Genomic DNA, 115443 nt, shown 5'->3' with positions numbered 1-115443 from the left:
AATAGAGCCTCTGTATCCAAAGAGAGTGGCTCTTGACAAAATGATTTCTCAATGGAAGAGGGGCCTCATTAGCATAACAATTGTGGGAACTGCATGGATCTACTTTTCATGAGCACTGTAAAAAAAAAGAGAAAAAAAATAGTACCATTATACATACTGATGAGAGAAAGAGTGGTTTTGAATTATTGTTAAAATTGTTGAGTTGTGTAAATGTGGCCAATGTTGCGTCACCATCCATAGCCAGAATGTATAATATTTTATGCATAAACACTGAGAAGCCTAAAAACACTATGTTCTAAATAGATTTTAAAAAACAAATAGTAGTAAAAAATGCAGTAAATCCTGTAAGAATTTTTAGGTAACTCATAAAAACACATAAATGTGTAGGCCTACTAATAAAACTAAACTTTAGCAATTACAGAACTTTGTTTTGGCAGAATTCTGTGAATTTTTGTGTGAGGTTAGTATAGCTGAATAAATTATGAAACCTGCATGTTAATTGTATTTTTTATATTTACTTAACACTCTGACACAGCCATAATTCAATCAGGGATCAGTAGGGGTCCTTGTAGTATTCAAGGGGTTGCCAACAAAATAAGGAATACCTTAATTCAGCAATTGTTGCCCAGATTATCTAATTAATGTGTAAGAATGACTGTTCAGTTGCCCCATCGATTATTAAATAAAGAATAACAAAAGTCACCACGTCATATGCATGTCAAAATCCTGTTAAATCGAGGTTTGAGGTGCGGGGATTTTAACATTTAAAAATGGTGATATAGGCCTATATCTTATCAAATGTTTGTCCTTTTGGGCAAATTTATTTAAGTTCATGTTTTGATGTAATTGAGTAAAAACTTTGGCATAAATAAGTTTGGAGGCCCCTGGACCCTCCCGGGCCCCTGGGCTACACTGACTGTACCTTTAAAGACTCTTGTCCCAATTAAAGCCAAGCCCCGCCTCTGGAGCAGACATCCCATGAGTCATAAAGTTTGATGTCCTGCCCAAAGTTTAGACCCGACTACAGCAAAAGTTTTTTTTTCTAGAAAGTGAGCTGCGGAGATTTGTTCTACCAACTATGAATCTTTCTTGTAAGAATATTCACTAACAGTTTCAACTTGGCCGAATCACAGAAAAAGTGGGACTCTTTCAGCCAAGCGTTTGTTGTGTTGTTTTGTCTTTAGTGGCTACGTCTGCTTTTTTTTTTTTTTTTGGAAAACTTGGGGCCGGACGACAACACAGATTCCAGTGTGGAGTAGATATGCGCTTTGTTACATCCACAAGTATGCCAGCAAGAAACACCAGGAAAACGCTGTCCTTCACTGCAGATTTCGACAGCTAACACACTTTGGAAGAAAATAAAGTACTCGACTAAACTTTAGAATGACTCGGGATAACTTTTAATGAGTGTCGTCGATATTTCCTGATTTCCTGCTGTGTGAAAAAAGTTTGGGATTGGCTCAAACTTATTTTTGTGAGTTTCCGATCGCGACATTTTCGGACACATAAAGTTTGAAGACTGATTTGGGACAATGGATCCGAGCCAGCATAACCCTCCTGCCGGACACCAAATCGTCCATGTACGGGGCGACTCTGAGACCGACCTGGAGGCGCTTTTTAACGCCGTGATGAACCCGAAAAACACTATCGTACCCCCTTCCGTACCCATGAGGATGAGGAAGCTGCCAGACTCCTTCTTCAAACCTCCTGAACCAAAGTCCCATTCCAGACAAGTAAGCCCGCCCTGTCTCTCCTCTGCCCCTTCCCAGAAATCACGATTAAAGCAGGGCCCATCCTGTGGGGGCTCAGGCCTACAGTACGTGACTTACACTCAGTTCATAGTTACTTGATCCTACTTTGTAGTACATTTTAGCCTTTAGGATGCCACCACTGTGCCTTGCGGGGCAATTTGTAGTCACATCATAAAATGTAGGATACAATATCCCCATTTTATTAAGGGTTATTTGCACTAAAAGTGTTAATTTACTCTCCACTCTTAACACATTTTATTACATTACATTTGTATTTGTACATTTCAAATTTACCAACAAGTTACAAATAGATTGGTAAAATCACTGCCAAAAAATGTGCGTAAAAGTTGCAGAGTAACCAAAATATCCTAATAATGCCAGTTGTTTAGCCTTAGCGGTAGGCCTTGTTACTGGAAAAAAAATTGGATCCGCAGAAGATAGGAGAATATTATTAACGTTACACTTAAAGTGAGTTGTCAGATTGGCTGAACCTACACAGGATAAGTTAACTTGCACATATGTGTAAATGTTGTGGTTAGATTCATGACTGTTTATTTATAGATGGGTAGCAATCATGTGGAAATGATCAAATGGAGTCTCTAAAACAGAGTTTTTGTAATCAAGATGATTTGCAATCAAGAAATCATACGATTGTTAAATTCGTCCTATTTATCCCCCCCTACCGCCCCCCACAACTGTTGCTTGTGGTCTCTGTGGAGTTTTGTCATCTGTGCGCATGCGTTGTTGTGCGCTCTCCTCTGTCGCACACAGGCCGTGGATGCCCCATCCCGACTCAAACAACACTCAAACTTGCTTACACATGCACATGAAATGATTTTTCCAACATGCATGTTGTATGATTATAACATATGAGAAGTGACTGAAATGTTAAATCAGGGTAATGTATGTAGACTTTAAGTCCACAACAATCACTAATCCTTTATGGTGTGCATCCAGTAGTTCTTTGAAGCCTTTCTATTATCTGTGAACTGGCCTCAAATACACTATGGAATTTTCTATTCAAAATGAAAATATTTATTTTCTATATTCATTTATAGATACTAGTTTTGTTGTTGTCATTTGTATAATGTTCTCTCAAATTAAACACTCATTTATTATAGGTCCCTTAGGGAAATTATTATATACATTATTTCAAAAGACTATGGGACTGCATTCATGCCCCTTCTCTTCCAACCCCAATACAGGCAAGCACTGATGCTGGGAGTGGCGGAGCGCTCACACCCCACCATGTCCGTGCACACTCTTCCCCGGCCTCCCTGCAGTTGGGAGCTGTTTCTGGTGGCTCCCTGTCTGGCATGGTCCCACCAGGTGCCTCACCTCAACATCTCCGTCAATCTTCTTATGAAATTCCTGATGATGTGCCCCTTCCCCCGGGGTGGGAGATGGCCAAGACTGCATCTGGCCAGAGATACTTCCTCAAGTAAGTATGCTGGCACCAAGTGTCAACACTGTTACCTCAGTCCTCTAGACATCTCTATCCTATTGTCTACACTTTGCATCCTGATGAAAGCTGTAATGGAATTTTTTGTTAAAAGCGAAACAGCTTTAAAATTGATTTATCTGACGATATTAGCAGTAACAAATTAGGCATCTGTGATATCTAATGTTAACCACCCAACTATCTTATTCCCGTTATGGAAAACTTGTGTCCCTTGATTTTACCAAACAAGACCATGTTAGTCATTAGAAAGTTCTTGACTTTCATGTTCATGTGAGTGTGGGAAACCTGCTTTAAAACCTGGTTTCTTTTTATCATATTTCAGAATGTAACAAGTCAAGAAGAGTCACTGCAAAATGTCCAGTCAGCGAAATGGTTGTATTCAAAGGGGTCAATACTTAAGACAAAAGCAAAATTGGTCATTAACATACAGTATATACATTAAAAATAACACAGGCTAAAAACGTATTTTACAATTGTTAGAGAATCGTAGAAAAGGTTTCAGTCGTAGTCATCTGGACACTGTTTTCAGAATCAAGACGTTTGGCTCCCATCCGGAAGCCATTCTCAATTGTGATTGACTTCCGGATGGGAGCCAAACGTCTTGATTCTGAAAACAGTGTCCAGATGACTACGACTGAAACCTTTTCTACGATAGAACACTTCTGGACGAATGAGGGACTACACCGTCTAATTGTTAGAGAAGAAGTGAAAATGTTAGCCTCCAGTGATGGCCAAGACAAGTCCAAGTTGCCAGAGAGGTGGGCTTGAGATCGGACTCTCATACTACAGCTCTGTTCAGTGTACATTATGCTGACAATAATTTGCAAATCTACTACAGTGCACAATGTTGGCCAGTGTGCTCAAAAAGAGACAATTGCAATAGTTAAATTGTAGGTTATTAAATTTGGTGGCCTCTGCAAACAAGAGTAGTCTTTTGAGGGGCTGCTGCTGTATGTAGTTTTCTTTTTCTTGGTCTCAGGTTTCAGTAGAAACAATGGAGCATTGTAGCTGCCCCAGACAGCAAAGGACAGACAGCTCTGCAAAATTCATCTGCTAACCAGCGGATCTCTTTCTCATTAATGATCCAAAGTAAACTTTTTAAATAGTAGGTAGCAGGTATACCAGAGCCCTTTAGGCCTGTTATAGACTTTATTAGTAACTTTTTGGGTTGCAAGGTTTTTCTTTGTATTCTTTATTACTTTCTCATGTATTTGTACATGAGATGTATTTTAATGCCTTCATTCTCTGTAGTTCTGTGAAAATACGGATTGAATTATTCATAAAAGGGACGTCCTTTACAGCAATTTATGTTATGGTAATCTGCTCATTGTGAAATGTTCCAAAGTGTATGAAATGCTCAGCAGCTCATGTTTAGAGATGATTTGACATTGAAAATTGTCATTCTAACTCCTATTCAAGGCAAAATGTTGTCAGTTCTAGGAAATATTACTCTCTGACAAGGGGTCTGAACAAACACGATAGCCTCAAATGTACTTGGATCAAAAAAAGAGTTCAGTACCAGATGTTTTAAGTTCTCACATCTGGAGAACATCTGGCCCATTTTGAGGAGGCTCTTCTGAAATTGTACAGAAGGGCTGGGGGGTAGGAAAGGGAAAACGCAATTCTCATAGATTCTTCCAGGATCATTGCAGTTGTTTAGAAACTGACTGAGCTAATGCTCTTCCAGGCAATGACGCAATTTTGTAAACTAAATTAAAGTTTAGTTTGTGTAACTTATAGTTCAAATGTTTGGTGCATTATTAAGTTTTGTTGCTGTTTGTTAGGTATGTACAATATGTCAACAGACCACCTTTCTCTATACAAAAAGAACAATTTACTCTAAGTCCTGAATATGAAATTCTAGCCTGTTTTAAAAAAATGAATGGTAAAATATTCATAGAAAATAAAGATTTTAGATTATAGCAAGTCTCTGCTCATATGTAGTCTGTTCCAAAACCGTAGCATCTCGCTTTCTGCTAAGAAGCAAAACTGTAAAATTATGGACTTGGAAAAACAGTTGAGTAGCTCTGTAAAGAACTCTGTTTCAACAGGCATGTTATACAACAGTACAGTATGTAGTACACAGTGTTTGTGTTCAAGTAAGGAAAACGCAAGGAGACATCTTCCATACACCGCACATCAAAGTGCAGATATTTGATCTGGAATACAGGCGGCCTCAGCAGAGCTGCTGGAAAAGACACTCCCCTATTTATAAACAGGGGTTGTCTGACCGAGATGTGTTGCAGAAGGAGTGAAGCAGAGCGAGAGAGAGATTGTGTGTGGGTGGGTGGATGGACGGGTGGGGGTGGGGAGTCGGTCACCAGCTAGCAGAGCCGAGCAGAGAGCAGGGGCTCACATTTCACTCAGGTGACCGCTGTTGTCCTTAGAGATATATCAACTCAGGGTAAAAGTTTTTAAAAAATAATTAGTTTCTCCTTCCCCCTCTGTTTTTTGCTAGTAAACTATAGGATCGTACAGTTGGGGATGATTGGCTTCTGTTAGTCACAGCAGCCCTGCGGACGTCGATGTCCCACTCCCTTTAAAAGCCAGGCTCCGTTTTGGTATGAATGGAGCTGTGGCGCTGTGATGGTGCCTCTTTTGTGTCAATGGAGTTAAATGGCAGCCATGTGGAGATGACTAGAAGAGGGGCCAAGAGAAACTCCGGCCCTCCCTTTGTCCCAGCAGTGAAACAGTGATCTTTATTCAGACCACAGGCCTGTTGAGACTCATGTGAGCCTTCCCAAAATAGACAAATGGTTGACATGAAGTTTAAAGATGGCGGTGAGAGAGGGCAGCGCCTTTCTTAAGAGTTTTACCATGTTCTTCACATCTGAAATGTTGAGCCCTGTCAGGCCAGGAGTTTGGTGTAAATTCTAATCAGTGATAGTAAGTGATTGACCTAGTGCAAGTGCTGACAGCTTCACTTTGGCCTGATGTGTTTTTCTTTTGAATAGTATTTAGTGCTGAAATTATAAGTTGGTCATGTGATTATTCAGTCCCCAGAAAATGAATTGCCAACAAATTTGATAATCATATAATTTTAGTCATTTGTCAAGAAAAGATGCTGAACTGTATTTGTTTCCAGCTTCTCAATTGTTAGGATTCTCTGCTGTTCTCAGTTTTCTATTGTTGTAAATTTGGATTTCAAACTGTTCAAATTTAAAGATGTGAGGCTCAGGGAAATTGTGATAAAATATATATATTTTTTAAATCAACAGTTTTATAATGATAATAATTGGTAGTTGTAGCCCTAATGGGGAAAACTCTCTATTTTGTTTTGGCTATTACTTAAAAACAAAAACCTTAAGCTGGGAGAAGACTGGGAGACTGTCAACAAAGTCTGTTGACCTTTCCTCCTCTTTCTTCCAGCAGTTTGCTGTGGCCTTTGATTTATGACAGCAGGGGCAGGGAGGTTGGGTCACCTTGCTTGGTGCTGGGACAGGGGCAGGGCCAGTCTCCAGGGCTGGGTCATAAACTAATGAAGGTTTCTAATTTAGACACACCGGTAAACTAGGAGGGGTAATCACTGTTTCCGGGCGCTTATTAAATGCAGCTTTGAATGAGCTTTTAGTCCGTGGGAAGTCAGCCCTAAGCAGAGGAAAGCTTTGGGGGAGTAGCTATTGTCTCGCCTCAGGGGCAGGTAGAGCTATGTGTTGATGGACACTTTTGTCTTTTCTTAATTGGATTTTAAACCGTTTTGATGAGCCTGGTTTCCCACAACCAGAATAGCTGACTTGTGTCTTTCCATATTTAACTTAACAGTGATTATAAATGATCAAATTATTCACTGTGACCAGATTTGTTAATTTTTACCTGTCATACTGTTTTATAGGCTATTACTATCTTTGTTTTTTGTGTTGTTGTTTTTTACACTGTAAAGCTGCACACTCTAGTTAACCAGGAACATTAAATAGACTGATAACTAGTCTAGCTTCAGTCTACACTATCTGAGGTTTCCTGAACATCTGTTGCACTAAATACAAGTCAAGGAGACCCCCTATTAGAGCAGGAAAGATCAAAGTGTTTACTTGGACCTTATGCTCTCATTGTATGCAGTCGATATCTGTGTAGTGCTGATATGAACTATGAGATCATGCTGGGATTTCTAGCAGACAGTTGTACTTCATAGTAATATTTAGCTTGTGTTAAACAAAAATGGATGGTTCTTGTTTTAAAAACCCAACATTTTCCTATTGAGTAAAGAAAAACTACCATTGCAGTCTTTTATTTCAGTCCCTGTAAACATTACAAGACTGCTACTGCTCATCAATTTCCTCGTGGTTATCAATATCGTTGTGAAATGAATAAGTAAAATAACTAAACTAACTAAAGTTAAATATACGGCCAAAGTTTATTTGAATGCTACAATACCCTCAGTCCGTTGTGAGACACACACAAATGCTGTGGTTGTTAAACTAAAACATTTAATACTGTCCATGCCCTCATATGTTTGTCTCATGAGTGTTAGTGGTGTGAAAAAATAAGTTGTCAGTTACCTCGCCTGGTTTTTAAATTTGCAAAACATTTGTTGTAAATATCTTGTGTCACAGCAATGTTGACTGTCTATCCATTGTCTAAAATGGATTTCAGTTTTATAGTTTGGCTAACATTGATCTCATGCTCAGCATCTTATGTAAACAACATATTTTCAGCATCAACTGTTATCTAAATAATTAATTAATAAATAAATACGCAAATTGGATTTCAAGCTAAGCTTGGCCACTCAGGCAGTCACAAATGGTGCTGGGAAGACGGAGCTGTAAGCCTGCGTGAAGCCCTCATTTGGAGCAACTTTGTGTTTGACAAACTTTTGGTTTATTGACCACACACAGACAAGGCCCTTCCTGTTCAACTGGGGCCTGTCAGCTTAGTACACAAATGGGACTGTGAGAAAGTCAGGCTAGTGTTTACCAAAGTCTTGATGTAACACCTCTGTTCCAGACATCAATGCCTCCACTGTCACTGAGGGCATCTCCACAGAGATGTAGTATCTGAAAAGTGGACCTTCTCAGGTGGACTCAACTATATAGTTCTTGAATAACAAAATAAAGAAACATTTGTATATATGTTGTCAGTTGCAGCATGCATACATTTTAATTATTTAAATGTATGTATTGACCCATTAATGAAAACTGTGATAATACAAGGGAGTGTACTAATTTATTACATTCAGTGTTTATGTAGTGCGTTCAGCATAGTTAGCCACAGTTTTTGACAAAAGAATATAAAAGCTTTGAGCACTGATTGATTGATCTCATATGGTACTCCCTAAAATGAAACTTAATTAATTAGTTTTTTGAATTGTCTTTATAAATAAACAGCAGTAAAACTGAACCTTCCGAGCTACACTCTGCCTGGTACTTTGTGAATTAGTTGCTTCTTTAGGAAGTATGATGATACAAACCCTCCTTCAAAGGGAAACTTAAAGCCACAATAGGGTCAAAGAGGTTGCCCCAATAATCTCTCTTGATGATGTCCTGCTGATAGAGAAGCAGCCAGGCATCCCCAGTCAACCAGAGTGGAGGTGGTCATCCTCATCTTAGAGGCCTGATTACATTTGGCCTCCCTCAGTGCGCTCTTTAGTCATAGGCCTCAACCACCTTCCAAGCATATACTCCCTGGGTGGAGCCACTGTGGCCTGGGGATCCCATTTTTAACATTTGACAACTCAGCTGTGGGGCGTGTTTCATCATTGCTGCACTCCCCAGAGCTTCACTCCCCTGTTTTACACCAGTGAAATGCAGCTTTTGACATCTGGCTTTGAAGAGAGACAGTTTCAGTGGAATAAACAGTCAATCTGGCTTAAAATCTAGCTTTGATCTGGTGTTTTGGCAGGTAGCAGAACTTATTCAGAGATATTTAAACCACAGAGCTGACTTATTTTTGGATAGAACATTCTCCTCAAAGCCAGATGTAAACGGCACAGTTTTCATGGGTGTAAACAGGCAATCTGTGTGTTAGGAAGTTTGTCATACTACTGTAATCAGACGAGGTCTGTGAAACAACAAGTGCAGCATTTAGACTTCTTCATTTGGATCTCCTTTTAAGGATGTTGACCTTCTGCTAAATTTCTCTTTTGAAGCTGAATCCAGTAAAAACTTTTTATTCAGTTGCAGTCTTTTAGATATACATTTAACTACTGAGAGAGCAGTTCTTTCTTAAATGGTCTTAGTGTAGGAAACAAAACGCAAGTCGATGGGGTCCAGCTTCCATGTGATGGGCACTGAACAGAAAAGTTGAATGGCAAATCATTTAAGCAAAGTCAAGTTTAGCCTTTATGCGAAAGTTCCCCCTCCCTCCTCCTTAGCAAGACACATTATAAATAACGCTGGCACAATAAACGCCACCTTGATAATTGGGCCATCAGTCAAGGAGATGTCAAGTGCCTGGGTGGATCAAGAGTCCTACTCTGTGCTCCGCTAAGCCACAGTCGACCATGATGACAGCTTGAGCAAAAATTAGCAAGTAAAGCACCACACTACAGGCAACACACTTGATAATGGGTCATGTTTGAACCACATGGCTCTTCATTGCTGCAGTACCTGGCCATTTACAGACAGTTTCCCCAAAGAAGCTAATAATGGGTCATATTTTTTATTGATTCACAACAGAATACCTAACATCAGATTGAGGCCATTTCCACAATAATGTAGATATATTGATTTTTTTTTTTTAACTGTTTCGGCCCGTCGTTCACAATAGGATTGCATGTTGGAACACCAAAAACATATTCTTCATTTGAAAACACTCTCGAAAGCTGTTGAATTTGGGGGGAAAAGGGAGCACTCCATTCATGCCTGCTTTGTGAACAACAAATAGTGCTTTGAAAATTGTGGAAAGCACTTGACAGAAATGGCATAAAGCTGCTGTCTCATCTCTCAAGGCTTGAAAGGTGACTGTAAAAGTTTGTAGTTTGCTCCTTCGTGAAGATAAGCAGCTCTGGCTAGTTTGAATTCAAATCAGTTACAATAAATTCTAATTGTGCTAAGCTTTAATGGCAGGAGTAACGTAACCACTCCTGGAGTATAATCCACTTCTCCACTCTCCATCAGTGCGCTCAGTCTGTAATCAACATGAAGTAAAGCAGACGAAAGCGACAGTTCTTCATGAAGACCCAAAGGATCAATTTACTTTAAGCATCATCTTAATGTTTTGGTTTGTCAGTTCGGCAACAACCCTTCAGAAAACTATCAAAGAACTGTAGTGATTTGGAAAACCTTGAATGTGTAAACATTGTTTTCAAATGTAACTGCATTAGTGTGGACGAGGCCTGACCCACAACCAGTTTGCTCTGTGTCCACTGCCCTGCCCCCGGGGATGGAGTTTGGGGGAGGGTGCGGTGTCCGTCCTGTAGAGCTTGCCGTGGTGTCAGAGACATGTAAAGACAACACTGAGCAAATGTGACTGTGGAGGTTGCAGATCATCAGCAATTCCTAACAGCAACTGGTGGCCTCCAGCTGGCCTAACAGTTGCCATGACATTGTTTTGTTTTATGTTTCACCTACAGGAAGCGGTGTATAGCCCTGGCCATATAGGGTTCAGGGTAAGTTGAGTGTATGGATTATCTTTTAGTTTTAAAACCTGGTGATGAATTACTGGCTCTTGGTAACTCATTTACCAGTTCTCTGAGTTCCCACATACAGGCTCTTTGAATACAGTGCAGTGCTGACTTGGAAGCTCAGCAAGGGTTTGATAGAAAATTCAATATTTGTACTTTGATCTGTGCTAACAGAAGCAGAAGTTGGGGGGGGGGGCTATTTATAATCAGAGATCTTGGAGGCTTTGAGGTTGTATATTTCCATCCGAGTTTTCCAGTTGTAGAATTTCTGTTCGGCATTGGTGTGTACCAGGATGTGCAGGCCTCTCATTTACGATAAGCCCTCCCTTCCCTTATCCTAGTGCTCTTCTCCCAGTCTCCTCCCCTGTTCTCCCCTCCCCTCTATAATAAATGTCATAGTTTCCAGAGTGGGAAGGAGGCAGCAAAGGGGGCAGGGCGGGCGCTCAGAGTGTAACAGGACCACAGCAACTCATGCAGCCAATGGAATTCAGAGAGATTGCTTCCGTAGATGTTTTTTTTCCTCTTTCACTCTTTTTTTCTTTTCTTTCTTTTCTGTAGTTGTCTCACCCCGCTCCCTGTGACCCCTCTTTCTCAAGGGGCCCCTCCAATCTGAGCAGTTCCAGCTATTTTGCTTGGTTTGCGGTGTTTGTGTGTGAGAGGGCTGGGGGAGGGTTTGGTAGGGGATTTGGCAGCTCCTTTGATCAGTAAAGCATAAACAAGAGGGGGCTTCAAAATGGGTTGCATTGTGTGGGGGGGAGGAGTGCTGAGTCAGGCCCTCTCGCTCTCTATCCTGGGATAGAGAGCAGACAGGCAGGCTGGGATTACTGCAGAGGCCAAGAGAAACTGAATCTCTCACTTCACCCAGCTGTTCCAAAATCTGGGCTAATGGCGCTTTGGGATCAAATTAACAGCGAGTCGTACAGAATCATAGTGGGTAGAAAAACACATCCAGAACATGATTATTCCAGGGTACAATAGATAGATAGCTGAGGGTAATATTTAATTGCATTATGAACAAACTCTGTATTTTTGTAATATGTATTGAAATAAGTCAGCCACTGCTACAATATAAAAGTAAGAGTTGTGGTGTTGCATAAACAAGCTACTGGAGTTTGGTGCCTGTTTGTTTGAGGTGAGGGGGTCTCTTAAAAAGGATGTTTCAAAAAAAAAAAGAACAAGTGAATAGTGGGGTTTTAGGTCGTAGCTCAGTCTGTGCCTTTGTCAAGCAGGTGAAAGCTTTGTAAATGTGGCGCCAGATTGTTAAAGCCCCTGACACTCGACAGTGTCCGAGCCACTTCCAGGAAAAAGGACCCCCTGCGTTGAGCCCTGGGACTGACCCTCCCTCAATAGAGAGGGTCCTGCTCGGGAGAGGAGGCCTTCCTGTATTAGCTTTCCATCTTAATCAAGCAACAAGTTCCAACAAAGCACTAATTATCAATGCCTTCACAGAATGCAACACAATGCCCCCTCCCCCGGTCCCCACTCCTGTCCTGGCAAAGACGAGCCATAAAATAGATGGAGCAACATTGTTTGACGTTACAATAGTTGTTTAGAAACCAATCATAGCCTCTTACACATTTTCAAGAAGAAGTGTTCGGCTTACCTACAGTCACAGATGTTTGACTTGATTTATTTTTAAGTCTTAGTCTACTGTTTGATTTTGTCTTCATTATTTGTAACGTTATTTTAATTCAAAACAAGGTGCAGTTTCTCTATTCTGATTCATGACATACAATTTTAAGTGAATTATAGTGAAACACCCAGTCCTATCCCAACTAAGAATGAAAGCCTTGTGTGAATCTATATTGAATTGTGTATTCAGTCTGGGTTTCAAATAGACACAGCTGAGTTTGGCTTCCTGTAACAGTCATCGTTTACAGAAATCAGGGGTTAGATTCAGTGTTTTCATCAAAGAGCTTGTTGAAACTGCTCTGAGTCATCAGTTCCTGTATGTGACCTGTTGTTTTGCACTGATATGACCCCTGGTTTGAACTTACTACTGATTAATAGTAGAAACACATTAATGGTAATTTTTCAGACTTATTTTTTTGGCTATCTTGTCTCTTACAGCCACATTGATCAGACCACCACTTGGCAAGATCCCCGCAAGGCCCTGCTCCAGATGAACCAGGCTGCCCCCAGTTCTGCCAGTCCTGTGCCAGTCCAGCAACAGAACCTTATGAACCCAGCCAGTGGTGTGTATATGTTGACTTAGTTAAATTAAGTTTGACTATAGAAGCAGCACATGGCATGTATTACAGATAATGTTCATCATGTTGTGGGGTTTTCAGCATCAAATTCAGAATTACATTTCCTTGATGTTATTTCTGGACATTTTCTTACTTTCATATAACTTACAGTAGAAGTCAGGAGCAGTCTAGTCTAGTTCTTACATGTCACTAAGACGCTGTGTACCTCAGTTCTGTCCATGCAGGTGGAATTTGCCCCAGGTGAGGTAAGACTGAGGTAGAACGTGACAGGTCCTGTCTGACATGTTTGGGAGCTCCGTGACTCACAGATTACAGAGTTTACAGATGAAGTATCTCTGTATTCACAAATCGTCACTGTTCCATCTGGCAACCTATAAGTACATCTTAAAAGAAAAAAAAAATCCTTAAATGTCGACAAACATGCTTGTTTGTTTTCAGTGTCAGATGACAAAGATTATTTACATACTCAATAATGAAAAATAATGTGCTGCTATTTATGTTGAGTGTCTATAACTACAATATGCTGTAATTATATGCTCAATTATGTATTCTACTTAAATAATGTTGCTATATGTTGTGCAGTTATGTCAAAGAAAAATCTGCGCAGTGAGTGAACCACCAGCATCTCTCCAACATTACTTTTGCCTGTCATCCCTCAGGTCCTCTCCCTGATGGTTGGGAACAAGCTATTACATCAGAGGGAGAAATTTACTACATCAACCACAAGAACAAGACCACATCCTGGCTCGACCCACGACTTGACCCACGCTTTGGTGAGTTTGCTATAGACATGGATTTTTTTCTTAGTTCTTCATTAAAGTAAAATACCATGTATGTTCTGTTTATTTAAATTAAGGCACCCAAAAGTCATTGGAGCTACTTAAAGTTATAATATTATTTATATTTTATATTAAAATGTAAACCAAGAACTGCCTCTTCAGTGAAGACTATCTTAAACATTTGTTTTTTTGTGACAGCAATTTACTTTCTCCAGCTAAAATCTCTGGGTAATCCATAAAAGACGTATCACCACTATTGTAATAGTGAGTTCAATTCTGTATGATTAATAGTTCATTTCACTGTGCTCAATTGTTTTGGAGTTACTAGTCATATCATTGGTTGTTGAAAACAGATTTCACCAAACCCCCACCCTCAAAGTCTGCACCTAACCTTTTGTCAGCCATTTTAGTGTTGGAGCAACAGCTGAGTTGGCCATTAATCCCCCAGGCCAAGCTAAAGTTTGACAGTTAACTTTCAGTGTGTGGTGGCTAGGGTTGGTGAATTAGTGACAAGACCAGGTACATGTGTTGAGATTTCTCTGTGGCCATGGGAATGAGCTAATCCTCCTGTGCCAGGAAGACTTCCAGAGATGAAGGTTCCTGCTTATGTCACTCTGACTCATTTACGCTTCAGGTGCCATCCCTTCATTACAGCAGCATTCCCCAGGAAAGCTCACCCTGGTTCACAAAAGCAGCATGTGTGAATCAGCATGCAGGCTGTTATCCTGTTAAATTTTAACGTCACTTTTTATCGAGCCTGGGCACTTAAAGGGCATTTTTTTCTGCAAGCAATTGTGTGTCCCACTCTGAAGGCAGGCAGGAAAGTTTAAAACAGAGTTGTAAGGGGAGTGGGGCAGCTGGGAAGAGATGGCGGCTCTGATCAGCGAACCTCTTTGAAGATTTATAAGTCTTGAGCACACAAGGCTGCTGGGCACCTGAAATCAAGTGAGAGGGAGAAAGAGATCATGTTAACTCATTATGTGCCATCAAACATCATTTTGTTCCACATCAGATAAAATCTTTTCAGTACTTAATAATTTTAAAGGCTCATATTTATACCTCCTAATGTTGCTCATTCTACTTTTTATTTGTATCTTTTGATCATTTAGATTTTAGAAAGATTGCGAAGTGCTAGGCACTTCAAACTACTTGCTATTTCATAAGTGAGGCTCAGTGCTTGAAGGAAAACCTCATTTTATTCTTTGTAGTTATTATTAGTTAGTTAGTATTTGTGCATAGAAATGGGCTCCTCTGCTTCAGAAACCTCCATACTGCTGCTATGTAGGTCTCCAATCATAAGCCAGCTGCTTTGATAATGGAGGCTAATTTGAGCTTTGAGAAGAAAAGCAGCAGAGCGCCTTTAACTGAGAGTTGTTGCCGGCTGGCTTTCCCCTGCGTGAGGCCCAGTGCAGGCACAGCCCCATTCTGCTCTAGCTCCAGACAGACTTGAATCTTTGCCAGGCCTCTTTATTCTGTGGTCCAACTCTTAATCTGTTCCAGACCTTTTCAGTCAAAGAACTCCAATGTGAGAGGGGAGGTGGGGTGGCAGGGAGAGGCAAGGCGAAAGGGGAAGAAAGAAAAACGAAGGAACAGAGGGAAAATGCCGACGGGATAAGCATGCATCCTCTTTAAGATCCAAGGAGGTGGTGAACAGCGAACAAGCCATAAGTGCACAAGGGGGCTGGCCTCTGTGGATATGTTATTTTCTGTACGTACTACTCTGGATGAACAGCAAGGAAAACATACTAGGAGGATACTCGAGTGCTCAAAAAGACAGATTTCCTCTGGGAGTTTTAGGGTTTACTTTGAAACCTTAATGTAAAGCAGTTTAAAAAAACACATTGCTACATTATCTGTTGTGCGATGTTTTTCTGCCTCTACTGTTTGAGTACTTCACCAGAAAAGTTGGCACCTTTTTTATTAATGATGTCACTGCCATGAAATACACAGTGTGATGAGGCAACAGTAAGTGAGTTTAAGTTTAAGGGTCAGTTCATATTTTCTCACTTACCCATAAATGTATCTATTGATGTGGACAGTGTTTTATCTGCTGATTTTTTTTTTATTAAATTTTTTTTTTTTTTTTGAGATTTCAACATCTGATATTTCTGCACCCACTCCATTACAATGGAGGTGAACTGAACTTTGTGGTGCAAAAAGCATTGGAAAATGACATAGCAACTTGTTATTTCAAAACAATGTCATGTTTACTTTGGATAACCCACTGACATTGCTTTGAACAGTTTTTATTGGAGCTACTTCCTACTGAAGAAGTCAAGCAATTTGAGTGAACTGACCCTTTAACAGGGACACATTCCTGGTGATTTTCAAAAAAAGTTGGAAGAATAAAAAAAACTCATTGCATTGCTATATTTGCATTTCAGTTTCATCGATAAGTTTTAATTTTATTAATAAAATGACACAACTTCCAATTTTGACCTGCTGTTTACTAAAAATAAGGCTACCCTACACTGTTAATATTTCCTGACGGACTCAGTTTTTTTCCAATCTCCTTGCCATGCAGAGCCAGGTCAACACAAGCTGCCTTTACTTAGACCTTACGGTTGTACAAGATGATAAAACAGTGTTTGTATCACATCCAGACTGTTTCTCCACTTCGCTTATCTTGGTGTTAGAAACACAACACCTTCCCAAGGGGCTTTTTTTTTTAAATTAGTTAAATCGACAGCAGACAAATATTTACAAAGCCTTCAAAGGTGCTGTGCCCTGGTCACAGAGAACTTCACACAGCTGGCACACCCTCAACCCTGCCTGCCCCAGGTGATCCTGTGGTGTAATATGCCTGCCAGTGTGATCGCCTGATAAGGGCTTGTGTTGCTGGCTCGTTGTGTTGCAGGGGTGCGTGAAGAAGACAAAAGGCAGACGGCATTAACTTGTCTCTTATCTGCCTGGCCCACCAGCTATCACCGCCCGTATGTGTTCTTGACTTCAACCAATCCTCCAAAACCACACACACACACTTTCTTCTCAGCCCGGACTGGCCTCCTTTTTATATGCTATCACGCTGGCCCTGAGCTGAACCTGTCCTTCGCTCCTATCTCACCCACAGATGTAATTCCCTGCTTCGATGTGCTCATTGTTTGTGCATAGTTCCTCCAGTAACATCGGTTACTGTTAGCTGTGAGGGAGTCCTTGGCTTGGTGGTACAGTAGAAACTCACCTATACGACTGCATTTGTCAACATATGGTCTTGTTTATCAGTGGATCTCTTTCCATATGCCCCCTCACTTTTTAATGCATACTCTTCTTTAGAACTCACACCTTAAAGGAAAATGTCTCTTAGTTTCAACTTGGGTTTTATTTACGTAGTTTTGGCCATTGTTTCGGCCATGATAACATTGTACTCACTGAGTGATTGCTTACATCTGGGAACATGGTGGTATCAATACAATAAATTCAGTTGGGGCAAGAAAGACAAACAGGCAGTTATGGAAAGTTTGGTAGGTCAAAGTTGAACCAGGTAGTCTCTTTGTAAATTTTGATGGAAGTTTACAATGGACAGTTGAGGTAATAATTTTACAGCAAGTCTTCACTTTCTCTTCCAAGTCGTTTCTTGCCCAGTCAGACTTCCTATTAGCGCTGTTGACACAATGTTAGAATGTTATCATCGATAGAAATGATGGTCAAAACTACAAAAATAAAGACCCAGGTTGTTTCCTTTAATGTGTGGCCTTGTGAATCATTCTCCATATCCCTCCCCTCACTTTTTCATACATGCTCTTCTTCAAAGCTCAGGCCTTAACAGACCTACAGCTGCTGACCTGACCCATGTGCAGCACCTCTGCCTTGAGAACAGCTGATGGTGCCCTGATAGTGGAGTGATCCAACCACAAAAGGCCTCAGTATCTGCTAAAGATAAGAAGCAGAGAGAAGTAACACACTCTCCCATGGCTTCAGTTGATGTGTGTGGGAGAGAGGAGGCAGCGGCTCCATGACTCTGTGTGTGTTTGTGTATGTGCTGGGGTGGGGTGGGGTTGTTGGGGGAGGCAGCGTAGACATAGATGGAGGGAGGGGGAGATGGAAGGCAGGGCAGGGCGGGGCCTCCAGCGCTTCCCAGGGTGAGCCCTGAGCCATGGTTCATTCAGCTCCTGAGATAGTGTAAACAGACAGTGTTTGAATGGTGATGAGAAGGGTGCCGGGGCGGGCAGGACAGCACAGAGAGAGGCAGCCCCGCATGAAAATTGTGCCCTTGTTAAGGCTTGGTTTTGGTTGGTGTTTCAAGCGCATAAGCAAACAGCGCTCCTCATTGGTTCCATTACTGTTACACCCCTTGTGGTCAAGCGCATTTGCTTCTCTTTCTCCACTACAGTGATAAAACGTGTGACCTACTTTGCATACATAGATTGCTGCATTGCTGTGCTGCTTTATACTCATGTTTATTAGACCCACTCTGGCTAGAGTAAAGAATAACAGAGATTTCACTGGGGAACAGCTGTGTTTTCAATACACACATTTGTTCTGATGAGGTTCTAAGTGCACAATGCATTTACATTTGTTGGGTGAAAGAACTTTGAAACTAAAGTTAATAGTGGTACAGTGTTAACAGAACCTGATGTAGGTATATTTGAAATTCATTTGTCTGATTTGCACGCTGTGCTCATACTGCATTCATTAAATCAGCTGAAGTGGACCCATCAACCCAGGGTAAGGAGGCAGTCAGTCTTGAGGGATAATCTGTGATTTGTTTAGAAGGAAACAAAACACACAATGAAAGGATAAGTCATAACTGATGCAATGTACAAAGCTAACAAAGCATGTCTTAGTCAGTGAGTGGGAGGGGATCAGGTCTTACAGGAATAGTGTTTGTTTCAGACACTAGGTGGAAAACTTGTCGGGACTTCCCTTGTCCTACACAACCTGCTGCACTGGCTCCACTCTTTTGCAAGTTCACCTTGTAGAAAAAACGCTCAAGTTGTCAGTCTTGTTATGCAGCGTTTAAATGCAGCCAAGCATTAAAGGTGTAGTTGCAGAGACCTTAGTGTATTTATAGTCTGCTGGAGATCCTATATGTATCCTATATTGAAAATTGTCATTGTTAAAGCTGCATGTATCTTATTAACACAGAATGGGGATGAAAATGACAAAGGTGTCCCATCCCTCTTAATTGAGACCCCGAATAATTTTTGCTGTTGGGTTTCGACATTTCCCCACAGAAGAAGAAAAAGCAAAATGTAAAACTGTCTTGTGTGTACTGTAGTAGCAGCAACTGCTGTGTTCAGATGAAGCTGGAATCACCATTAAGATCCTTGTCCTCTCTAGTTCCTTTTGATATAAAGCAGTCACAGAGCATTTAGAGTCTCGGTATGCAAAGTTTAAAATGAGCACTGCATATTATGCTGACAGATTTGAACTTTCTCCTTTCTGTCTCTTTTGCAGCCCTGAACCAGCAGAGGATCTCCCAGAGTGCTCCAGTGAAGCAGGGAGGGCAGCTGCCTTCCAACACCCACAGCGGAGTCATGGGAGGCAACAACCAGATGAGACTGCAGCAGATCGAAAAGGAAAGGCTGAGACTGAAGCAACAGGAGCTGCTTCGGCAGAGACCACAGGTCAGGAATCTAAGTTAAAGCATTTAAAAAAATATTCAAAGGCCTTTTGGGAAATGCTGTTGCCTCATGGAGGAACAACTAACCTGCATCAAAAAGGTCACAAGGTCAATACTTTCCGTATGAGTCCATCAATGTAGTAGCAAGACACTGGACCCCTAACTGCTCACTAGTTGAATAATAAAATAATAATAAAACTTTATTTATAGAGCACTTATCAAAACAAAGTACAAAGTGCTTCACAACAAGAGAAATAAAATACCACAGTGAATAACAGACTGAGTGAGGGTGTCAGCAAAATGTTTGTGATGAAATGTACATCTTGAATAGACCTTTAAATATGAGTCATCATTCATAGGTATAGTGATGGATCTTAAGTCCCTTTGATCGGTCTTTATTGTTTCACCGCCTTGCAATCAGGTCTCGTGAGTCATATGTGGTCATTTTATCACTTCCTAACGGTGATGTGTCACTCTGCCGCCCACACAGGGTGGTGCAGTCAAGTCCAGGAGTTTACTCAAGGCTGTGTCATAACACCAGAAACAGAGCTTTATGATTATGAATGAGGTTGCTGGCAACTGTGTTTACCTTGCCATTCACATGGGTTGTTTAAAGTTCACGGTGTCGGAAGTGACCTGAGTGTATACATATACCAGGCTATCTGGACTGTCCTTACTGAAAGTCCTCAGAGCATATGCACTGTATGCTTAAATAACTTTGTTATTGTCAACTTTCTGAAACGTCATGTGAGGGAGAAATCTGGTTTCCATAATATGGTAAGGGATTAAGAGAAACCTGGTTAGCACAGATAGATTTCTGCTGGACAATCCTAATTTCTTAGCCATGCCAAAGCCTTAAACTGGTTTCTAACTTGGTTTTTACAAGTCTTCATCCATGTTAACAAAGGTTTTGGAGTAACCAGGTTCAGTGCATTTATTTTCTATTTCTTGTCTGATTTCTCCTGGCTTGTGTGAATGTATATGTAGGGATCCACACTTGCCAGTTAAAGAGCTTAATGGAAATAAAATATGGAGATGGGATTGCAAACCAGACTGTGTACATTTGAAGAGCAACTCTGTCAGGCTATTGACTAGATTCCAGTAAACCTTAAATCCCTGTAACTTTTCAGATACAAGATATAAGTAAATATAGTAGAGCATGATTATAGTAGGAAATAGTGCAATCGTGTAGGCTATGTGCTTGTGTAGGGAGTTCAACTTTGGGGCAATACTTGCCACACCCAAATGTTTTCCACATGGCAGAAGTATGACGAAGAATAGGTGGCGATGTATGCAACTTACTGGTGGCAGTCGAGTGCTGACGCTGCTCAGTGGTGCACAAAAAGAGAGCCATTAAAACCATAAATGTTGTTTACAGTACACAGCCCTCATAATCCCTCTTAATCAAAACCAGATTGTTTACAAGTGTGCATGGGATTTTGGGATAAATGTCATTGTTCGCGAAGGAAACTCCTTGAATCACTGCTGCCAGTACATGTGTAATAAAAACAGAAAGAAAGAAAAAACATCTTATTACTTTTATAAAGTGCTAGATAAGGCTTTTTATTCATCTTTTTTTGCCTCCGAGAACATTGTGTCCATTTCACCTCATCCAATAAAAGCTTCTACCAACCACTATGGTGTCTAGCAGCAATTTTACATCCTGACTAAAAAAGTCACATCCCATTGGCTGCCTCCCCATTGTCGTCTATGACCCTGTAAAAGTTTTAATGAGATCTCAAAACAGTGACATCGGTCAAGTCATTTCACCTTCCCGTTCAAGGACTTAGAGGGAAGGAGGTGAAAAAGAACAACATGACTTCATATCCTTAGCCTTATCTGATAGAGCATGTGTAGAAACCAATTGTCTCCAACTGTTGTCAGCCCCTCATGTAATTTGACACTGTGTATGGGGAGAAATGCAGAGCACCATCTTGGCAGTCTGTGTGTAATTCCTTCATTTAAAATTTTATGCAGGGCAGCAGGGGTATAAGGCAGTTCTGACATGTTTTCATGAAGCTGTAGCTGTAGCTGTGTATAATTAGCTTCTGAGGTTAGGGGTGGGGTTGATTGTGTTGCTCATGAGTTTTGTGCTTTATCATCCACAGGAACTCGCTCTAAGGAATCAGCTGCCTACCAGCATGGATCAAGATGGCAGCACTAACCCTGTGTCCTCCCCTATGGCCCAAGATGCCCGGACCATGACTGCCAACAGCTCTGACCCATTCCTCAACAGGTCGGTTTCATACAGAAGCCAGGAGTGTCCTCTGTAGAGGGGAACATTTCCCCTAGTACAGTACAATCGCAGCAGAGGTGCACTGATTGACGTCAGTGCGCTTGGCGAGGGCTCCCATTCTGGTTCAGCACATCAGACTTAAAGTATCCTGTTTGAGGGAATCTGTGTGCTCAGCTGTTTGAGTTTGCGCTCTGGTGAGAGCTCCCCGAGTTACACAAGTAGTAAAAACAGAAGGCCAGTCTCTGGGCTTAACCCTCTTCACATGGTAATGACTCATTCAGACCAGCAGGTTTGTGCCCAAGTTAATTGCACAATGATGACCTCTGGTGTGCAACTGCTGCAATAAAGGCAATCAGAACCTAAATGATGGTGTAACCTGTGAAAAAACATAAAACCACACTTCAAAGTGGAGTAGTAAAGACACAGAATCCCATGGACTGAAACTACATCTGAAAACAGCTGCATTTAGGAAGGGACAGGAGGTTTTTCTTACTATCTGTGAATGCTGCTCCATTGCATTCTGGGAAATCATTCCTAGCAGTTCCAGCTCTAGTTCCTCTGTGAGCGGACGAAGTGAGGAAAGAGCTGAATAGCAAGCAGGCCATGAGAACATGTGGTCCAGTCAGTAGACAGGCCAACCTAATCTCCCCTCCTCCCCCCGTTGCCTCCACTCTCCTGCTCTTACAATGGCCTCATTCATCCTGCCTCTGCCATACTCTGCCTACATATTTTTCCTCTGCTAATTAGTATAGGCTTGTCAAATGTCTTCTCTCTGCCTCTTTGTTGCCCTGTTCATTGTTGCTCTTTTTCCTATATTCTGCAATAGGGGGCGTAAAAGTAAAGCTCTGTTTCAACGGTGTCATTGTGGATTAGTCACCATAGTCATTCAAATAGATAACTGTTGAAATGTGGATGTATGCAGAAGGTCCCTGAGGGAATTAAGGCCACACTTACTTTTCAGCCTGTGTGCTTTTAATAACAGAGTGTTTGCGCTTTGCTGGATCAGTTAATTAGATTCACGTAGTTCAGTTTCAAAGTAAAGTGAAGGCCATTAAGGTCATCCAAAAACCCTGCTGAGAAAAAGCTTTTTATTTCCTTCAGTTTGATGGAAATCATGAAGTTTATAGCAACTAGTTTATAACCCAGATGTCTTTTTATTTTTGTATTTTCAGCGGGACCTACCACTCCAGGGATGAGAGCACAGACAGCGGCTTGAGTATGAGCAGCTACAGCGTCCCTCGCACTCCAGATGACTTCCTCAACAGTGTGGATGAGATGGACACAGGTGAGGCTGGAAACAAAATGAATACCATCACTTGTCAGAATACAGACCACACTGTCTGACATCTCTTTGCTTGGATAAGCTGTTGATGAAGTTTCTGTAGTGGGTGCTTTCCACTTTAGTTTTGTGTAACATCACATTGTATTCAAGCTGACTGAATAGGAAGAACAGGAAAATATCCTGTTGATAACGACATGGGATCATTATTCAAAGATGGTTACCTGCATCTGCAGCACTGTAGTCACACCACCACAGTGTATATGGAAGTTGCGTGGATAATTTTATTGCATAACAAATTTCTAGCCCTTTGTTAACAAGTTAAATTAGATATATTGTAACTCATTTAACTCGCTGAATCGACTGTAGTTTTTTAGTAGTATGTAGTAGGATTTTATTTACAATGAACCAATGAGTGACTTTTTAGCCGTCTTGGCTCGTTGATACTGAGCAATTCTTTCTACCATGTGGGTGATGTCGTAGCCATCAGAAATTCCCCAAATCTCCTGCTCCTTATTACAACTAGGAGTCTGATGTGACTGTTTTTCTTACTTGGCTGCTCATATTTATGGTCTGTACAAAAATAATACATTCAAGTAATACATGAAGTTGAATATATCTTTAAAATGTTTTCCATCTCGGTTTGTAAAATTTTCTTTTTTTTTTTTTTTTTTTTTTTTTCCCTGTTCATTAGGGGAACCTCTTCCACCCTCCATGGCAACACAGCCCAGTCGTTTCCCTGACTACTTGGACGCCATCCCAGGAACAGACGTGGACCTGGGCACCCTAGAGGGTGAGAGCATGGCGGTGGAGGGCGAAGAGCTGATGCCCAGTCTGCAGGAGGCCCTGAGTTCTGACATCCTCAACGACATGGAGTCTGTGCTGGCAGCTACAAAGATTGACAAGGAGAGCTTCCTCACATGGTTATAGAAGATCCGAGCAGGGCGCTCTTCACTCCTCTCCCTACACTCTGAACTGCTGCCTGCTCTAATCTGTGAAGGATTCATAGATGCTTTTACAAGACATTTCAGCAAGCGTCTCTGGACTTCTGTCTCTGTCTCGGCATGTAAGGCCAACCTCCTTTTGAGGCAGTATTGTTCTGTTCTTTTCACTGGTGTGTTATCTCTTTATTTTGTCTGTGTCTTCAAGGCTGGCCCATGAACAGACAATTACGCAAGGGTCCCCAAATCTTTCACAAGTCTGTCAGTGAATCTAGGGCATCTTTACCTAGAGCAGGGGTCGCTCCTTCCCCTGGTCTCCCCTCATAGCTGAGCTGGGCGGGTGCAAGTAGTCTTCTGCAAGGACTGCCATCACTTATCACCTGGAGTCTCTGGTGCCTCTTTTTCTTGCAATATAGTGTGAAGCAGCACAACTTATTTGGGACTATTGCATCTAGTTTAAGTAGTTTTATATTTGGCCTTGTAAGTTTTTATTCTTTCTTTATTAGTTTGTGTTCAACGAGCCTGAGAAACCAAAAATGATGTATTTGAAGCATAAAGAACAATACTGATTTGGAGTAAAGGTAATGTGAGGCCCAGTTTGGACATGTAGGCTTTGCTGGGGGGGGTGGGGTGAGGGTTGGAGCCTGGGGACCGACTACGTTGCTGCTTGGCTGTGCCAGCAAGTCTAAGTTAAACCTTTGATAGATCAAGTGCCTTCAGTTGTATTTTTTAAGACGCGAGCAACACGAACAATTACTACGTTTCTGTAATGCAGCAATAAGCATTAGGCTGTATTCATTTACATCAGCCACATTTTCCTCTAATGTTCAGTAATCAAAATTGTATTTTTGTTTTATAAACGCATTATAAGGGGATTTAGGGATTTCGTTTTTTTTAACCCTAGCTTCTTTGTATCTCAGTCTTATCCAAGCCTAATTCATGATTCATTCTTTGTTTTATCTTTAGTATTCTTTTATTTTTAGGTTACTACATATGTATGATAGCTTAGATCAAATGGCATTTTGCTTGTTTTTAATTTCTTACGTAGATGAATAATACATTTTTAACAGGGTCGACTGTTATTACAGCACGTCACTTCACCAAGATGAAGTCTGCCAAGACACTCGATTGATTCAATTTGGGCTTTTTATCCATTTAGCTGATTCTCTTCCTGTCTCTGATTTACTATATACATATTAGTGTTATTGTGTATTTGTTGATCACATGCAGCTTTTACTATCTTTCCTAAACATTAACCAAAAAGGCAGATCTCTTGGCTAAACAGAAACTGTAGCTCTTTGATCAATTAAACCTTGTGACAACGTACAGTATACAAGAGTTACAATGTTTGATACAGACTTCCTAAGGAGGGAGCTGAACCCCACTGCTCGATGCTGTGTGTTGAAATAAGGGGTTTATAGACGACAGCCAGGACAAGTTTAAGCAGGTTTAAGAGTCATGTCGAGGGGTAGTGTAGAAGGCCAGGGTTTGACTGACGGCGGTGAGTTTCGCAGATTGTTGATTTTTTGTGTGTGATATAATTAAGAAACAATCAGTTATTATCTCAGTCAGGAATTGTTGTGGCAGATTCCAAAGATGTTTTTGTAATGACGCGAACACTTATTTTTGCTTCCATTTTCACAGAGTCCAGAAACGGTATGATTTGTAAATCAGCCTCTGTATGAACACACTGTATAAGCTAATGAGAAAATGATGTAGGTTTTAAGTGTTAATGGACACATCTGAATAGGTCTAGCTGAGAGATTCTTTTTTTAAATTTTTTAGACGAGATGGTTGTTTTGAGTGACTAACCCTGAGATTTAAGGATGAGGTTTCAGAACAGAGAAGCAAGTGATTCTTTAAGCGCTCACATGTTTACATTCTCTCTGAGTAAGAAACTGCTACAGCCGCAGTGGAGACAACACACTTACAATTCTCTCATAATCACATTATTTTGATGTTTACAGCATGACTACATCTTTGCATTACTGCAGTAACCTTTTGAATAATCAGCCTGCCATGCATGCCCTTGGTTGAGGACTTGCAGGATGTCACACTGACTCTGTTGCCAACCAATACTTAATTGGTAGCATTAACTTGATGGAACAATTTTCTTTTTTTTTTTTAGATCAGAGAACATGAACAATTTTTTATTCTGTGTGAGAAACGTCTTTTTAGTTTTGATTTTATTGATCATTAAATCATGTGTTGATGATGGATTTAAGATGGATAAACAGTGTTGGTGAGAACAATGCAACTAAAATGAGTGGTACACTACAGTGCTTATATTGCACGGCTACAGAGTTTTCATTTTGATGCAATGACGCATTTTGTCACACAAACCTGATTTTATGCTTACCTAGTGTGTAATTGTCAGAGCATATTAGCTGTTGACTGTCATTGTAGCAGTAGAACTAATCACACAAGTTAAAGGATTTTGTATTTAGAGTTTTCTAAATGCACATGAAATGAATTTATATTCAGTAATGATCTGTTCATTTTTTTGATAGATATGTGCATGTGTTTTAGAAAAATAAATTCTGTTACATTATATCTTGCTTCATATGATACTTTGAAATTGGCCTGAAATAAAGTATATACTTTGTGGTAATATTTTCCTTGTGTGGTAATGTATTTCATTGTTTGTATTTTCACAAATTAATTCTAAATATACATAAGATATTCTTATCTGTACCTTACCTAATTGCCTGTTTTTTTTTATTATACATTAAATGTATGGCCTAGATTCAATAGAATAATGCAAATGCACCTTTTATATGTTGCATATGAATAGATCACAGGTCAATGCAAATTTGTTCTAAGCAAATGAATAATATCGATACATGATGCAGTATGTTGTCTGTTGCTGTGACCATCATGACTAGAGAAAAGCCAATTTTTTTGTTCACTTGAAAGTTTTATTTTGAAAGTATTCACAGGAAGTGCTTCTCGTGTTGCAGTTCCTCCTTGCGACCACTGGAGGGCAGTAAACATGGTTCTAAATATGCTGAGTTTAACCGTCTGCATTTATCGTTCGTAGAGTTAAAATACGTAAGCATATGTATACATTGCCCTCCGGTGGCCACAATGTGCAACAACACGTGTCGAATAGAAAAGTTTTATTTTGAATGTTTTCAGCACACGTATTACAATGCTATTGTGTCAGCTTGAATACTAGTAAAGCCAACAGGTGTGTATGATATTCTCGAGAAGCAAGACGAGGATAATGTGAGCAAGGGAGGGTATGCTAGTGCTTATGCTAGCAACCTAGGAGTAGCAACCACTGCATTGGCACCGATTACTAGTTACAACGTTAGCCCAGTTTACAAGGGTACTGAAAAATAGCCTACAGATCTCATTAGTAATCTACTGTCTGCCTTGATGTTAAGTGGATATGATGATCCTATAATTTACGCCCTCTTGTGGTCATGCGTGGGAACTGCAACATCGATTTCCGAAGTTAGCGTCAATTTAGACATGATAGCACACTAATACTTCCGGTAAATTCTTTCAAAATACAGCAGTAGCCGAGCGAGCAGTACTGATTGCCCTCTTGGCCTAATTAGCAAGGCTACTAAAGAGCAGCCGACATGCCTTTGGCTGGCATGTGACACACGCCTTATTTCTTGATTAACATACATCCAATCTGGCTCTGTCCAATTTCACATAAGCCAGTTTAAACAATTGGGAACTTTAGGAAACTAAACAGCTTTGCATGCCCTAGGGATGCCCTCGAGTGCCTCCATCTGCCAAGTGACCCTCGCCTTGTTTTCCTTTATTGACAAACAATTTGCATTGTCCAAATAGCCTAGTATATCGCAGTTGTCCCTTGAGTCTTCCGTCTGCCTTCATGCTAGGTCGAGATGACATTTAAGATTATGTGTGTGATTGAGAATCATGAATGTTCACTACCCTCAAGAACTGCAATAATTAAGTTATTGAAATAACGTCAATGTAGACTAGATAGCATAATAAAAACTTCCGGTGAATACTTTCAAAATACAGTGACCAAACTGAAGCAATCAAAAAAACTAAGAAATTATAATGGATTTGTTATGAATTTTAATTAATCTCCAGTTGGTCACAATTGATTATTATTTGATGTATCAATAAGGGTATTCATAGTCATGTTGGTACTGTTAACTCTGGAGGGACCTGGGTCCTGGGTGTATCCATGCTAACCATGCTACTAGTGCTAGCAAGCTTCTACTGGCACTGATTTTCTTACCTACAGTAACATCAGCCTCAGCCTAGGTAAAAAAAAATCAAGGTTTAAGAATAGTGGACAAAGAAAGTAATTGCGACATTCAATCAATCATATCAGCATCAATGCATACATAATAGGGTAGTGAGACTTGCGGGAAGGGCTTTCAAAATACAGTTACCCAACTGAAGCAGACAGAAAGGCAATGACTTGACCTTTAAAATAGCTAATTGTTTGTCAGCAGTTCTGTTCTCTTCTATGCTATTTCGACTGTTGAAGAACTGAAATTCCTCTTTGTAGACTTATTGTGTACGTTTCTGTTCAAACTGTTCAAACTCAGCAAAGCAAGAAAAAAAAAGCTCACATGACAGACGGAGGCAGCCAAAGGCACTGTCAAGTAGCCTCGCACTAATCAGTTTCCATTTTGTTTCAGTTCATCATGTTATTATTCATTATCCTGGAATCACTGAGCAATAGTGGTCTGGCACCAGGACCAGGTTAATCGTGGCCTTGCTAGTTTAGTTAAGGTCCTCTAGTGGCCACACTGAGAAACTACAACTGCACCACACAAGCGTCAAGGCAGACATAATACCATAGTAATACTTCCGGTTAGTACCTTCAAAATACAAGTTAAACTAGGGATGTAGTTACGCACTGTGGCCACTGGATGGCAGTGTATACTCATAAATGAAAAACCATCTACTTTATCATGCGTAGTGAACAGATAGCAGCATTCAGTACATTGTGTACTACTGTCCTTTCTTTTTTCTATATGTTTTTTTCTTATACTATATCATTTTATCTTTTTTGTTAAGTTAATGTATTTATTTGTTCAATTTCTTTCATGGGTTTGGTTATTTTCTGTGTTATATACGAATGAAAAGTCTGTTGGTGTCAAATGCTAAACGTACTACATTTTCCACTCAACACTTCCTAAATAAAACTCAATAGAGAGATGTAGTAACACACTTGACCGCTGGACGCAAGACAACACTTCGATCACCGAGGCTGACATAATAGCAAACTAATACTTCCATGGAAGATTTGGTTTAAATCAGACTGTCATTGACAGCAACGTGGTTGTAAAACACGTGCTGACTGACCTCCGGAGGAGGAGAACTATAGATAAAAGATATATTTCCTTGGAACACACTGGACTTTTAATATTTTACCTCTTTGTGCATTTTATCGCTTGGCCCTTCATATTATCTTACACTTTTACCACTTTGTATCATGTTTAATATTCTTGTATGAATTGTATTGAATTATTTATGCTGTGTTTTTGTAAACTTTGTATTTAACTTGTTAAAACTTAATAAAGATTTATTTTTAAAAAAAAGTAAAGGCTTTAGGGACAATCACATGTGGATACAAGAACGTAGGCCTACTTCCGCGTTTGGATCGGCATATAATAATATTGACGCTTTTAGTCATAAACCTGCTTCGGGCACTCAAGGCAAACAGAAGAATGACACTTTGGTGAATATATAGACATTCTTGTAATTAGCCCCAATGCAAAACATCTGTGTATTGCTGACACAAGATCACACTCAAGGGTAATGTAGTCTTTTGGTACACATGGACAACAAAAATGGAGGGCAAAGATGCAACGTATGAGAAAGAGGAAACATTTAAAACAATGACGTCATGAAAAACATCTGGGAAATGCAGTCATATCTCATTACAGCATGTTTTTCTCCAGATCTTGTCTGTGTAGCTTAACATGCTGATGCCCTGAAATCTGAGGGAAAAGATAGGGCAGTAAGGGTATGGTAAAAGATAGTATTTATTAAAAATGACTTGCAACAGGATGATGAAGATCTTTTTGCCTTATGCAACTTTTATATCCACTAATTCCCTGTTAAGGAGCAGTACGTCATTGCCAATAACATAGTGTCACAAAGCCATTGAAACAAACAAATAGCATCTTCTTATTACATCTGATGAAGCCCCTGATTCAAAATCATTTACCTGTAGATAATGGGTTTTTATTCAATTCAATTTTATTTAGATAGCGCCAATTCATAACAGAAGTTATCTCATTGCACTTTTCCTATAGAGCAGGTCTAGACCGTACTCTTTATAATATTATTTACAGAGACCCAACAAATCCCCACCATGAGCAAGCATATGACAACAGTGGCAAGAAAAAACTTTGAGAGGCAGAAACCTTGGACAGAACCAGACTCAGGGTGGGCGGCCATCCGCCGCTGCTGTGTTGGGTTGAGAGAGAGAGCGAGGAGGGGGGGGTATTAATATTAATATTAATAAAGTAATAATAATCAGAATGATAGTCATAGGAATAATAATGACAATAATAGTAACAAGGACAACAACTGTAGTAGCAGTTGTCGAGCAGGAACACAGGCGCAGCAGGCGGCCCACAACCACAGATCCAGTTTCTGCAGCTCTGGAGGCAGAAATACCTGCTGAAAGCGACAGAAGGAGAGAGGAGAGAAACGAGAAAGCACAGAACTACGGGAGAGAGAAGATGTCAAGTTAGTAACATGCAGTAATGGGATAAAAATGCATACAGATGTAGAGGAAGAGGTGGAGAGAAGAGCTCAGGGCATCATGGGAAGTCTCCTGGCAGTCTAGGCCTATAGCAGCATAACTGGATGGTTCAGGACTCACCCAAGCCAGCCCTAACTATAAGCTCTATCAAAGAGGAAAGTCTTAAGCCTACTCTTAAATGTGGAGATTATTGCATGTTGCATGGGGTAAGGTGATCATATCTGAACAACACATGGCAGTACAGTTCTTTGTACTGCATCTTAAGATATTTTACATAAAAAGAGAAAGATCAATTCATACATTTTGGAGTTATTCAGTGCACTTAAATAAATAAAACATATAAATGATTTTGACAGGGCATGGAATGGACCAAATTTTGATTTGTAGTATTTACAGTGTGCTGTTACTCAGACATCTTCAACACATTTCCAGATGTACTGTGTCTATTTGTCATCCTTTGAGAGAGCCATTGGATTGGAGACCTTTGTTATACTGAAATTCAAACACATTAGGCAGTGATGAATAGGGGATTATATCCCACCTACAACTCCAAAATAACAAGATAGTGCATAATTGTTCACATTGAACACATTTAAATGTAGAATATGCTATTTGTATTTTAGTGATATGTTAGAATAAATATATTGTAATATAAACAACTGATGAGACTTTTTAAAACAGTTCATATACAAAATAAATGCAGCCTAATGTTGTTAACTGCAATCAGCTGAAATCTTTGAGTATCCCTTTCATTTTTTGGAAATTGCAATAAGGGCCTTACTGCCAGGAAGCATAGTCTATATGTCTGGATTTGGAAGATTATATCATGCTAATACAATTACTATATTTTAATGATATAGTATAAGCCACAGAGGACACACTTTTCTATAAATGAGTTCTGTCTTGGCTTTAGATTGCAAACCAAAACATCTAGTAAAGAAGAAAATGAACAATTTATTAATTTATTCAAATCAATTTTATTAATTACATGTATTATAATGTCTCATTACTATCCCAATAATTATTAAATATGACATGAAAAAAAACTAATGGTTACATTATTTAAATTGCATCAAAAACTACCACAGATGAAAAAGCTTGAACACTAAGTAAGAAAACATCTGTTGTGGCAAGATTCTCTGTGTGTATGGTAGCAAAACATCTGAATGTAAATACCATATCATGCTAAATATTGGATGCAGATTTTGAAACTTAACTTGGAATACCAAGATGAACTTGAAAGCAACACAGCAATGTTTTCTTTTCACAGTGTGAATTTGGTATTTTATCCTATATAACAGAACTACAGCATGAGTATGACAAACAGACCACAAAAACAGTGACTGCAAAGAAGAGCAGTTTCTTGGCCAATACACAAGGAATAAAATATGCCGAGTACTAAGTACAGAACACAAATTCCTTTCACAGTAAATACAATACAAAACAATACAGTATACTTGGATAACAAATGATATGAGTTTATAAAATTCCATTTCAGCATTATTTAAAAAATGTTACCCCTTACATCTTACATCCATAACCTCTATAATTTGAGCTACGGGTTAATTTTTAACAATCTGTGACCCAAATTCACGAGTGACTGCCCAGAATCTCATCCAAATTGATATCTTTCATCCAATCATCATTCCCAGAGCCAGACTTGAGCAGAGAGTCTATGAAGTCTGAGTCTGTGTTGATCCCTGGAACTGTGTTGTCTCCCTCTGGGAGGAAGTCAAAGGTCAGACGGTTGGCCCGGTTATTCTGGTAGCTACTAGAGCTGGGGCTGGGCTCTGCAAAGTTGCCTGCTGGTACCCTCTGTTCAGGAGAGGCCTGGTTCAGGTTTCCCACTGCTGATGGAGATCCCATCATTGGCTGGCTTGGTCTTGGGCCTGTGTCTCTTATCGAAGGGTGCATCCCGATGTCCGGCGTTACCTGGTTTGGGGGGCCAATGTGCCTCTGTTGATACAGATGGTTTGGCATGTCCAGCTGCGTACCCTGGGACTGTAGTGGATTGGGTAGCTGCCTAACACTGAGTCCAGTTGTCACTTGCTTGTTGGCTGAGCCCCAGCCCATGTTGACATTTTTCATCAAGCCTCCAAGACCCTGTCCTGGAACCCCCGAGGAATGCAGGTCAGCTGTCGTTCTCGGGTGTTGTACACCTGCTACATTGTTCATCCCAAAAGAATTTCCATGCGTGTTTGGCCCCAAGAACCTGGCTTTATTTTGATTTAGTCCAATTCGATTCTGGTTGTTATGTTGCTGGAATTGGCCAATACAAGAACTTGGATGACAGTCAGTCCCGATACCAAATCTGCGGTCTGATGACGAAGGACTCATCTTTGACCCAGACCCACTTGGGAGGTGACAAGACAGGGACTGTAGGTCATTCTCAGGGCCATTGGTGGAAGACTGGGAGGAGTTTTGACCTAAAGAGATACCAAGAAAAACTGATTACAATTATGGTCACTTGTAAGCATTTAAAGCATTTCTGACTTATCAGAAATGTACGGTACCTGTGAATATGTTTCCTTGCTGAACTCCCCCCATACTTCTCGACTGCTTGTAATCAGGTGGCGGTCTTGTGAGATGACGACTGAACTGATCATGTGTATTGTCTTTGTCCTGAAAAGGATCGACAAAATTGTGAATACTCACATTAATCATTTCTACCAAATTAATTGGTGGAAGAATGTAAGATGTAAGATGTTGCTTACTGAATTGCTAATGGTGTGCTGTTGATTAAGCTGTCTCTGCATGGCCTGAGTTTTGGCTGGGCCTTTCTGCTGGTTGTTGGGTGCTGGGGGCCGTGGCTGCGACTGGGCTGCCATGACTCCTAAGCTTCCATTGGTGGGCAGCCTCGGACCAGGTGGAACACCCTTAGAAGAAGAGACAGATGATGGCTTTACATTAGTGTCAGTGGTGCGACTTTTTAATTTTTAAATATGTCTTTTTGCCTCTTCTCTGATAAATGAGAATTGGAACTGTGAAAGTGCTGTGAAAGCTGTTGTAGAAAAACACAAAGCCAAAACAATACAATAATAGGAGTTGACCACTAGAGGGCAAAACTCTACAAGACATCATAGATCTGTTTCAAAGATGCTATTCAACCTCCAGAATGTGGTCAAGGCTACTCCCTCTGCAGATGAAAAAGGGAGACTTGGAGAGAGGCTTTTTTTGGAAGGGGGAGTGTGAGCCCTCCTCAAGGCCTGCTTCTCCCTTGATAATTGTGTCTAAAGAGAGTGGAAAGAATCCCTGAGACAGCAGGAAATGTGTGCCAGTGGGGAGTTAAGCGCCAGCACCATGACTACCTCCATTTAATAAGCTCTCCTTTACTGATCACTGTGTTGTGTTTGGCAAGGAGGCATTTCATCCACTAGAAACCCATTTGGCTCCTGACACTATCACACTGATTAAAATGGTGTAGTCGGCAGCACTCAAATGAAACTGAGATATCCAAACCAGCTTATTGTTTGAAGTCTTGTCCTGAACCTATGCTTTTGCAGATAAGCTTTCACCATCATGGGTGTTAGATGTTATATATCCTTGTAATGCATATTGTTTAAGCTTTCTTAGGCAGCTGTGCAGACCATTCAAGTGTTCCAAGTAAAACCTGTCTTTCTTGTGGACACAAAGACACTCTCACTATGCTCAAGCTTTAACCAAGTACAAGCATTTGTCATGAAAGAGGTTAACGTGCACCAAATCCAAGTCAACACGCGCTGTGTATACAGTGTCAGTCATTGTGTTGACTTAAAATGTTTCCCAGGGTGAAATGGATTACAAATCCAACAGTGCATTTAGCAGAAGCTATTACTTAGAGGACAGAGTCTTTGCGGAGGATGAATCTCTACAGGGTGGTGACTTTGTGGTCCCCAAGAGAAAAACAGAAAAAAAGAGAGGGAAGTATGTATATTGTGTGTGTGTGTGTGTGTGTGTGTGTGTGTGTGTGTGTGTGTGTGTGTGTGTGTGTGTGTGAATTATAATGATTGGGGCTGAAATTTGAAGAACTAACGAGACAGGATCAGAGAATGAGGGAAGTAGAAACTCATCAGGAGTCACAAGCCATTTCACAAGCTAATATTCGCCTTCTCTGCCAACAGAGAAGCAAACCAACCCACACAGCAAACCAAGCATGGCAATGAGGTTACACAGGGACTAAAACATCAAAACAGTGGTTTCTCCTGTTACTCTAGAAAGCGTCAGAGTCACTGGCTTTGATTCACTGTATCCAGTTATCGAGACTGTGAGAAACTGTGACCATCACAGACATTTTCCCTGCAGAGGTACACTGGAGAGGGCTTGAAGAAAAACCCAATGAGGGGTGTTTTAGCATGTACAACTGAGTAATCCTCTCTGTCATCCTGATGTGTCATAAAGCTGTTTTCCATGTTTTTTCCCCCTCTCATTCTTCACAAGCTTGTAGTAAATGAATACCACATGTGGCTCAGGCCTCAGAGAAGGAGTGGAGTGATTTAGTCTCCCATCCTGCGGCAGTGCAGGCAGCTGACAGTGATCCAGGCCCAGCCTTGCCGGCTCTCACACTGCACTTCCTCCAGTCTGGACTCATGACGCTGTCCCTGGGGAGCGCCTCGGCATCTGGACTTGGCTGCAGCTCCCTTTCCCAGGAAACAAGTACTCCCTTCACAGCTCAACCCTTGTGGCCTCCTAACTGAGGGATGTGGTGCCACAAGATCATCAACAAAGTTGAGGAGTCAATATTTACTGCAGGCAAACCTTTATCTTAAGCTGCAGTTATAATTTGTTTCTGCATTTTCAATAAGGCGAGTACTCTATTCTGCAGAAAGCAAAGTGCAAGCTCTCGTGTAGTATTTAAATTAAAATCGGTATTAGCTGAAGCTAATCGCTGGCATGAAGAAATGCTGCCAAACGTCTGTCTGCACTTGATCTAACAGTGTTGTCTTATGCTGAGCAGAAATATAAGTCACTCTAGATAAGACTGTCTGCCAAATGTTGTAAATGTAAATCTGAAAGTAAATGTTCAGATATAATTAAAAATACAAACATATAGAAGTGTAACACTATAAAAAACTTTTTTGATAACTGGACTTGATCAGAATCATTAGATGCTTAAATTATATAACTAAACAGCTAAATGAAATGTATAATTCTATCAAGGAGGCCTTTCAGAATAGCAGGTCCAATTCCCATTGTGAAAATGAATATCTTGCTAACTTAAATTAAGAGATGAATGAATAGCTCAAACACACCTCAGTTTGTGATAGAAACCCCATTTAGTTTCAATATTTCCTTTTATGCACCTGTATGGATGATAGTCTGGCATTTAGTTACTAGAAAATTCCATACAGATTTTTTGAAAATTGGCAAACAGTGGCAAAAATTAGGAATCAATTTTATTTTAGACATACTAAATAACAAAGACCTGTAATAATTTTTAATACACCAGGATTGTCTTTCTTTTTGCTATTTACACTGTCATGGAACCCCCAAAAAGTCATTTTTTTCTTTCTTTAGCTTAAATACACAACACAGCTACACACTAGCAACATGAAATTTTGTCCTTGAAATAGCATTGCCCACCAACCACAGTAACTCATAGGCATTGGTGTCCTCTACTGTATCCAGCCAGAAAATGTATTCATACTTATAAGTAAGTGAGATATTTTTGTGTGTGACCTGAGAGAGTTACTGAGCCGTGGATTTGAATTTTGACATGTTTGACTCAAAAAAGCACCAAAGCTCACATCTCTGGCTGTTTTAAAAAAATGTCTTCAGCTTCACTCAGTGGGTGGAAGCCCACTGCTAGTTGTTAGTGTTACACAGAGGATCAGGGCACTCTTTCAGGACCGTTATTGCTCTGGCATTACTAATTCAATTCACTCTGGAAAGAGACTCCACTCTTTTTGCTCCTCTCTGTGAGCTGTCCCTTCCTCATTAGCTGGACTTTTAACCCTGTCCATGCTGACTACAAAAGATGAACACCATTATCAGTCTTTTTTAAACACTTATTCGAAAATTATAAGGTGGCTCTTTTTCTTCTCCACAATTCCTACGCTATCATATCCGTTATTATAGCTTAATGTTTGCATATTTTATTTGTTCAAACAAACTGCACATTAAAACACAATGACCTTGGGAAAGTTGTCTCACCAAACCTTTACCCCTTATGAACACAGCTGCATGTCCTCAGCATTTTAAAGACCAGAGGTGACTGAGCTTTTACTTTCAGTAGCTCTGGGCTTTGAAAACTTTGCTTTTTTAATAATTTATCAAAATCCATTTAGGGCTTTTCATTATTTGATATCCAGCTCTTCTAACTCTCTTCCCCTTCTTTCTCACAACTGTAATTTTTAATGATGTATAATTTTTTATTGCTTATAATTTATGTTTTAAAACATGCTACATTAAGTTTAGAAACACAGAAATATTATTAGTAATTATCACTATTGCTAACAGTAATACAAATAATAATGCTAATGCTAATTATGACATAACCAGTACTTTTACTTTTGATAACAATTTTATTTAATGTATTGTGTCAATATTTGACACGTTATGAAATGGGGTCATTTGGAGTCCTGAAAAATATTTGTTGGCTTATTTAGATTATTCACTAAGTTTAAAGATTTTGTATATTTCTGCCTTATACATTCATAGAGCTTCTGATAATGACTATTTTAAAGGGACTTTAAGGACGTTTTAAGACAACCCATGAACATGCACAACCATATGTTCTGTCAACGCAGTTCTGTTTAGAGTGTAAATGGCTCTCTGGTATAGTGGTAAAACTGGTTCTGTTTTACCCATATGTGATGATGTATTTGTCATCCTACCTTGTTTACTTCCATGTCTGTATAACGCCCTCCCTCCCTCTCCCAGTCACTCAAGTACTTACCTTGATCGGTAGAGGTTATAAGAGCTCTCTTGTTTGGCTCGCATTATCATTTCACACAAAGACAGCTACAGATTCTGTTAGTGCAAAAATGAAAGAGGGGACGGTCTAAATCTCCCCAATCATAACAAATCAGTGATTCAACCTCCGGCACCAGGCTAAGCGGATTATTGTCATTTTCCACCACTTGTCCCTTGTAGCTAACAACCGCCAATTAGCAAATCCCGCTGTGCATATCTGTGCCCTGACGGGGAGCCACCATGACAAGCAGAGAAATTAGAAGTCCTGCATGTTAATCTACCATGCTCTGGCAATCTGTGTCATCGTCAAAACACTTTGAGGGGAAATACATATTCAAGGGAGTCAACAGCAAAGACACAGACAGCAGCTAGAACAATGACAATAAAGTCCCAAAACAAACAGTATTGCACTATTGCTGTTTCAGACAGCAGGTTGGCTGCTGTGAGCAAACTGAGGAAAACGACTGATGAGGAAGACTAAAGAGAGTCAGTTTGACTGCTGTGTATCATATTACTATACCTCAGCAGAAAAATGCTATTATTTACTTTGTATATAGAGTGTAATAAAATACACAAGCCAGTCATACAAATCATACAAGAAAAATAACATCTGGGTTACCGAACAGAAAATACTGTCAGCTTCTAACTCTATAGGTTACACTGTTTGTAATTCAAATTTGTACATTTAAGTCATGGTACTTTATTAGGACATTATGGTTATTGCCCATTAACTAAACACAGGCCTCATAATTTCATTGCACTAGCTGTGTTGCATTTTTGCTATCACATGATAGTATATACTGTAGACACATGTTGTTGTGTGAAAACCTTGTAACTCCAATGTCATTGAGCTGACTCATACATGTCATAATCACATACATGATGGTAGATATGTGTCACATGAAGACCTTTTAATTACAATTTTGGGGAGTATAGTTGGATTCAATGCTCCTCTACAGTATAGTTGTAAAAAGACTCAAGCTTGTAAAAACACAAAAAGCCATTCAAAGCCCTTTGGATATGGTCAAAACTGCTCAGTCATCAAACTAAGCTCAAAGCTATTTTGTTCTAATTCCTGACACATTTGGAGATACAAGGTTTTCACCTAAGACCAATCCTGAGTGAAGGAATTTTGGACAGAGCCCTTACCTGTCGCTGTTGTGACAGTTTGAATGGGAGCCCTGCGGGAACAGACTTGGGTTGCAGACAAAGAGCCCCTGATGTGGAGATCTGTTGGTTCTGGAAATGGAGAGCTGAATGTGGCGGATTCTGGCTGGTCGATGGTGACTGTTGCTGCTGCTGCTGGGCTGAAGTCTTGTTTACTGAGCTTGTCATGATAGGCATCGGCTGGTTGGCAGAATGGGGTGTTTTGGGGCTGAAGTGCAATGTAGGTTTGGTGCTGAGAACCTTCATGTCCAAATGATGGGAGCCATTGTGGCCATTTGACTTGAAGAGGCAGTTGTTGATCCCTTTACTCTGGGAGCCAATCCTCTGCGGGGTAAGCTGAGCCGGGCTGGAGACCTTGTCCTGGGGGAAGGCGCTGGTGGAGGAGTGGGTGCTCATGGCAGGAGCCCAGCTGATCAATCCTGCAGGTGGTGTATGGTGGTGGTGATGGAGCAGAGAGCTCGGCTGTTGCTGGTTTGCTGCCATCTGCTTCAGCTGCTCTGCGTGGGATATTTCTGGCCAGCAGGGCATGCCTCTGGGGTGCCCTGTCTGAGTGTTAGCTTTCTGTGACGTGGTGGTAGAAGAAGTGCTGGTCAGTGTGAAAGAGGGTCCTGCTGAGGCTGGTCGAAGCTGGGGTGAGCCACCATGAACCTGGCCAAAATCTGGGGAGTGCTCCATCTTTATCTGCTTCTCCAATGGAGAACACAAACTGGCAGCTGCTCCTGCTGAGCTTGGCCGACCTAGATCCAAACCGAATGAATCATCCTGCTTCAGAATCTTCTCAAACTCCAGGTCATTCAGCGTTGGCACTGTCTTTGTCAGCTCATCAAAAAGATCCTGGAGCTCTGGGTCAATCTGACCACCACCTTCATCTTTGAAGTCAAAAATCATCTCTGTGTTTGTCTGGCCACAAGACTGGATCTCAGTGGGCTCTTTTTTCATTTCTTTCAGGGTCATGTTGAATATGTCTGACCCCACTCCATGTGGCATCATGTAATTCTTCCTCTGCATGCCCATGGTTGAGGACCCTTGCAGAGAATGAGACTGGGTTAAGTTATGGTTACAGGGCCCATGTCCCAGACCACTGGTATCCACACGGACCCGCTTAAATTCTGATCCAGAGAAACCACAGGAGAGCCCATTCTGCTTTGGTGCATGTCCTGGTGCATGTCCCTCGATCTTCCTTCGCAAAGATCCTTGAAGCTGCAAAACACAACAGAATGGAATTTAAAAAACACTTAGAAAATAGAAAGAAGAGACTTCAATTGACTTAGTACCTTCACCTCACCTTCATTTCATAAATGTTATTTACCAGGTAAGTGTTTTTCAAAAAAAAGACCTCCATGGTAATGGAGTTCAATTTTTAATAGAAGACTAACCCTAAAGAAAACATTTTCATAACAAGACTTTAATTATTCCACTTGATTCAAAAGCTGTCTTGTGAGCCCATTTAAATCATGGTGATAGTTCTGAGTATGGGTGCATTCAATTCTACATCCAGCTCAAAGTATCACCATGTAAAGTAATACAATTTCACAATTTGCTCCAAGGCCTGTAGATGCTGTACACTTGACCAACTTGTGAAATTTAATGTTTTCATTCAGTAGAATACCGTTTGATTTTACAACCGTGATGACGTCTCAAATGCTTTATTTGGACATAAAACACCCAGTCACATCACTTTGAAAGATCAAGCAGATACATTCAGATAACAAATACAAAGCTTTCATATATAATTTTATTTTTACACTTGCAATGCAGCAACGAGGCAAACGCTGCTGCAGCATTTAGAAAAATGTTTTTATAAAATGTAGTTTGAGCGCAGTGGATTGGCTGAGAAGATAGCTAGGAATCTGATACAGCTGACAGACCGCAGAGAGAAGAAAAGGGTCTTTGTTTCCCTCATTTGCATACATTATATTTTCTTCCATTGTGCTTTGTTAGATAGCAGAGTTTCTCCTTTGTGGCTTGGATTCTGCTTAACATGCTGGTGCAGATATCTGACTTCCTTTTGTCCTGTCCCCATGTCTTCATTTAAGCTAATAAGCACATAGCCATGACTCACAACTCTAACCACTCAGTAACACTCTATAAAACTGAAGCATTAAAAACCCTAAAAAAATTGTGCATGTTATCATAGCAAAAACTATTATTTATATTTTTAGGAACAGATATTGTCATATAAACAAAACAGTGTTTGCTCCTTCACTCGAGCCTATGAGTCGATTCAACAACAATTCACTGAGAAAGAAATTGTCTATCTAGTGGCAATATCAGGCACACTGCTGTATACACATAAAAATGACCGATTATCTGACCATCTTTTAATGTGGTGCCTGCATGGAAACAAAATGGCTCTGATTGTACACCAACCTGAGCACTGGAGAGGAGTATCAGTGTGTTGCATATTTCACTGTGGGAACAAATTTGAGTCATTTCCACCTGCTGGCACACATTATATTAAGATGATTCATAGCCTGAGGGTTTGGAGAGAATCCTGCAGTTCATTACATTTCTACTCTGTTCGTGTCTGTATTACTTCTGCTAATGCGCTTAACAATTGCTCAGAAATACGTCCTCACATTTTAATCAAGGCACAAATGTCTCTGTGACTCACCAAGCCTCCTTTATTGAAGCTAGTAAGGGTGTGTGCGTTTCAACATATTGAATGGATGTGGATGGATGATAATGATTATGTTGATGGTGGTGGTGTTGTAAAGTGCAGCCCATTTTCAAAAGCATCATTGCAAATAGATAGATATCCAGGTAACCATTTGGTTTATTTTAGTACAGTAGAAAAATCAACTTGCAAACACTTGAAACTTGCTTGAGCTCAATGACAACGACCAGTGTGAAGGCAGAAGAAAAACCCATCACGTTCAGTCAAAGACAAAAAGAGCACTGAGGTGCATGTGACTAGTGTCAAGAGGTTTTTTTTTTCAATTTGTAGACCCCTTACCATCTGAAAATTAAAATAAAAATTCACTATCTGTGTTGTCAGAAAATCAAACACAGTAGACAAACAATAATCTAACACTTGTGTTGTGAAAAGCATCTGATTAATTTGGTCATTGCTTGCATGTGACTCTCAAATGTCATGTCAGAATGTTTTTGAATGCACCAACCAAACTGTATGCAACTGTATTATAATGGTAACATGGCAATAATTATATTTTAACAAACTAAATAAAGGTGACAAAATGTTATGTATTACCTGACTCAAGTTTGAGTACTCAAATACTGGAAGTAATGGAAATAAATGGAGAGCAAGAAATTATTATAAAACTATTCAGGTTTACAATAGTTAGTTAATTAACTACTAATGTAAAATGCAGAATATTTGTTCTTAATGGGCCAAAAAATAAGTAGTATGGTCCTGTATGTGTGTAATTAAGCATTCATGTATTTTTAAATAAAATATTAGCTCAGTTAACCTTTTGTATATTCAAATTTCAATTCAAAAAGTAGAAATACTTGCAAAAGAAAAGCAATTACAATTTTAAAGTTAAATATATTTTGCCACAAAAGTAAACTTCAATAGAGAAGTTCTTAACAGAGACTAGATACACAGAAATCTTGTCAGATGATGTAATGACAGTCTGGCTTGATGATGCCAAGTTCATTCAGAGAATTAGCGACACACATACAATTTTAACTTGGAAATGTTCCATACGTTCATCTACAGTTTTACTCATTAACCAGCTCCCTTTTGCCAGATCCAGACTATTAAACATTGTGCCTTGCCACATACTACTGGACATCTGTTTTTCTCCAAATGCAGATGAAAACAGGCCTTCTAGTGTGTGCAGCTCATGCACACTTTCTCTTGTTCCACAGGGCTCTTTTCTGGAGAAGACAGACAGGAGTGCTCCTCATGGTTCAAGGCACTGTCTGAGAAAACACATCATGAATAATGGAAAGGACTGTGGATGTGTTGCAAAAAGCCATTGTGAGACAGGGTTGCCTCACTGCTGCCTCTGTGCCATTTAAAAATGGACTCTAGACAAGAGCAGTTCTTAGTTCAAAATTCACAAAGCTTCTCAAGACTTTGTGTAGTCAAGATTTTGTCAAGGTTAGATCACTGTCATGTGTGCATCCTGATACTACCTCTGGGTAAAAAAAAAAAAACATCTCCAAAAAATAAAGGACCATCCTGTTCACTCAGCGCTCAGTACTCAGAAGAAGTGGCCTCCTAGCTGGCCTGAAATCCTCATGACAAATCTCCTCCAAGTGATCTGAAAATAGATTTTTTGATTAACATTTAATGAGCTTAGAAGCTCTGAATCACTTTGAAAGTGACTCCTGCTGCATGAGAGGCTCCAACCTATGTATTTTATACTGATCATCTTAGAGATGAAAGCATAACTGCTTACATTCATTTTCTGTGTTGACAAAAAGTAATTCATCCAATGTCAACGTCAAGTTTAGTAGTGAGCAGAACATTCATTTAAGGATTTTATTAATACAAAACCAAGGCTAACAAAATAATATCTTTTGCTACAAAGTGGATAATCGCTCATCTAACTTCCGCTTTTAACAAGGTGCAACTTTTGGCATCCATCCATCCTATGTTCTTTAATTGAACTACTTGTGGACACAATTTCCCAGGAAACAATTTTAACAAGTGAATCAAGAGTGGATTTCATTTTTGAACATAACTTTTTCAGCACTGCTTATTGATGCCCTTTGATTGTGGCAGTGAGGAACATGACCTTGGCCATGTCAACAGAGACTATCTATTCCTAGGAGCTGGAAGGCTGGTAGCTTGTGTGTCAAGCTGAGCAGTGTGGTGATGCTGAGCACTGTGGATGGGGCTCTGGGTGAGCCTTCACAGGGATGCAACACCAGGCCTCCTGGTACCATCTGTCAGTCCAGTGGCACAGCCCTCAGAGCCATGCATGCTTGAAGGGTATAGATTTGAGAGTGTTCGAAGGTTTTGTGTCTGTGTGTGTGTGTTTGAGTATGAGAATGTGGCTCAACAAAAGATCGAGCTCACCAGCCTTTAATCTATTCACCAGAGCCCTGAAACATGTTGCAATCTGCTCCTGTGAGAGTTAAAAACCTTCCTCTCGGCATTTGACATGGAAAAAACAGTCCCAAAATAAAGGAATAAATACGACTATTGTGTTCCTAGGGAGACATAATATTTATGTGGTTCTGCAGGTTGCATACTATTGCAAGAGGGGATTTCAGCACATTTATTGCCAGATAAGAAATAAGAGCCCGAAGACCAGTGCCAATGATCAGCTGTCATACAAAATTCAGCTATCTGCTTGCAGAATGCTGAGAAAGTGTGCAGGGCTCAGTTTAATTATAGGGTTTGTACTAGCTGTCTAAAGCTGTAAGCCATGATACTATATCCAGGGAAATTGAATAAAACATCCTGGATAACTTGAAAATTTTAAATATTTAAAGAAAGGTAAGGAAGGTGAGGCTGAGACTGCTGTAATATAGTATGTACATGTCACAAGGCAATTTATAGTGTTTGTTACTAAGTTATGGCTCATTTCAGGTAACAGCAAGGTGTGCATAATCTATTTGATATTATGAAACAAGAATAAAATGTTCCAGGATAACCAAGATTAGATGCTACCAACAAGAGAAAATACTGACACAATACTGACAATTTTGCATTTTTGATTTTTTAGTTTAAACTGTTTTTTGGCTTTAAGCCTCACATAGATTTAATTTAAAGACAAGATATGCATAACACTAATAATAAAGAAAATGATATAACTTTGAGGGGAGCACTGAGGCAGCAACAAGCAATTATAACTGAATTTAAATCTAAAAAAATATGCCGCACCAGCATATACTGTGTTTTTATGACAATCCTGCAGGAAATACTGAACTAGATATCTATTGAAGCAAGGTTTGGAAGACAAATTAGATAGCTGCCTCTTGGAAATCTTGGCAGCTACTTTTGGTATTAAATTAAAACATTTCCAGTACATTTTGTGAATAAATTAGTTGCTGACAAAATGATAACATCGGTAGGCTTGATCCTTTTTTACACATAGTAAATGATAAAATCTAGGTTTTTTTAATTTTTTCTCAAAACGGAACACTTGGAATAAAACTCATCTTCCCTCAACAAAAGAAACATATTTAATCTGATTCTACAGGGCATGTGCCATAAGGTTGCACAGGGATGTGAGCATAGGTTCATGGTGTGCTTCCCTAATCAGGCTGGTGCGTGTTGGGACGAAGCAGCACACTGCAGAGGTGGGCTACTTTTGGCTCATCAGCACTTTGCATCCCCACACTTCCTGACACAGTTGTATTAGATTGAGGCTGCCCTCCAGAGAGCAGGCAGGAGAGAAGGATGAGCAGCAGCAGCGGCAGCAGGAAAAAAAAAAGAGAGGCAGCTTTGTGGCAGCCTCTGGGAAATGGGAAGAGATGATAAGAGCTCCTTTGAAGAGAAATCATCCATTATGTTTACTGAAGGCAGATTTTTTTTAAACAGTTGATGTAGCTCAGCTCCAACATTCCATGGAGAAACTTGCTATTTTAATAAAAGGCAGCTTGCACACAAAAAATCCCGTTGGAGACACTTCCCATTCAAATATCAGTTCTCCATTATCCAACTGCACAGATTAAAAGCCAGCATTCCAATCAGTCCTTGCTTTGGCATGTCCTTTGTTCAGAATCAAGCAGATGAGTTTAATGTGATATCCCCAAGGCTAAAGGAAGCAGAAGGAGTGAGTGGACAAAGTATGTAAAGTTGCTCTTGGATAGTTTGAGTCATTAGTCAAGCTGATTTATTTACACAAATGTATTGCATCCTTTTTAATGATCTAAAACACAAATCATTCTCAACCTGGCCAGGTAGTTTGAATGGCCTATTGTACATAATATTCATTGAGTATATTCTTCTGTCAGGTACAATGACAGAGTTCAAGAGATGTGGTTTCTGGCCCTCAGTTCCCAGGATGGCAGGATAGCAGTGAAGTGATCCTGAGAACAAATATGGGGCATGTGAGTGTGTGAGGAGGAGGTAGGCAGACTCTGTCAAGGCATCACTGCAGCACCAGCTAGGACACGCCACTGCAGACATACCACAGGTCACCACCATCACAGTGACAAGCCGTCACATCACATCACCCATGGCCATGTGGGGCTCACAGAGCTCCTGACACTGCTGTCGCCTCTCATCTACATGTCATTCTTAACCACAGAGACATTTACTGAGGAGGACTGAGGGCTCCCCAGACTCAGGAGCAATCCCATGCAGCACAGATCACTGTAGCTTCCAGAGTAAAAGGGATCCCTTCAATTAATGATTTAAAGCAGGAAACTACAGGATGTAATTCACAGGCCATAACACACTGAGCAAACTAAAAAATAATTTCCAGCTTTAACTGCCACATATTGATCTCACACTTTCGCTACAGCATAATTTTTCTGTTAAAGACAAATGCTACTTTTGTCCTCAGTTAAGTAATGGACAAGAAGACGTCCCACCAGTTAACAAGCCCAGAGCTCACAGATAACCATACAGCTCTTGCTTGCCAACTGCATATAGGCTAAGCTGCTATTGTAGTGCAAAGGGTTTAATTTAGTGGTAACACAGGCTTAAATTCTCATTGGTCCAACACCCTATGTGCTGGGAACACCCTCTATCAGCTCTTGCTATTCCAGTCCGCATCTAAAGTGCTGCATGCTATGCACCAAAAATGAAAGGACATGATGTATCTACCATGATGACATGTTTCTTTAAATTGGTATATGTGCACTGTGTCTGCTGTGAGAAGCAGGAGGTAAAAAACAATTTTCAGGCTGGAAAACTGCTTGAGCATGTGAGAAGGTTAACATAAATGAGAACATTAAAGGATTCTTAACAGCAAAGGCTTAAGAATAAGAAATGATCAATCCATGCAGACACCAGAGGTTACTGTGAGCATGAAAAAATGAAAGAAAAATACTTAAGTTAACAATCCTGGTTGTTAGGTTTAGTTATATATTACTGTTGGGACCACGGGCACTCCACCATTGAATTAATTCATTTGTGGGACTTTATTAGGAGACTGCATGCTCTTTTGTATTGTAAACAAAGGAGAGACATTGAACTCAGCATTCCACAATCCTGAGGGCCATTGAACTCAGCATTCCAGCTACCACTGGTCAGTCTGACCTGTGATCCGTGATGTCACCTGGTCAATAAAAGAGGTCAGCGGCCACTGTTCTTTCTCTTTCTCCGCTCTTCACTCCTCGCCCACACCTCGGGGGAGGTCTGCGTTACACAGATCCCCTGAAGAAGAACAAAGAATTACGTCTACTACACGAGGGCCTGCCTTTGCCTTAAGATTCCTGGTTAGCTCACTGCTAACTGATCTCTTCTACCCCACTTCGTGTGATCAGCCTGGAGCAGACACAGACCACAACTGAACTTTCTCTCTTACAGCAGCGACCCTAGGACCTGCGTAAGATTCCTGCAACTAGTTAGCCCAACAGCTGCCACACACAGTCTGCCAGCTAACTTTGAGGAGAACATCTGATGGAGTGACTGGGTCCTCCATCTGCACAAACGGACTGCAAAGCACGGACTTTCTTTATTCGGAACCAATATTTTTCCCTGCCTGGTTAAATAGGACCGCCTGATGATCACAGCAACTTCAAAGCAACTTCTTCCTTTACGGACTGGTAGCGTAACCACCGAACATATAACTGGGCATAACATAGCATAGCAGAGTACATGGCTAACCACAGGACTGTTACTTTTGTGAATGTATCTGTATTGATTTCGTTCATAGAGTTTTATTGTTGTGATGTGTTTTCACTGCTAGGTTTTTTTGTTTATTTTTTTTTGTTCATTTTAAGTGATGTCAGTGATGTTCACACAGACACAGGGTCTTGCATGCAACTAACTATCCTCTTTCCTAACCTGGCACTGTTTATTCTACACAGTTCACACATACACTTCAATTTGGCCCTTTAACAAAGCCACACTCTTTAACATACACGGCCTTGCCGCCATTTTAAATTAACTTTCTTTGTTAATGTGACATGCGGCCTCGGTAATAGCTGCCATTTTGGATCCAAGCAGCCATCTTGGATCACCCACACACACACACACGCGTGCACACACATACACCCTTTTGTTCTGTAGTTTAGTGTATTTAGAGTTAGACTTCATATTGTATGTTCTTGCTTCTATTATCTGTGAATAACTGCTTGTGTATAATTATGCTGGTTTCTTTAATGTTGCACAAGAGTGAATAATTTGCTAACCTCTTCTATCTGAACTCCAATTTTGGTTATAGTTATTAATTTAATAAATTTTAGGTAAAGTTTATCGTTTAGTATATTATGAGACTGAATCAATTTAATTAGCTATCTATCTCTCCTCTCTTAGCTAGCTATCTCTTCTTTAAGAAGAGTGGTGCCCCGAGGACTTTATTCATTAAAGTTATTATTTATGATTATCTTTGATAATTCTGATAATTAATTGATTGCACCTACACAAGTGCCCCTTTAACCATTGTAAATCCCAACATTACATTAGAGAAGGTAAACCTAACATTTTAGTTTCCATAGATTATTATTTTTTTTTAGTCTATCACATTACACAAAAGTGCAACCAGTGCAGAGGTGAACATGTGAAAATGAGGCAACATGAGATGGTAGACATGTTAATATTAGCTTCTCTGAAAACAAATCCCTTGTTTAACAGGGTAAAGCTGTCCTAGAATGTTTGTACCCTTAAAAGGCCATTGCCATTCAACCACAAGTACCTTTTTCCCAGCAACTGTCAAACACAAGGCCTGCCTCCGGTCATGCCACAGGAAAAGGCCCATAAGCAGGGAACAAGTTCCCTTCCTGTTTTCAAAGACGATTCCTATGGCATGCGGAGTCGTTTCCTGCTCGCTAGGCTCATTTCACCATCTCAAACATCTGGCTGCTCTTCAGCATGCAGCTGCAGCACGGTGAGAGCCAACAGTGCCACTGCTGAGTTGAGCAACACAGTCCTGAGCCATTCCAGTCATATCTCTGGCCACTAAAAAGAAAACCATCATCTAGCTTCACTAGCTAATGTGAGGCATCCCACTAGTGTGCATTATTCCAGATCTGCAGTAACTATTTATGAGATAATATTTAAGTGTACCATATTTAGTACTTATGAACTCTTTATGTCCTATTGCTCAGCTATTTGGATTATGAATTCCTTGATGCTCCCTCTCAAGCACAGTGACTGCAGTTCCAAATCAGGAAACAATATTCCTCAATATCTGATGTGTTTGCAGCAAAGTGCTCTTTAGCAGCATTGCTGTTGTGATTTCCCAGTGAAACAAGGATCCATTTTATATCCCGTGGGAAACCTGGGCTGAGTGGTTAATGCTGTGCTAATGCTGCTTCACTCAGCCAGGTCTTGATAAGCCTCATGCATTTAGAGAGGGGAAACACATTTAGTGTTTTTAAACCGCTTCAATGGAGAAAGCTTGGAAAAATCCACTAGTTGAAAAGGGTATACTTGTTGAGTTTTGTCATCTCTCTCAGCTTTCACTTAAATTACACACACATACATTAGGACAGGCGAGCAAACACACTAATCTGCACTCATGCACTGAAACAATCCTCCGCTAGTTCGTTTTGAAAAGGGACTGCTGCAGCTAGAAAGTAAGAAGAAAAAATAAATGAGTGGGAAGCTTTGTTTGACTCCCACTCCTATCAGTTCTGACATTCCAAATAAGGTCTGTGTAGACCGGCGCTGGCAAAGACGGACACAGAAAACACTGCAGAGCTCTCACAGACTCCAACCAAGGAAAAAGTGTGTGTGGTGGGGGGAGCATTTGGGGACCATGGTGCAGAAAATGTGACCTCTAAAAATGTATCATTAGCCTGACATTTCCCAGAAGGACAAAAACAAAACATCACATGATAGTGATATATCTTAGATATTAGTTAGATACTGTCATCCATGAAAAACAAACAATTCAGTTCAATTCTAAACTGCTTGCCTTGATTCCCGGATAGCTGTGGCCTAAAAAACGACTTGTTTTCACACTGTGGAGACTGGTGAAAAGTCTTTGGACTGAGTTTAACTGTCACAAAAAAATTAGGTAGATCAGTAAATTAAAGCTGCACTAGATAACTTTGCACACTGTTGTTCCAAATGTTGCTGTAACTGTCTGATTTAACCTAAATACCAAGAAATCATGAAACATACCATCAGTTAATTGCATATGTTAAATCAATTTTTACAAACCCAGGCAAATCTGTGATTATCATATATAAAAAAACTAAATGGAGAAATGGGGAAAAACACTGAACAAAGTGAGTGCATGTTTGTTGCTGTTTGGGAGTTTTAATATCTCTCTTAAAGTTCCATTAATCAGTATCAACATTGAATCAAATTATAATAATGTGAAATGACTTGCTCTTAGTGATGAGCCCACAGAGAATTATCACCAAACTCTGCAGCTCTACAGAGCTTTTTAGCCTCTTTTATCTCATTGTTGTAGTTACAGCACATTTACTGTTAGGTTTTGTCTCACCGCTCTCATCAACCCTGTTTCCAGCAGCAGGCAGCTGTTTTCAACAAACAAGATCTGATAAACCCCACTGTATGCTACATTCCCACCACCAAACATCAGACAGACAAGTTAGAAGAAAGTGTAACATCTAGCTACTAAATAGCCAGATAGTTTTTCTAGGAGGTGGAGACCAAAACAGAGCTAAAAGGAGAGTAAATATTGGACTTAAATTTGTCAGGTGGCCAGAAACATGACTCCAAATGAATGATAATGTTTTAACTGGATGTGTAAGTATGCAACTGATTGTTAATTTTACACATTAGTCACTAACTTTGCAAGGTGATAATATGTCAATAATGTGTCAGTTCCACCCCCTAGTGGTAAAAAAAATTATATGTACAGCTTTGAGTTTTGATTTGTCACTTCCTGTGCATAGAGGTTTACCATCTGAACAGCATTTTAGTATTTAATTTAAAGGCAACAGGGCACTCTTCTCTATTGCTGCCCCAGTTTGAAATATAGGCCAACAAGGGCAACTTTCACATGAAAAGTAAAATGTGTATTCTCCTGCACATGTAGAATAAAAAATACATTTCATTCCAAGGGTTGCCTAAATTGCCTTACCATAGATACCTTCAGGTACTGAGCTCACCACTGTCTGGGCAAGTGGTGGCTATCACAGTGGCAGGGAGAGTTCAAGGTTGCAGCAGAGACTATGTCTCTGAGCAAGTTTCTGCATGCAGGCAGCTCTCGTGTGTGTCTATGTGAACCAACGGTTCTCTTTTTACATGTCGCAGCTGGTGAGAGAGAGACACGGTGTGCTCTCAGGTAATCTGTCTAAGTGGAAAAAAACAACTTTCCCATGATGTGATCACTGACATTCATTCAAAGTTAAGGGAAACACTAAGCAGCTGTTGTGATTTCAAACTGTTCAAGAGGATTTATGCTGATCTAGACAATTATGGAAAGAAATGATCTCCTAAGCATCCTATCTCATTGCAAAATAGTCCATAGCAGTTAAAAGCAGGACCTCTGTACCTACAGTGGTATCTGCTCAGGTAAACATCTAGTCCGTTGCTTGGAAATAGACAAACATTTCTTGATGGGGAACATTTTGTTAGTGGTTTAAAGGCCAAGTCCCAATACTACTGCAACATTTACTACAGCCTCTGACTTATCTAAATTCTTTATACCTGATTAAACATACTAAATAAAATTTTAAAGGCAAGGCTAGGCAAGTTTATTTGTATAGCACATTTCAACAACATGACAATTCAAAGTGCTTCACATAAAACATAAAAGGTATCAAGACAAAATGCAAAAGCAACATAAGGCAATATAAAAAGACATTTAAATCCAATTAAAAAGAGTTAAATAGAAAATTAAAAATAAGATAAAACAGGAGAGTAAAAGTTACAGTGCAGTGTAAGATATTAATCAAAAGCCTCAAATTTGATTTAATAAAAGGCAGCGGCAAACAGAAAAGTCTTCAGCTTTGATTTAAAAGAACTGAGAGTTGCAGCAGACCTGCAATTTTCTGGGAGTTTGTTCCAGATATGTGGTGCATAAAAACTGAACGCTGCCTCTCCATGTTTAGTTTTGACTCTGGGGACAGAAAGCAGATCTGTCCCAGAAGATCTGAGAGATCTGGATGGTTCATAACGTAGCAGAAAATCAGAAATGTACTTTGGCTCTAAACCATTAAGTGCTTTATAAACCAACTGCAGTATTTTGAAATCAATTCTTTGACAGACAGGAAGCCAGCGTTATGACCTCAGAACTGGACTGATGTGATCCACTTTCTTGGTCTTAGTGAGGACTCGAGCAGCCGTGTTCTGAATCAGCTGCAGCTGTCCAATTGATTTTTTAGGGAGACCTGTAAAGACACTGTTACAGTAGTCAAGTCAACTGAAGATAAATGCATGGACAAGTTTTTTCCAAATCCTGCTGAGACTTAAGTCCTTTAATCCTGGATATATTCTTCAGGTGATAGTAGGCTGACTTTGTAATTGTCTTAATGTGGCTGTTGAAATTCTGGTCTGAGTCCATGATTACACCAAGATTTCTGGCTTGTGGTTTTTAAAATTATTGATTGGAGTGCTGACTTTTAATTGTCCCTCCTTGGCTCCAAAAACAATTACTTCAGTTTTATCTTTTAATTGAAGAAAAGGACATCTGCTATATTCATATAATTCTACTACTTCAACTGAGTTCCACTAAGAACAATTTAGTGAACTGGTAATACATGTTTTAGTAGCTTGTACTAGTGTATGCTTAGTATTATACAACTAAATGGACAGTGAACCCTCAAAATGCAGCAAAGAACTGCTCAGACTGGGGACTCACAGCCATGTGGCTATCGTCACAGCATCTGCTAAACAAGGAAGCACAGAATCTGGCAATGCTCCCTCTGCCTAGTCTGTAGAAATGGGCTGTAGAACAACAATAACCTAACCAGACAGAGGCTGTCATATGGCAGATCACAGTGAGAATACAAGTTGGAGAAATTGGAGTAGGAAGTGGAAATACAAGTCAATCAATCTCTCACTTCCAGTCTACTCTACACAAGTTCCCCAGCTAGTATAAGGTTGTTACTGGAGGCTGAGCAAATCTGAACATTTTCTACAAGTAAACATGTTGGACAAATGTGAATGGTGTTAGGACTATCCACGAGTCATTCCTCATCTTGTTTGTGACTTGTGCTTGTGCTTGTGCTTGTTTGTTTGGTAGAAATGTCATTCAAACAAAAAGCAACATCTACCTTTAGTGCCAATGTGATGAGATTTGGGATATTACATTATACATTATGCTGATCTCACATTAAATTACACTGTTAGGTCAAGGTTATGTACATGGAACAATCTGCATTTCCATCCCAGGACATGATATTTGGTCTGGGTGGAAGAGATTATCCTGCTTGCTTGTGTGGATTTCACAGCTCAACTGGCAAGGCATCCCTTCACTGACTAGACAGCTGTTTTTTTCCCCCGCTTTGACTACTTCAGGCAAAACAGATGAGCTTGGTGATTCAAACTCAGCCAAGGCAGCATAATAGAGGGGAAAATTCCCTCTTACCAAGGGAATTAATTCACTCGGAATGACAATGAGGACAAATACTGATAAACATAAGTGTCAGTATTTTAATCAGTGCTTTGAAAAGTTGTTCAGGTATAATACTATTGAAAAAGAGCATTAGGATAAATTATTTAAATTGTGTGTATTCTGTAGGTCAGTGGTCCATTTAAGTAACCATTTAAGAAACACTTAAAAATCTATGGTGAACAAATGCTGTATTGCAAGTAACATTTATTGTAACAAGGACAAACAGTGTCATTGATGTAAAGTACATGAAACCAAGCTTATCATCTAATGGCAGGGCCACATGATCAGTTTCAGACCTATAGCCCTGGCACTGCAGTTTGAGTCAATCCAGTGGTACCAATATGCATGACAAAAAAATCTGCAGCACTAAAACACTCATTGCCTCTAGGTGGTGCACGTGTTAAAATTGCCTCAACATGTTTGCCAGTAGGAGGCAACATCATGAATCTATTAAGAGAGCTGGATAAGGTGCTTCAACTCAGCCTTGCTGCCAATTTGTCCCAGTGGCTAACCATGGTTCTGCAACACAAAAATCCCCTGTGGCCCAAAACTAATTTTCCCCATAGACCACTATTATAAAACAGTTTGTAGTTCAAGGTGTCCTGTCAACAGCTTTACAAACAATGTCAATCATTATTATGATTTTTTAACCATGAAGGTTTCCCTGAGCCTAAAAAAGCTGTTTTATGTGTGCTAGGTCTAAACTGCTACTGCTATTACTATCCTTTTCCACTCCCCCTTTAGGAGACTGGTAAATTGTGAGTTACAAGCCAGTTCCATGAGGTGATTAATGTCTAAAGTTGAAACATAAATAAGAATAAAAAATTAGATACACTTAGCATATTATATACAAACCTCAATCAATATCACCAGAGCTCCTATCAGTTCTTGTATGAACATATTTAGATTTTTAAAACGATTTCAAGATGCTCTGACCTTGACAAATTTCAGTGAAAAAGAATCTAAATCATGTAAATTCACATCAAACTAAGGGGCCTGCAGTCTTAAATTCCTATCTAGTGCTAAAGCTGAAGTTCAAGATAGTGACAACCAATATACAGTATATCTCAGCATTAGCAAGTAGCTTTCATTTTTACAGGACACAGAAAATATTCTACAGTACATGATAGTTTCTGCTCTTCAAGGAGACACTCCACCTGACAAGACTACCTAAACAATCTGTCAAGTGAAGTGAAGGAGGACATGAAGTTAGGAAAGTGGCCTTCAATTAATTTATCACATTTGACCATGTCTGTGTGTAGCTGAACCACAGAACACCATGCTGTTAGGTTATGGCACAAAAAGGCTGGCTTTGTTGCCGGATGTGGGAAAAACATCCAATAGACTCTAAAAAAAGCACAGGAAGGAAACTGGGGGTGGGGTGGCAGTGAGTAGCAATGGGGGTGTGGTGGTGGAGAGTGGGAGTGAGAGAGGAATGTTCTCTTCACTCTCTTTCTCCTTGTTATCATGCATACGCACACATAATAACCCCACTTTCTCACTAACAGCTATGAAAAGAATGTAGCATCACAGTTTTTCTCTGTCAGCAGAAGGGCAGGAGAATGAGCCTTTACTTAATGATCGTTTGCCATCAATTTAAAAGAACAAGTCAGCTAAAATAATTTAAAAGGGCCCTAATACAGGAACCATTCCCTCTGAATATCTACTTACAGTGCATGATTAAGTGTTTTTTAGGCATCTCCAACATTTTGTCAAGAGAAATATTGCAAACATTAACATTTATCATATTCTTTCATTTTAATAACCTTACAGAATTTAGTTTTGTATGGTCTCATGTGCTGTATACAGTAATATTAGGATTCTCATTCTTTGGAGAGACTGACACAGTGGAAAATTCACAGAGAAGAGTTGAATAATTAATTGATTAATGATCATTGGGAGGCAGTACTTGACCTAACACATCCCTCCTCTCCTTGTGCCAGATATAGTCTGATATGACGCAAGTTTGTTTTATAGGTCCACTTCACTACCATACATTTAATCAAAGTTGACTCTAGTGGAGATCAATCATGCCCTGGGTTTGCTACACATATGATCTGGTTTTGCCCTAACTTTGCTACATTTTAGTGTGATATTGTAAATGCTTACACATATAAAGATAGTGTGCCTTATTTGGATATACTCCACAAGCCCGCTTAAAAGCAGCTCCCATGTAGTTATAGGATTCACCTCCTTAATTGCTTTAAGACTCATTCTCATCTTCTGGAGGCAACATTCACCACTTGGCTTTACCAGATGGATTAAACATACTTTGTACTTTCTGAGAGTGGAGAAAATGAGATAAAAACCTAAAGGGGCAAAAACAACAATTTAGGAGAATTAGGAGATCGTTACTGTGAGAGTGTGTGTGAGACCTTTCAAGGAGAGGAAGAAGGTGAAAATGAAAGCCCTTACGGAGATAGTGGGAATCCCTGCCCAGAACTTCCCTTTTTAATTTTGGTTTTCTTTTCGCTTTTCTTTAAGCTTAAAATGCACTTAATAACCATAGAAACCCCTGTACACTGTAATGCAATCCAGTACAATGCCAACTACAGCCTTAAAAATTACAATAGTAAACAAAACCTCTCTGACAAAGTGGCAATTAAAACTTACAAATCTCAAAAAGATAGTATTCATTACTATTGCATAGCAGGGGTTTAAATTATTCTGGTTATTCAGTGTATTTATCTGATACTTAAACTTCTGGATCACAGTCTTCTACAGCTGCCATAAATGTTGCAAATAAAACAGTATGAAGTCAAGACTGTTACTGTCTACTACATGATTTCAGTGTGAGACTCCATGTTTCTGCTCATTACTCGTTCATATAATCCTTTCATGGCAGGAAAACAGATTCCTCTCACTTGTCATGCAAAGAGCACATAGCGTTTACATTGTAAAACACTATGCATGTTTCATTACATTTTAGAATCAGCTGTTTCTGTACATGGGTTTGATCATCTTCCTCTAGTGAACTTTTGTGATACACCTTCCAATAAAGCAAAGTTACAGCATGTGAATGCTCATACCCAATGAAAGTTTGCCTCATTTGAATTAGAGGAACTGCTGTTGTTGGCCAATCAAGATCTATTATTATTATTATTATTATTATTATTAACATTATTATTATTATTACTATAAGATCTGCACTATTACATCTGCATGTAGGGACTTTGTCTTCAAATTAATTTAAAAATAGCCTTTAAATAAACATTTTTTGCATATTAGAACAAAGAGCATTACTTTTAACTGGAGCCATGGTATATTTGAAATCAAAATAATTAGAATCAAAACCCAATCATGAAATCAGTAATCAGATAGCTTTCCAATATGTCATAATCAGTACAAGCTGAAATTAGTCTAAAATAGCCACCAAACCATGCAGCGCCATCATCACTATAGGTCTGCTTCCTGTTAAAACAAGATTGTAGATGATTCGACAGGGCAGATAAAGACCAGAGATCCTACCCTGGTTTCACCTCCCGTGTGTGCTCTAGATGCAACAGCAGTGTCTGTGTGCCTCTAGGCAAGGTAGAGAGAGAGCAGGCGCCAGAGCATAGCTCAGCACTGTGACACCTCACCACAGCAGAGCACTAACACAAACATTCCAGCTGCCACTTCTCAGCCTTATTGGCAGAGCTGAAGCAAGAAACAAGACCATCTATGTTCCTCCTCTAGACCCGTATCTGATGTAGACAGGCTGGTCTAGCAGTCTGAAAAATTTGAATTAGGATTTGACAGTTGTGGGAATTTGAAGGCTGATACAGCACCAATACCTATATTTTGTGAGCAGCTGATAATTGTGATTGATATTTAGTTACTTAAAATCTGACCATGTTCATGCCCAAAAATGACAAGGATTTAGTAGTTCCCTGAGATTTTCTACACTTAGAAGGGTGAGAAAACCTCTGAAAATGCTACCATTAAGAGAAAATTCCACTTTTTTACAACTTTATTATAACAAATTGGTTATAATATTATTGGACTCATCTGGGGTCACTGCAAGATCGCCCCAGTGAAGTCCAACTGGGCAAAAAATGAGCAGTCAAATGATCAGACATGCTAACAAGCCAGAACCAGGCAGATTATCTACCACTTTATTTGGAATGTACCTGTAATGTTTTTTAATAATCCCTTATTGCATAAGAAAATGATGTGTGCGCAAAACTAAGGCAAGTACAGTAGGTCAAAGTTAAATTGTGAGGGTTGTTTACAACTGACAGTTTGGGTAATAATTTTACAGTTTGCATTTGTTTTCTCCTCCAAATAAGTTGGCTAACCTGGGTGTTCGTTTTAAACCTGTCTGATAGTCTGAACACTCTAGTTTCTTGCCCAGTCTCACTCCTTTTTGGCAATGATGTCACATTCCCAGATATCAGCAATCATCTTTGGAGTTTTTTCAAAACCAACGATAGAAGCAATGGCCAAAACTGTGAAAATAAGATCCAAGATGTAATAAACTGGAAAAATCCTTTAAAGTCTCAACTGAATCCCAAACTAATTATATGGTTGAAATCAGCTGGCAGCTCCATAAGGCAGGGTGAGACAGTGGTGCCATCCATTGCCTGCCACACTATCCTGCAATGATTTAACTAGTGTGCTGTCTAAAAAGTAAAATAAAAATCACTGAATTGGTGGCTGAGTGGTTAGCACTGTCACCTCACAGCAAGCGAGTTCTGGGTTCTGTGTGGAGTTTGCATGTTTGTGTGGGTTTCCTCCAGGCACTCCAGTTTACCCCACCAGCAAAAAGGTTAATTCTCCGCCTAGAATTGGAGTTGGTCCCCGTGCACTGCTCCTAATACTTAGGATGGGTTAAATGCAGAGAATGAAATTCACTAGAAGATTGATTGTATATGTGACAATAAACTTGATTTGAATCTTGATTGAGTATCAATTTGACAAAACTGAAAGGATCTGATATTTAATAAAACAATAAATTCAAATGCTCATGTTAGAGGATGGGACAGCATTCACCTGGTGTGTTTTGCCACATATTGTTATTGTTACTGCTGAGACAGAGAAAGCCATGTGCATATATGACAGAGAAAGCCATGTGCATATCAAACACATATCAAACACTTTTTCTGCAGAAGGAAAGAAGACAAAGAAAAGGAGATGTCAAGGACTAGAGACAAAAAACTGTAATAATCTATACTTGTGCTGAATTTGCTATTAGTTCCTGACATTTCTTTCTAAAACAATGTCATTTCAGATATGCAAACATTGTCTATACCAACTATGTTTGTGACTTCCACCTTTCATATATTTTACATCTATATTCCCCCAAGGACAACTGGAGCAAAGAACTGAACATTACCACGATGCAAATGGAGTTGAACTATTACTTAGACCCCAGAGCACAGGAGCGGGAGGGAGAGAAGAGAAGAAAAAGTGAATGCCTGTGCCTCTTTTCAGCACTCCGCAACTCTGGAGCCTGGGAACTTCGGCAGCTTGGCCGGGCTCTGAGAAATATCCTGAGCTGTAATGTAAACATGTCTGAACTCTGATCTAGCATGGCCCTCCCCTCCCCCCTCCCAGTTTAACCCGGCATTCTGTACAAGGGGTTTGCCGGTGACATCAGGAGCCCACTTTCTCATTTCCTGAGCGGGGTAATGACCCTGGGGAGAATAGGCTGTTTGAAGTCCTGCAAATAAAGCTGCTTTGCTCTGAACCCAATTGTTCTTTAGCAGAAGAGCAAGATGGCTGATTACATTTGGGCTTTGAATGGTTTTGTCTGATAAATAGATCTTGTTGTGAACTTATAAACCCATGTAAGACTGGAGTAAAGAATTGCAGCAAGGTAAAGACAGAGTCATTATGTTAACATGGTAGCACACCCAGTTCTCCAGTGGCAACTGTGATAATCTGATCTGTTTACAACAGCAGCTATAACAAGTCCAGGAAACTCTGACATATCAGGTGGCTGATTGTTAGATAAGTGTGAGAACAGTTATAGATAAGCTCCTGTTTATCCAAGCATCACAAAACTGTCAGCTCTTAAACAAAACCTTCATAGTTGTCAAGTTGGTGCACAACATGAATGAGAAAAAAGGAAAAGAAACCATTAACCACTGTCTATTATCTAGGTATTGCTGTAAACAAGGCAGCAAAGTACTGCTTGTGTTTCAGTTTGCAAGCAATTTGTCCCCTCAATTCACCTTCCATGCACTGCACATAAAATACACCTGAACATGCTTGTTCCCACAGGGTTCCAGTTTCACCACTGGGTAGCAAAGCACTTGTGGAAAGACACTCCAAGGCACTAGCCCCCCCCCAATTAAGTCAAGCAGGAAAAACCTGACAAACCTCAAAGAGCTCTCTCAGCAGAAGAAATCGCATCAGGCATGAACGGATACCTCTACAAGGCCCCTCTGAAGATACAGATGTACATAAACATGGTCCTTTTTTGCCAAGTGATTGCCCTTGTGATTGAAGTGATTGAAGCTTTACATATAGTTTTTTGTCTAAATTCCAGATGATGACAAGCCATGAAAACATGCTTCCTTAGTCAAATGGATTTAATAGCTACGGTGGAGCACCAATATATTAGTCCTCCTAAAATTCCCCATTGACTTAAGTGGCACAGATGACATTTTTTGTGTCCTGAGATCCACATAATGCTCGAAATTCAAACAAAGTGCTGGCAACAACAGGAAGCATGCTGAAAGCACAAATCAACAACAAAGGGATACAGTGGGGACTCCCTAATCCAAACCCCTTGGGAATGGAGGTATTTCAACCCAGTGAAACGTTCACTTGGATGAAACACTGAATAGTGGGGTGATTCATATTCAAAACATGAAACAAGTATCCACACATATTCTCAGTGTCTCTTGCAGAGTCTAATTTGCAGATCATGGATCAACAACTAATTTATACAATTGTGCAGCATTTTTGGAACTCGTTTTCATATTAGGTGAATTTATCAGATTGCAAGTTAGACTTTGAGATATATTATATTTATACTTATATTTTCTTAATTTGTAGATTAGTTTGTTTACGCATCTATGCAAACTATGCATCTTCACATAATTTTAGACAGTTATCATAACAACATTTCTAAAAAAAACACAGGTTGTAGTTTTTCACATTACACTCAGACAAGAGTGTAGCAAGAAAAAAAGTGAAACAAATATGCTAACTGATGAAGTAGACCTAAGCTGAAGTAATCCTTTACATTTTTGTAAGTGATTGCACTGTGTGCCATAAAAATAATAATCACGAAATAACATTGGTTAAAAAGGGTTATAGTCATCAGGGTGAAGCCATAACCAGCTGTGGGGGTGGGTATCACTGAGATATCTTTATCTTATCCGTACTCTTATCGACCCGGTTCTTTATCAATACTCTTACCAGTTCGTTTTAATTACTAAAGAATTTAGTTTTTTTATTATCATTTTTGAAAGAGAATAAATTCAGAACAGGATTAGAATTGATTTATATTTTAAATATAACTAAATATTGAGAAATATACAAAGTTCACAACAGCAAAGTCACTATTTATACTCAATAATATTTCACTGGAAAAAAATCTAAAATGTCAGTAAAATATATAGCCTAATATTCCTGACATCTAAATAATGAGTGAAGCTTAAAAAGAATGAAGAACACAGACATCAGTCAGTATCAGTCTTTCCTCCTGTCCTCTGTCCTCCTCCCTCTGCTGTTGCTGCTGTGATTCACTGCCTGCAGTTACTGCATGTAAGAGAGAGGAGGGACTGATTTGGAGGGGCGGCTACCGTCTCAGCCAGTAGCTACTGTAAGTTTACAAGAACTTGCCAAATTTTAAGATTCGTGGCAAACTAAGATAAACAGTTAGGCTACATACATACAGCTTTCATTTTAGTTTGTTCATAACAATTCACTATTAGCTTAACAAGTGTGCTGTGGTTGTAACAACAACAACTGTGCACAAAGCAGGTGGAAATATCGCTTTTCTACTTTTTACTCGAGTTATCGTCAAGTCAAATAAAACGTCACCTGGTTCACTGTCTTCCCGCGGCCTCTCTGCTCTGCTGTCCGCTCTGTGTGTGTGTGTCTGTGTAGGAGCTGAGCCCCGCCCTTGGTCAAACACACAGAGAAGAGGACAGAGAAGCTAGCACAACCATAAAATATTTTAAAATATTTTTTTGCCATGGATCCGCTCCTAACTTGGAGAACAGATTCTTCCTTGGCCCATGCTACACCCTTCCACCAAGTTTCATGAAAATGGGGTCAGGAGTTTTTCCATAATTCTGCTGACAGACAAACAAACGGCACTGAAAACATAACCGCCTGGGTGGAGATAATAACATAAAACTGAGAATAGCAGCAAATTCTCCAAATGCTCACGTTTGAAAACATTAAACCAACAAATATTTGGTATTTTTGCTTTATAAATGACTTAAAAAAATCCTGTAGATACATTTTCTGTTGATCAGCTGATAAAGCAATTAATTGTTTCAGCACTAGACACATCACATTATACTTGTTTTTTAGAATAAACCATATACATGACCTGTTATTCATTACTATACTGAGTATAAATTAGTAAATTGGACACACAAAAACAACATAACCTACACCACAAGGGAGGAGATGTTGCAAGGTTGATGCTGATCATGTATTTTCTACAATGTTAACATGGTGTCTGAAGGTAAAGCTGTTACCTTGCAAGCTCTGCTAGAGGCTGCAGACCACAGCCAAGGACAGCAACCAGTTGTCCATGGAGGAAAGGCTTTTAACCTGGGACGGGCAGTAGTTCCAGTACAACTACAGGCTAAATTTACACTAAAAGGCCAGTTGTATACTTCATACCGAAGCAGAGCAGACCTAGCCCACCTGGACTGTCAGAGGCTATGTTCCTCTGAGCATGTACTCACTTATATTGTATCATCCCTTGAAGACTGAGGATGAGACGGGTCTACTACATGATTTCAGCAGCACTCTTCAAAGACAGATACAACCTTCCAATAGGCTGCTGAATAAAACATTAGGCTTGTGCGCCAGGGTGGGTTGTGTGTGTGTATCTGTGTGACGGGTGGGGGAGTGGGAAGAGGCAAGAGGGAAGGAGGATGAGGGGGTTCTTAAGACACCACTATTAGAGATACTGTATAACAGATTATCCATGAATGCCTTTGATTTGACACACATCCTCACTGCCTTGCTGGGTGTTTGGAAACTTCTGTCTTCCCCGATTCATATGTTCTTCTTTGTTTTCTTATTTTGTGTTATTTTTTTCTATGTGTATTTTTTTGGTAGCATGGAACTTGTTAACAAAATCTAAATTAGTCCAGAAAAGAATGAAAGTGTGCTCATTTCAGGGGGAGAAGGCGATGCAAATCTTGCCAGGTACAGAGATGTCCCAGATTCACAGAGCACTATTTTGAACACGTTGCTGCTGCTTCTGCATGACACCACATTTGCTGAGCCTTGTCTTTTTAAGACAAATTATAATGAATGTACTTTTTTTCCTACCGAGATACCATTAAATGTATCATCTAATAAAAATATGACAATATTATTTATTAATATCATCAACCTACATTTATTTCTTTTATCAAAATGATCACCAAGTAAAAGATGCAGGTCCAGTCTTATTAGCCAACTTCCAAGATGTCAAATTATAGTGCAGGTTTAATACTGTTTCAGCCTAATGGATCATCTCTATAAAGGAGATGTACATGATCAAACTCTTATCAAACTCTGTTATCTGACATTTTTACTGTTCTCTATCATTGATTAATATAACTTACACTCATGAAAGCTTTTACTGTACAGTACATGCACCCAGTGTCTCATAGGTATTTTCTAGGATAAATCCACTGGTACACAGGAAGTGATACATGTTTTCTGGAATTAACAATATTGTTTGGAGCTGGGTAGTCAGCAAAAGCTACCATGGCTGGACAGACAAGGAAAATAGAACCACAAAAAAAAAAACCCAATGTTCAGTTTGATCTTGTTACGGCAGTGAGAAACAGCACTACAATGACTGCTTAGCACTAAAGATGTCCTCAAAATAAAAAAACTAGAATCTCTTGGACAACCACTTAAAATTTCATTTGACATACTCGGACATCATCATACTAGAACTGCTGATTTGTTGAAGATCCTGGCTTATGCCATCATGACATTGGATAAAATTAAAAGCTGCAGTTTATAAGATGAAAATACTGTCTCTATAATTTCTTTAGTAAATGTCATTAACTCAAAGGGATTGAAAAATAAAGCTCCTCTGAGAAATGTCAATCATCAGTGAACTTTGTTTCGTGCCACTTAAATATCTGGTGTCTGAGCTACCAAAAGAGAAGCTTGTTGAAGCCTGTACCCTGCTCTCCCTCGAGGACATAGCAATCATGATCACAAAATATATGTGTAGCTAAGTTGTTTAGAATGCATGTATGCTGATGTTATCATAAAACTATGTTTACTGGGGAATAGAGACATTCATTTCATGCACGATTTAGCCAGAAGATGATACAGTAGCTATTAACTAAGTCAGAATCAACATACTGTCCAAACAAATGTCCTCCAGTGGCAGTAATTTCCTTGAAACTGACAAGCCACAGCATTAGCCTTGTGTGTGATATTAACATACCCCTTCCCCCTTCCTTTAAGACAAGCAGTGCTTACGTAGGTCTACTTGGTGCTAAAAATTTATGAACTGCCTTCGGATAGGACTGTGGAATGTCCAGAACATAATGTTACATGGCCCTAACTTTTATTACATAAGTCAGTAAATCTGGCTGATGTGTATCAGTAAAAGGCCACTGTCATTCTCTGAGCAAAATGTAATGATGATTCCTTCTGTTTATGTTGTGTCAATTAGAAGACATAACACAGAAATTTATAGATGGAGAAGTCATAATACTACCTGAAATTAATCTGGAAATACTTGAGCAAATGTCATCAAATGACTCCTAACTTTAATCACATTCCACAGCATGATTTACTATCATGTCAGTGGGTATCATTTTGTCAAATCTATGGTGGATTGTGAATGGGGGATAATGCTTTTGTATTGACCCAAAGTCTATAATTACTCAAATCTTTCAATCTAATAAGTTTACAGCATTTGCGCAAAGTATTATACTCTCATCCAGTTAGGGTCCAGTATGGTGAACTGTCAATATACACCCTTTTGACTAAACTACTTTGGTTCAAACTATCATCATAAATATAGCATATCTGAAAACATCATGAAAACAGAATACTGTGACATTTATTACATTCTAAAATTAGGTGATTTTGTTACAAAAACTCACATTTAAATAATAGAGGACATTTTAAATACATATTCCACACCAAAAAATGCACTATGCATATGTAGAATTGGATTGTGGCTGTGTGTAAACCATATCTTGGAATGAGCACTAATCCCAAATAGAAGGAGGAGATTAACAGATGGCTTTACTACAGTATATGGAGGCCTATCTTAATGTCTTTTAATCAGAGCACTATGAGATGCTCGACTCATCTCACAGCTACAGTCTACACAATGAGACAAGCTTAATCACATCAGGATTACAGTGTAGTCGTGCTGTCAATAAACAGCACCCACAGCGATTTCAGTCCTCACTGAAGGGGACTTAAAGTAATTCAGCATTCAGACCAAATGACAGCCAGCTACTCCTAAAAGAAAAAACTTTAGCCCTCCCATGACAACATGGACGCAATCTGTGGGATGAACATGGATCCTTGCTGCATCCACAGGGTTGTGTAAAGCTGTGGGCTTCACTGTGGGTGGCCTCCATGGACCTGGGCTAATTGTTTCACATCACAGCCGAGCCAGGCTGAGATCAGACCACCGGCAGCTCTGATTCAGGCAGTTCAACAGCCAAACAGGGTATGCCAGGAAGCACTTACAATGCACACCCCACCCCACACTCATGCACACACTCTTCATCCATCATACATGACCACAAGAGTAAAATGAATTCATTTTTCTCCATGCTATTTGAGTAAGCTGCCACTGGTCAGCTGGTAGTTGTAGTTACCTCAGTGACAATGAATTAAGAGGTGTGATTTTTCTGTTTCATTGTCAGCATTCATGTCATGTTGACTGAACAAAATGTACTTAAAGGTAAATACAAACATATGTCACACAAAAATTATACTATGAGAATACTCTCTCTCTTTATTGTAAAATATTAACTTAATTTTTTACCAGTGTTTTATTTGACTACTACAGGATGTAATGAAGCATTTAGCTGTAGAATTGTCACAGTAGATAGTGACAGGAAACATGAGGAGAGAGAGGAGGAAGACACGAAGAAAAAGTTCTTCGGCCAGATTCAAATTGATTGTGATTTTGTGGTTTGTGTTCTAGACCACTAGATAACCAGGATGCCTCACGCTCCGGCTGCTGCCGTGTGGTGGACACAAAGAGTTGCATGTGGGCAAACACAACAGGCAAATATATCAGCATACAGAGCGCTTTCTCTATGAGTGCATGCTGCTCTAGGCCTGTAGTTCCCAGATCTGTCACTAGAACAAGACTGGGAAATAACAAAATCCTCCCAGTGCACAGAGGACTGTTAATCACCATGCATCCCTGGCCTACTGCTTTTTCAAGGCCCGTTTGACTTAAAGTAAACATGTGCAGGAAATGTATTCAGTGGCTCTAAACATTTATATGGGGGCCTTGTGCTTCAAACAGTTTCATGGCCAGCACATCTTTCAAGAAGGTGCTTAGTGAACCATTTGTTAAACGCAAGATAATAGGGCATGGCAATGCATGGCATGCTATGTGCAGTGAGGCTGTATCCCTGTTTGTTAAGCCTTTAGTTTGTGTACTCACTATCTGTATTGTTGATAGACCATGTATGATGGTTGCTGGATCCTGATCTGGTGAAACTCAATGTCTGTACATTGTAATACAGGGCTAATGTCTTGTAAGCTCTACTCTGACCTATTTCTGTGCTGAATGCATTTACTGATTCAAGTATGAAGGGAAAGATTGAAAAACTGGTTGCGAAAAAAAACCATCATCTAAAATATGAATATCCAAAAGATTTCGATGAGTTCATTCAAGCATTACGGAAAATCATTTTCTGAGTTTTTGGATAAGAAAGCTTTCATCTCTTCTTCCCCATTTCTCTAATTTCATCTAAAAGAATATCCTTTGTTAATCTGGTCTCAATGAGCACTGTTGTTAAGTGCTGCTCACTCTGCACTCCCAGCCAGTCATAATCCATTGTGTTGTTTGCCCCTCACTTGGTGTACATTTCCATCGCAAATTCCAATGTGAACAGTCAATAACATGCACAGATGTGGCCATTGTAGAGGCCTTACTTCTTAATTCAGAAAAATGTAGTGGTGAACTACTACTGCACCCCAGGAAATATTTGAAACACAAGTTGTACTCTTTATAGCCAGAGATTATTAAAGAAATACACATTTTAAATTGTTGGTTGCAAGAGTTATTCTACACTTTACTCAGTTTGAATAAATTCAAAAAAGAACTCTGCAGTATTAATGTTGGATAGATGCAGTATAACTGTATTAAGGGGATTTCTGCAATGGCTGCTGTTCTGCTTCATCCAATCATCATGAGTTGCGAAAAACATATTAACCTAAGGGTTGATAAAAACATGTACGCCAGGACTTCATTTCCTCCTCACCATCTTGCTGAACTCATCAGTTTTATGTAGAACACACTACTCCAGAGTCAACATCAGTAAAAATGAAACACTACATGATAATGATGTTCCCTGACCTCTTTTAGACAGTCAATATAATCCATGATGTTGCTGTGTCTTGCCTCTCATCATGTCCCACAGCTGTACTGTACCTTACAGCATGAAAACTAAATATCTGGAAAGCTAGAAAGCTCAACTGCACTTTATATTAGTACTATAAATCATGGAAAATCCTTTTCTTTTATGTAAAACTCTTGATGAAGGCTATTATCAGTTGCATGACATGTAGTAAAGGCTATGCTGTGCCTAATTCCAGTGATGACAATAAATGAACTGACAGAACAATCATCGCTGTCCTTTTATGGCTTTACTGGAACAAAATATTACATTGTTTATTTTTCCATTCAGCATCTCAAGCAAATCTAGAGCAGGAACATCTGCAAGCTTTCACCCTTTTGACATTATATTGAAATGCTGCTTGGGAAATAATTAATAGTCTAGATGCTGAACTCCCTCATGCCCAATGAAAGAAAACAACAAAATAAATCACACATCTCACTGCCTGTGCCCTTAACAGATGCCATACAGGAAGTCAGTCCTATCAACACTAGCGGGCACACAGAAAGCCCTGCTATGTTTCACAGTTAAGTTTCCCTACACTATGTTATGCAAGGCTCTGTTGTTAAGGGAGAACATGCAAACTATACTGTCCTGAGCCTTGAAACTACTCCAAATAAGGTCCCTACTTAATACAGGACCCTACAGAAACAAACAAAAACTATCTTGTTAAAAAACACTTTGAGAAACCCTGTTCAATGACAGGTAGCATCCTCTTGAGGATTTGGTAATTCATGTAATACAAAGGAAACTGAATTATCTGTACTGCAAAATGAGATAACAGTGCATATTAAATGGGTTAAACAAGCCACAGAATGCATCCGCATCCCTGTTTGGATCAGCTGCACAGTAGAGATGCTGACATGGTTTGCAGTAAATGCAAAACATCCCCATGGCCCAATAACCCCAAAACTATTTCCTCTGAATGGATTGCTTTGCAAACAAGCTTTGTGATCCTGTATCATCTCATCTACTTCAAGGGCTCTTTTAATCAGCAAAATCGGGAAGCAAGAGTTTATTACTCTTGTTTTAAACATTTCCTGAATGTTGTGCCATTTGGTTGTACTCTAAGGCTGGACAGAACCGTAACTGTTTGTTCATCAAGAGTCACAGAAGAGTCATTTTTGAGTGATTCCTGAAGAAATATTACTTAATACGTTATCACTTAAACTACAGCTCTCAGCTGACCAGCGGCTTATATACCATGCAGACAAAATGCTTGTAATGTAATCCCTCATGGTCAGAGTTTTGTTGTTCTGTAAATTTAGGCAGAACTTTAACTGTTTGCTCATCGTCACAAGTACCAAAACTCACCGCTATGCGCGTGGAAATCTTCTGCTCGCCCTCTGCGCCCTTTTGCTCTCCGTTGGCCCTGCTGTACTCTGGAGGTTGCTGGTTCGATCCCCGGCTGCCCTTTGTCTTTCGGTTCCCCGGCCCTTGGTGGACTATGTTGAGTAGGTGAAGCGTACTCTCGTGCTCCCGGTCCGAGCTCTCAGCCTGACCCCGCTGGTAGCGGTTCTCGCAGGTGGAGTGGTGCCTCCTGCACAGCTCTATGCGGGCGCGCAAACGCTCCACTATGGCGTTATGCAGCTGAGGAACCGCAGAGCCTCTGGAGGTGGCCACCACCGGCCCGTTGCCGACCCCACCGGGCATAGTTCCTAAACCGACACCCAACATGGGTACGAATGCCCCTGCAGCAGACTGAGCAGGGGTCGCTTCTCCCATGCCCGCAGGTCCCCGACAAGTTTATCGAGACTGAGGTCCACTGAGCTTATAATGGACCACAGTACGGGCATGGAAGAAAACGAGACGTATGGACTCTCTATAAGCTATGATCCCATGTGGAAAGAAAAATACTAGGCTACACTGCACGCACAAAGTCACTTGAGAGAAAGACGATGTAGCCTATTTATTTGTTGAAAGATACGTTGTACAATTATCTTGTCAAACTGGTAGGAAATGTTATAGTGATATGAATGATTAAAAAACACTTGCCTAAAGTAGATACGGTCAGTATAAACTCATATGTTCCACAGAGGCATTAAAAAGTCCCAGTGTTACTGAATTGTATTAGTGATTTCTTCCTCAGGGGTGTTAATATGTCAGCTTATAATTAAAACTGAAATGATTTACAAACATGAAAGGTTCATGGATTCACAGCTGGAATGAATCAGCTATTGCTTTACGACCTCTGCTCACAGATAAATTATATTCAATATGAATCCCTTGGATGATTCAAAACCATAGCACGCACAACTTCAGTTTCATCGATAGGCACATCCCTGGCACACTGTCAGCTTACTTTATCTCAAATGTGCCACACTTATTAAATAGTCACAAAAGAGTAAGACTGGCAAGTATAAATCGAAGAGAGCGATTGGTCGCCAAAATAGGAGAATCTACAAGCACACAAAATCCACTAAACTTCAAGACTCACGGCATTTTTGTTTGGAAATGAGTCCTTTATCTCTGTCTCGCTCTTTCCATCCGGATAAGAAGGATCTGGTTGCAAATTACAAGTCAAAAACCACGCAGCAGAAGCGCAGAAAGCCGTTGCATAAACCGATTGAGATCCGTCTCACATAGTCCATTGACAATCGTTTGTCCGTGTGGTACACCGAGGCAATAGCGGAACTACAATACACAGACCCTCATTGTATGAACATTCCTCTTTTGACATGATACACTCGTATGGATGTAGCGGGGTCCAAATGCACACTCTAGTGGAATGAAGGGTGAATTGTCCTGCAAGGCATGGACCGTGACAGGAGAGGGAAAGGATCCCCTGAATGTTAAATAATGACACTACTGTTGCATTTGTAGATACAAGTAGCCGATGAAGTAGTGGCAGATTTGATATGATATTTATTGTTTAAAATATCTTCTTGTGGTGGTGTTTGAGATCTCTTAATACTATTAACCACAACCAGTGATGTCTTTCAAGTTAATAGATATCTTTGGCTGTGGTGCACCGGTTTCTACAGTAGAAGACGCTTCAAAGGTGTCTTGTACTAGAAGGTCGTGCAGGTTTACATGTGGTGTATGGGGTTTCTAGAATAACAGAATAACAGAAATATCACAATAATTAACTAGAATATAACACACAATACAAAGTCAATTAGCCTAGTTAAACTGAATGTCCTATAAAACTTTGGCCTTAGTGTCAATACAACATTGGATATAATTCATCTCAAATGAGAATAAAGTGGACAGCCACACTATGATCTAAGAAAGCGTCCATTTGGTCGTAGTAAAGTATTAACTTGTAAGATTCCACAACTATATCAAATTCTCACACTAAGAAATAAATAATAAGGCTGCAAATATATGTTAATGACAAGTTACATGAGAACTAATATGTTTCCTGTTAACCTCATACACTGTCTGCTGAACTACATGTTGCCTTCTAGTCAGCAAGTCAAGTTAGGCTACACTACACATTAAAACACTGAACACTCACTCATTTACAACGAGGGTACACATTTAAAGCATACTTACATATTAACTGACACACATAACCTCATATACAGACAGAAATACAACTTTTATCCCAAACATATCCGTCAAACTCTTTGGAGTGAACAAGCAAACAAACTAAACAAGCCAATGCATCAATTAACGACTCAAATGAGCTGATTGGCTCCCGACATGCTCGTGTACATGCTGTCTAAATGAGAATATGAGAACTGCAAGCATTCTTAACACTTCCCTTTTAATTTATATCTGTCTAATACAGTAGTTGACTGCTGATTTACTGTGTTCATCAATACCTAATGAGGCAGAGAAAATATAGGCTACTTAGTACCTTTCAAATTAAAATATGGGTATTATACCCCCTCTCTCAAGGTAAGTCACTGTAACAGACATACTTTCATTCATCAACTGCAAATTTCGTTGTAGATGGCTGCAGACTTACCCACTAGCCTATATAAACTAGTTGATGAAGACTGGATGCCAGCATACTATGGGTTACAACCACAGACAGGCAGTCACACTGACATTCACAGGGACAGGATGCATGTTTTTGTAAAGCAGAAGGAAACTGAAGCACCCAGAGGAAAACCACACAAACATGGGGAAAACATGCACAGAAGTCTACACAGAAAGACCCATAGAGGAAAGCAATCCCATGAAACACTGACTTGCCTTGCTGCCCCTTTAAAAAAGTAATTACAAAGTGTTATAATAATAACTGTAGAAAAGGCTCTAGCAATGCCAGCCCAGGCAGGTTCCAGAAATACCATGTGCTACGCAGCAGACAGTTTCCCTAGTGGCCAGGGACCTTATTTATGTAAATCTTACCTTTTGTGTGCTAGATGACTGAAAGTAAGTAAAGTGTTCTGTTAACTGTTAAATAAACTGTAATGTGGTTATGTTTATGTTAGGTTATAGTTTATAGTGATTATGTTTATGTTATGTTATGTTATGTTATGTTATGTAGAAGATAGTTTGTGTTAAGTTAGTCCCCTCATTGCCTGTTTTGTTACTTGGTGGTTACTCATGCTAATATGCTAATATCAGCTATGGCCAGAGAGCCTTGTTAGGTTTATTAATTAAGCTACATAGAAATTGTTAGCCGTCATGTTGCACACTCAGTATTTTGAATGACAGATTTATTCAGCTTGTGTGAAATTCCATCCATTGCTTACTACTGAGAGTTAGTTGCATTATCTTTTATGCTTAATCCCTTATTACTAAATGGGCTTGTATTTCTTGTGTATTACATTAGTAATGAGGATTACTCTCCTGTTTTGGACCACACACACACCCCCACACCTCTGCATTGTGGATTGATAGTACTATAAAATTGAAAGGTTGAAAGACTTTAAGTAAAGTTATATAAATACAAGTCCAGTCTCTGTGTCCTGACCCAACACCCGATATTGGTGAAAAACACCTGAGCCAGCTACATTCTTCAGTACAATAATAATAATAATAATAATAATAGAGTAGTTGAGGGTTTAACATCCTGTCTGGGCTGTTTTGACAAGGGAAGAAAGATTGGCTATTGTGGTCACCAATCTGTTGACTCTGCAGTTATGGGACAATCTCATACCACACTTAGACCACCCTGCTTACACCCTGCTTGACATTAGAATCATTAGACTGGCCTTACTGGCTACTGTTAGTCTTGAAGCAACCTGGCACTAACTACATCTCAGGCTTTAATTTAATCTTAGTCGTTGGGGATCACCCCCTGCTTAGTCCAAAAAAAGTGATAAGATCATCACTATCATGAACACATGGGGAGATACTCCTGTCATTTGACACTTGCAAAAATTCACAAACCTGCTACTAATGAATTTTGGAAGTTTGTCCTTATGGATCAGAAGAATTGATAATGAAAGACAAACCATAATTATCAATATTGTGTAGAAAATGTTTGGTTTTTTTTTTCTTTTGCTGCACATAGCAGGAGCAGACCAATACATAGAGGGCCAATACTGGCCTTTAAGCAGTATCAGTATCACCGATATCCATGAGAAATGGAAGTTCAGTCTGCAAGAGGTCAGAGTAAAGAAATATTCTTTTCATTGCACATTTTATTTTTTAGCTGCCCCTCTTAGTCAGTTAGTCCACTAATCTGTCATTAGGGTCTTGGTTGACTAAGACATTTTCAGCCGATTAGTCATTTTTATTTTCTTTATGGGGAAATTACAAATTAGTCATTGGTCATTACTGGAAAGTGATAGTCATATCATGAAGCACAGTAACATACATTTAACAAGTACATGAGTTTAAGAGATCCTGTTGAAACAAATTCTTATTTCTAGCCACAGTTATTTATAAGTAATAATACATTAAATGTATAATTTTTCCGATTTAAGTCAAAATGCAATCTTGGTCACCTTTCCTGTGCACTAAGAATAAAATTATGGGGGAGGCACTGCATATTTGTAAGTTTTTGGTATGAAAAGACTTTTCAATATACAGGCATAAATACTGACTCAAACCACTGGTATGTGTATCAGCTTTCAAAAACTCATATGGGTTGAACCCTCGACTAAACCAACAGTCAATTGTCATCTAATACTTTATCGTTGCCAATGGATGCAATTGCTGTTCTACACAACAGGGGGCAGCAGACATTCATCTTCTGCATTACAGCACCAATTAAGAATTTGTGGGTGAGATGGTATCATGGCTGCCAGAAAACAGTGTTTTGGTGTATCTTTAAAGAGGAACCTTAACACCAAACTTTCACTTCTTGATTTATTCTATGTCCACAGTTTAAGTCTACCATAATACAGGAATAACAAAGTCTTGTATTCTTGTGTATCCCAAATGAACTGTACCACATTACCATCACACTGGCATCATTTGTCATATTGCTTCACAATATCAAGACAGTTTGCATACATCAATGTTAGTAGAGAGAAGGTTTCCTTGTTTGGTCGTTGTTGTTTTTTTTCCTTATTACAATTATCAACTGCAAAACACACAATAAATTAATAAATTAACACACAAGCAATCTGCAAATGCTTTACAGTAGTAGCAATAACAGTGGTTAAAAATGATCTCTTCTAGTACAGTACATCAACCCAGTGACAGTCTGACAGTAGATCTGAGCAGAGTTTTCAATCTTGCACAGTCAGGCTGTCATTTAACATACTACAACTCACAATCTACCACAACACATAGACGGCTCTTTTGCTTACAACGGGTCTCTCTAGATAATAAATTACACATCCATTTCACTTCAGAGACTGACAAAGAGACAGGCTTTTCTTTCTTTTCTTTTCAGTTTTTTCTTTCCTTTCTTGCTCTTTGTGAATCACAGTTCACCCGGGAAGGTCTTTGGCAGTGCAACTCAAACTGCCAGCTTCCCCATTTTAGGTATAGATCATAAAATTCAATTTATGAATTTAAAAAGGAATAAAATACACACTGTAACAAACTTAGCTTAATTTAGCCAGACCCCATCCTTGTGAATATCACTTGCTTACACTTATCAGTAGAAAACAATGATAAAACGAATACAAAAAAGCAGTAAAAATGGTAGAAAAACATTAAGAAGTAAATCTTAATGAAATAATCAATAATACCATCTAGCACTGCATGGCCACACTATTCATATTAAGGTCAAATGGGTCACTCTTCAGTGGTTCCAGCCCACAATGAAATACTGGACTTAGGTTAAACTAGAAACTGATCATTCAGTTGCACTAAACATAATATGGCTCTTACTTGAATAATATAGTGAATAATTACATTTCTCCAAGGCAAAACTGAAATAAAAATGTAAGGCAAATTAAACAAATAGAAGAGTTTGGGAAATGAAGAAAACGTTCTTTCCTCAGCTATTTTTAGGTGACTATGATCACTGGCAAATCTTCATTGTGGCAGGTTGCCTTTGCAAGAAAAGCACAATGTTATATTACTGGGTTACACTTTATTTAGATAGTCCACCTACATATAGTATATAAGAGTATTTGTAACATTTCAACAGCTTATTAGTTTAGATTCAACAATTCAACTGTTTCACAAATAAAACTCTTTTCTAGGTTTGGTTAGGTTTAGGCACAAAAAAAATCTTGGTTAGGGTATGTTCATGAATTGTCACATATATTCTATTGATAATCTGTTAAACATCTACAGACAAAGCGAAACAGTTAAAATGTTCCAAGTAATCTATAAACTATCTGTAGGTGCACTTTCCAAATAAAGTGTTACCTATTACTGTAATGCACTTTTTGTCTCAGACAAGTGCATCACATTTCGAACAGTCAACAAGATGTGCTGCAAATATGTCATTCTATTAATAATTTACATACAGGAAGCAATTACTCTTCAGAGACATAGCAGTAGTGTATGGCATATCAAAGACTGAAGACATACATCAGGGAGTGGTTGAATTCCAGAAAACATAAATATGCTATTCTTCTACTTAGCTTGTATTTATGGTCTCTAGAGAGAGATGGAGAGAGAGGATATCTGAACTTCTTGGAAAGTACACATCCTGCTTTATTTTTACTTCCTCCAACTCTTGGTCAGTGCACACTGACAATGAAATGTATTAGAATATTACCTAAAGTGAATTGACCACTAAAGTCAAACCTACAAGGATACAAGAAGCTTCTTCTCATCTGTCTTGTTTTCTTCATTCTGAACATTTGGACCTTACTGACTGTACCTGCATTGAAATAATTGGCCTGCCATCCAGCCTGACAGCTTTTAAATATGGTTTGGGCTCATACTTAATTGAAACCGAGGCAACAGCCATTATCATTAGGGCTTCTGACACGGGCCTTAACGTATTTGTAAGTCTGTATTTTTCCCCCCTCCTCTTACCAGACATGCACTGCTAAGCTGAAATGATTGCCCGCAGTGAAAATAATCTCTTCATTACTTCTGCAAGACTCAGCACAAATGATAGATTGAAGTGAAAAGAGAGAGACTGCCTGCATGCCAAAATTGGAGTGCATCTTGGCATTCCTGAGACCAGTAATAGTATATTAATATGGTTATCGACCAGTTAGCCTCTGCTACTCTTTTAAATGGCAGCAATTCGGTAAATTACCTGCTAGATACAAAATAAAATGTTTGACTGTTGCAGAGGGGTTGGGTGGGACAGCTTTGATGAAACAATTGCAATTTATAAAGGATGGATCGATGAGTAAGGATGATATTTTTATACACATTATCAATTGTCCATACACTGTTATAACAGTCTGCATGAAGAGCTTTGGCAGGGCACTTCAGCTGTATGGCCTGATATCCTGCATGTTAGCAGTGGACTGCAGTAAAAAATCATCACAGAGAACAGGCATAGGATAGGTTATGGCTTTTTGTCCATATATTTCAGTCTCAAACAAGTCCAACCAGCATTCATAGTAATGATAGAAACATGATCCTGGAGATGCTTGATGTAAGATTGGAAATTAGTTTTTTTGTCTTTTTTTATACAGGTCAGTGTCAGGATTTGACCCCCTTGGCAGGTTCAGTAGACTGTCGCACATCGGTCCACTCCTGCATGGTGCTTTGCAGTGCCTGGGTCTTCTCCTTGTCAACTTGCACATAGTCCACCTTCTCATCAGAGGTCACAGAGGATGTAGAGGGCTGTGGAACGATAAATAAGGCAGGAGTGAGATTCTGGCCTGAGGGCGGACTGGATTGTGGTAGAAATAAGAACAAATGCTATCTACAAAAGCCTACAAAATCATCTGTTTACTTTTCTGTGTGGGCTGGGTGACCCAGGTTGGAAGTCCAGTGCTAGGTAGTCCACGTTGCCACACTTCCTAGGGGCCGGGCTGTTGGTGCCACTCACAGCTGGGGAGGTAGACGCTGGATTCTGCTATTGGGGACAGAAGGGAGGTTTCACTCATACAGGGAGTAAGCAGTGAGTGAGCGTAGCATGCAAACAAGTGAATCATTAAAACAAAGAACACAATGTGCTCGCCCGATCTTCCCTCCAGCTATTGGGACTCACCATAGCCACATAATTCTCCTCGCTGTCTGCAGAGTCGGTGCTGGTGATGCTTTGTGTTGAGATGGGTCGACAATGCTGGGAGGACATGGAGTTCATAGCAGGCCTGAAGCAAAGCAGACAGGACTGTGAGTACTTCTACCTTCTGACCTCAGGCAGAAACAAAATACAGCACCAATCTGTACCAACAATCTGCGTGTGTATGTGTGTGTGAGTGGCCTCGGGTAACCTAGCTTGAATGATTGGTATGAGACTCACATGGGCCTTGTCCAGGACATGGTGACTGGGCTCTTAAATGGCAGCTCATCAATGATCCCATTTTTCTTCAAATCAAGAGGTGTTGGCTTGGCTGTGGAAAACAAGACCAGACACTGTCAACAAAAATCATTGTCTTTGTAAATATAATTAACAACACAGACTTTAGAGCTGATATGAAGCCAAAAATGGCAAATAAAATAAATGAAAACCCATACTTTTAGATCGGTGTGCTGTCAAAAACTCACATTTCCTGTTAGGTTTGAGGTTGCGGTTGATGGGTGGTGGTGTGACATCACTGAGACGGCTGGGTCGGTGACATAGGGAGGCGCTGCTGCCCTTACGGGCAGGTAATGTTGCAGAGAATCCTGGGAAATCAAAGTGATGTGGCCCAGGGCTCATAGGGATGTAGATATTCTTAGGACTGTCAGCCTGGGCAGCGCTGAGTGGCGAGGAGCCAGGATTCATGGGAACATAGTTGTCATCTGAGTTGCCGCTGTCTGAGCGAGTCAGAGGGGCTTTGGTCCTCTGGTGTCAAAAGAGACAGAGGGCACATGACTCTCTTAAACTCTCTGGGCTCCATATTGCAGGAAAACTGCAACACCCGTAGAACTGAATTTTCTATCTCTGCAGTTTGCACTGACAGTATCTGTCTGAAGAAGGAGTGCAGTTAAAGGGAGAGAGTGACTCACCAGGTAGGAGCTGAACCCATCATTGACTGACTCCACAGACTGGCCTGAGCTGTTGAAATGGATGGGACGGTGATGGTTGTTAATTTCAAAGGAGGAGCCTGTGGAGAGAGGCGAGGAGAGAAATCAATATTTACCACTGCCATAAATTCTACAAGAAAAAAAAGTTGCTTCTCAAGTAAAAAACTACAATGCTCAACCTACATGAGTCAAATATTGTACAATAATCACTGCAATAGAGGCCAATTTAGACAAAAATGCTTGACATTTCAAGGTAAACTCATGTTTCTAATGAAAAAAAAAGAATGTGAGTGACACTTCATTAAATGCTTCACTTGGTTATAATTAGTCTTTGCAGCACAGGTGCGTGAACAGCCTGTAGCCTCACTAACAAGGGTCATAGGTCAATTCTTGTCTCTAGCTATACGAGGCATGAGCATGGGCTTGGCAAAGTAGGGAACACAGCATAATAAGAGGCTGTGCATTGTGTCTGCGAGTGTATTTTTTTCATAGCTTATCAGCCTGGAACGAGGCATTCTGGAGCAGGCTGTGTAGCTTGAATTTCATTAGCGTCTCAACAGAACAGTGTCTGCTAGACTGGCCCGTTTGTTTCTGCTCAGCTGCTAGCGTTAAATCAGTAAAATGAGAGACAGAGGAAGAGGGAAAGAGTGAGAGAAAGAGAAAGAGGGGGAGGAAGAGGAAGTGCAAAGCCACTGCAATACCACAAGAGAATGGACTGATCAAGTCAGACTTGCATTTGAAAACAGGAAACAGGTGAAAGGCACGATTTAAAAAGATCTTTATGAGTCATCTGAGGTTGTGTTTAACGAAACAAGACGCGTTCAAGAGGAACGTGTTAAGAAAGCAGTTAAAACACTAATTGCATTCAGTGTACCTCTGTGCAGTCTGATGTTCTCCACAGCTGGGAGAGTATTCCTGCGTGGGATAACCGACACTGCAGACGTCATCTCTCCGTTCTGGCTCCCTACTGACTGGGGACTCCCCGACTGCCCCTCTGACCCCTGGCTAGGTTTGGGGGGCCTCGGAGGAGGAGCACAGGAGGACTCAGAGCTGGAGGGTGTCAAGGCATTGTGATTCTTATCAAATGTCCGAGGGATCTGGTAGAAAGAGCCAGGTGGTGTAGGAAGATCGTAATTGTCAGGTGGACGCTCGTTGCTGTGCATGGTGGCGAGGGCATTGCAGGGTGTTTTGAAGGTGTAAATCTCCTCGTTCTCTAGCTCAGGCTCACCTAGACCGCTGTGAGCCGGTGCCTCAGAGCTGTAACCCCGTGGAAGCACGTAACAGGCCTCCTGGGGGGAGTCATCATGCACTGGTAACTGGTGTTTTCCTGGCTTTGGCAGGCTGTAGAAGCCATGCAACTGAGCCCCCATACCATTCAGACAGTGTGAAAAGCCATGGGAAAGTTTCTGCACTGCAGAATCGCTCCCCATAAGCAGATTGCTTCGTGTGGCCTGGGAGAAACTGGCACTCCTGCAACATGGACAAAGACATACACATATAAACACATTAAGTCTTTATTGTGCCCACTTTCCAAAGTGACTGAATGCTCCCTCGAAGACAGACATCTGTCTCATACCTCAACACTAGCCTATCTCAAACAATGGCAAAAAATTGTTGACAACCATCTCTTTTAGCATTTAATGCAATTTCAATGTAATTACCCAAATAGCCACTAGATGGCACTGTAGCACTTCAGAGGAAACTTTAGCTCTATATTAATATATACATTTCAAAAGCACCTGGCCATCAGTGCCTGAGCACCTTTATACAGCTGTAGCATATGCATTAAATTCTAGTATTTTTTACATTTCCCTGAAAAGCTGATCCGTTTACATGTTTTCAGCATGTTGACACCATGTCAGAGTTAGAATGCTACGACTTTCCCACAGTTCCTCAGCCTCGGTTAGCTACCCTAGGGACATGCCTCATTTATTCTGGCTCCTTTGTAGGGCTTGACCTTGAGTGCCAACTAGAGCTTAGACATTTCTAGCCAGTTAGCTGAGCAATGGTCTGACTTTGTTGGCCAATGCAAAGATAAGATATCCTCAATGAGACGTTTCTTTATGTCTGAACTAAGCTCTCTTGAGATTTTTGCATGTGTTAGCTACACTGCAGGTTTCTAATGGCTATGCTCAGTCTTTATTATACATTTAACACTTTTAAATGATTAATGCATCAAAGTATTTCAATTAACATAGACATAACATTTTGCTCTCTCTGACTCCATTCCTTTTTCATGTCAGATGGCACGCTGTGTTTCATCAATTCTTCTTCTGTCTCCTCAGGATTTCAATCATCAATCAATATTTTGTTCATCACTTTGCCTTCCATCATTGTGGCTGCATGGGGGATTTTTACACAGATTAATTCATACCATTGGTCATCAGACCAGTGGCATTTCATTCTGACATGAATCGTACCCCACCTCCAGATGCCTGTTTTAATAAGCAGACCCAAGGAGCAGAAGCTAGTGAGGGAGTGGCAGAAATATCTGCATAAAGCTGATGAGATGGATTATGAGGTTTGATTTCCTGGGTTTCACAGAGGTCCCACACAGCAGATTTATGTGCAAATCACGTGGCTGAGAGGGCAGTTCTACCCTGTGCAAGTCTAAACCTATAGGAGTGATGAATTGCAGCCTCAACCTCATTGATCATCTACTGTACTGGCTATCTGCTGAATGGCATCATTATTAAAGCTGCCTTTTGAGTCTTGGAAGCAGGCATGATGGCAGCAGGAGGTGAGATGAATGTTAATGGAAAACTCAGGAGTGCATTTAATATAAACACTTGCCCCTTGTTCTCCTGCTCAGCATATAGCCGAGATAGGCGTGCATGTCCATATACATAGTTACTCAACAAGTATTTATACCTCTTGACTTGTACATATTTTGTTGTTTCAGTGTTTAAATAATTGATTGAGTAATTGCTTAAACACTAGTCTGCTTTATGGTACTACAGGATTTTTGCATTAATGTGATGAAATACCTTTATTTTTCTGGTATTTAATACACAGGATTAACCAAAAATAGACATCTCCATTTGATTATTTTATCTTTAAATAATTATCAGTAAAATTCTAATCAAATTTTAGTAAATAAAAACCTTGTTTGTTTATAGATTTTTTGGTTTCTGGATTTAGACTTATCTGCCATACACATTGAAACATTTCTTCAAGATTATCTATTACTCCTTTTAGACTGTTCACTCTAATTTATAATAATACCATTATTAATTATTGGCACTTCCTCAATTAGAACACTTGTAAAATACATTATTATCTTTCCACAATGCTTTACACACATGCACACACAAAGCAGTTGGATCATTTTCCCCCTGTAACAGTAGTTCTAACCCTTAGGGTCTTCTAAACTGAGGGAGCGCCATAAACCTGTATGTTGACCCTGCATTAACGGATAACAGGAAACTGACACAGGACGCCTGAGGGTCGTGACCTTTACCGTGCACTCTCTGTCTTCCTGCTCATGCACTGGTGGAGGAGGAGGTAGTCCTGGGGTGCGCTGTTGGGCAAGGAGCTATGGTGTGTGTGGCGCACAGGCACATCAAAGGTGAAGAGGACTGGCTGGCTGGAGTGGATGGGGGCAGAGGACTTGCGTTCTCCAGTCAGAGGAGCCATTGGGCCGGTGACATCTGCTCCAACAGAACGGGGCATATGGTGTAACCTGCCATCTGCAGAGAGGAGAAATTGGGGTATTAATTGTTTAACCGACAATTTTTTTTTTCCATGCTGTGCAATCTTATGCTACAGAGAGTAACAATCAGCCTTAATCCTTATTCCTTAAAATGTTCCTTTTGTTGTCACAATCCTTGAAGTCAAAGGGCAGTGTGTAATTCATTTGAGAGTTATAAGCCTTTACATGACCTTGCCTTGTGTGGTGACTGTTGTATTCAGTAGCTTTCAGTCTGCGCTCTAATCAATAGAGAAGAAGGATCCGCCTCAAGGGAGGAGAGAAAAGTATCCTTCTGCTTTTTTGAGCTGCAGAGTGCGAGTGGTTCAACAGCACATGATCCAAGTTATCCTTTTTGACCAGGGTCAATGTGCTTTGTTTGATTTTATTGAATTGACCATTGTTTGACATAACGCGGCTGTGTGAACAACATGGTCTTACAGTTATTTTTTTCTGTGTGACATCCCTGATATCTGCATTGAAAGGCTACAAAGAAAAGACAAATCTGAGATGGGGATGCTGCAAATAGACTAGGCAGGAGGCCAAAATGAGGAGGCACACACTGAGCTGTAGGAGTAGAGAGTGGGCGGCCCACTGATCCATCGACCCATGGTGCTGTGTGCAACACTAGCTCATGGGAGAGAGGAAAAAAACTCTACCAATAATCTTTTGCTGATACTAATCTCTCTCTCTTTCACTGTACAGTAAACGCAAGGTTTTGCATGAGCATATTTATACAAGAACAATGAGATATTTAAAATTGGGGATGCAAGTAATGATTTAATTACTGATTAATTTATTGATTACTTTTTGATTAATCAAATAATTGTTTAGTCTATATAATGTCAAAACATTGTGAAAAATGCCCAACACAATTTCCACGAGACTAAGGTGATGTCTTAAAATGGTATGTTTTGTCTGACAAACAGTTTGAAACCCAAAGGATATAAATTATAAAGTACATTTTGTCATTTTAGAAGCTGGAACCAGTGCATGTTAAGCATTTTTGTTGAATAATGACTTAAACACAATTGATTATCAAAATTGGTAATTTTCTGTCAAGCAACTAATCTATTGAACACCTACTTCAGCTCTAATTCAAATCATATCTGTAAAGTAACTTCCCACTTTTCACTGTTTTATAACAGACGCACATTAATTTTTCCTATTCTCCACCATTCTCCTCCTCCTTTATCAAACCTTTACAAAGCATGTTATGGGTCAAACTGCCCTTTGAGAAGAGGGCAATGTTCTGTGAGTCATGATGTGAGCTGACCATACAGAGGGACCACAGCCACTGTGAAAAACAGAAAACACACATAAATGTGGTGTGTGAGCATGTGTGTATGCATGTGAGGTGGTTGGAGGGCGGGGATAGCCGATAGTCCAGTTAGCCAAATGAGGTCACAACCATGCCGGAGGGGAAAAAGGCCTCAGCTGGGGGGTCTCCAGGCTAGTGGACATCAGTGAGATGCCCAGGCCCACAGCCACACAGGCAGGGACTCCCCCCAATGATCCTCAATTACACTATTGTTCTGAGCGATTCCACTCTCCCTAGGCTGGTTAGGCATCATCTCCTTTCTCCACAAAAAGCTTTGTGAAAGCTTTCATCCAATGCGGTGAGTACTAGGCCCACTAACACGGGTAGATATATTGATTTGTTGTAGAAAGACAGTTCCTCCCCCCTGCCAGAGTGGAGCGATGCATGGAAAAACACACGCAGGCTTGATGACTTAAATGCTGAGGACACAACAAAACATCAAAAGTAAAATGTAATCTTGTTAATTTTCATGGAGTGTGTTTGCACAAAAGCATGTTTTTCTGTGTGCCCTAAATGATTTTTGATAAACTGCTGCATATGACTGTCAGAATCAGAATGAGAAGAAAGACGACTGGTCCAGTCTGCTGATTGAATAGCCTACATGGCTCATCACTGACACTAATGGGTCTGATGATGTATGTTACCACTGGGAAGCAATTCTATCAAGTCAGTAGAACCACAACACAGAAATGGAGAAAAGAGCAGAAAATAAAAACACTGAAACTTTCCCCTAGGTGCCTCTGGTAATATTTCCTCCACTGGCTAATGTACTGTGACACTCAATGTAAGGTGGTAAAATGTTTATTAACCAAAGTGAGAAGTAATTTATTATACTACATCTGACAAAGAAAAGTAATAAAACTGGGAGGGACTGGCACAAGTAAAATAAAGGCTAATTATAGTTTTTTGAGTTATAAGTCTGATGTCATTACCAGAAACAATTTTCTCTACGGCTAAGCTGAAACCTCAATATCAAACAAGGCAGTTATAAGAGACAAAGAGTTCTTCCCACTACATTCCTCAGCTTGAAACAAACATCTGACTGTCAACAGCAATGCATTAAAAAGATCCTTTTGGTTGGGGAACGACATATGGCTATTCTGGGTCAAAGAGCTCCTAAGTTCATGAGCAATTTTCCAATTATGCTCTATAATACATCACCTACTGTCTCATCTGCTCTGTGGCCATAATCTAATAGAAGCCGGCTGCTGGTCTCAGGGGGCCAAAATTAGAACCCTGCTGGATCACTAAGGACAAGAACGTCTTTGTAGGGTGCTCATTTCCTCTCAGTCCAGCCAGAATTAGACAAGGACATATGATAATCTAATCTGAAATGAGATATAAAAATAGAAAATACCACTGACCTACTGAATTGAAATGGTCTCTAATGGAAACATGAAGGAAGAGGAAGCATTTTACTTTTCTCAATACAACAGTTGCACGCTTTTCATCAGGATTGCAATCATCCCTTATATATTCCATAAAAGATAATCATCTAAGGTACACGCTGTCCACCTGCCTTCTATTTGAGTACAAGAAAAATTTAATTTCCTTAATGGTTTCATATGAGATTGCACTTGAAAATATAGCCTTGGGGTTGAGACAGCTACAATGAGTGTTGCAAATAAACCTCAGATATGTCAAGGCTTTGCAGGGTGGCCTGGTGGCGGGGGAGCTGCCATCTTCTGACACAAAGGTCAGGCAATAGGTCTGAGCCCCCCATGGGTCCTGTCAAAGTGCCCTTGAAATAGGCCTCTACCTGCTCACTCAGTGTAAGTCAATATGGAAAAGAGCACCAGCTAAATGACTCAAGTGTTAAACAGTTTTTTTTTTAAATCACTGCTGATTCCAAGTATATAGATACATTAATTGTTGTCCTGCATGGATTTGCCAAACCAGTGGCTCTTTAAAGCAACAGAGTCCCAGGAGGCCACATAGTGGGGTCCATATGCATATGTAGCTAGTGGGGGGTTGGGAGCTTTCCATGAGAATGACATAACTGGATAAAGGAGATGCTAGCTGCAGCGTAGACGGGTTAGGTAGACATTGAGGAGAACTGTTAGCACTGAGGGAGTGTGACACTCAACAGGAAGAAGGAAAATGGCGTCCTCGCTCTGCTAGTTAGTCTGAAGTGAATAAAGTGACATGGCTGTTTCATTCTCCCTTGAAAACAGCTCAGAAGAATATTAAGCAGAGCAGACACACGGAGCACTCCCTGATCACATTACTCCTTTGTGCCTGCCCGCTCCACAGCATCATGTGAGCACTGCCCCTCGACCACACTGCGACATCAATTTGCCTCAAAACACTGGACTGATCAATCACCTAAAAGGCTCAGGCTTGTCCGGGCCAATGAATTACAGAGTTTGGCTTAAGTCTAAATCATCAGCTCATTTTCAGTGCTCTGACCTAATTTCTGCAAGGCGATGGGGTAGATAAATACTGTAACTGAGCAACAGTATGGTGGACACAGATGAAAAGTTGAGATAATTTGAGGTGGAGGTTGAGTGTTTGTTTTAATTTTTTACATTGGGAAAAATGTAAGACTTACCTAGAAAGGGCTGGGCCACTGAATTCAGCCAAAAACAAAAAGGATAATGTGTTCTGACAATACAGTGCATTACATAGTAGGAAGCCATGACGAATAGAGAATGTGATACTTGTGCATGCTTAACTACAATATACAGTACACTGTAGTATTTAGTCAGGTTGCTCTATACAATCACTCCAACAAACTTAAGTGTGATTTTAAGGGTGAATACATTAGATTCTGGGCTGGAATTTATTCCCTTTGATGTGTTTATATGCAGCCTGGTCACCTGTTAACAGTGCTGGCAAGGCCACAGTTCAGTTAGCTTACGTAAGAACCCAGGTTACCTTTTTGAAAAGAAAAAATAAATATCTCCATTATGATCATTTTGTGTTTTAGACTGATGTTGGACTGAATCTTACAAATCCTGCATTGCAGTGTGGCAGTTTAGTTAATTGAAACCCAGTTAAGTGATTATCAGTTTGTTTGGTAAGATGCCCACCAAATGTTAAGAAAAAATAAAGAAATACTGAAAATTTGAAACATTCCGGTGATATTTTGAACTCCATGGCATACCATTTTGACAGTAAGATTGGAGTAAGACTGTCATTTTCACTACTATTTTGTTAATATTTTTAAGGCTGACCGCAAGAGTATAAAAGCAGCAGCAGTAATCTCTTCATTGATGAAAAAAAGGAATGTCCTCCACTTTGCAAATACTGCAGACCTGTAGCCATGCTGTAGATCTGTAAACAGCTACCCACATAAACCTCTTTGCACCAGTTACATGGAATATCTGTGCACTCCTGTACACAGGAGGCAGCTCTGCAATTACACTTTTATCTGCACTAAGACTGCCAGCCCACCAATTACGGTGAATGTATTATAGTGTGACAGAAGAGGGAGGCCTATCTGCATGACAGAAAGCAGATTATACTCCAAATTGCAGATGACAAGATGAAGACAGGCATAAACATCTACCTACATCAGCTGAATTGCATATAAACAGTTGGCCAAAGAAAACATCCCATTCCAAAATAGTCCATTTGCAGTTTCCATGTGACTGTAGGGTAGGTGGCACCCGCCAGTTAGAGTGATTGGCTTTGGTACAGGCCGGTACTAAACCTGTCATTTGAACAACTGAGCTGATGCCAACTTAAAAATGAAAAATAACTACACATACAACCAGAATCTGTACAAATAAATCCACAAAGATTATTTCCAAAACAGATAGTGGACACCAGATATACTAGGATGAATTGAGGGAAAATAAAATGTAGAGAAACTGTGATCCATGTATGAGCAGTTATGTATGTGGCATAAAATCATCTAAACCAGAGTTTTATTTGAAGATATTTTGATTCTACACCATATTTTTACTCACAACGACGACACAAAATTCTAAAAGTTAGCTTGATTTCATAACATTAAGCTGCTTGGATGCTTTTGGTTTGTCGCATTTAGTGAAATTCCTGTCTTGTCAAGGGAGGTTTATGTGTTGCTAACACCAGTCACATTTTAACTGACATTTGTTAAGCACAGCCACTGTTGAAGAGAAAAACAAACAATGACCACAACTTTACTATCTTTCAAATAGGTTCCTCTTTAATCATTGTAAGTCGAGATTTCCCATAGAGTACAAATCTGTACCTTTCTTATGTAAGAATGAGCAAATGGGCAAGTGAGCAAAGTTCTGAGTAGAACAATACAGTATTTTTACAATATTACAATATTTCCGCAACAGTAACATTGTCATTATTTTGGAAACTGGCAACCTCGATTCACAAAGACACATTTTTAACAACATGTAAATTTGCAGTCAACAAATCATCAATGTGGCTCCACCCAGGGGGTTTTATGTGAACCCCCTGTGAAAGATTTTGTTTGAATAAATCTAATCTCTTCTCAATGCCTATTTGACAAAAACTGCTGAGGCTGCTGTTGGAAATGCTGATTTAGTAGTTATTCTTTTTTTTCCATTTCTCGCCATCTTAAGGGCAACAGTTAAACTGAAAAACAATACTGACTTTTTTTTTTTTCCAAGGGACAGCCAGGGGAACAGACACATGAAGAGGAGGAAAACAAAACAGAGTGGGAGTCGTCATGCAAAAGAGGGAACAAAAAAGCAAAAAAAGAGGACTGCTGACAAGTAAAAACCTCATCCCTTAGTTGATATTATTCTCGTCTCAGAGTTCAAACAGCTGGGAGAGAGCAGAACAAAGCCCATGATTGACGAGATGATGTTCCATTCATTAGATTGTGCTCAGGGGTGGGTCTCCCTGGTGCAGACACATGCCACACACCCAGCCATCAGTATCTGATAACAACAGCGCTAACACCCATCAACAGATTGTGAGTTCTAGAAAAACATGTAATTCGGTGTGTATGTGTCTGTGTAAGGCAATCAGAGGTGCTATAATGACTGGTTACTAATCCCTACTGCTGTCCAATTTCTCTTGAAAAGTCTTGCTGTTGGTTGTCAGCGTTTGTTCAAAATGAAATGAGTGACAGGCACAACTGTACTTGCATTAATCTATTCAGTTGTTGATTTAAAACTATTTTTTAACTAAACAAAATGCATCACTAAACCTAAACATGATTCACACATTGCACATCTTTGAACATCTACATTCTGTAGGATTTCTTTATTTTTACATTAAGAAATCTCTGCCCTCTTCTTTTATGATTTTGATGATAGGTGTGCACAACATATTCTCAAGTCTCTGGTTTCCAGCAATGCTTCAGATGCTTCCAGTGGTATTTAGGGGATGCACGGCAGTGGCAGCAACAGCAAACCGTCCTCAGACAGCTCTGTGGCAGCAGTAACCTGACCTTCCAGTGCCATGGAGTCTCATTATTTCAACAAAAATCAATGCAGACGAAGGGCACTTTGGGAGGGGAAAAGGCAGGCGTGCATGTGTAGAGAGAGTGAGAAGCCAAAGGAGAGGGGATGTGTATGTTTGTATGTACTATATGTACATCTAACTATGTATATATGTATAATATGTTGTATATCACTGGTCTGTATAAAATAAGACTTTTGGAATTTCTTCTGTTCTAAAGGGTCAGTTTAAAATTTCAACAAGACATTTTTACTTGGCCTTTGTATCAAGCATGCAGCTAGTTTTAATTGTATTTGCCCAGAATTTGAAATATCCTTATCTAAGACTTCTGTCAGCATATTGCAGGGGGTGAATGGAATTTAATTTGTTCTGCTCAAAGCATTGTATTGTACTGTATTTTAAACACTGGATTTCAAAAACTTAACATTAATTTCTCTTTCCAGAAACAATGTCCCAGTCACTTTGGATAATCCAGACCACACTGTGAACAGTTTTTACAGAAACTACTGAAGAAATTGTCCACACAAAAACTGTCTCTACTATCTCCATGTTTACCACCTGGATTAATTGAGATTTTCTTTCATTGTAATTAGGGTGAATTTACCCTTTAATTTTAAAAAAATAAAACCTTTAAGAAGTAAAACAATTGCAAAACATGTTCAAAGTAAACTTTCAGTAGCGTTTTAGGAACCTAGAATGATGAACACACCTAAAATATTAGCACAAATATCTAATATAATGTAAATCTAGGTACTGGCCAAACAATGTATGTGTCAAATGGTTTGTTATGAAAATGTGTGAGAAATTGTGTGTGAAAGGGAAACAGAAAGAAAATGAGATATAACAAAACATAGAAAGAGACAGTTGCTTTTTTAGTTGTTTAACAATGAGCTGTCATGTGCTGCCCGTGGCAAACCTTCCTCACAGTCCCAAGAGGAGGCTCACTACTGGCAGCAGAGGCCGACTGACTGACAAAAGATAAGATCAGATCAAGGTGCTGATATAACTGATGCTGCCAAAGTCTCAACAAAATCCTCTGAGAAACACAAACACTTCTACACTCCTAGACTTACTATTGTCTGGCTAAACCTGGTTAATCCCCTTCACAATAATTTTAGACTTCCCATTGGCACTGCAGCTGTATTAGAACAACAAATATGACATTGTATACAGTATGTAAGATTATGGAGAAAAGGTTTCAGTCGTAGTCATCTGGACACTGTTTTCAGAATCAAGACGTTTCGGCTCCCATCCGGAAGTCACAATTGAGAATGACTTCCGGATGGGAGCCGAAACATCTTGATTCTGAAAACAGTGTCCAGATGACTACGACTGAAACCTTTTCTACGATAGAACACTCCTGGACGAATGAGGGACTACACTGTCTTAAGATTATGGAGCTGAACGCAATCAATACGAATCTCAAAAACCCAGGCTAATGTGTCTTCACTCTGGTTAACACATTTTGTCTGGCATTATGTGAAAACAAACATGCCATCTGCATAACTTGGTATTTGTGCTTTTTCTGTTTGTCTCTGTCGGCTTAATGTGTAATTTCCATAAGAGATACTAACTTCTCAGGGTTTTTTTCAACCTGGTTTGTTTTCTTTTAGAGAGGAAATTCCCAGTCTAGGTGACACACTGGCTTGGATCTGTAGCCGTCTGCCAAGAGGAAAACCCACAAAATATCTTTACTGCTAAATGTTTGTGAACAGTTATCCTCTGTTAGCTACAATTACGATCCATATATCTGAGTCACTTAACCAAACTATAATCACAAAACCCACAAGTACAAGATTATGCATCAACTAGTAAAAGCTCAGCATGTTAACACAACAGTTAATGCGTTGCTGGTGTGAAATGGTGGCTCTATGTGTTTACAGGCTCAGAGATCAAGATCAGAGATGTAGCGAGAGGGATACTGATGCAGACAGGATATTCACTCCTCTCACATACTCTTATTTATCTTCTTTATTAGTGTGAATGCTGCAACGTTTTGAAATCTTTTACAGTTTCTGAAATATCACAGATTTGGTTTAATACTTTTAGTTTATAATTGGTGTGTATTGTGCTGCTTAGAGTGTGTCACATGACCTGTGATGTCACCCACTGATCCTCTTCTGCCTTTCTGTTTTTTAAATGTTTTAGTACTTTATCCCTTGTAACTTTCACAACATTCACTTCTCATACACAATTTCTACATGTACTAAAATGTAGACAAACTTGTCCTAGTTCAGATAATGTAACTATTTAAGCCATAGGACCTACAGTTTCAATTGTCTGCCTCAAAGCACCAGATTACAGTGCATGTCGGTACACCTTGTGAGAACTGCAGGGTCAGCGGTTCGACTCCTGACTGTTCTGCAGTGCAAACGGAGATTTTTCAGGGAGTTCATTTCTGCAACTCCAGCAATGCTTTCAAAGTTATTTTAGCTGTCAGCATTCACAATGCATTTTCTACAGGAAATGCCATTTTCTAGTTCTCTTTCTAACTCACGCAAATGCTCACAGACATCAACTTCAGCATCAATACACTTTTTTATTGACAGACAATTTCTGCCAGTTGGATTGGGCAAAAGCACTTTCCAAATGTGCTGAGAATTTCCACATGTCAAGACTGTGTTGTCAAAAATGGAATTTGTTGTCAAGTGACTGCAGTAACCAGGAAGCTGGCCTTTTTTTAATGACTGTTCTGCACAATACAGACTACCTACATCTTTTCTTAAATGTAATTACTGGTAGGTTGCTTCTGTTGGTACCGGAGTAGCTGTAGTATCTACAGTATTATAGTTACTACTATTTGTGCATTATTATACAACAGGTAGGTTCAGCCAAGCAGTCTGATTAGTTTTCTAATTGTGCAAAATACCTATAATACACTAACTAGCTCTACACTAGGCCAGTGTTGATGAAAACACAGGAGGAGAGTATTTATTTTCACCACCACACTGACAACCTGATACCACACAAGGGAGCAGGCAGGATTTATTCAGAGGGATGGATCTGCATAAAAGTCAACAGCTTATTCCTTAGAAAATACACTGATCTGAAAAGTCTCTTATGCAAAGTTAGTTTTACAAGTATGGTACGTGTTGTGTGGACTGATCTTAAGATATGTGTGTGTGTGTGTGTGTGTGTGTGTGTGTGTGTGTGTGTGTGTAGGCCTGTTCGTGTAACGAACACCAGGAAGAAGAAGCACATCTTTCTGAGTAAATAAGTGAACAAACACAATCAGCTGATGGGTCTATAATTTCAGAGCAGCAGTGGGTCAGCTCTGAATGGTCTTATTAACCACCTCAAGATTCATGGCTGCTTTTCCAAATAAATTTCTTTTCTTTTCCACATACTTAAGACAGTGGTAATGACGTAATAGGGAACCAGTGGTAAATCGAGAAGCTATGCCCTTGAGGAAGAGATACATGAAAGATAACATCTACTATACCACTTTCTCTAGGATGTTTAGTGCACACATGGAAAATTTGAAACTACTACTGCTACTACTACTACTACTACTACTACTACTTAAGCACTTATATTGAGTGCTATAACAACAGGGGAGGGTTATAGCTTATATTTTTTAAGAGGTAAGACTTGCATCAAATTTTCATGGCTGTCTATAGCATTGAAACACTTGAAGAAAGTGTTAGTTTTGGTTTGTAATGCTTGTCAAAATCAGTTAGGGTTTCTATGAAAATTACAGCCCTCTGGCACAAATAATGCTGAGAATCATGATTTTGCTTGGAAGAAGCTGCAAGTGGTTTTCTGAGAATACGACAGCACAAAGAGGGGTGCTAAAAAGTTCTAACTTCTACTCATAAGTTGCCACCTACTAAAATAGAGTATGAAAAATGCATTTGGATGAACACAGAGAGCTAACAGTTTGTGATGATGTTTCTCAGAAACAGGAATTAAACATTTAAGTGAAAACAGAGTTACATGACCAAAAAAGCCTGATGTGATGTTTACACTAAAGGGACTGCAATTACTAATGCAGCTGTCATGACATCAACCCTCCCACCCCTCCAACCCATTCTCCCAGCCACACCCTGCTGGCTACAGTTGATACAGTCTGAGATTCATTACACGACCTCGCTAATTACTGAACTTGGACCAGGGGGATACCCTCATGACATGAGCATTATTACACTCTCCACAGCTGTTTTTTATTCCACACCTGGACATGTTGCATGTTACAGATGATCAACCATGTGCAAGATTAACGTCCACCACCTGCCAGATGGTGGGAAAACAACAGCATTAGTGCAATCTGGATGGGTAAGAGTAAGAATATAAAAGGAGTGTATGTTTCACAAACTCTTGTGAAACATACACTATACTGAATATATGTATGTGGGCAATATCACATGTATGGCAGAGATGCATTGATGCTACAACCACTCAACCCTTAAAATCATGAGCTAAAATAACAGTAACTAAAGAAAAGTATCTGACAATAGTGAGTTCACCCATACTGGGTAAAGACGTCACTTATTGATGCTTAGAAGGAGAGGCGTTTGTATTACTACCTTTAATTTTGATTCACCACTTCGTACGTGCAGTAGTTTCTATTTTTTAATGGCAAGGTATCAGAGCAGAGGGTAATTTAGGTAATTAAGGCAAATCTATGGCTCGAAGGTGAAAGGACTGCTCTTCTCTGTCCCAGACAGAAGCAGTTTTACATGAGAACATTACTGCATAAAAATTTTATCATTATCATGTCTTGTCTGATAGGCACTTTTATCCAACCACTAGTGGTGCCACTAGTGGATTCATTTTTTATCACTGGTAGCCCCAGAGTTAAACTAGTCATTCCCATGCACAAAAGATCTAAAACAGAAGCTGTGGCAAAAACGCAAAACTGAGCCTCTGTATCTGCTACCAACTTTTAAAATGGCCCATATCCAGATTAAGAATTCCCATCATCCTGAATACAAGAGTCAGAGATCAGACCCTTTCTTTAACAAAACAAATGAAGAGAAAAATCCATAACACTCTCAGACACTGTGTCCATTTATTTGGCAGGGATGTTCCTATTCCACTCTCTCAAATAACAAAGATGGAAAAACACAATTGCCAATGATATCATGTGGCTGGACCTCTGCTGCTGATTTTTTGTGAAAACTCAGATGCAAGCTGTTTCAAATACCTTGAGAAAGCACAGTGGGAGACTAATAAAAGAGAGGTGTTATTGTATTTTGTTTTGCTCTGCACTGCACTTATATGCCTTAAACATCAAAACACATTCTATTAATTCAGAAAAAGGGGTATAGAAGTATATACATACTATAGTATATATACTGTACAGTGTGTATCTATCCTAAGGAGATGTCTTCAAAAAGCTTGATTTTGTTTGACAAACAGTCCAAAACCTATAGGTATTCAACTTAGAATGATATTAAACAGAGAAGTGAGAAGCAAAGCCAACAGGTGTTTGGCAAGTTTTGCTTGGTAAATGACTTGAATAATCAATCGTCAAATTTGTCGATTATTTTATGTTGATCGACGAATCCACTAAATGACTAATCATTTCAGCACTACATATTATCATACTGGAAACATGATTTTCTACTGTACCAACTAACTGTTTGAAAATTTAAATTTGAGATAGTAGCGACAGCAGACCAAAAGCAGATATCTTGATGTTGGAGAGATAAATAGACATAAACAGCGGGATAGAGCAGTAAGGACAGGTCAGGGTTGCCTACCGTGGTTGTCATCTGACTGGTTAAACCCACACAGCTGACAGATGGAGCGGACCCACTTGTTCATATCCTCCTCAGTTTCAGCTACAAGATAAAAAGTGCGGTCTGAGGTCTTGATGTCAAACACAAAGCTGTCCTGGAACTCCTTCCTCTTAAAGGTCAGGCCAGCGTCCACCTGCTCGCAGCAGTGCAGGTCAATGACCCGGATGGGTTTTTTGGAGTGGTCGTTCTTGTAGTACTCGAGAACATCAGGGTCACCGCTCATGCGGCCGCTGCGGAGTATGAACCAGCGTTTCTTCCATGCCTGGGAAATGAGATTAAAAGGTAAGAACATGACCTCAGTACACAAAATGAAAGCACTTACCCTGTGAGAATGATAACCTTATATATCAAATTTGAAATAAATGTTATGTATGCAACACAGAAGCCATCTGCATTTTAAATAATCAACAACTATACAGATTCAGTTTGATTTCTTACTGTGTGCGATGCAGAATGTAGCCGTGGCAACGCACTCAACAGCTGGACTTCGGTTGTGATGTTAACTGTTGATCAAACAGACCTCAGAGAAGCTAAAGTCTGCTTACTTGAGCAGGTTACTGTGCTTTAGCACGCATGTGGTTGTGTGTGGTTTGTGTGTGTGTTGGAGGCTGTGGGGGGAGGCAGCAGGTGTTTACTCCCTCCCAACGTATTTCCTGTGCTGATATCCCTCTGTAAGCTAAGAGAGAAGCAGCTCCTCCATGACAACTTCATTACAAGACTGCAAGCTCCTCCCACTTCAAGAGCAGGTGAATGACACTGCTTTGGTCCAATCAAAATCAAGCTACATCTGCATATGATTGTGTCTCTGGAGCAGGAGTTTCCTCAGAGAGTGTAAATAAACATCCCTTGTCATGACCACATGAAAGGCAGCAGAAGTACACACTCCAACAATGCAAGCAGTAATGACACAAGAGCAAGAAACCTAAAATGTAACGTGTTGAATAACACCATTGTTGTATTTATCAACTAGAAAAGCATAATGGAAGAACAGTGGCCTTGATTACAACAGCTCCATATGTGGCTGTCTTAAAGGGCCTCTGGTCTGTGTTCTCTGTGCTCAGAGACAAAAGAGGAAGATAGACCAGGAAGGGAAAGGGGGAGTAAAGGGGGGTTGAGGGGAGATTTTGGACATCTGCCAGTGATGCACTTCCGCCAGGCAATGTCTCTCACATGCAGGCTGCTGACACACAGGATCCTGCAGGCCCCCTCTCTCTCTCTCCATCAACACAGACACTGCTGCACCAGACTGACACCATACAGATGCACACACACACACACAGGGCAGAAAAATGGTATTCCTAATCTTCTCTGGAAATACGCATGCAAATTTTTTTTATAGGCTATTACTTTCAGAGGTAAAATTAATGATGGCTGAATTAGCTGCTTCGGTTTCAGCATCCTGGTATTGGTCATACTGGCTGTCTGTCACACTGTCATGGCTTACTGGGACATACAGTGGGACGCATAGAACCAAGCCATCATTAATGTTACACCTGTGCTTTTCCTACTATGGCAAGTCAAAATGTATGCTGTGAAAAAGGCCTATTCAGAGTGTTTCTGACTTTACATAAAGTTGTAATCTGCATTCTGCTCAATAGTCATTTCTGTGGTGTTTCTGCATCAAATCAATCAAAGTATGTGGTGCCGCAGGATGGCACTCTTCTTTTTGTCATTTTAGTAATGCTAGTTATCACTGCTAATGCTAACTACAGGGGTTCTTCCCAGAAAAATTCCTGCATCTTAAACTGTGTTTAAATCTATAAATACAGGTTTTCCCTCAAGAAATTGGTTAGTGGAACACTCTGTTGCCCAACCGTTTGTCTATACTTTTCCCAATTTGTAAAAAAACAAAAAACAAAAACAAAAAAAACATCCCAAAACATTGTGATGTTTGATTAGTGAACATGAGCATACAATGTGATCGATCAATCCCTGTCATCTGTGGAGTGCTGTCTGACAAATCCCGATACTTCTCGTCTCACAATCAAATTAGTTACTACAGGTACATAATGTTTTTAACAGTAGCCTCACTCAATAAATATTACACTTTTGCTGTGTGAAATGGCGCCTCTGCACTTTTTGGTTAATGCCAAGTTTCATAAAAATTTGATAATTTCTTCTTACATCAGTGTAGAATGTCTTTATTTGAGGTGAGGCAGCCTGTCTCTGCTATAATATGCTGTGGTAATTCCTCAAATGCGGTGAATGCAAAAACATTGATGAACTGTGCAGAGGTTGAAAACTATTAGCTTACATTGATCAACAACTGATAGCAGAGTGCTGCAAAAATAATAACATATTAACTAAGAGTAACATATGACTCACACATTATAATTTGAGACAAGATTCATCATTCCTTATGCAAAATGTTATTCAAATGTTATTTTGACATGTTGGCAGTTCTGTTTGTCCTCTGAGAAGTCAACACAGGTACAAGAAGAGGAAGCAACACATTTTCTTTCTTTTTTTTTCTTCGAGGAGGTGCAGATTGTGATCTTATCTTCAGTGTGTAGCTGAAGTACTCCTGAGGTACTGGGGTATAAGACTTTCTGTCAGACTGATACACTGATAAAAGCTGGAGGCAGTATGGCCTGCTGTGTACATTTTACCACTGAGCCCCAGTCTCAGGAAACAGAAAAAAGTGTGACCAAAATAATAAAATTAATCAGCACTATCTGATGAGTTGTTCAGTTGTATGAAAACTATGTATTAGGTAATTTTTCACAATGTGAGGTTGTTATGAATGTTCACTAATGCAGATTACACCGGTAAAGGGTGTGGGAAAACAAATTCAAAGAAGTCAACTGTGTTACTCCTCAAGTTTCCTTCTAAATGAGGAATGGAGTGTGAACTTCCTTATTTCATAAAAATACAGTACAGTCACTCTTCCAGAAGAACAAACACAGAACACTGGATACATTTTTCAAGCTCTTTGGTTCAGTGCCATTACACCATTCAGAGAGAAATCGCTATAACTCTTGCAAACCCCATTTAAATATTATTGCCTTTTCTGGAAAGAGAGAGCATCATTTAATTGAGACTTGGAGCGCTGCCCAGTTTCAAGAGGTCAGTGTGACCCAGCTGGGTTATTGCTGGCATCCTTCAGCTGCGGCCAGCATATTAACCCAGGACAGCAACAGCTCCCAACCACAGAGGAAATACAACTCATTTAGGAGGCCTTATCATACTAAAAATAGAATGACTATTTTCCACAGGAAAAGCAGTTGTTGCCTAATTCAAGAACAAAATAATTTCCAGCTTGGTCTGAATGAGAGGGTTGAATAATGTTTCCCTCTGTCACACTTTCTGCAAGCTCCTCACAATCGTGCATGGAAAATGAAAGAAAATGTCTTAAGTGCATTCAGTTTCGAATCAGCCTTTTCAACAACACAACTGGCAGTGCAGCTTTTCCTCTCTCCCTCTCATGCACTCTTTCAAATTTAAGCAAACTTCCCTGGCGAAGTAAATCATGGGGGAGGAGAACACAACAAAATGAGCTAACCCACCCATCGCTGTCCTACAGAGCATGTCTAAGCCCATCGATCACTGTCGAAGCGCTGGGAAGTGAGGGCTGAAGCTGTAAAACTAGGATGAACTCTCCGAGCTCTCCAACTTTCCCCTCCCCCTCATGGCTATGGTTTAAGCTGCATCGCTGTTCGGAAAAAAAAGGGCTCAGCCGAGACACACTGCCCTTATTAACAACTGGACTGGACAGTCCACTGGGCCACTGAGAGAGCTGTGAGCCAGGCCACTAATCACATCCTAAACTAACATGATATCAAAGAGTTACATTATTGTCTGAGCAATATAATGCAAACCACACGGGACATGTTGTAACTCCCATGTACTGCCATTTGTTCATCATGTTCTGCTGCTCTCTCTGTAGAAGAGATCAAAGTCAAATAAAGGTCAAATCTGAGCAGGAAAAAGAACAACACAACCGCATAAAGCACAAACCAAAGCTTCCACTGTAAAGGAGAAAACAGTAACTTTGGACAGAACTTTGTGAAAACGTCCTCAAATGTAAGTTTAAAATCCTATACTAAACTGCATACTATACTAAACACTTGGATTGTAAGGGTCTCAACTCTAGACTGTAAAAAAAATGGATTGCCTGCCAGCGCTTTAACTTCTCCAAGAAGACCAGCCATCCGTATCTATGAACGCAGAGCGTTTAGTCCCTTCAGTCTTATTCAATCATCCCATAAAGACTTGATCTTACCTTGTTCCAACATAGTCTCATTTGTCCTGTGCTGATGGCAGCCAGCTACAGATACAGAGAGACTACAATGGAGGACAAAGAATAACACGTCTGCATCTATTTTAGATGACTGGGAAGGAAAACACCTAATAACAAAACCAAACAAAACAATTTTTTGAACAAGTTTACTTCTAAAAATAGGATCAAAACTGATTTGTCTTGCCAATTCCTTTTGTCTCTATGCATGTTGATAATTAGACATGTTTTGCTCTATTTTTGGCAGACTGCAAAACAATGATACCATGAGAAAACAAACAAATTCATTTATAAGCTCTCAAAAACAAAAAAGATACAATTGTCTGGTATGTGTTGATAGTTCTCCAAGGCTTTATACCACATTTTAGGAGATAAATACATAGCGACGGCTGATATGTCACAGCAATAATTTACTGTATTTGCACATATCTAATTCAACACTGTAAAAACAAGCCCAGTCTTGTGTCTTTGAACCCAAGTCATCACTCTGCTTTCCTAGTAACACTGACTAATGAACTTACAGATGGTTTTGGTCTACACAGTTATCCAAGGTGTGCCTTTTACAGCAATAGAGCAATACAAACTGTGTGTGTAGTAGTAGGCTGTGTCAACAGGCTGGCTGATAAGCATCAGTCCATGTTTTTAAATGTGCATGAGCAAACATCCAAACTACACACATATGTTATCCAAGTTAAAGGTTAGAATAGTCTTGTTTACCTCTCCTCCTATTAAAGCAGGAGATGAGGAGACAGCAGGTTGCAGTCTTTGACTCTGGCTTCTCTGCTTTACCTGCTGCTGCAGTACACACACTACACAGCTGCACAAACACCGGCACTGTGGAGCTGCAGCAGAGCCTTGTAACCACCTTGCTTGTGTACATTTTCTCATCTATTACCAGCTTTTGTAAAGGTCATGTGTTGTGGCAGAGTGACTTACCTCTTTTGACTCTGAATGCTTGGCTACAGTCAGACTGGACGCCTCAGGCAACATGTCTCCCATTTGATCTGAGCGACAGCACATCTGCGAGCGAGTGCTCGCACACACTAACAACACCGTGATGAGACTGCATGAAAATGCACTGGCGCTGGGCCATTGCTGCTTAATTATAGTAAAAGGTGAGTTGAGAGGGATTCCATCAGTGTTCTCAGAGGTCCCACTGGTGGGCTTCTAAGGGATGGGACAGAGCATGGAGAAAATTAAGAGGTGGAGGAAAAGTGGTCGGGGGGATCGTTCCAGTATCCAATTTCAGCCAATAAGGACTCCCAGCAGCCCAAGTTCAGAATGAGCTTTCACATATCTGGAAGCTCTATGTAAAATGAAAATAAAATATTCTTTGATATTTTGCGTTGATTTTGCATTTTATTTAGGCAAGTTCTTGTATGGCTGCTTGTGTTTAGACAATATTCAACATTTGAAAAGTTTGGCTTCTTTTGTTAAATGAAAAAGGGTTTTGTAGAAAAACTTTAATATTCCTAATAATAAAGTAAGGTATGGAAAAAAGGTAACTGTACCAAAACTCAGGTATCAAATTGGCACTTTTAGTGAAAGTTTTCAAATGATACCCAGCCTAACTTATAATATGTTTATATTGACTTTCCCATGTAATTTACCTTGTGACCTTGTTGTGAAAGGTTATATACTAAACTTTATTATGAATGATTCTGGAAGACTTCCAACTGCTCATATGTTAGCATGATGCAGCTTTTCATTTCACTCACCCTGAATGGTTACTGGTTCTAAATAAGGACAGCAGACATTGTAGCCCTCCTACCCACATCTATTTGTATGTGGGTGCTGTTTCCTAGCTTCTCAATGTTGGTGAAGAACAAAAGAGGAATATTTAGCACATGAGTGACTTCATTTCTTGTCCCTTCTGGTGCCTGAATAAGGCTAGAATTTCATCTTTCCAGAAAACACCTCTCAACAAAAGAACAACAGTGAGGACCACTTTGCAATGCAAGAATTAAAAGGTGGGACCGCTATAATGGCCATGATTGTACGAGTGATGCCTAAACACTTGCGATTCGGGTTAATGTTGTGAGAGGGGAGAAAGCTGGACAGGCTACAGCAGACAATGACGACAGAGCCCTGATTATCTGGTCCTAATCATTAGCGGGTCGCACATCAGCCCACATTCCAGGAACAGGGACATGGGAGTTTCAGCAAGTGAGGGAATGCAATCCAGTTACATTTGAAGAATATCGCCTGGCCATTCACATAGCACAAAAACACCTTTCAAATTTGCATTCGAATGCTTCCCAAGCTTTCCCTGAAAAATCATGAAAAGCAGAACACGAAGATACTCTGTTGTTTAACCCCTCATGTAAGAGCTGAACAGTCCACTAAAAATATGTCTTCTTTCCTGTGCTTGACAGGTGTCATGTATCTGTATTTACCTATGTGACATCAGTTTATGTAACAGTGAGCTTAAATAAAACACAAATGGGCATGAGAGAGCATGGGGAAGTTCCTTGGACATCTTACAGTTTACACAGGGCTCCACATCTCGGCTCTAAGCCAGATGTTAAGCAGACAGCTATCCCAGACAAAGTTTATAACACACGTTTCTGGAGCATTTCCAATAAATTCAGGTCACAAACAAAATAGGAGTCCAACAGTGTGCCAACAATGTGTGGCCATTTTGCATTTTCAGCAGCTCCAGCCCCATTATCTGTCTCGAGTGGTGAAGAGATCCAGATGCTCCTGGGTTGGACATTACTCTGTCCCATCCGTGTACCAGGAGAAGTAAACATGAAAAAATGTTAAACAGAATTGCTTAGAGTATAAAACTGCAGGCGTTTAAGTCCAACAGATGCATTAGAGCTCTGTTGCTATTTAAATCAAACTGCTCAGGTTTCCCAATAGTCAAAACACTAACCTTGGAAAGTCGGCAGCTGCAAAACATAACACATGCAGATAAGACCCAAACAGGCCCATAAATTCTTGTGTGTTAATAAAGAAGGTGGGAGGTTAGCCATGAAGCGCCAAGACGGACAGGGTCCTCTCGCGGGTAGGAACACTTAACTGCTGATGTTTCCCTTGTGTGGAACTGCCAAGTTCACATTCTCCTGTTAAGCAAGACGTCAGCTTTGAAACCCATTTAGTAGAGTAGAGTAGAACCTGATGTAATTCAGCTTTCATGACATTATAGGAAATATGATTCAACATACAATGTCATCATATGACTGTGATGGAAAGCTCCATCCTACAGGTGTGTTGATGAAGAAGAGGGATGCTGCATTTGGGAGCAATGATCCTAGCACATCCTATGAAAAACAACTTCTCAAAAGCTCTCAGTAGATATAATCAGCCTCAATTTGCAGTTGAACACTTCCATCATTAGGAAAATGAGTAATCTCTCGCCATGTCTCCGTATCAGCAAAAGGCTGGGCTTATTTAGGGTGAGCCTATCCTGACAGTTTCACTAACGGGGAGCATTATCTTTAATCAGAACTCTTTGTGTCACTTCCCCTGCCTCTGCCATCTGCTGCGGCTCATACATGTCTGTGTATGGAGGGCGTGCTGTGAGCATCTCCTGGTCTCTCTGACTCCTTCCAAGGTGATTTTAGATGCACAACGGTGGATAAAACACAACAATTAAATCAGTAGGGAACTCTCTGAAATGGTCTCTTCAGTACCAAATAGGAGAAACATTTACATACAAGGGGAAAGTCTGACCTCAGCACCTTAATCTGCCACACCATCACTCAAGCTCAAACATCACAGTGGCTACTCTCCTCACCCACCTGTGTGCATCATTACAGTCAGCCACAGATGTTGCATTCAGGATCTTGCATGCATGACATCAACAAATACACTGGAAAATATATCATGTAGCTCGAGCACACAATTCCACACAGTACAGTAGTTGTCATTAGTAATGTCTACATGCATACAATACTAATATATTCATCAGTACAGTATGGACTCTTTGTGCCACCTGAATAATTTTACTTTATGAATAAATACACTTTTTCAATCGTTAATTGTAATCAATCATTGATTGATGCATTTTAAAATAATTCATGAAACAAATCATTGTTTATATTTTAAAGATGCTATTCATGACAACTAATTATCAATACTTGTGTCAATTAACATTTTAATTTAATTATGTCATCATTTATCATGACTGAAATAATCAAATTGATGTGTTAAAATGATTATTGATAAAATCAGATTATAACATCCAGATTACTTACTGTCCAACGCATCTACTGTCTACATTTTGGGGCTGTGAAACTCCAGGACGCCTACCAGTAGGTGAATTATGTCTCCTGAAAACCTTGGACTCACACAGGACCTTGGACAAAATAGTTTATTCTTATCTGAGCTTCAGTTGTAGGAAATTTCACTTCCTATAACTGAACTGCAATGACTCATCACTGTCTGGATCTTCAGAAGAAAAGAAATCTTAAACTAAGCAATGTCCATTTAAGAATGACAGGAGTTTATCAATCCAAAAAATATTCTAATTACAGAGATGCAATTCACTTTTATCAGCTTGGCTATTTGTATGGTGGTTTTAGGATTGCATGAAAAAACTGATTTAAATATAGTACGTAAACACATGCTTTTTCCACTGTATCACTGTTTCCTAAATCCAATTATTTATCACGGCTATACAGAGAAACTTGCGTGTGCTTGTAGCTGTTTTCATTTTGACTACTACAACCGCCTCCACCACAACCTCAGCCAAAAGGCTTTGCTTACACATTTCCAACTCCTACAAACTATCGCAGCAAGGCAAAGTGTTTTACATGACACAGAAAGACAACACATCATATCACCCTAATTTTAGTATATTTACAGTTTGTGTTACAGTGATATTTCATGATGCAACTGCCTCCACAAGTCATACAGTATCCTTAGCTGGTTCAAATGAAACCTAACGTGACTGTCAACTCCCACTTACTGTAGCAACAATGTGTCTGAGGGTTGTGAGCAAGTTCCAATAGTAGAACCCTTTTTAAAGTGCATAAAACATATTTTCAAGAGATGCACACTATCAAAATTTTGGCTGATATCCAAAATTGCATGGTCATTTTGGCTAATGCCATTTCATTGCAATACTACCATGTGCTGTGTTTATCTTGTAGTACATCATGTGTTAAACATCTGGTCAAACATTTTTGTTCTTGCTTTTTTTTTTCTGCAGCAGGTGGGTCCCTAAAAGCTTCCCTGGATTATTCTGACTGTCACACTAATGTCTCAAGAAAAAAATATTTTTATAATTATTAAAGAGAAAATCTGTTCCCCTCAATCATCACAAAATTGTTCTACATTGTACATAAAATTTTAAATGAACTTATTCCATTTAAAAATGATAGTTATTTTATCATTTAAACTGGATAATTACTAATAATTCTGATATTAGTTCTGTTAACAATGATATATTTTTAGGCCTCATACCAACAAGTTGACCAATATATTGTGCAGACAAATTTTACCAAATAAATACATTTCCCTACTTCATTTTTATGTATTTATGTGTATCTAACTATGTGTACCTTGGTATATGTATATGCATATATGTATATGTGGTATATGTATTTTTTAGCTGTCACATACATTACATAGATTATTTGCAGATTTGTATTTCTAGGTCTATGTGAGCTAAATAGTGCATAGTTTAGGAGCAAATAAAAGTTAACCTTTGATGGCTGGCCACTGGCAACCATGATGACCTTGTAATTGTATAAAGGTATTAACATGTCCATATGTAAAATTACTCCGACAAAATAAGCAGGTGCGCGATCGGACCATCTACTATCATGGTGCATCTAAGCTGAACCTGCTCAAACAGAGCTGCTCAGGGGGCATCAGAAAGGCACTGGAAGTTCCCAGGTGTGAGCAGTTGTTTTGAGTGTAATGCAGGGCATCAGTCAAAAAGAGCGAGAGTGCTAAATTAACAGTCCCTGACTACATGGACTGCAAAGCCCATTTGCTTCAGAAGGCAAATCTAATGACAGTCATATAACATGTAAGCTACTAGCACATGTAAGAGCTAGTAGCAAGATTCCTGTATATGACTGTGTTGGGATCTTCTCAACAGTGCAGAAACTAATTTCTCTTTATGTGGAAAAAACAGAAGACATTATCCTACTAAAGTGAAAAAATATAATGGTACTACACTTAGTAGGTGTGTTAGGCTCTTGATAAAGTAGAAGTATATAGCCACACTTGGGAGGACATGAAACAAACAATATACTGTAACTGTGATCAGTGGCCATTTTATTCTGCTGTTATAGTCAGAATATCATCAAACTACAGCTTGTAGATGCCAAATCAACGTTTGTTTATAGTCTCACTAGTACAATGTTTTCCTGAACTGTAATAATTTATGATCTCTGGATCAGGAGAGGTGTCTAAAATAAAATGGCTTAATCCCAGAAGTTGTTTTGGTCAGCTGTTGATGATACATGTTATTGTAGTCTGACTCATTTATTTTAAGCACCATCAAATGAAACCATCACCCCTGTGATAGTGTACTTTCTGAGAGCTCAGAAAATTATTAAAAACATTTTCACTGCTGGCCCAAATCAATGGGATCTAATTTCCTTCAAAGCAGCAGTATTTTAAGCTCAGCTGATAGCATCTTGATAGATGGAAGTACATTTATATACTCACAGACCAATAAAAAATTTTTTCCTGTCATTGGACCACAGTCACAACACTTCCTGTAGGTACCATCCAAAGGAAGTCTGGCATCTGCTATTGGTGCAATAATTAAGTTTTGGACAGAAAACACACAGGCTAAACCAGAATTCATGGTAAAGGACAGGATATTATGACATAAGTTCAAACAAGGCCACCATGGTATTTTTTCAATGAATGTGAAAGAATGGAAAGGTGAGAAAGTATAATTTTGCGACAAACAATTGTGACTTTTATGCATTAATTTCTTATGAATGTCAACTAAGACTGTCAATGTACTGCTGATAAGAATACAAAGTTGATTTACAGAAAATGTAGGCCTACAACAATTTGGATTAGATATTAATAATTAAGATCAGGAAATAAATCCGGTGGCCAAACATTCCGTCTTTCCAGCTTCTTATTTGTGACAATGTGCTGCTTTTTAGGTGTGGGACTGTTGGTTGCTCAAAAGAAGCTATTTGAGGTAACCTTGGGCTCTGGGAAATTATAATAGGCATTTTTCACTATTTTACACTTTACACTAAATAATAATCAATTAATGAGATTAAAAGATATTATTTTTAACCTCAGTAAGGCTTAACCAACAATGATGAAAATGATCGTAGGTTGCAGCCTTATGTCAATCCCAAGCATCTCTTTAAGCGAACATCTCAAACAGTGATCTGACTTTGATACTGCAGTCACATAAAGCTACCCCAGTTTTGTAGCTTCTGGGGAAATGCCCATTTGAGGGCCCACAGATAAAGTGGAACAAGGAAAATGTCTGTGTGAGCTCTGGGTGTCTGTCAAAGCAGGAACTGGGAGGCGTTCTCTGCTGACCTCTGAGGGCAAGGACTTCCCAAAGCCCCTCTGCAAAACAACAGCAGACCCGGCAGCTGACAGTGGGACACAGGCGGCTGCTGCTCTGCTATGCCTGCCTTGAAAACTCACTGACTGCCCCCACCTCTCTTCCTCTCTCCTCTCATGTACCATCCATCTAAAGCCCTTAGAAACTGGCAGCGGGAGAAAGCAGAAGCAGCAACTATAACCTTGCCGATATGATCTGTCTGGAATGTAGCAATGCTTTACTGTATGTGAACAGACACGTTTGTGATGTCAGATACAACAACGGGCAGATGGGAGGGTTTCGCCAACAACAGCTTGATCCCGACCTGAGAACAGGAATTAAATTGTTTACAGTATGACACGTTGCATGTACAATTCATAAATGCATGATTCATTTAGATGACGTATTATTATGCATATGTCAACACTGGGAGTCACAAAGAGGTGTACCTGTCGGGCGAGGAAGAGGTTAGAAAACAGACTAAAGATTTTCTTTCCTTTGTTTATTACAAGTCAAGGAAGAAAAAGTATATTGATTTGATAATAGGTAATAGGTTGTCGCCTCTTTTACAAATAAAAGATTGTTTTGGGGTTAATGTAGCAGACATGATGAAGCATATTGTCTGACCACTGACAGATGGCTAAAATAACCTCAACAGAACTATGCAAGAGGCAGTGGTTAAGAGCTGGATTACTCAGTTGTTTTCATGTTCCTTGTGCTTACTCTGGACATTGTTCAACAAAAGCAACCAGGCCACACCCACCTATCCTTAAAACCCTGCCCACCTCTGGATCCTTGATCAGCCCCCGAGAAGGGATAAATCCAACCAAGTGATTAATTTAGCAGCTCTGAGATATTACAGTGCAACTGTTTTCCTTGTGGAGATGCAGCGTGCGTGAAAAGTAACTACACGTGTCTGCAGTGTCGCTGTCACATGTTTGAAGGGGACACAGAAAGTTTATGCTCATCATGTGTTTGGGGCAAGGAGCTGTTGTAGAAAGAGTGAGTCACTGCTGAGGGTTAATAGCATTCGTAAACAATTAGCAAACATTTAACCAGGACTAGTCATGCTTGTTACTTGAACATGTTGTCTCCTGTCTTCACCACTGGTTGCATCCAGGCTTCAACTGCCACGAGTGTTTTGCTCTCTGATTTTGCATATGATTTGCATGTCAGACCTGCAGTGGCAGTACCAGTTTTTACTCTCTCCTAACCCTGTACTGGATTCTACACTGCATTTACCATGCATAGCTGTGTGCCACATTTTTAGAAACCATCTGTGGAAGGTCACAGGAGACTTTTTTTCAATACAATAGAACCGATCATTTAAACAACTAATTACTGATTAACAAACACAAGCCTCATCTGGCTTAGTGAGGACTGTGTGGTAGAAAGGGGTGGAATATTGACAGGGAAAGTGTTGTTAAGGATTAAAACACCTTTTCATTGTTGCAAATAATCTCCTAAAAGAGGCACAACAGTATGAACTGCTGTTGTAGCATTTAACAAGTCAGTTACAGCTCTGAAACAATACATTCCTTACACCTCCTCAGCTCATACCAATATAATGACCAATCAAACTTGCCACCATGTTCCTTGAGAAACACAACACACCTTCAGGCGGGAATTTCTGAAATTATGTGAAAGTAGTATCTGAAAATATCCCTCTACATTAGGAAGTCAACTATGTCAGATGACAGCAATACTGGTGAGTAAATAGCCCTGATTGTCCATAGCCTGACTTTAAGTGGAAGGAATTTCAGATGGACAGATTATTGCATTCACAAGGCTGCCTGTTCAGGACACTCCATCTCATGACACGTTTTTCTGGCTGAAACTGTGTGTGTGCAGTTGTTTATAGGTTATTGCTCAGGGTGAGAAGCAGGGTGAGAAGGGCTAAGAGGCTGTTCCCTGCTCTTTTGCCTGAGGAAGGCCATTATGTTACCTCCTTTATGCCTTGTGAGGGTTTTTTCTTTTGTTGTTTATACAGTACTGCTATGAACTAAACAGTTTTTTCCTCTGTACCATTGCAGCTGCTGTTCCATACTAACCATGGTGGTCTCTGTGTAAACATTAGCCAGCTTTAAGTGGAAGACAATGAGGAAATGACAGGACAGGGGGGTACATCTGAAGACATTCAATGATGGGTTTCCAGATGAAACAGAGAGATGACATCATGGCAAAGTCAGCTAGTAGGAACATGGAGAGGCCTGGTAATGCAACACCATACATAAACAGTGGACAGCTGTATTTATAGGAGATTGTCTCATGGTTCTATCTGCCTCCATAAATCCTATTATCTGATTTGCAGCCATTCCCCTGCCCAACACCCAGCAAGAGACTAGCAGATTTGGCTTATAAAGCTTCATCAAGGCACTCAAGTGCTGTGCTGTTATCACTATTGTTGTGACATTAGTCAGCTTGGCCAAGATGAAAACTGGTCACATCAATGCTTGATTAGACATTACCTCATCATGATCGGATAAAGCTGTTTGTGTGTGTCTGAGAGCTATTTAGTCAAAATTAAAGACAGCTGTCAGGTATTACAAAGGCTTACCTCCATGTTGTCATAGGACCCCACAGTGGGTGACCTTCCATGTAAAACCTGGCAACTGCATTTTCATATAAAACATTCATTTCTAGATTCTAATGGATTGAGACTGTATTTCAGAATCAAGAATAACATGTGGTGCCTCCTGTAGGACATTAAAAAGAGAGGAGAGGTCCAGAGGGTAAGTGGGATGCACCTGCTACAATTCGACTTTAAATATCTCAGTTTGACACCACTTAACTGAGCTGCAGATGTACAAAACACAAAGGGCAGCAATTTGACAGAGAAAGAAACCAGATAAATTCGGTTAATTTTACACGAGTCAAACTCGAGAAACAGAGAAACGAAAGTGTAATTCACTTACATATCTTCTCAGTTTTTTCTCCGGTGGTGACTTTCTCAGCCAGCCTTGGCAGATGATTTCTCCGCCGCTCATATTTGTCAGTGTCTGCCGTTTCTTCTTGCTCTACAACTGCCGTCTGTCACTAGTACATGACGGCTCCTGAAGGCTTGTCTGTTCAGAGTGCTGTCGGCGTTTGGCTCTCACTGGTGCAGTCTGCTCCCTCCATTTGATAAAAATCAAAGTAGTGCTGGTCGGAGATGTTGCCAGTCGCTCCTGGTAGTGCGCAAGAACCAGCGCGCAAAACCCGAGTTGAGGGGGAAAAGGCGCAACTCCACTCTTGGGTAATTACGCACGGCCAGCTGACGAGGAGCCGCGGGGAAACTCAACTGATGCAGTGTGAGGAAGTACCGTAGGTGTCTGCAGTTTGTTTTCCCAACTCATACCACGCCCACCGAGCAAAGAGAGGGATGGGCTGCGCTGGGATGAACAGGATGGGAGAACTGTTTGCCAGAAAGTAGCTTCAATATTCCTAAAAGAGTTTAAATAATGGATGAACCGATCGATTTGTAGCATGCTTGTTAACATTTATACAAAACAGATGTTAAAGTTATTGTTTTATTTCAAATATGGAAACGCATCTGATTTCACACTATAAAATATAACGTGTTGTATGCCTCAACCAAATATAGTCAAGTATCAATCATAGCTGACAGATGGAGATTTTCTGCTTTAAAAAAAGATAAAATGAATAGTCAACAGCTGCTGTTATTGACTGACTAAAAGACTCGCAGTTTCTCAACTGGATGGAATGGGCAAAAGCACCATCTTGTGGAAAGTTGAAATACCTGACAGTTGCTCTGAAAACCAACATTGTTTTTAAATATGGAATTTGAACAGGTAAAAGAGACATCATTTGATGCAACTAAACACTTCCCTGGAAGCGGATGAAATTCCTTATCATATATGTTGTAGGAAATAATAATAATAATAATAAGTACTTTATTTGTCCACTTGAGGAAATACATTTTTCACTCCATTATTTTTTAATTTACACACACAGGCCCGAAAACCACACATACACATGCACACACCGGACCTATAGACATGCATCAATGTGTAGAGATGTCAGAATGGTGATATACATAGCACAACGCCATGAGACTTGACCCTCCGGTTCCCAAGCCACTGCTCATGCGGTACTACTCATGCACAACTGATGAGTGATTAAAATTAAATTCCATTTTGACAAAGAGAATATATCATCTCAAATACCAATGATCATTGTTTTCATATTACAGGTACAGATACTTTTAAAAAAAGAACTAATGATATTTAAACACCAATAAACCAATACAAATTTAAAACGATGGTGAGTATCATATTTATTTGATGTTTGCCAGACAGCAAAAACAGACTTCACTAGCTTCTAGGCTCAAACTGTGTTTTATAGAAGACAAGAATGGGAAAATCTAGGGAAAGGAATCACATCTTTTATGTTGTCAACACCAAGAATGCATTGTAAATATCGCTCAAATCCCAGTCCAAAGCCACCATGAGGGACAGAGCCAAAACGCCTCAAATCCAGATACCTGCAAATAAATAAAACTGTCTTTACAACTCTGTTGGTGTGTAAGGATGCTTCTTTTAAAATGTTGTTAATTTAAATATGTTTTTTACCAGCTGTAGGTTTCTTCTAATCCAGCCCTGGAAAAGTATCATAATTCATGTAAGAGCCTTTTGTCAAAACATAAACTCAAGACCTGCAATAAATCCTCTTTAGCATCATTTTCATATATTATCAATCCAAGTGCAAATAACAAAGCTAACTTTCTTTGCAGACTTTCTCTTCTGTATCCAACTAAGGGTTACAAACTCAGAGCTGGTGCTACACATTTTAGGGTTAGTTTACAACAACACATAAATTCACCAGCACATCGGGCTGATGTTAGTATTGTTCACCATGGATGTGACAAAGGTTTCTTTTTTGTCCACAGCTATGTAAAACTGTCAGTAAAACCTGCAATTACATCTTATTTCCTTTGTACAATATATCTATTATGTTAATTGTTCAGTTATGTTCTTTTGCATAAATGAAATACATAAATGTTAATGTATATGCAAAATAAATGTCTAATGTATCCTATAGTTTTTCTACCATTGAATTTGTGTGGTGAGTCAGGGGGCTTAAAAACCTGCTAACCCATCTGAAGAAGTTAGTCTGGGTTTTTACACCTGAAACTTTCTGCACATTGCTGCCCTATGAGGTGGGGAGAATACAGAAAAGATGTCTGAGTTATAGTGGAAGGTTGTATAGAAAACTGCTTTTAATTTTAACCAGCCACTGCAACACTCGTAAAATGCGCCAACTATCCCAGAGTGACACTATTGGGATTATGCTTAATCTCAGTGAATGAAAATACAAGCAAATTTAAAGCAACTACGCAGATACTGTCAACTATAGTCTAAATATATTAGCATAGGCCGTCCAATGCCCCTGGAGTATGTGTTCTTACTCTTCTAGCCGAGCCTTCAGCAGATCCAGCCTCTCCTCTCTCAGTGAGCCCCCACAGAGCTCTCCAATTCCTGGCACAAGAAGGTCCACTGCAGCTGCCTGTACACAAATGACAGTCGGAGTCAGCTCGGATATGCAAATTGCTGCGATAACCCAACTGACATTACAAGGAAGGAACTCAGTGGTTAAATCATTGATTCACTCTGCATTTTTAACAGTGTAATTAAGTCTTACTGTATGCTCAGGATGGTCCTGGTTGTCCCTTGCATAAAACGGCTTAAGATCATAGGGATAATCAGTGACAAAGACTGGAATGTTGCCGCAATGTGTCACCAGGTACTTCTCATGTTCTGTCTGAAGGTCACAACCCCACTGTAGAAAAGAAGTGCTAAGGTCAATGTGGAGCTGTGCGGAATGATTAGTGTTAGTAGCAAACATGCAGTAGAGGTAGATATCAAGCCTGCTCTGTCAAGGAGAAAATAAAACCATTGCCACTTACGTCTGTTGGGAAGACAAATTTCTGAGAACTGCGGTTTAGGATGTCTATAGCCTCACTGTAGGTAATCCTAAAAGTAGATTGAGATAGTATCATTCAATGCCTTCAACATTAGACTTTATTCTTTATCTGATTTAATTTTATATGCCATGTTTAGAAAAATAGAGACCTACACAGGGAATCTCTTCTTCAGCATAGCATCTACAGTGTCCTTAAAGTGTATGGATGCAATAGGAAAAAAATGTAAGTTGAAATAATAATGAAGTCAGATGCAGTTGTGGCTGGTTGGTATAAGGAGCCAGGTTATGTACCCAAGTTAAATAAGTGTCCTTCAGGACTCACCCTGTGTCCAGGAGTCACATGCTTGTGAAACAAATCCACATCCTCCGCGCAGTGAGCCAAGACATGCTCCGTGGCAGATCTGAACATGTCCTCCATGACCTAAGCAGCAGGCCCAGTTTAATAATTAAAGCCTTCCTGGGCAACTGTGCACAAGGGCAACTTCAAAAGTCACATGAGGTTAGTATAAAACTTCAGTACACAGAAATTGATGTGATGTGACATCAGTTCACTTCATCTAAGATTCTCATGTTTAAAGAATTAGCCAGTCTGTGATGACTACTTTTTAATTAAAGGTTACCAAACAACTTTAAAGCTACTTAGTCTCTCTTTCTCTGGAGTGATCCCCCACAGCTATGTAAAGCAACTTTGAGAGAGAATAAAGATGATAAATATCACAGAAATATCAACATATCAATACATTTCAAATCATAGAAGTATATTTTAACATGCTAAAATGAATAGAAACCAATGTCTTTCAGAAAGGTTAGAATTCATTCTATTGTGTACACAGAGAGCAATATTGTATTTGAGGACAATGATATTGTGTACCTTGGTGAGATCCTCTAAGGACTGTGTGAAGGAGACCTCGGCCTCCACCATGTAAAACTCAGCCAAGTGGCGTCTGCTTTGGGAGTTCTCGGCACGAAAAGTTGGACCAAATGTGTAGACTCTAGAAAAAGCCCTAGAAGAGTATGAGTGACAAGGGATAATTAGAAATGTATGTGCATGTGTCTGCCTCTTATTCTCTGAGGCAGAACATAAAAGTAGGATATGTGAATTTGAAAAATGTGGAGATGATCACTAGAAGATAAATTCATACAGTTTATCTCACCCTGACATCACTTCCAAATGAAGCTGACCAGACACAGTCAGGAAGGCTGGGACAGAGAAAAAGTTCTCATCTTCTTCATTGTCTGGGCCTGATGGCTGTGGAAAAAGCAGAGTTTTGAGGTTTCAAACAATGTCATTAATCCTTCTGTTCACATCAGAGCTTTGATTGACAATCATACACTGGAGGTGACACTACATATAAACCATCAACATATTGGATTCACAAAAAGCTAAAATACTGTTATGTTTATAGCATAGGACCTTAACTTTAAGGACATTTGTAAACACATCTGCAGATACTCACTTCAACCTGAAAGAGCTCCCCTGCACCTTCACAGTCATTTGAGGTAATGACTGGAGTGTGAATCTGCACAAAGCCATTTTCCTGGAAAAAAATAAATAAAATAATAAATACCAAAAATTCTTGCTCTGCATTCTGTTAAAAATTCCTCCACTGATGTTCTCACCTTGAAGTATGAGTGAATTGCTGTAATGGCCTCACTTCGTATTCTCAACAGGGAGCTAAAGGCATTTGTTCTACACCTGAGATGAGGAAACTGGCGAATATACTCAAGGCCGTGTCTCTCTTTGATTTTGAAGGGAAAATCCTGAAACAAGACGACAATATTAAATTATATTTCCTATAAAATGACCACATAAAAAGTTAGTGAGTCAATAAAATGTGTGTGGGATGTTTGAGGAGACTATTTTCCTTACCACAGGGTTACATTTTCCAACTACATGGATTTGGTCTGCTTCCAGTTCAACTGGTTGTTTTTGGTGTGGACTTTTCTTGAGAACACCTGTGACTTCAACAGCACTACCAAATGTGAGCAACCTTAATTTGAGAAAGAAAAAAAAAAGAGTAGAAGACAGTCAGAGTATTTTAAATATGTGCACCCTTCATACCTAAAACTGAATGGTGAAAGATTATTTAGAGGAAATAAAACTGAAGTGCTTACGGATCATTCAGCTCTGAACTGGCGACTATCTGCAATGACTGCAAAGAGCTCCCATCATTCACATGGAGAAAGAGATTTGTCTTCTGAGGTCGAACAGAGCGAACCCACCCCTACAACAGAGAAACAAATCAAACTACAATAAGCTGTTCCTTCTGGTAATACAGAAATATCTTCTTTTTGCTTGCATGTAGGCTAATTATCAGAAATTGGGATGTTGGTAAATTAAGAATTTCACTCCTTTCTCAATGAAATGTCAACTTAATGTATACACTGTGGTATCAATACAAAATACAATACACTGCAGTTATATTTGAAATTATTTGGAAAGAAAAGTGTGACAATTTAAATATAGCATTGTCATAGTTCAGGGTGCATAAGGCGCTGGTTGGGATTCAGGTAAAATATCTGTTTGATAACAGATCTTTGGGGGACATTTGTTTAACAAATCCCCATGTAAAGTATATACGTGCAAGGTATAGTACATGTACGTGTATCCCTGGTTTAGTAGCAGATGCTAGGAAGAATCCAGGCAACTACAACGTTAATCTTGTTTGCAAGAATTCTCTTGTCGTGGTAATTTATTATTTTTTTTTTAAGTATGGCCAACTCTAACTAAAGATGATAGGCATTATTAAGGTTTAATATATTTCAAAAATGAAAAACAGTAGTCTGGGTGTAGCTAAAATAAGCAGCATGTTACTGAAGAATAGTTGTTAGCACAAATTAGCAGACAATATTAAGTGGTAAGAGTAGGCGTTAACATTACCTGTACTTTGACATTTGCTCCCAGTTCAGCACCTGAAACTACTTCGGATACTCTTAGCTTCGTTGGTGTCCTCTTACAACAATGTCGAATACTTAACAATATTCCCCGAGAAACTGAAGTGATTGATGCAACAGAAAGCGTTTTAGCTGCAGCCTGAAACATCGTGACAAACGCTGGACTTTGAGACACAAAAACCGCTAATAGCACAACATGTTGCGACAACCTGAAGATACAAAAAACAACATATTTTAAGGTATTTTTACGATGTATCACGTTTTGCTTTGACTTGACTTTCACGTTGTGTCACTTGTCTGACAGTAACACTTCCTGTTTGGGTCTTTCACCATTCGTCCAATTCAGTCACGTGAATTACGATAAACCAATCAGATGTCGGTATCTTACAGCCGTCCTGTCATTGCTTTAGGGAGTTGTAGTTTTCTTATAACAGCATGAATACCATTTTAAACCGAAGTCAGAAATTTTGGATTATAATAATTAAATATATAATTTCGCTATTTTTACTGCAATTATTTTTTGAATATGTTATAAGATTGTATTTTATGGTAGAGACTAGATAAATATTTAATAAAAAAAAGTATTATGAGAACTGTCAAGGGAAGAGCAGCATGCAGATAATGCCATCACTTTTAAAAACTAGACGCTTTAAATAATTTAAATCAGTTTCAAAGAAGGAGAAAATATAGTCTTTGCAGTATTTAAGTAGATTTCTCCCTTCTGATTTTACCTTTTGACTGAATACAACTGTAGGACAAATATAGGGGAAAACCACTTCAGTAAGGAGCAGTCACTGTCAGCATTAAGTGATGAATTTGTTGTAAAGCAAGCAGTGTTTTTTGGTGTTAAGTTGTGACAAATTTCTTGATGCATGCTCAAACCTCTTCAGAACCACTGGCCACAATATTTCATACAAAAGGGCAGTCCATCAACCAAGGTCATTTCTACATGCAGGTAGAAATGTAAAATGTATTTTCTACACTAAAGCACAACACATGTGGAGTGATTCAATAGTGTAATGAAGCAAGCAGAACAGCTATCTCAACCACACCCTTTAATCTTGCATGATGTATCTGCCGTCAGTGTGAGGTCCATTTGTGCGTAAACCTTGTTAATCCATTACCCACGACGACACTGGGTTTATTCCCACCATTTGCTGCTGGAGTAAATCAGATCATGCCAGCAATGTAATAAGATGCCATGGACAATTATTCACCTGGTCTCGCCTGTCAGCTCTGGAGCCCCTGGTCTGGGTCTGCCAGAAAACAGAACTGGGTGTATCCACCTCCGGCTGCTTATGACACATCATCATTAAACCCAACATGATGCATTTGAAAAGTTAGAAGGATTATTAATATCTCCAGCATGGATGGAACAATTATGCACATGGTCTCATCTTAATGGGGAGCAGAACAATTCAACTTTCTGATTCATTGACAGACAATGCAAAACATAATGGAACATTTGTTAAGGTCATGTACTGTATGTCTGTATCAGATGTTTCTGTGTCTTTAGAG

General features: G+C 39.7%; 4 protein-coding genes across 6 annotated transcripts; 1 reads left to right on the top strand and 3 right to left on the bottom strand.

The window, feature by feature from the left end:
* The first annotated feature begins 977 nt into the window (after positions 1-977).
* yap1 (Yes1 associated transcriptional regulator) lies at positions 978-26392 on the top strand. The gene is made up of 8 exons (XM_044202386.1): positions 978-1733; positions 2957-3192; positions 12842-12966; positions 13641-13754; positions 19158-19327; positions 21432-21559; positions 22732-22844; positions 23533-26392. Exons 1-8 carry the CDS (start codon positions 1533-1535, stop codon positions 23766-23768), a joined length of 1323 nt encoding a protein of 440 aa, XP_044058321.1. The 5' UTR covers positions 978-1532; the 3' UTR covers positions 23769-26392.
* A 5062-nt stretch (positions 26393-31454) lies between these two features.
* Positions 31455-69530, bottom strand: zmp:0000001236 (mastermind-like protein 2). Its single transcript, XM_044202861.1, has 5 exons — positions 68182-69530; positions 38538-39755; positions 33212-33373; positions 33011-33119; positions 31455-32923 (listed from the first exon to the last, which is right to left on the bottom strand). The coding sequence occupies exons 1-5, from the start codon at positions 68590-68592 to the stop codon at positions 32088-32090; spliced, it is 2736 nt and encodes a 911-aa protein (XP_044058796.1). The 5' UTR covers positions 68593-69530; the 3' UTR covers positions 31455-32087.
* Positions 69531-73066: 3536 nt separating this feature from the next.
* Positions 73067-108431, bottom strand: gab2 (GRB2-associated binding protein 2). 3 transcript variants are annotated; one of them, XM_044202562.1, is made up of 10 exons: positions 108024-108431; positions 93347-93647; positions 80720-80948; positions 78134-78729; positions 77242-77339; positions 76798-77077; positions 76553-76643; positions 76298-76400; positions 76040-76159; positions 73067-75927 (listed from the first exon to the last, which is right to left on the bottom strand). In XM_044202562.1, the coding sequence occupies exons 1-10, from the start codon at positions 108093-108095 to the stop codon at positions 75784-75786; spliced, it is 2034 nt and encodes a 677-aa protein (XP_044058497.1). In that variant the 5' UTR covers positions 108096-108431; the 3' UTR covers positions 73067-75783. The 3 variants fall into 3 exon arrangements, with proteins under 3 accessions (XP_044058497.1, XP_044058496.1, XP_044058498.1); XM_044202561.1 differs by having other exon boundaries at positions 76040-76162; positions 108024-108429; XM_044202563.1 differs by lacking the exon at positions 93347-93647 and having other exon boundaries at positions 76040-76162; positions 108024-108429.
* Positions 108432-109359: 928 nt separating this feature from the next.
* Positions 109360-114250, bottom strand: nars2 (asparaginyl-tRNA synthetase 2, mitochondrial). Its single transcript, XM_044202564.1, has 14 exons — positions 113912-114250; positions 113146-113255; positions 112901-113021; positions 112651-112791; positions 112488-112568; positions 112185-112279; positions 111902-112034; positions 111353-111451; positions 111184-111221; positions 111014-111080; positions 110749-110886; positions 110516-110613; positions 109680-109706; positions 109360-109591 (listed from the first exon to the last, which is right to left on the bottom strand). Exons 1-14 carry the CDS (start codon positions 114071-114073, stop codon positions 109447-109449), a joined length of 1455 nt encoding a protein of 484 aa, XP_044058499.1. The 5' UTR covers positions 114074-114250; the 3' UTR covers positions 109360-109446.
* Between the last annotated feature and the right edge of the window lie 1193 nt (positions 114251-115443).

Source organism: Siniperca chuatsi, linkage group LG7, assembly GCF_020085105.1.
Source record: "Siniperca chuatsi isolate FFG_IHB_CAS linkage group LG7, ASM2008510v1, whole genome shotgun sequence".
NCBI lineage: Eukaryota > Metazoa > Chordata > Actinopteri > Centrarchiformes > Sinipercidae > Siniperca > Siniperca chuatsi.
This window is presented reverse-complemented; position numbering and strand designations above follow the sequence as displayed.

Bases quoted from the DNA above. Each gene is read 5' to 3' on its own strand.
- yap1 (XM_044202386.1), top strand. From the start codon at position 1,533: ATGGATCCGAGCCAGCATAACCCTCCTGCCGGACACCAAATCGTCCAT. The intron at 13,755-19,157 runs GTGAGTTTGCTA...TCTCTTTTGCAG, and splicing joins ACGACTTGACCCACGCTTTG to CCCTGAACCAGCAGAGGATC. The intron at 22,845-23,532 runs GTGAGGCTGGAA...CCTGTTCATTAG, and splicing joins TGTGGATGAGATGGACACAG to GGGAACCTCTTCCACCCTCC.
- zmp:0000001236 (XM_044202861.1), bottom strand. From the start codon at position 68,592: ATGGGAGAAGCGACCCCTGCTCAGTCTGCTGCAGGGGCATTCGTACCC. The intron at 33,374-38,537 runs GTAAGGGCTCTG...TCTTCTTCTAAG, and splicing joins AACTGTCACAACAGCGACAG to GGTGTTCCACCTGGTCCGAG. The intron at 32,924-33,010 runs GTACCGTACATT...GTATCTCTTTAG, and splicing joins GCAAGGAAACATATTCACAG to GTCAAAACTCCTCCCAGTCT.
- gab2 (XM_044202561.1), bottom strand. From the start codon at position 108,095: ATGAGCGGCGGAGAAATCATCTGCCAAGGCTGGCTGAGAAAGTCACCA. The intron at 93,648-108,023 runs GTAAGTGAATTA...CTCATTTCCCAG, and splicing joins AGAAAAAACTGAGAAGATAT to GCATGGAAGAAACGCTGGTT. The intron at 77,340-78,133 runs GTACACTGAATG...CTCTCTCCACAG, and splicing joins GAACATCAGACTGCACAGAG to GCTCCTCCTTTGAAATTAAC.
- nars2 (XM_044202564.1), bottom strand. From the start codon at position 114,073: ATGTTTCAGGCTGCAGCTAAAACGCTTTCTGTTGCATCAATCACTTCA. The intron at 113,022-113,145 runs GTAAGCACTTCA...TCTCAAATTAAG, and splicing joins AGTTCAGAGCTGAATGATCC to GTTGCTCACATTTGGTAGTG. The intron at 112,569-112,650 runs GTGAGAACATCA...ATTTTTTTCCAG, and splicing joins CAATTCACTCATACTTCAAG to GAAAATGGCTTTGTGCAGAT.